A 144,179-nucleotide genomic window follows, 5' to 3' on the forward strand; every position below is an offset into this window, starting at 1 on the left:
CAAACGCATGACCTTGAGCTCGAACAGTCCGTCTGGTGTTATAAAGGCAGTCTTCTCCCGGTCCTTCTCGTCGACTTCGATTTGCCACTAGCCGGTTTTGAGTTCCATCGACGAAAAATACTTTGCGTTGTAGAGTCGATCCAAGGCATCGTCAATCCGTGGGAGGGGGTATACGTCCTTCTTCGTGATCTTGTTGAGGCGACGATAATCGACGCAGAAACGTAGGGTTCCATCCTTGTTCTTCACTAACACCACGGGGGACGCCCACGGACTCTTGGACGGCTGGATGATGTCGTCGCTTAGCATTTCGTCGACTTGTTGCCTTATGGCCTCGCGTTCGCGCGCCGGAACGCGGTACGGGCTCTGACGGAGTGGGCGGACATTTTCGTCGGTTATGATGCGGTGCTTGGCGACAGGGGTTTGTCGAACTTTTGACGACGACGAGAAGCAGTCCTTGTATTGCAGGAGCAGAGCTTTTAGCTGTTCTTTCTTATGCCTGGGAAGGTTCTGGTTGACGTCGAAAGTTGGTTCAGATACTATAGTCATCGTTGCAGGTGCACTGGAATCCGTGAAGGCGAAAGCACTGCTGGCTTGTACTATTTCGTCGATGTAGGCGACCGTGGTGGCTTTCTTAATGTGCTTGTATTCGGGGCTGAAGTTCGTGAGCATCACCCTTGCTTTCCCTGCACGTAGCTCAGCTATGCCTCTAGCGACGCAAATTTCACGGTCGAGCAGTAAGTGATGATCGCCCTCGATGACGCCCTCCATGTCTGCAGGCACTTCGGTACCGACGGAAATCATTACGCTGGAGCGAGGCGGAACGGTGACTTGTTCTTCAAGCACATTCAAGGCATGGTAACTTATGCTTGTATCCGGTGGTATCGCGTTGTGCGTTGAAAGCGTTATCGACTTGGACCTTAAGTCGATGACTGCACCGTGTTGATTTAGAAAGTCCATGCCTAGGATGACATCCCTGGAGCAGTGCTGCAGGATTACGAAGCTCGCCGGGTAAGTGCGGTTGTTTACCGTGACTCGCGCTGTGCAGATTCCAGTCGGTGTTATTAGGTGGCCTCCCGCTGTCCTGATATCGGGTCCTTGCCAGGCTGTTTTCACCTTCTTCAACTTGGCGGCAAACGGGCCACTGAAGACGGAATAGTCGGCTCCAGTGTCGACGAGAGCGGTGACGTTATGACCATCGATTAGCACGTCTAAGTCCGTAGACCGTCGTCTGGCGTTGCGGTTAAGTCGTGGCGTCGGATCACGGCAGCGTCGACTTTCTCCGCTGCTGCTACGTCGCGTCGGCAGGTCTTCTTTCGACGGCGAAGTGTTGTCGTCAAGGCTCTTGCCAGGCGGCGTGCTGATAATTCGTCGTGATGATTCGCGAATCTTCTTCGTCGCCGGCGGAGGATCTTCGGAATTGCGTCGTACAGCAACCACACCTCCATCGTTTGCTGCCTTTAGTTTCCCGGATAGAGGCTCATGGACCGGCCGCGGTCTGGGCCAGTGTATGATCGGCGCTGCGGCGGCAGGTAACGTCCTGGTGACGGAGAGAGTGAGGGTCGTCGTGGTTGCCGCAGGGCTCCGGCGAGGTAGTCAGCGATGTCGCGTGGTCGCTCGCCAAGCTGTGGACGCGGCGCGTTGACGGCGAACCCTCGTAGGCCCATCTCGCGGTATGGGCATCGGCGGTAGACATGGCCGGCTTCCCCGCAGTGATAGCAGAGAGGGCGGTGGTCGTTGGCGCGGCAAATGTCTGTCTTCCTTTGGTAGCTGCGCTGGGCGACGGGCGGGCGTGCTGGCGGCGGCGGCGGTGGACGACGGAACTGCGGCGTTACGGGGCCCTGGCGCGAGCGTGGAGGGGGCCTTGACGACGGGCGACGGCGGCGTAGGTCATCGCTTCCGGCTGGGGTTGCGGTGATTCGGGAAGTCCTAGCGATTGCTGGATTTCCTCCCGCACGATATCGGCGATGGAAGCAACTTGAGGCTGCGACGACGGTAGCAACTTCTGCAGCTCTTCGCGTACTATCGCCCTGATGGTGTCTCGTAGGTCGTGGGAAAGACCTTGGACTTCGGCGTACTGTGGCGTCGAACGGCGATTGTATTGCTGGTTGCGCATGTCCAGTGCTTTCTCGATCGTCGTAGCCTCCGAGAGAAAGTCTTGGACTGTCGTTGGTGGATTCCGCACAAGTCCGGCGAATAGCTCCTGCTTAACTCCCCGCATGAGCATGCGAACTTTCTTGTCTTCTGGCATAGTGGGGTCAGCGTGCCAGAATAATCGAGTCATTTCTTCAATGTACATACCGATGCTCTCATTCGGGAGCTGTACACGGTTTTCCAGCAAGGCTGCAGCTCTTTGTTTACGGACGACGCTAGTGAAGGTGTCCAGGAATGCGGCTCGGAAGAGGCCCCAAGTTGTTAGTGCACGCTCCCTATTCTCGAACCAGGTTCTGGCGCCGTCTTCGAGCGAGAAGTAAACATGGCGCAGCTTGTCGTCGCAGTCCCACACGTTGAACGTAGCGACCCGGTCGTATGCCTCCAGCCAGCTTTCGGTGTCTTCACATGGCGAACCGCGGAAAGTCGGCGGCTCCCTGGGTTGTTGCATCACGATTGCAGATGGTGGCGCAGGGGCTGTCATGGTAGCTGTTGCCGAGGTCGTGAATTTTGTCCTCTTGGTCTTCTCGGGAAGAAGTCCGTACTCTGGGGGTTGGTTTTGTAGCCTGAGGCTAGCTCGGTGCTCCGGGGCAACGTTGGTACTCTCTTCGGGGTTCGGGCTTGGATCACGGCTTTTCGGGGGCGTCCGCTGCATGGACTGAAAAGCACCTCCACCAGATGTAACGTAGTAGTGACGCTGAAGTAAGCAGTCGTAAAACTGTGTATAACGAAACTGATTCTTTATTGGGCGAACCTGTGCCCACAAAAGCAAGCTACACTTAAAGCACAAAGAAAGCGGCGAACACATTAGGCGGTCGTCGAGAATCTGTTCAGCGGCGAAACGCGTCGGCTTATATACGTGAGTCGTCGCAGGTTCCCGCGGGTCTTCCAGAAGGTTCTAGACAATTCGCGTTGGTCATACAATCAGATAACATAAGCGTCGGTGAAAACAGGCAACGGAAAGAAGCACCGATAACGTTCTAGAAACTTCCGATACAGGCGCGTCCTGCGCCGAGCAATAACGTTTAACAATTGTTAGCCGGTGGAAGGCGGCCGCCGGTGAAAGATAAACATGTATACGTGTCAATAGCATATTTTAAGCTTGGCATGGAGGCCGAAGTTAGGTTTCGGGAATCATTGCACGCTATTGAAGCGCCCGGCCACGGCGGCCGCATTTGGATGGAGGCGAAATGCGAAAACACCCGTGTACTTAGATTTAGGTGCACGTTAAAAAACCCCAGGTGGTCCAAATTTCCAGAGTCCCCCATTACGGCCTGCTTCATAATCAAATCATGGTTTTGCAACGTAAAACCCCACAATTTAATTTTTTTAAAGTGAGCTTCACATAATCCGGGAAAAACTCAACATAGACAGCTTTGTTGATCTTGACTGCTATCTACGCCATAAAAAAGTAGAATATGCTTAAATATCTGTGGTGAGTACCCGGCAGGAGACATAAGTAAAGTGCCCTTACGAAAATGAATTTAGAGTTCCTTTAGAACTCCTAATGAGTTCCTATGAAGTCAAAAGGAACTCTATAGGAACTCGCGCTCTATAGAGTCGTCTGCATAGAATCTCTATACGAAGTCTAAAGCAACCTGTCTATAGAAACATGTCATTTCACACACAATAAAAGTGCAATAGAGGGTGTATTGACGTTATATGTACTGAATTCTATAAAGTATTCTTTAAAGAACGTCTTTAGAACTTCTAACGTGACCTCTCTATAGAATGGCTCTCCATTGGCTTTCTATAAATGCTCTATAGAGGTTGTATTGATATCTTATGTACTAAATTCTATAGAGGAACGTTTATAGAGCGTTTTTAGCACTTCTAATGCGGCCTGTCTATAGACTGGCTCTCAATTAGCCCTCTACAAATGTTCTATAGAGGGTGTATTGATATCTTACGTACTCAATTCTATAGAAGAACGTTTACAGAAAGTTTTTTGCACTTCTAATGTGACCTGTCTATAGACAAGCTCTCCATTCGCTCTCTATAATCGTTCTATAGAGGGTGTGTCGATATCATATGTACTAAATTCTATAGAAGAATGCTTATAGAACGTTTTTAACACTTCTAATGCTAACTGTCTATAGACTGGCTCTCCATTCGCCCTCTGTAAAAGTTCTATAGAGGTTGCATTTACATCGTATGTACTAAATTCTATAGAAGAATGTTTATAGAAAATTTCTAGCAGTTCTATAGTGGTCTGTCTATAGAGCGGCTCTCTATTCGCGCTCTTTAAGCATTCTACAGGGTGTTTCACTAACCTTGTGCCAAACAAAAAAATATGCAAATGCAACGTAGCTGGAGAGAACCAAGGTAATGTTTGCCGTCGCCCTCAGATGCTCAAATTATTTTTACATACCGCCTAATTCGATAATTAGTCTTCATTAATTATTGAACTTCTCAAGTATTATAATTAGATAAAAATTATCAATGAGAAAATTGCAGCGCAACATGAAATACTCGCGACACATATTTCTGTTGCTCAATACACGCTGCATAAAAGTGTTGTTACGAGTGTGAAAGAATCCCGCGAATACACGCAAAGTGCCTCGAACGGCCAGTCGCGCGGCAATATTTCAGAAGTTGATTAATTATTTAAGACTAATTATCTAATTAGGGGGAATGCAAAAAATTATGTGAGTATCTCCAAGCGACGGCTAACAACATTACCTTGGTTTGGATAGTTCGGTCCAGCAACATGGCATTTGCATATTTTTAAAGTTTGGCTCAAGTTACGTGAAACACCGTGTATGGAGGGTGTATTGACATCATATGTATTAAATTCTATAGAGGGATGTTATGGAATGTTTGTAGCATTTCTATTGTGACTGCCTATAGACTGGCCCTCCATTCCCACTCTATAAGCGTTCTATAGTGTGTGTATTCACATATGCACTGAATTCTATAGAGGAACGTTTATAGGACGCTTAAAGAAGCTACCGTGCGGCCTTTCTATAGAATGGCTCTATATTTGCACTCTATAAAGGTTTGAATAGAAGGTGTCGAATACTGCTGAATAATATCTCAAAGTGTCTTTTTAACTCTAAAAGACAACAGTGCAACCATGCAAATTTTTGTACTTGCAACAAATGATATGAAAAAAAATATATATACGCTAGTTCAGAGCGAATTGGACAATCGTTCTGAGCAGAGAACGTACTGAGATATTGACACATAATAGTAAGATTCACGTACTGTAACACGCTTAGATATTTTGCTTTTTAGCTCGATGTACAGAGCTGTTGCTAAGCTCTTGTAAAATTATCACTCGCGCCAATTTCCAAGGAATAAAAAGCCTGATTATTTCAAACCCGTTTCATGGGTTTTTACTATCAAGCAAGAGCATCTTTATAATCACTGAAGAAGGCGAACAAAACAAAAAGCGAAATTACACATAGTAACGCGTCAAGGAAGCGCATTGCGGTTTCTATCGCCGATGCAGGTAAATCACAAAGATGACCAAAGAACACTAAACAAAACTGCGCGTAAGCAGCCACGTCCATCTGCTGGAACGCAGTGACTGCAGCACTTGGCAGCAAACACACAGAACGCCGCCGCACATTTTGGCCTACGTCACTAAAATGCGACGGATGCACGCTGCAGAGACATGCGGTTTTTTCGAGGAATCTTCGTAGGTCGCACGATACACAGAGAATGCACGAACGACATGAGTGCAATCCGCGCACGATAAACACACCGACACGAAAGCAAGATACGGACGACATGGGTATAACCTGCGCCACACGAGCAAAATTAAGAACCATCGCATATTTGTTGCTTTGCGACGGACAATTACAAAGTACACGGAAACATCGCACACTGCCATGTGTACCTCCGAGATTGTGTCAAAAATTTCTGGGCTACATTCAATGTTGAAGACAGCAGGAAGCTACTTAAAACGAAGTTACGGCCCAAGTAGCGCAGCTAACGGCTGCGGGAAATGTCATTTAGGCGCTTTAAGGCAGGTGATCGGAGTTCAAATCGTTCAAATCACGCCCCAGCCACGGATTTCTCAGGAATACATAACCAGATTTCGAAGGCCATGCTTTGTTGGTTACTTGTGGCATAAGTGATTCAAAAGCAAGAATTGGTCATCGAATTTCTTCCTGCGCTAAATTGTAGTGTACAATATAGACTGATCGATGGTTCCTTTTGTCTCGCAACATATATATACGTAATTGGGCACAAAATGGCACAAAAACGTGCTGTAGTGGTTATTATTGCTGGCATCACGGAGGCCATAACAGCCTCACAATTATACAGACGGCGCTGGCGGCGCCGGTCCTGTGCACTGAGTCCTGTGTCCTGTGCACTGAAACACAGAGCACTGTGGGGCCACAATAAGTATGAGGTGGGGCGTGGAATCTGGAAAGGAGTAATGGTGCCAGCGCTAACATTCGCAAATGCCATTATATGCTTAAAATCGAATATGTTGGCGGGTTTGGAAGTTAACCAAAGATCAGTAGGCCGGTTGGCTTTGGGAGCACACGGTAATACGACAAATGAGGCAGTGCATGGAGACATGGGTTGGGCCTCTTTTGAAGTCAGAGAAGCACAAAGCAAAATTAGTTTTGAAGAACGGCTCAGGAACATGGATGAAAATAAATGGGCGGCTAAAGTGCACAAGTATCTCTACATGAAAAGCGTGGACACAGAATGGAGGAAGAGGTCAAGGAAGTTGGCAACCAAGTACAGGATAATCGAAACTGTGAATAGACAACCAGAGGTCATCAGAAAGAAAGTGAGAGAAATAGAGACCGTGAATTGGATGCAAAGAATGGAAACGAAAAGGACAATGGAGATTTACAAGAATGAGAAGAAAGAAATTAGAAGGGAAAATATGTACGATAACACAAAGGGCAGTGCCTTGCTATTTGAGGCTCGAGCCGGTTGCCTAAGGACGAAAACATATCGGAACAAATATTCGGAACTAGATGAGACATGTGTATGCTGCAGTAAAGATCCAGAGACCACTCAGCACATCCTAATGGAATGCGACGGGATCCACCCAGCGAGAACCGTAGGTAACGTGCAACTCCCAGAAGCGCTTGGGTTTAAAGTGGAAGGAAACATAAACAGATCAGCCGTAGAGATCAGCAAGAGACGATTAGAGTACTGGTGGAAAAAAAGCAGGGAAAAGATGGATACGACCTGATCTCTTAAAATCATAGGCAGCGGTACAAGCTAAATTTTTGAAAAAGAAAGATAATGAGAGGTATACAAAAATGCTAGATAAAGAACATGTGTAGTATACCTGATTAAATCAAGCAGGCTAGGTGACTATTTGTCGCCACCCCGTTTCAAAGGGGATGCCAATAAATCATCATCATCATCATCACCACGCGGCCGGTAAAATAAGTCGTGTTGTTATTCTTCCGTCTTGAATGTGCCGGTCGGTAGTGCACGCTGCTTCGATGTGTTTGTTTGATCGTGTGTTTTTAGGTTTGCCGTAATGATATGTGGTGTAGTTCGTGTGCATGAAAGTGCCGGAAGGTAGCCTGCGTCTCGCTGCAAACTCGCCGTATGCGTGGCGCGCCAGGCAAATGTGGACCAACGATTTTCATGCCGTGGAGTGTGTACCCTTTGTCTTGGGTGGTCGTGAAAAGTTTTGTGGACGTCGCGATGAAATAATGCGTATTATTAGCGTGCCTCAGCTCGTCCATTACGCAACGGCATGTATGCTAGATCAACATCGTCGACGCAGCACTGGCAACTCGGAGAGCTCTTTTCGATCTCATCGTACTGTTCAAAAGGTAAGCAATCGTAGTTGCTAACTACACGTGTGTTGTGCGTGCTTATCGTGTGCATAGAGTGCCTTGCGGACGTAGGAAATAGAACACCCACGGCAACAGTGAAATCTGTGCTGATGCTTGCGGCGCACTGGTTGTCAGAATTTAGTTACGCAAATTTGTTGCCACAATGCGGAATTGATAATTCTGATAAGCGTTTTCTTCCGCTGAGATAGATTACGTTCGGAAATCATCTTGTGCACCTGTGCGTGAGCTCCCGTTTTTCTGCTGCAGTTGCATAGTAACGATCCACCTGCCTCTTCACCGATTCTTTCAATGACGTTTCCTTGCTTATAAATGCTTCGACGTTGTGGGTAATCTCTGCTTACGAGGTTTTAGGCTTACGAGCAGCAGGAAAAAATGTAAGCCAATCACAGCTTGCTACTTACTAGTATAGCTTTCTTTTCATGACAAGCTGTGCTGACATAACTTTCACATAAATAAACATGGTAGGGGAAAGTTACTTAATCTATGTAATAAAAAAATGACTCTCTAAAGAAATTTTAAAATACATTGTAATGTGCAGTTGCGACGTGCCCAAAAATTTACTTTGATGAAGAGGTCCATATTATCAAGCCATTCAATAATTTCAACCTTTTGCTCTCTTGCCATCATGTACTAGTGCAGACATTGTTTTCGTGACTATTTTAGGAGCTCCTTGCATGTGTTTACAATATGACAGCTTTATTGCTCCACTGCTATAAGCTAACACAACTCATTTTGTAGTGGCGAGGCCTTGGCCCGCAACAGTGTCCAGTAAAAGGTGGAGCCCCCAGAAATGCAGACCCCATACGAGTGCCTGCAGCAGCATGGCTGGATGCTCATGTCAGGTATGTATGAAATGTACATGTTCCAAAAAAGCTGGATCTTGGTATCATTCATGGTTCAGTTTAGTGACAAATTAGTTTATGCAGTTTACTAAAGAGGATAAATATTTATGCAACTGTATTCAACTTACATGTGTGCGTAAAGATTATGCACACATTATCATGTTCTGTATAAAACTAGACCTAACATGTCCTGATGTTTAGTATTTTTTCCTGCATAAATTGTTTGGCTGCAACATAAATTTTATTTTTGTTTAGTACACAGTATGTTTATCGCTTTTTAGTTTGGTTTTATTGTCTTAAAACTGTTTCCTATGCTGTTGCATTTATTTCCATATTTTTCCTGTTTGTGCTGCACGCTCATGCAGTTACCTGTGCATGTAAGAATTTGTAGTGTAGTTTGCCACATATGTCACAAGTCTAAGCACGTAGTGTGCACACCATTGTTTATCATTAATATCTTCCCAGTTATTTCTGTCCTGTTCCCAGAAAAACTGTGTCTGGCAAATGCACATTTGATTAGCTTGAATTTGCTGAAAATAAATATGAAGGTCAGTATTCGCTCTGCTCAGTTACTTCAGTAATAAATAGGCAGACTGATTTCGATCCCTTGTCATCTAGAAAGGATATCTTTTTTCGTGCATTATTAATGAAAGCTCGCTCACACATGTCTTCTTATTTATGTGGTATGCCTCACTGATTTCTCTAGTTAATTTTTCAGTGTGGGTGAACACAGATGAACAATCTTAATCCTACATTATGCCCTTTTGTGACAATGCATGGCCAAGTAGGACAAGCATACTGGTCTTTTGAGTGAAATATGGTAATCTCTTAGGCACATGTTTAGGCACCGGCCAGTTTGCCGTAGGTAAGTTTGACCACATGTAAAAGGAGTACAGTACACTACGTGTGACACGTAATGGACAAATTTGGTGGTATTTCTCACCGACGCAAGCCTCCCTTGCCTACTTGCCTTTCTCAATTCGCTTGCGGGCTGCCATGCATATCCTGCCTGCTTTTATTTTCGCTAGAAATACATGTGCATAGCAGTGTACAAGTGAACTAAGAAAGGCACCCTGGCCAGGGAGACTTGCTTTATTAAAGATACCATTAAATTTGTCTTGTGTCTGTCAGGGGTAGTGTTGTCTATTTCTGTGATCATATGCATATTTGGTCAAATGTACATGGCGCAGACTGGCCGGTGGCTCAACATGCGCCTAGGAGAGAAAATTATACGGACCAGGGGTTGAGCGATAAAGCCAATTTTTTTCCTCTGCCTGTGAAAGCAATGCGAAATTGAGGACGGCAGTCCAAACTTGGCATTGCAAACTTTTCATTGCAAACAACCCTAAAAAAGTCTGATTGGTCCCCATGCAACAGATAGTTAAATGCATTGTTATCATGATTGCTCAAAATATCAAGCTCCACGTGAGAAATTGAATACTGCCATATTACGCATAGCACATACGAACTATGGCGACCGGCAGATGTAATATTGTTTCACCCGCTGAACAATAGAAGCCAGTAGATCATTCTCTTTTTCTTCCAAAAATTTGTTTGCTATGCGTAGTGCGATGTGTATATAGGAGCCTTAGTTCATGGGTGTTCCTGCTTGCTTACATATGTTAAACTTAAAATGTGTTGTCATTACAAGATGACGTTAATGTGCGACTGGGCTGCTGTCTTTTGGAAACACTTTATTTTTGTCACTAGCAATGGCATTCTAGTGTCGGTGCATTGGCCTAGTTCTAGTGTCACAAAATCTTGGGAAAGTGAAAATATTCTCAAAAGTGATTGCCTGAGAACTGTCCCTCTTCACGGAGATACTTCTGCTACTTTCTTGTTATAATTTTTTTCTGAAATACTTAAATGAAACAGTGTAGTGGTACAACTATATACATATAAATATTTATACCACATTTGTAGATATATATATTTGTGACATGTTTGTGCCTGCCTATACATTATGGCTAAATGTTCATTACACCTTTTAAAAATGATTTTCAATTGTATTTTGCAGGCTTCACCATGGCAGAGTACCAGGCGGAACCAACGAGGTTAAAAGCTAGCCTTTCCTCGCTGCTTTGCAGGAAGTGAAGTAGTGGGCGATCATGTAAGAATGAACTTGCAACATGTGAGCAGTAGCCAAAGCTTCATACAGGTCATGCTGGTGGTAAAAACTGGAATGCTGAGACAAACCACATTATTTATTTATTTAAGTATTAAATAATTTACATTTATTTGTTTATACCTCACTAAAGCCTTACATGCCTCCAGGAAGGAATTAGGTAAAATGGGAAAGCATTATTAAATCAAAGTAAACACGTCATTCAAAAAAGCATCATTCGCATAGCACAAGCATGATGTAACATTTTTTATTCAAGTGACGTTTCATACAAATCCACGAAAATTCCAAGAAACGAAGCTATTAAGTTAACAACTCTTACTCAAGAAACAGTGATATCACCGTTCTGTTAGTTGCACCTAATCCATAACTAAAGTTGGGGAAATTGACGTATCATATACTGCTCTAAAATACAATCGTTAATTTGTGAGTAGGACGTGCAAAATGCTTATAAACATTGGAACATTTCACGCAAGCTGTAAATTCATATATCAAATTCCTTGACTTAAGACATAGCTGATCCAGTCTGCAGAACTGTGATATGTGTTTTTATTGCAGAGTTGGGGATTATTAAACTTCATGCTTTTACTTTTCTTTAAACCTGCCTATTTTTAATAGGTTTTACTTTAGGCTCTGAATTGAAATTCTTCCAACAACCGGTAGACCTTAACTTTCTCAAATGCTACAAATTTAATTCAAAATAGCCTTGTGGTTGTCTCAAAACCATTTAGGAATTTCACACGTATTTAAGGAGGGACATCGGAGTTGGTCCTTAGCTAAAGCTCGAGGCCAATTCCGATTTGCAGAACAGAATTGTGCTTGCTAGTTTTTTTTGTGAGTTATAGTTCTAAACATAAGTTTTTTTTAATTGTGCAATTTTCAACCATTGTTAATAAAAATTGGTCTAAATGTAAATAACACCAATTAAAAATGTTTTAATAACAAACATCAAGTTCAGTCCTGTGGTTGCCAAGAAAAACGATTTCACTATTCACATGCATAGGAGCTCCTGAGCTAAATCGTTTTCTTAGGTATTGGTGTGCGTCAGTCATGTTTGTATTTCCCAGCATAATTTTGGAATATTGAGCCTGATCTCAAAATTTGTCTTATAACAACATTCAAGCTTATTAAGCTTTGTACAATATATGATGCACTTCTCCAGGAGTACCACTGTTTGCTGCGTTTTTACAAGGACTGCCAGTGTTCTTTTTACACTTCAAAATAGGCCAGAATGCTGTGTTTTATAAGTTTAGTGTGGTTTTGTGGAGCTGACGCAAAACATTGCAGTGCACATATATCTGTGCACATTGATGTGAATCTACATTCAGGCTTTAGTATCCAACCGTTTAATGTGCATTGCTGGAACAGCAGGTCGTTCTGCAGTTTTAATGCGAAGCTTTCTTGTCTTAGACAAGCCTGCTTTTCTCAGATGTCAACTCCAGTCGAGTGTGCCACAAATGTTTTCCTGTTTCGTATGTTAGCACCACCAGCTTGATCCGTGAAGCGCATTGGCAGCTACAGTTTATGTGTTGCAAGTTCTAGGCTGAAGCAAGTATGCTGACTGTTCTAAAGTGTGTATGTAGTATGTATGATGCATGTATCTAGCCTGAAGGGCAATAAACGTTTAAAACAGATCACTTTGAGGTTGTAGTGCCAATTATTTTTGCCACTGCATTTACTGTAATCGTTAATGCCTACAGTACAGTTCTCTAGAACCTCGGCAAAGTACAAGCACATTACAAACATCGACATAGGTTTTATAGAGATTTGTCTTTTAAGTCTGTAAAGGAACTGCAGAGAAATGTTCTAAAGAAATTTGTCTTTACAATCTTGAAAGGAACTCAATAGAAATGTTCTATAGAAATTTGTCTTTAGGATCTTTATAAGAACTCCGTAGAAACGTTCTGTAGAAATTTGTCTTTACAATCTTGAAAGGAACTCAATAGAAATGTTCTATAGAAATTTGTCTTTAGGATCTTAAAAGGAACTCCGTAGAGATGTTTTATAGAAATTCGTCTTTACAATCTTAAAAGGAACTCCATAGAAATGTTCTATAGAAATTTGTCTTTAGGATCTTAAAAGGAACTCCGTAGAGATGTTCTATAGAAATTTGTCTTTAGGATCTTAAAAAGAACTCCGTAGGAATGTTCTATAGAATTGTGTCTTCAGAGTTCCTATAAGAATGCGGTGGCCAAATAACTGTTGGAACTCTATAGGAAAACTCTATAAGCAGTCAAAATAAACACAATAGAATTCTATCGAACAAGTTCAAAAGACTCTCTAAAAACACATTAAAAATTTTTGTAAGGGACAATCCTTTCCTGAAACAACGTTTTTAACAGAGATATAATACTAGTGAGTACACTCTAAAAAGGACTTTGGTAGCGATAAGTTTCGCATTGAGAATAGTTTAAACATATTTAAAAACACCTTAAGATAAAAAGCCCTTAGCAGCACATTAAGTGTTCTGGGATGTGGGGCCAGCGAGAAATGTTTTAAAATTGTCTGAAATAATTATTAAATAACCATGCAACCCCCGTATTCCGCACTTGTTCGCACATCGTACAGCGAAGCTTTCAAGCACTAGTTCCGCTAGGACCGTGTCCGCCTGTACAAAAAAATATCATCATTATTTCGGCTTCATGTGCCTGGCGGTTTCCCGCCAGTTGTGCCTTAGCACAGGTGTCAAAACGGATGACTAACATGACTGATATGTCATGACATCAATACCATCACATGCTCGTCAGTTACGTCACGATTAACGATAATAAAATCACGTGTCGCGCATACCCGCATTGCATATGCGGGTATGAGCCAATGACAAGAAAGGAAGAAAGAAAGAAAGAAAGAAAGAAAGGAACGAAACAAATAAAGAGAAAGATAGACAGAAGGAAGGTAACAAAGAAATCCCGTGTGGCTCATACCCACGTTGGATATGTGGGTATGAATAGTATATGACGATGCGGCGGATTGGGCCCAGCAAACGCGCTACTTGGTCATAGCGCCCGGTGAACACAGGGCATCGGTGTCCTTGCTCTCTGACGAACTTGCTGAAAACGCTCAATATAAGCAATACTGTAAACATATAAATTCGCTACAGCAATATTCAAAACAGCAGGCCCACCATAGTCACAGCTTCGTGTGGATTGTCACTTGCCACCGAGTATATTTTATTCTTTAAAGATGCCAATATATGACCTGAAACGTTTAGAAAGGGCTCAATACAGTGTGCTTATTTATATTAAGGTGTGAATGCTATAAAACTGCTGTATGATAAGGATGTACATTCATGTGCACTAAATAAACTTTTCTTTAGGACCCACGCGACCAGCAAGCTTCTTCCAGGACCATGCGTTATCATGGAACCTGGAGCCGGAAGAATTGTATGCAAGAAACAGAAAGTTCACCTTGTGCCTGGACGCACCACTGAGCATGCGCTTGGCAATCTATTTCATACTAGATGTCTCGTATCCGCATGCGTATGGACACCCCTTAGGGTTGGTGCACGCCATACGATTTATGTCACATGGGCTGAAAGCTTTGTTGAAGATGAATACCTTCCTAAATCTCAAGGACAAGCCAGAAGGCTAGCCAGGCTGGAAATTGAATATACAGCTAGCTGGCTGCTCTATTGTGATGAAGCCTCAGGCAAGGTCCTTGTTTTCTATTTTTGCTTGGGTGATAAGAATACTTAGCCAGTGCACACTGCTCACGTGCATTGAGAATTGACAACTTTGCAAATGTGCATAACTATTAAATGATCAAACTGAACACTACATGCCAATAATTGTTTTACTTTTTATTTGCAATGTTTTTCCTGTTTATTGCAAGTGTATTCTTGCCGCACAGACTTCTACATAGTTGTGTACTATGGCTTATTCTTTGAGTGTGGAGGCTGGCCTTGTATTATGTGTATATACTCTATTTGTTTGCACCTAACCATGCTGCGGAAAGTTTTCTGTGGAATAAAGCTCTCAAAATAATTTTCCATCCTTCTTTTCTTACTTAGTACTGCCAGCCAAAACAGCAGGCTTTGTTAGCAGTACTGTCCCTCGGTGAGTAGGGTCGAGTGCCTTCAGGGTTGAGTGCCTTCATAAATCATATCTTCATATCATGCCCACGTAAAGCATTGGCATCAGCTATTGTGATTGTAACCTCACATAGATTGTGTAGCATTGCGATGTGTTTTAATATTGGATAATGTCGGCATGCATTTACACCAAATCCTATGCATGACACCGCATAGCAAATGTCTTTACTGCGGCCCTTCTCAAGGCTTTACAGACGATTTCATTGATGCTATTGAGCACTCACTGATACCGTGGCTGTATCCAGATGCACATAAAGATTTATTTTGCCATTTTTAGGCACAATGAATATATGGGTGACTTAATTATGGGTCATCTTGTGGCATCAGCTTATGCAGTCCACGGTTGGCGTCACCCTTATGCCTGGTATAACTAAACCGATATGACATTTATATCGGACAAGTCAGCATTGACTTTTCTTATACACTCGCTGTGTACCTGAACCGAGAATTTCAAAATTATTTTTCAGTATAATACGATAAGAACATTGATTATAAAACCGTTTCCGCTTTGCCGCAATGCTGCCCAGATGTGTTTTTGTGGCACACAATTACAGGTAAAATTGCAGAAAATGTATACGAAACGTTGTTCCAAATAGTATATGGAACAGTGCTACGTATATAACTAGATAGAATCACTGGAACTATGATCCAGCTAGGAAATAAATGGAACGCTGCTACGTATACAACAAAGTAAAAATAACCGAAACATTGTTGCGCATATTTTAGATTTTATCTGAGGCGCAAGTTACGCTAGGGTAAGCGGAACTTTTTTGCAAAAAAGTTCCGCTTAGTAGTTGGAACTTATGTGGAACCAGATTAAGAGTGATATAATCATTTATAGAATGCAATGATGTCACAGCTGTCACCGATTCGTCGTCGGCGCGAAGTCGATCGACGGGGTAGACAAGCTGGTTGGTCCTTCCGTACGGGAGCGATAACAGTGAGAGAGTGAGAGTCGGCAGTAAACAAAAAAAAACAAGATATTTATCGGCTGATAAATATACACAAGTTAATAAAATACAATAATAAAAAACACAAGACAAACACACCTGAACTTAATATAGCACAATGATGAAGACAAATAAACACGAGCAATTAACACTTGATATAAAATTAAGCAGTGTGAGGATCAAATACACAAGAATACACTTAACAGTATTTCACTAAAACAAAGTACAAAAGAAATCAAAGTTCAAAAGAAAACAAATGGTGTCATACGCGTGGCCGGGCAGCTGCAGCAAGTCCATAAATCGTGAAGTCGGCGCGCAGAGCTTTCCCGAAGAATGCTGGCGGGCTGATCTTGTTGAGGTGGATGCGATTGCTGGGCTGGGTTTCCCGGGAGTCTAGATTTGACGTCCTCTCTCAAGCAGGTTGAGCTAACTTGAGGCGAACTACCGTGAGCTTCGTTGCAGACGTTGGTTGGTTGTCTCGTACGTCAACTAGTTCCTCGGAGTTCTGACGTGGCCAGGCGGACCAGGCGATACTGAACGGCACTAGCCCCCCGACGGCTTCTCAGCTGCGCATAGGTTCAGATTCTAGACTAATCAGCAGGGCCCAAGACCTGCGCTTACATAGCCTCTCCTTTCCCTAGTTCCCTATGTAGGGGAACTGCCCTTATGGAGAGTTCACCTAATTAATTCACGGCTCCTCCCAAAAGTCTTGGCCGCACCCCTTTCACCATGGACGAAGGACGGTAGATTCCCCTCTCTCCAAGGTCAAGGGCCAAGGTCGAGCCCCGGCACTGTACCACGCGGACGCCCAAGTACACCTCGGTATCCGTAATCGGCGTGTCGCGTCTCGAAACGCGATGCCATCCCGTGAGGCCACGACGTTTTTGACGCCAGTAATTCGGCGTGTCGCCTTCTCGAAATTTTACGCCGCACAGTGAGGGCACCACGTGTTTGACGGCCGTTAATTGGCGTCAAAACCGCTCGAAAACTCGAGAAAATATGCTGCTCTGTGACACAGGCCCCCACTTTAAGAATATTATCACATGATATGCACTTACACGAGTGGCATTTTGAAGAGAAAAAAAAAACAAGAAAAGAGCACCGTTCCATGTATACTTAATATTATACATTCAATAACAACGTGTACTATACGAAAAAAAAATTAATAGAGCACCACACGTCCAGGCACACACCAAAAATCTCCAATTCAACTGCAAAATGACCCCAAATAAATGGCACTTGAACTATCATATGTAGCAGAAATGCATGAACAGTCTGCCCATTTTAAATCCGTGATCAATACATGTACTAGTGAAAATGCAAAAAAAAATCTTGCGCCAAATACGCGCTCAAGACTACCAGAACCTTCGCGCATCCTGCAAAGTACTTCCATACACCAAATGAAACGCAGAATGTCGTCGTCCTCCAAATAGACGCGCGAGACACGCACCAGCGCTGTGCTCCTTTGTGTACGCGCAAGACACGCTTTAGCGGAGCGGTACGATTTCTAACAGGTAAGGCCACACAAGGGCTCCATCAAATAAAGCACCCTACTCTCAAAGAAAAAAGAAATCTCGCTAGCACTTCCGTAAAGTGAACTGATACAACGTATCTCACCCAAAAATAAGCCTACCTGCTACAGAAACAACGACATATCGAGACAACAATGTTTCAAAAATTTATGCGCGCGCAAACCAGTACTTTTAGAATATCGTAGAGCTGCTAAAACAATTTACACAAAGCTCTAAACCTGCCTATTCAAACGATCTCTAGTATAGGAGATTTCCAGAAGAATAACTGAACACGAAAAATAAAGAAAAATTCTTTCTACGAAACCTGTATTGCCGCTTTTCATTCCGAATAGTCAATGGACGCCATATCCTTAAGCCGTACTCGAGGCGGGCGCGGTTTGACAGCTTGTCTGGTAAACGAGGGAATACAAGAGGTACAGCGGCCATTCTCATCGCTGCCCACTGTTGTATTCCGCACCAATGCAAGATGGCGCGAAGAAAAAGACACCGGGCGAAGGCGAGCCCGAAACTGCTGTCGTAACGGCGAAACAACAAAGAGCTTTTATTTCCGGTCAGGGCCTTATATACCCTACGTCCGTCACGCACAAGGTTGACTACCTAGTACTATCGTAGAGAGGTTGCCAACCCGCAAACTGAACACAGCTGAACACAGGCAAACACAACATCATCCCCTTCGCAAAAAAATGAAGTCACAAATAGAAGTCCCGGAACCGTGACGGAAGCCGTCGGTCCCTAGTCGAGGGTCCTCTTGACGTCACCACTGAAGGACTGTTAGGAGGTTGACATGAACTTGATAAAGGCGGTGATCTCGTAGGCGTGGTTGCCTGCAGAGGCAGTTGCGAGTCGTCCGCACCACACGGGTCGGGGTATTCCTCAGTGGGCAGGGCGCTCGGCGACTGCTGGTTCCTCCCGATCTGACACTGCTCTGGAACAGACGCCAACTTCGACGCATTCCATGTACGCCCATCCTCCAAGCGGAAAGAGTTTGCACCTAGCTACTTGACTATTCGTCATGGCTTGGAGTAGGATAGCCCCGCTTTTCCCGTCGCTGCTTGGGTACGAACTCTCACATAATCTCCTTCCCGGAACTTCGGAGCCTTCGCCGCTCGCCTCTCGTCTGTGTAAGTCTTCATTGACATCTGCTTTGCCTGAACACGGGCACGCAGCCGGCGCATGGCCAATGCAGGCTCTTGGAAGAACTCCTTGGACGGCAAGCCCACAATGTCGAGGCGAGTCCTGGGCTGGCGGCGGTGAAGTAACACAGATGGGGAAACTCCTGTAGTAGAATGCGGCGTTGCTCTGTACACGGCCAGATATTCCACTACAGTCGACTGGACACATCTGCCTTCCAAAACAGAGAGTTGAATGAAGTCCTTTAGGCTTCTGTTGAATCTTTACACCAAGCCGTTGGCTTGGGGGTAATATACGGACGAGACACCATGCTTGATTCCCCTCTCCTTCAGGAAATTTTCAAATACCTGGGATTTAAACTGGGGTCCATTGTCAGAAATTATTTCCTCTGGGTAGCCTTCGCGGCTGAAAACATCAGTTAAAAAGTCGATGACAACTTCAGACGTCACTGTATTTGCGAAGTAAACTTCTGGCCACTTAGAATGGTAGTCTATGAGAGTTATTACAAACCTCGGACTTGCCTGCTGCAAGTTGAGGGGGCCTACAATATCAATGGCGAGCTTCTGCCATGGCAGCTCTGGGAACGCAACAGGCTGCAGGGTTGCATTAGTCGGTTTTGCCGACTTGTCAGCTGCTTGGCAAATGTGGCAACTTCTGACTGCGTGTTCCACCTCCGTATCCATTCGTGGCCACCAGAATTTCTCTCGAAGTCTTTGCTTTGTTCGTGTGATGCCTGGATGCGTGTCATGCGCGAACACCACCAACTCGGATGTCAAAGTTTCAGGCACAACAATTCTGTCCCCTCTGAACACTATGTTGTCTATCACTGAGAGTTCCTCCTTCACCTCATGGTAGGGCTTTACTTCTGGGCCTAAAATCTTTTTGGCAGGCCATCCAGAAGCAATGTATTTAATCACAGTCTGTAAGGTTTCACTCTCAGCTGTAGCTGCTTGAAGCTGCCCTTTGGTGATACAAGACAGTACCATGGACACCACCTCTTCGTCCAACTCTGGCTCAGCTGCAGAGGTCACAGCTAGCCTGGACAAGGCATCAGCCACTACGTTATCACTTCCTTTTTGGTACACAATGTCAAAGTTATAATACAAAAGTCTGGCAGACCATCTTGCAATTCGTAGTGGCCTTCTACCAGCACCTCCCGACGACAGCAATGTCACCAGCGCTTGATGATCAGTTCGGAGAAGGAATCGCCGGCCCCACAAGTAGACGTGCCAGTGTTCACACGCGAAGAGACACGCGAGGGCCTCTTTTTCCCCCGCAGAATACTTGCGTTCGGCAGACGTCAATGACCGGGATGCAAAAGCTACCGTTCGCAGCTCTTTCCCTGCTTGCTGCTGCAGTACAGCGCCCAGTCCTGTGTCGGAGGCATCCGTAGTCACAACCACCGGCAGTTCTGGATCGAACATGTGGATCACGCTGCATGACGATAACGCTGCTTTCACTGCATCAAAGCTGTGCTGTGCGGCTTCGTCCCATACGAACGCTTGCTGTTTGCGCAATAGTTTCCTGAGCGGTCCTACAACGTCCGCATAGTGTGGCACGAAACGGGCGTAATATCGTGCGAGTCCCCAAAATGATCGTAACGCTGGTGCATCTTTTGGCACTGCTGCCTGGGTGACTGCTTCAACCTTTGAGTGCATGGGTGCGATGCCCTCACTACTCACTACATGACCCAAAAAGGATATTTGGTCCACATCAAAAACACATTTTTCATTCAGTGTGAGACCTGCATTGGAGATCCGTTTCAGAACTTCTCGCAAGTTCTCATCGTGTTCACTGGCAGTTTTTCCCCATACTACCACATCATCTATGTAACACAGTACCCCTTGGCACCCTTTCAGTATGGATGACATCAACTTCTGGAAAGCTGCAGGTGCAGATGCAAGGCCAAAGCATACTCTTCTAAATCTGAAAAGGCCTTCGTGAGTCACAAATGTTGTTAGTTCACGACTTTCACGTGTCAGTTCCAGCTGATGATACGCAGCTTTCAAATCCAGTTTTGAAAATCTAGTTGCACCTACCAGGTGGTGCAGCAGTTCTTCCGTGTGGGGGAGAGGGAACCCATCCACTATGATGGCCTTGTTCACTTCTCGAAGGTCAACGCAGAGGCGTATCGTCCCATTGGGTTTCTGCACAACAACGATCGCCGATACCCATTCGGCCGCATCAACTCGTTCTATGATGCCCGACAGTTCCAGTTGGCGCAATTCGGCAGACACACGTTTACGGAGAGCAAGCGGTAACCGTCGTAGCTTGGCAGCTACAGGCTTGACCGAGGGACGAACTTTGACTTCGTGCACAAAACCCTTGACCTGGCCAAGTTTACCAGAGAACAGGTGCGAAAATTCACCACGCAGGTGGGCTGGCAGCAGCGATGAAGGCTGTGAATCTGTTTGTAGACACGACAGCGTATCCCCTTCAATGCTAAGTTGGAGATTCTGTATGGCATCCAGTCCCAAAAGCGATGTACCACGTTCCACGACGTGAAAAAGAACAGAGGTTTGAACCTGCTTGTAGGCTACGTTCGCCAGAAAGCATCCCTTGACTGCAATCCGTTGCTTTGAGTAGTCGACCAGCCTCACTTTAGCATCCGTAAGTGAACAGCCAGAGAAATGTTCTTGAAAGCTTGCTTCGTTAAGCAGAGAGACAGACGATCCCGTGTCGATGAGGAGGCTCAGAGTAGTATTGTTAGCATTGACATCGATGTAAATTCCTTTCCCTCGCATACCTTCAGTGCTGAGGTTGAGAACAGAGATAGCATTCGTCGCTTCAGGCGTGTTCTTGCTTTCGGTGTTGCCCTGAGACTCACCTGGGCGTCTTGAACGGCACACAGACGCAAAATGTCCCACTTTGTTCCAGTTTCGGCATTTCACCTTCTTAGCATGGCATTCTCTTGCATTCGCTCGATGTTCGGTTGACCCGCAATGGTAGCACGCCGAAAATCCACTTGCACTCCTACGTTCAGGCTTGTCAACTATTCTTTGCACCATTGAATCAGCTGACAGTTCCTTAAGTTCATGTCGAGTCTGTTCGATGTGCTTGCCAAGCTCCACAGCGCGGCTCAGCGTAAGCCTTGTTCCCTCAAAAACCAGACGCTCACGTATTTGTTGCGATGTCGACCCCTCCAGCAGCTGGTCTCGTACGGCTTTCTCCATTTGATCACCGAAATCACAGCTTGCGGCTAGCTCGCGCAGTGCAGCGGCATAAGCTTCGAAGGGCTCACCCGGCAGCTGACGACGCTGTCGAAAGCGGTGTCGCTCCATCAACTCGTTTACGCTTGTTGCGAAATGCTTGTCAAGCAGTGAAATTGCCTCGTCGAAAACATCCGAGTCGGGCTCAGTCTTCATATGTACGTTGATGAGCTCCGACGTAGTAAGTGGCGCCAAACTGTAATATATTCGCTGCCCCTCCAAGCCTAGTGCATTCAGTAGGATAGCTTTTCTGCGTCGCTGCGTGAGGTCCTCGCCGCCGATAGCCTCCAAGTAGTTGAGAAACGCAAGCTTCCATTGTCTCCACGGTACTGATGCAGGACCCGGCGTAGCAAGAAACGGAGGAGGCGGCGGGTTGCAGCTGAATAAGGCAGCCATGGCTTACCGGCGTAGAGTGAGGCGCAGGCGTGAAAAGAGTAGCGGGCGACACGGCAGCGCTGCGATGCCTAACTTGCCGGAGCGGCGTCGCGAACGACGGAGACTGCTGGATTGGGCGACGACGCAACTCTAACTCGCATCCTTGAGCTTGATGAAGCTTCTGGGCGATGAGTGCAGGCGTGCATCTTGAAGAACTCGCTGTTTTACCTCGTCGCCATTTTATGTTGTATTCCGCACCAATGCAAGATGGCGCGAAGAAAAAGACACCGGGCGAAGGCGAGCCCGAAACTGCTGTCGTAACGGCGAAACAACAAAGAGCTTTTATTTCCGGTCAGGGCCTTATATACCCTACGTCCGTCACGCACAAGGTTGACTACCTAGTACTATCGTAGAGAGGTTGCCAACCCGCAAACTGAACACAGCTGAACACAGGCAAACACAACACCCACCCTCGACACTTGACAGACAGGCAACATGCCTTTTAGGCATCGCGCTGCGACTTCACTGACACGTATGACTAATTCGCGGTGCCGTACCATCTCGCTCTCCTGTGCCATGTCCAGCACACCTCTCAACGAACTGAATGAGGGGGAACAAGATTGCCCCCTTGCTTTTTTCGGCCCCCGCGCTGAACGGCCCTTTCCTTTCTTCCTCACCCGGCGGCTCGGATGCGCTCGTACTGGAAACACTGTCATCGGTAAACGCGCCTTTCGAAATCCGTTTCGAAACGCGCATTTCGAAATCGAAGCTGGCACCACACAGCGGGTCGTGGCTGCTCGCGCACACTTGGCGATGTGTCGGAAGAGGCCGCCCTCCGAGACTGGCACTGCAGCACACAGTTCCCGAAAACGCGGCCAATTCACCACACTGTAGCTTCTCGTCGGGAGGTGGGCGGCGGTGTGAGGCACGAGGAGGATCGGGTAGTGGTCAGACCCCCACATGTCGGGGATGCGGCGCCAGATGTAGTGGCAGCGCTCCGACACCAGCGGGAGGTCGATCGCACTCCCCGCACAGCCGCGGCGAGCGAACGTGGCACTATATACCGGTGTTGGCGACGAGCTGGCCAGCCCGCAGCAGCACGTCCAGCAGTCTGCGGCCGTTGTCGTTATCGCGGCTGGAGCCCCACGCAGTGTGATGCGAGTTGAAGTCCCCGCACACCACCAGGTCACCACCAACACGATCGGACAGGCGGCCAACGAGCTCAGTGTCCCAGCGCCTACCGTGCCGAACGTAAACACTGGCGACACATGTGTCAGCCGCGCCCACGCGCACGGTTACCGCCACGCACTAGAAATTACCGCACGACAAGTCGTCCACGCCCACAACGGCCTGGGCGAGGTCAGCGCGCACGTAAAGCGATGCGCGCGACCGGCCGGCCAGGTGTGCGGGATCGGGGCATGGACTGGCCGTGCATGGCGCCTGCTGGCAGCTGGTGGCGCTATGGTACGCCACGAAGCCCGGCAGGTTGAGCTCTCCCGCGCGCACGTACGTTTCCTGCAAAGCAGCTGATGCTGCTGTCTGCTTGTGTGCCGCCGGTGAGGGCCGCAGAGTAGGAGAGCCCTGGCTGCCGGTGCAATGAAAGTGGCTGCGACTTGGTGGCCCGCTGGCTGGCGGGTCGTTGCTCGGAGGAATCGGTCGCTGCAGAGCGGCTGCTCCGCGCGAGCTCCAGCGCTTGTTTACGCGTGATGCGCGGCTTGGAGCTCGCGAGAGTGGCAGCGACCCTCCTCTCAAGCTGCCACTGGGGACAGCGAGGATCCGTGGCGGCGTGCAGGCCCCCGCAGTGGAGACAGCGACGTTTGTCCACCGTACAGGAGTTCGTTGGGTGTCTGCCGGCGAACTGCAGGCAGCGAGGGTCGCGCGAACACGTCACGGTCGCGTGGCCGAGGAGGCCGCACTGAAGCGGGCGTGGCAGCCGTGGTCGCACGGCGCGCCGCCGTCGAAACAGCAGGACCTCCTCGGGGACGACGTCGCCGGCGAACCGCAGCGTCACGGTGTCGCCGCTCCTCGCGACGGCGACCACCGGCACCGAAGACTCGAGGCCCTCGAAGATGGTAGCCCCATCGAAGGTGGGGTCCACGTCAAAAAGTGTGCCTGTGCACGTGTTCGATATGAGGGCTTTTGCCCTCACGCGCACATCACATATGACGCGGACCGCTAGTAGAGCCGCGAGGTCCTCACGTCGCACAGTATAGAGGCGCCTTGCGTTTCGCCTCCATCGAAACACGGACGCCGCTGCTGGGCCTGGCTTTAGGGTGGGAAGTGAGGAACTCCAAAGACGTCGAAAATACTCTTGCTTCATACTTGACATGAAGTGCAAGAAAACGGATTGATTGATTCATGTGTAGTTTTTATTGGCGCAAGGGCCAGATATGGCCAAAGAGCGCCATGCACGTAGTGATAAGTAATGAGTGGTCTGTTAATAAATGATGAAATCAGTTAAGAATGGTGGATAAATGCGGCTGTAAAGGGGCCTAAAATGAATCGCTGTAAAATACTGAGGATATAAATATACTAAAATGATCGCAATGATTTGTGACGTGCGGTATGATAATAAAATATGTGCCAGGAAGAATCTTTGCATGTCGTGGAGGTCGCAGCAGCACTAGTACCTCACAGAGCCCTTGGGGGGCAAGGGCTGGTAGGCACGTGCTTACAAATACGCCTGTATTGCAGCTGCAACCTCCAAGAGGAGGTCATGCTACAAGTATCCCAGCCAAATGACCTTTAAGGTGTTGGTTTCGGCTAAAAATTTTAATACTGCTTTAAAATCAAAAAGCGGTTCGTTGCTTAGAACAAATGCTGGGTGTAAAGGTAAGTGGTGCCGATATGCGAAACCGAAGTACTTTTTCCTCTCTGCTTCTACCTCGGGGCACTCGAGAAGAACATGGAGGACTGTAAGACTATCGCCAGACTTTGTACATGTCGGAGGATCGCTTCCATTCAGTAGGAAAGAGTGAGTGCCGTAAGTATGCCCTATTCTTAATCTACAAAGAAGCACTTCTTTGTGTCTTGCTGTTCTCTCAGATATCCAGTTCCCTAATTTTGGTTTTATGATGTGCAGCTTATTTAATACTTCGGTATCCCACTGGCTTTGTCAATACTTCCTCAACTGATGTCGTATGAAGGGTTTGAGGTCTGTGACTCCTATGGGCATATTTATATCAGTATCACTATAGGCTACTGAGGTAGCATTTTCGTCGGCAGCTACATTGCCTACTATGCCTCTGTGGCCTGGTACCCAGCAAAGAACAATGACTTGGTTGCACATGTACGCTGTACATAGCAATGAGTACAGTTCATTAAAAACAGGGTTCTTATGTTTTTGTAAGCTCATTAAGCCTCTAACGACGCTCAATGAATCCGTGAACACTATAGCTTTAGTGGTATGTGTTTCCTTTATATGTTTTACGGCCGTGAGTATAGCGAATGCTTCTGCGGTGAATATACTGGTGTGTGGATTTAATGCACCCGATTTTAAAAACGATGCTCCCAGAGCTGCATAAGCCACACCAGACGGAGAGTTTGAAGCATCTGTGTAAAATTCTTCGCAGCAGTATTTCGCTTGAAGTTCGAGGAAGTGAGAACGTATATGCGCTTCAGGTGCATGTTTTGATACTTGTAGAAAAGAGATGTCACACTGGATGATCTGCCATTCCCAGGGGTGGTGGAAAGCGAGTGGGGGCCATTAGTAAGCTTTCTATAAGTGGGACACCCGTTTCCTCTGCCATTGCTTCCAAACGCAGGAACAGAGGGGTCCTCAAAGCTGGGCGGTTACGAGAAAGCCTGGCAGTGGATTCGTCGTTAGTAATTGAGTGACATGGGTGTTCAACATTTGATTCCACCTTCAGGAAGTACGCGAAAGCTAAATAGGTCCTTTGGAGATGTAGGGACCATTCATTAGACTCAAGATGCAGGCTTTTTACAGGACTAGTCCTGAAGGCACCTGTAGCCAGGCGGATACCCAGATGGTGAACAGGATCGAGAATCTTTAAAGCACTAGGCGCAGCAGAGTGATAAAATACTGCGCCGTAGTCAAGGCGCGATCGTATCAGACTCTTATACAAGTTCAAGAGGCATCGCCTGTCACTTCCCCAGGATGTGCGTGACAGAAGCTTCAGTGGATTCATGTTTTGAGACATTTCTCTTTAAGATGTTTCAGGTGAGGGATAAAAGTAAGTTTAGAATCTAAGATTATACCTAAAAATTTATGCTGAGCGCTTACAGATAGACGTTCTCCATTCAGAGAAATATCGGGATCCGGTAATATTCCTCTCTTGTTTGAGAAAAGCATGCAGGTACTTTTCTGTGGGTTTATACTAAACCCATTCTCATCCGCCCACTTGCATAGTTTGTTTAGGCAAATCTGTACTTGTCGCTCGCAGATTGCCAGATTACATGATTTGAATCCGATATGCACATCCTCCACATATACCGAATAAAACATTGTGCGCGGTATAACGGTGTGCAAAGAATTCATTTTGACGATGAAGAGAGTACAGCTGAGTACCCCACCTTGAGGTACACCTGTCTCCTGAGTGAATGACCGTGATAGGACGTTGCCAACTCTCACTCGAAATGTTCTATTGCAAAGATAATTTTCGATAAAGCTCAGCAAGTTACCGCGGAAACCCATTCCAGACAAATCTCGGAGAATTCCAAAGCGCCACGTAGTATCATAGGCCTTCTCCATGTCAAGAAATACTAATAGGAAAAATTGCTTGTGTATGAAGCCATCCCGGATGTTCGCCTCCATACGGACAAGATGGTCTATCGTAGATCTACCTTCCCTGAATCCACATTGCAGAGGATCTAGTATTTTGTTATTTTCAAGATAATGAATCAAGCGTCGGTTTACCCTTTTTTCAAAGAGTTTGCACAAACAGCTTGTCAACGCTATGGGTCTGTAGCTGACGGCTAAAAAAGGGTCCTTGTTCTCTTTGAGAATTGGGATTACGATGGCTTGTTTCCAAGTGGACGGGATGTGACCTGTAGGCCACATGGCATTAAAAAAAATCACAGCATATCCACGGGGTGAATGATGATGAGTGGGCGAAGCTCCGGAGGGAATCATCGGATCTCCCGCTTAAGGGGACGCTAGCACAAACGCGTTAGAAACGTGCAGTACTCTCTAGTAAGGGGGAGCGGCCACAGCATCTTACGCAGCCATTTACACATGCCGGAACGTGCACCGCGTTTGCCGACGCCATCACATGACTGCTGAGAGAGTATACCCCCCGTATTCATAAACGCTCCTCGACTTGAACTTGACTTGCCACCGCTTTGGGCAGCGCGTTCGAAACGCGTTGAAGGTAAGGCGGAGAGGCCACAGCGTCTTACACCAGCTTCTTACACGGGCCGTAACGCGCTAGCACAAACGCGTTAGAAACGCGCTAGAAACGCGGCCTTTCGTTAATGTTGGGTATTTATTGCCATCGTGGTGCGTGTGTCCATGTCCGCTTCGTGATGTAGTGGGATAACGCCGCGCGCTCGGAAGCGAGGGGTCCCTGGTTCGATTCCGCGCTACGGACACAACTTCGGGATTTTTTTTATCATTTTTCTCAGACTGGTTACACACTACTACTACGACGACGGGGACGGAACGGGTGCCGCTATAAGGAGCTTCGCCCCTAAAAGCGACATGAGTGTTTTGTGAGTTTCATGGTTTAAGTGATTAATCAGGTTATATACTATTCCATCGGCTCCTGGCGCAGACTTGTTACAACATTTCAGTGCAGCCTGAAATTCAGCCATGCTAAATGGGCGATTGTAAGGTTCCCTTTTCGTGCTTTTAGGAGCGAAGCTCCTTATAGCGGCACCCGTTCCGTCCCGTCGTCGTAGTAGTAGTGTGTAACCAGTCTGAGAAAAATGAGAAAAAAATTCCGAAGTTGTGTCCGTAGCGCGGAATCGAACCAGGGACCCCTCGCTTCCCAGCGCGCGGCGTTAGCCCACTACGCCACGAAGCGCACATAGACACACGCACCACGATGGCAATAAATACCCAACATTAACGAAAGGCCGCGTTTCTAGCGCGTTTCTAACGCGTTTGTGCTAGCGCGTTACGGCCCGTGTAAGAAGCTGGTGTAAGACGCTGTGGCCTCTCCGCCTTACCTTCAACGCGTTTCGAACGCGCTGCCCAAGGCGGTGGCAAGTCAAGTTCAAGTCGAGGAGCGTTTATGAATACGGGGGGGGGGGTATACTCTCTCAGCAGTCATGTGATGGCGTCGGCAAACGCGGTGCACGTTCCCGTACGTGTAAATGGCTGCGTAAGACGCTGTGGCCGTTCCCCCTTACTAGAGAGTACTGCACGTTCCTAACGCGTTTGTGCTAGCGTACCCTTAAGCGGGAGATCCGATGATTCCCTCCGGAGCTTCGCCCACTCATCATCATTCACCCCGTGGTTATGCTGTGATTTTATTTCGATCTAAGGGCAGTCGCTCTGCTTGTCGTTGATATCTTAAGAATGTGTCGGAATAGTGGGATGAACTGGAAACATGTTCGAAGTGTGCACCTAGATAATCAGCTTGATCTGTGAGGGTACCTCCCTGGATATTTACTAGCGGCAGAGGATGAGTTTGTCGGCCTTTTAATTTGTTTACTCTGTTCCATGCTTTTCTTTCGTCTGTATAAGAATTGATGCTACCGATGTATTTTTGCCAACTTTCCCGTTTTGCACGGCTGCGTGTTCTTCGTCCTTGTGACTTAATCCGTTTGAAATTAATGAGGTTTTCTGTGGTGGGGGAGTTACGTAGGAGATTCCAAGCCTTGTTCTGCTTCTTCCGCGCTTCCTTACGCTCCTCATTCCACCATGGTATACGTCGTTTCGAAGGTGTCCCGTTTGTTTGGGGAATGCATATTGATGCAGCATCAATTACAAACGCTGTAAAATATGCTACTGCATCGTCAATGCCAAGTGCACGGATATTGTCCCAGGGCAAATGTGTTATTTGACGAAACTGCGTCCAGTCAGCTGAATCGACTTTCCATCGAGGGACGTATGTACGGCATTCAGCCTCCTTTGTAAGGTTTAAAGCGACAGGAAAGTGGTCACTACCATACGGGTTATTAATGACTTCCCACTCCAGATACGGCACAAGTGTGCCGGACACTATACTAAGATCTATGGAGGAAAATGTTTTGTGTGTAGTGCTGTAGTATTTTAGTTCCTTGTTCAGCAAGCAGGCACTTGAGGAGAATAGGAAGTTTTCTATTAACCGTCCTCTCACATCACAACGAGAGTCGCCCCACAGTGTACTATGCTCGTTTAGGTCTCCCACGACAACATAAGGATGGGGAAGCTCATCTATAAAGCTCTGAAATGTTTCCCTAGAGAGCTGGTAATTCGGGGGGATGTATACAGAGGTAATGGTCACCACTTTGTCAAACAGCACTGTTTGGATAGCAACAGCCTCAAGCGGCGTTCGGAGGAGCAGTTGCCGACGGGCCACTCCTCTGTCGACTATTATAGCTACACCACCGGACGACGCCACCGCGTCATCTCGGTCTCTCCGGAAAATGGCTTATTGACGGAGAAAGTTTGTGTGTGTAGATTTAAGGTGTGTCTCTTGCACACACAGCACCTTTGGATTAAACTTATGTAAAAGTTCTTTAACGTCATCAAGGTTCCGGAAAAGACCTCTGACGTTCCAGTGTATAATTGCAGGATCCATGTTAAAAGGAATATGTGCTGTGTGGCTAAGACAAGAACAGCAATGTAGATTAGCTTACAGGGCCTTTCCGGGCCCCGTAATGCGGGGTTTGTCTTTCTTGGCGCGGTCCTGGGACTCGCGGCAGTCCTTCGGCGCTGGCTGCGCCGGCTGGCTAGGGGTAACGTCCATTGCCTCTTGTGAGGCGCTGGACGTCCGTTCTTGTGAGCGGTGTGTACGTGGTGTGTACGCGTGGGAGGGTCCAACCCCCGTGTGCTCAGGTACGTGGTGGCGCAACTCACCAAACGCCTGCTTGCGCAGACGCCCCTGCGGGGTGCAAGAAAACGGGGACAAATATAGTTCGATGAAACTATTTATTGGCCAGTTTCATGAGTAAAACGGACACGAATGTGAAATGAACTCTACCGTGGACCTTTTAAGAGTGAAATGCTCATGGTCCATACACTTTGTAGATGCCTGTTGCGCACCTCATCGCTTCCGCCGATGAAAACACTCTTCAAGAACAGCAAACGATCCGGAGGTTTCAAGTAGGACGCCATTTTTAAAAGGTCGCATGACGACGATTTTGTTGGCTTCTGTGATTGGCTGGTGGAGTAACACAACCCCGCGCGGTCCATGTGCCTTTGTTGCCAACAACTGTTTTTTAAAAGTTGTATCCGACTATAGGAAATGTTCCTTGGGCAGGCGCAGATTGACAGAATATAGTAAGATATTTAGCAACCCACTGAGGATATCTATATAGGCACTGATTCGGCACGCTGTCGGGGCCAGGGGATTTCTTAGTGTTAATGCGCAGAAGAATGTTCAGGACTCCTTCCTCGTTGACCAGAAGGGCATACACTGAAGGGTGATCGGAAGTGTCATAAAAGGATAGAATCTCAGCATCATATTTGGTAAAATCCAAGAAATTTTTACATAATTTATTTCACACCACCTTCCTAAAGCTTTCTTTGGCATATATTCCAACGTGTGCGCATAGAGCAAACACTAAAGTACGATAAGAACTGTAAAAATGCAATGCTATCGAAACCAAGTGCCATGGAGCAAATAAGAAGCATACGGCAAAAAGCTGCATTTGCACGAAAGTTCATCAAACATATGCATTTCTGAAAATCTGTTCAGCGGAATTCCGCAAGGTGTAGGAAGGAATTATAGGGCTCTTACTATCTCGCTACGCCTAACTTTTTCACAAGTGACTATTTGCGTGTATAAAATTCTTTTAGTTGGCCCGCCAAGCTTCTTAGTAGCGTATAAAAGCTACACTTTGCAAGAACTGCACTTGAGGCCGACAAGACAATGGCGCGTGAACTGTTCCACCGATTGTCACATTCCTGTAACGCTGCATCAGTCACCCATGAATCCGCACAAACTTGCCAACCTATCGGTTTCATTAGCAAACCGGCCGTGTGCCTGGCTGCCTTTCCTTGCTTCTGTCTCTCTGCGTGCAATACCCATCACCAGCTACAATCGCTGTCAGTAACCTTGGCGCTTATATGCAGGGTTCCTTTTTTTCGGTAATAGATTTTTGATGGTCATACTCTGAAAGTGGTGCATATGATGTTTTCAAATAGATATTCTAATACAAGGGCTGCATTAAACACCAGAAAGAAAACTACACAAAATGTGTAATTACCCAAAAGCTCACTAATTAACTTTTAAACTCCAATATTTATGATAATTGTTGATATGACAGAAATGGGCGCAGTCGCTTTTAAACACCTGCCCAATTCTTTAAATCTAGAATTCACGCACAGATTGAAATATTAATTGTCAAAGTTTGCACTCAGCGTATCTGAAACAAAGCGTGCAAGGAGCGCCGAAGGACTAGCGCTGCCTTCTCGCCGGAAGGATATGCCCAGTCACGAAATTTTCCTCATAAATTTGAATGACAGTAACTCCCAAAATTTTCATGTCTGTACTCCTCTGCTGGCCAGACAAACTACCTCGTCATCGTCAAGTAACATGCACGTTCGAGCCAGCTCACCAATAACACCGATAAATATTTCATCACCCTTATCCCTTCCTTCGTGATAACGAATTCTGCCGTATCAAAAATTACCAATTATGTCGTAGTTCCGAATTCGTGAATTTTTGTTTATTAGACATTTTGTGTAGGTTTCTTTGACGTTTAATGCAGCCCTTGTAACAGAATCTCTGCGTGGAAACACCACCTGCGCTGCTGTCACGATATAAATTTTAAACATCTGATAACAAAAAACAACACTTTGGACAGGCAACAGAAAAACTGAACGTGGTGACACATAAAAAGCGTCGCAGTAAAAGAACTAAAATTTTGTTTTAATATAATATATCCTTTCTGCTATTCGGACATCCAGCTCTTAACACTCCTTGATGCTGGTTCCAGCAACTAAATTTTGGATTCTAGCTTACTGCAACTGTGCCGTCAGTTATGAAGGACACTATGCATGCGTCAGCAATGGTAGTGAATGATTCAATTTGCATGTTTTAACAAGCAGCGTCCATTTTGGTATAAATAAGTGGACACGTGTATGTGACGTAATGGTAGGGGGATAAAAGTGTCTTTTCTGGGAAATATCGCTGCTGGAAGGTAGCTTTCTGTTTGTTCCTCCTCTGCGTCCTTCTACTGGATGCAGTACAGAGACAAGCGAGGCTGAAAAGGCGCCTGACGACGACGGCAACGCCGTAGCGGACGCAAACAGCAAACCTATCGAGAGGAAGAAAAGTAAACGAAGTGTCGTATCTCTGTCAAGTTAAAATGAACTAAAACATTTAAGAGGACGCATCACACACAATCCAGAGCAAGTAGTACGCAGCACTGCACATTCTGCACCCATTGTACAGCTCACCGCGCCTCCCTCTGCCCCGTTTTAACACTGTTTCTAGGTTACCAAGGCGTCGTGAAAAACGTCCGGAGCTACAGTCGGCTGGACAAACTGAGCCGTAACTCCTCGTCATACTAAGGCCTCGGAATCAGGTATCGGTTCTCCAAAGCTTGCTCGACGAGCGTTCGCTGGATCCTGGCTGCCGCCTCGTCCTCTCGGATGGACGCCATTTCCATGACGTTGAGGAGCACCTGTGGATTGTCCCACACGAGTCTCATGGCGCGGCTGCAGTAGTCGCTGCGGTCGGTGCCCACTGCATAGTGCGCCGCGCGCATCGCGTATTCGCGGTTGCGGTTCAGCACTGCCTGCAATAACTGTAAGTTTGTCGAGTACGGCACCGCCTCGTGTTCCAGTTCGCAGAGAGTGAAGTTCGCGCTAAGATCTGGAAACAGCCAAATCAGCAGCACCTGGATTGGCAGGAGGTCGTCATCTTCCTCTTGGTCCTCGAACAGGGCCAACTGGCAGAGCGTGTCGTTGGCGCCGAGCTCGCGAGCGACGACTTGCGCCTCAGTTGCGCGAACGAGCATTCCTCCTTGGATGCGCAGACTTCGCAAGCTCCTGTTGCCCAGAAGGGTCGTCAAGAGAGATCGCCGAATAATCGCTTCAGCGACAGCTCCTTCGATTTCCAATTGGAGCTCTCGCAGAGTGGTGGTTGTCCGCACGTAATGGAGCAAAGGATCAAGCACTGACGCCAGCTGATTGGGTGAGAACACAAGAGCGACGCATTTCACGTGGTCCCACCGAGGGAGCTGCCTCATGGCACTGTAGAGAAGTTCCTCGTCGATGACCTGCAATTCGTCGATTAAGATAGACGACATCTGGCTACACAAAACGACCGCCGCTACGGAATCCGAGATGACGAACGGGCACTGTATGCTAACTATCCTGCCAACGCTGTGGCGCCGAATGGCCTCGCATATTTCAACGGCGTCTTCGTGACGCATATTCGAGATGACGACCCTGCGCAGGGCTCTGTTGAGCTGGATATTCTGGAAGAAACTGTCGCACTCCGACAAGGATGATTCTGTAAGGTCGACAGTCAGTTCTTCCAGCCACTCGTTACGTGAAATCCCTGCCGTAAGCGGAGCGACGCTCGCGCGGTAATCGGCGACGCTGTCATTGGCGCAGCATGCGCCTTTCTGCACCAAGCTCTTGCAGGGGCATTCCGCCATGTTGTATCCAGAGGAATACTGGACGTGCAACTTGCGGAGCGCGCTGTTACGAGTCAACAGTAGTGGCATCAGTTCGCGGAAAGCCTCGCAACAGGCGAACCCGCGCAGCGACAGCGTCAACAGGCGACGGTTGTCGACGAGCGCCTGCATGATGGCGTTCAGTCCCATCCGACACTGGAAGCAGCAGCGGCTCAAGTTCAGCGTCCTCAGCGCGTTCATCTGGGTCAAGACCGCGACCAGAGGGGAGCCGTGTGGCGTACCTTGGAAGCAGGTGCACGTACTTAACGTGAGCGTCTGGACTGTAGTGTTTCTTTCAAGTCCCTTCAGCAGCAGTGAGGCGTGCTCATGCTCGACGTGGCCTATTGAAACAGTGGTCAACGTATCTGTTCTACTAAAGAAGGTGTGCAATAGGAGCGCGCAGAGGCCGTTCAAGGGAATGACACTTTGCAAACGTAAGTCTTTGAGGCTAAACGCCGTGACTAAAGCGGATGCTAGGGAACTCAGATCTTCTGCAGTTGTGAACCCATCAGCTATCCGTAGGCTGACCAAGGAAGGTACCTTGCGGATTAAGATCTGCAGCAGTGCGTTCGTGGGTTCTCGTAGGTTCATGCTCTCAATATCGATAGACACGATGCAGTGGTGGCGCCGGAGAACAAATTTCAGAAGGTACCGCGCTAAACGGGCCAATCTTTCGTCCATGCTCTCAAGCTGACGTCCTGGGAAGATAGTCGTCAAACATATCCGTCCCGGGGTCGTTTGTTGAAGCTGGAGTTGCGTATTCCAGAGCACAAAGTTGAGAGCAGGCAATTTACTAATGATGACGCATCTCTTGCTCCCGACGCCATGCTTGCAGTGCTTGATTTTTTCCATTACTTGCACAACCCGCTGATGCATGACGGAATACGCTGCATCCATCGTGCCAGCCATCGAGCACCTGCGAAAAAAAAAACACTTAAAGGATGGTTCCCGACGAAGTTTATGCTGACAGATTTTATTTATTTTGCTTCGGCGAAAGCGGTAAAGTTGTGATTGAGCAAAAAGAAAACGTTTTTAATGAACTTTAACTGGGCTATGCGCGTTTCCATCACTTAAGGATAGTAACGGAACGGAACCACAACATCGGTTCATTTTGTACAAAACGTCCGCCATACTCCTGCGCCGCAGGGGAGCTAAAAGATGATGTAGTGCATAGTAACATAGTATAAGGACACCTCAGAAGACGCCTAGTGACACACCCCTGAACTCAACTCGAAGGAGGTTCAGGCGGATCAATTGTCGGCTATGTACGAGGCTAACCCCGCCTGCTTCAACACCACCACCACCACCAAGCAACGTATTTTTTCTATCGCACCTGCTTCAGTTTGAATACCAGTGCTGTGAAAAGGGAGCAACAAATTAGGCTGTGCTTCAATTCAGTTGGATACACGCGTGTATTTCCTTTTTCGCAGAACTGTTTGCCAGCCACGAACCTCAAACGCTGACAAGTGCATTATCCTACGATGCTGTTTTATTGGCACCCGCTTCAACACGGGGGCGGTGAAAAAAGGCATTGTCGCATGCCCCCGCGCGAGGGACAAGTGTAAATGCAGAGCATAGTGGGGTTCCGTGGTGTTGGTGTTGTTGGTGTGGTGGTGGTGGTCTGGGTTGAGAGAGAAGAGAGAATCGTAAGTAGGTAACGTAAAGTTGTTATTATTTTATTGGCATCACTGCGACGCTTGCTCGCCACCGCCTCTCGTTCCCGTACGCCGGGGTCCGCGGCCCGACGCTGACGTGTCGCAGCCGCGTGTCGTTCTCGACTCGAAGTGTCCGCGGCCCGACGCTGACGCCTGCCCGCGGCTTCTCGTGCACGCTGCTCGGGATCCGCTTGTCGACGTTGACGCCTGGCCGCGGTTTCTCGTTCACGAAGTTCGGCGTCGGCAGCACACTTACGACGCTTGCGTTCAGCCTCGGCAGCGCGCCGCCTCGCCGCCTTGTCTTCTGCCGCCGTCGACGAAGACGATGGTACGATGTCTTGAACTGGTGCTTCGGCGCTGATGTTGGATTGCGTCGAGGTACTAGTTGAAGGTCTTGCTTCTATTGCTTATCAACTGCGACCGCCGACGAACGCAAGAGAGCGCAGGAGTTGACGAGTGGAGGCCGCGCCAACCCGCTTTATATTCCTAGTGCGCGCGTTAGAGGGAGAGGGGGTGGAGAGAGGGCGCGCTATCACGCCAGCACCTGCTGTTGCTACGGGTTTTGGCGCTGAGCCGTGCTCCCTCAAGGGCTGCAGAAGATAGCGCCAACCTTTCCCTTTCCCTCAAGAACCACTTATCATCATCATCATGTTGCTACGGTGCTTGCAGCGCCGAAGCGCGACTCAACTACGACGCTTCGCGCGCTGCACATGAGCTGCAAGCACGTGGCTGCAAGCGTGATGCGGGAGAGGAGGAGTGGGGGAGAGGGCGCACCTGTGCTCGAGCTGTTGCGGACGGACGGCGCACGCTACATGTGAGTTAAAGAAATGCTCTGCATTTAAAATGTTCACCTAGCCTGCTTGGCCTAGTCAAGTAATCTATAGATAATTATTAGTCTAGCATTTTGTCTCTCTATCCTTGATCTTGCCTCTCTTCCTTGAAACCTCCAAACTTACCTTGTATAGTTACCCATGCCTGTAACTGATCCGGTCTAATAAATTTCTTCCCTGCTTTTTTTCCAGCTATACTGTAAACGTCTCTTGCTTATCTCGACAGCTGACCGGTTAATGCTTCCACCCGTTTCGAATCTCAATGAAAGATGGACCCTTTCTACGGGTTTCACTGGGTCTTACTTCGCATTCCGTTAGGATGTGCTAAGTTAGGATAATTCCTGCAGCACACATGCTTCATCCTGCTGCGAATACTTGCTCCGACATGTTTTAGATGCGAAGCAGCTTATGGTCGGGGCTATGCCACTCCCTCCATACATCCGCCGTGCTGCGTCCACACCCGCACTGCGCATGCGCATCCTCCTCCGCTCCTTGTCTCATCTCCTCTCGGGATTCCTCCTATCCTCTCCGACGCTCCACTCCTCTCCGGATTGCGCAACAAATGGCAACACCTGCGGCTCCGCGCGCGATAAGGCCGTTTCACATGGTGCGATTTTGCACTGCGATTATCGCACCGGAAGTGCGATTTCCGTGGCATGCGATGAAAATCGCAGTCGCAGGGCCGATTCTGCGATTTTCGGCTGCGACCAACCGGTTGGTCGCCATCTATAGCTAAAGCAACTTCAGTCCCCACTCCCGTCACAACCGGTAACGACAGTGCGGCGCCTCCCGCAAAGAAACGCGCTGCAGCCAGCTCTGAGTCTTAACAGCCCGACAAGCTCGAACCCACAGTAATTGATTGGCGCAAAGAACAAGAAGAAATGAGGAAGCTGCTCGCTGAAATTAAAACCGCGATCCACAACATTGGCGTTGCGGTCAATAACCTCACTGCCCGCACAGACAGGGTTGAAACCCATATAGGCCTTCGCGAAAGCACGCCAATGCCCACCATGGGACCTACAGTCATTCACACTAGCCCTATCTCCGTTAATGCACACGTACAGCACCACGATGGCCAGCCCAGCTAACGAGCTCGTGGTGTGGCAGTGGAACTGTCGGGGCTTCATGAAAAAACAACCACTGCTGCAACAATACGTCCGACACGCGCAACCCAAGCCCGACGTCATAATGTTACAGGAAACAGTAGGCACCATACGAAAGCTTCCAGGTTACAATGTACACGCCTCGCCGATTCCCGTTGATCGAGGACTCGCAATTTTAATACGGAAAGGGATCGTAATACAGGAACACACCATACGCGGTACACATGCGGAACACATGCTCGTAGAGCTCCTTCCTAATAGGACACGTAAACACAGTGTATTTCTCCTCAACGTATACAGTAATCCGGCTCACTCGCGGCGTCGTTTCCTCTCTCTGTTCCGGGGGGCGCTTGCCTTGGCGGGCGCACACCCGTTTCTGATGGGGGGTGACTTTAACGCCCCGAACGAGGCCTGGGGATATGGCTACACTACAGCCAAAGGCCGACGCCTGTGGCAGGACCTGCATGATGCAGAACTAACTCTTATTACCGATCCCACGGTGCCGACTCACACGGGCACGTCAACGGCACAGGACACGACGCCGGACCTGATGGCGGTCCGAAACATGCTTCAAGCAACGTGGCGCAATACCTTTGAAAATCTCGGTAGTGACCACATGGTCATAGAAACACGGATTCCTCAGGCGGGTTATTCAAATGGACGGACTGGGACAAGTTCCGAAAGCAGCGAGTCGAACAGAGAGGTGAGGAGACCATCGATAACATCGAGGCATGGATGGAGACACTCAATGACCACATGAACAGGGCGGCACAGACGGTCACACCCGAAGTCCAGGTTGATAAAATCGACAGTCGACTAGTCCACCTTTGGGAAGCCAAGACATCAACCTAACCTACTATACACAAGATGGAAGAAGCAACGGCACAACCGAAAGCTTCGTAAGAAGATCGCACTGATCAATCGCCAGCTAGAAGAACATTGGCGCACCTTAGGCCGCCAGCAGTGGTACGACATCTGCAACGCAATCGACGGGCAGCTGCACAATGGCAGCACGTGGCGTCTTCTGCGTCACCTGTTGGGGGAAACGCAGGGCAAGTCTGCTCAACGTGCCAACCTGCAGCGCCTTTTACACAAGGAACGGGCTACCACGAGTGATCAACAGATCGTGACATGCCTGCTAGACAAGTACTTCCCTCAACGACCCGATGTCCAACATGGAGATTTCACCGGCAAGCCAAACGCGACGCTCGATGAAGAATTTCACGAGTCAGAGATCCGCGCAGTTCTACACGACCTTAATGGCAAATCAGCACCTGGTCCTGACAAGTTTACAAACAAGACTCTACGAAACCTTGATGATGTCTCGATCACCGCTCTTACGACATACGTCAAGAAATGCTGGCGAGTGGGTCGCATCCCAGATGCGTGGAAACGCTCTAAGGCAGTCCTGATACCGAAGCCAGGCAAGCCGTCCAGCCTGGATCACTTGCGGCCCATTTCCCTCACATCCTGCGTTGGCAAGGTTATGGAGCATGCGTTCCTCACCCTTATCAACCGCCACCTCGAGGACACTGGAGCCTACCCATCCACTATGGTGGGCTTCCGGTCACACCTCTCCACTCAAGACGTTATGTTCCAGCTCTACCACCAGATCATCAACGACCCAACTAGCGGCACCCGCGCCATCCTTGGCCTCGATCTGGAAAAGGCATTCGACAATGTATCACATGCAGCAATCCTGAACCGAATTAACAAGCTCAACATGGGCGAGCGCAGCTATAACTACATCAGAGACTTCCTGTCGTGCCGCACAGTCACCCTCGCAGTCGACAGCATGACATCCCACGAACATGCACTAGGAAGCGCCGGCACTCCTCAAGGGTCGGTCATATCCCCGCTCCTTTTCAACCTCGTGATGCTGGGTCTCCCGGCCTGCCTTGACGAGATTGACGGCCTCCATCACTCCTTGTATGCAGACGACATCACCCTGTGGGTCGACAAGGGCACTGACGGTCAGATAGAAGGCACCTTACAAGCAGCGGTGTCTGCAATAGAAACCTACCTCCAAGACACGGGTCTCCGACTATCTCCACTCAAAGCGGAACTGCTCCTCTACCGCCCGCGCCGCCGGCCCAAGCGAAGAATGACGCCAATGTGAGGAATTACTCCTGTATACGCAAGACGGCTCCTGTATTCCCCGAGTCCCGAAGATACGCATCCTTGGCATGCATATAGCAGCCAACGGGTCAAACGCAGGAGCTATCCGCAAGATTGAAGGCAAGGTTACAGCGGCTACCCGCCTGATCAAACGCATTACAAACAAGCACACGGGCGTGAAGGAGGACAGCGTAATGCGCCTCATACACCCCTTCGCAATCAGTCACATTACTTATGTGGCTGCCTTCCACAACTGGAATGTCACCGAAAAGGAGAAACTGAACACCCTTATACGCAAGACTTACAAGATCGCCCTTGGCTTACCGGAGTCCACGAGCACTTCTCGTCTGCTACAGCTGGGGGTATACAACACGCTTGAGGAAATCGTGGATGCGCAAAGAGCCTCCCAACTCGAACGCATATCCCTGAGAGCCACGGATCGGTACATCCTGCAGAAACTCGGCTTCAATTACCATGTCCAACACGGTCAGAAACAGGCCATTCCACCCGACATCAGTGACACGCTGATCGTCGCCCCTATCCCTCGAAACATGCACCCCGAACATAACGGGGGCCGACGCCAGGCCCGTGCCAAGGCACTGCTGGGCTCCTTTAGTGGGAAGACGACTACGCGCTTCGTAGACGCGGCAGAGTACACACAAGAACACCGGTTCACGGCGGTGGTCATAGACGTTAACTCCCGGCTTACTCACGCGTGTAGTGTGAGCACGGAATACGCAGATACAGCGGAAGAGGTTGCGATTGCGCTTGCGCTTACCGACCCCTTCTGCGAGGTAGTTCTTAGCGACTCACAATTCGCAGTTCGTAACTACGCGCGGGGGCGCATTGCCTCCGAAGCTCTTCAGATCCTAAGGAAAGCTGGTCGACACCACTTCGATAGCACCGAGATCATGTGGTTCCCAGCGCACGTCGCCACCCCCACCGACGAGGGCCCCCCCTAACTTGAATGAGGTGGCACACCGCTCTGCGCGAGAACTGACTCGCCGCGCAGAGTCTGAGACACCTTCTTCGAGTTCGGACCTCCTGGTGCGAAACACGCGAGAACGCTTAGTAAGCTATAATGATATCACCAAGCACTACCAGTTAGGCAGGAGGATTTGCCCCCACCTCACCCCAAACTGAAACGTTGCCAGGCAGTCGTCTGGCGACAACTGCAGACACACACCTTCCCCAGTCCGGTGCGATTGCAACACATTTTCCCCACGCAATACCCGAGTGCTATTGCAAGTTATGTCAGGCAACTAGAGCGACACTCTCACACATGTTGTGGGAGTGTCCTGTTATAGCAGCGAGAATGGCAGTAGCTCCGGAGGCTCTTGCGTCGAAGTGGGCCGCCGCACTGCGCAGCTCCAACCTCAAGACATAAGAGTGGGCAGTCCAGCGGGCCCGGGAGGCGGCGACGAGGCAAGGCCTCGAAGTCCCCTCATGGGAGACCTGAGCCCGGGTCGTTAAACTTCGCCGGATTGGAATACAGTTGTTTCCATCCATCCAACCGGTTGGTCGCAGCGTCGCAACGTCGCAGCAATCGCTGCGATTTTTCCGTCGAAATTGCGCCGAGAGGTATTTCGCGGTCTGTTTTGTAAAATGGCGGCGGTCGCTCAATGCAACGTTTATAGATACTTTTTTGTCTACAAATATTGGATCAACAAGCCTCGAACAGTGCAACTAATTGAGTGGAGCCTTGGATTGCGCAATCGGTATGTAACATCAGCACCGACACGCGAACAGTGCAGATAAAAACTCGTAGGTCAGATTCGGTTCTGTGATTATGAGTATGTTGACACGCTACGTTGCTAATCTGGCTACGCTGTTTTTAGGTTGGATTTGGGTGCTGATAGTACGTACTTTTGCGTGATTTTCCGTTATTCACACGCGCTGCGAGCTGGTAAATACTACAGGTGTCCCTCACGGGAAGGCATGACCTTCGGATGTCGCCCCAATTTTCTGGTTCTGGAGACAACTCGCGATATACGAAAACGCCACAGTTTTATGGCGGTATGCTTTTACGGACGAACAATTTAAAGAATATGCTACTACGGACAAATGCTGTGGTCAATAAGTCACGTTATACGCGCGACCATTTAGTTGCAGTCGGTTGGTTAGGGCTTTCATGCGCATTTTCTCCAATGAATTATCTCATTTCTAGGTTCTGTTACTTCCGCTGCGAGACGCGAAGCGAACGTGCAAACTGGATATGGTAATGAATGTTCTACAATAGCATATTTCACGCTTTGACTGGGAATAAGCAGTATTGCCAATTTGTTTTCGAACCAATATTTAAACAGTTTTTTTCACATTTTTCTGATGCATCGTTTTTCTCCTGAATAAAAAAACCAATAAACCTTCAGTGTGTTGCAGACTTTGTATCCTTAATGCATCTGTATTAACCCTCACATTAAAAGGTAATTGCACATTTCGCTTACTTCAGTGCATCGAATTACTTTTGTTTATGCTGGTTGTAACATATCGCAGTACTCTAAGAAACTACTTAGCAATAAACATCCTTGCCTTTTCTTGCTTCTCTGTCTCTACTTTCTGTAAAACACATGCAATAATGCGAAAAGCAGGCAGACATCTGGTTTTTATAAGTAGTAGATAACACATTAAACAAAAGCAGATCAAAATTGTGCAGTGAAGTCCGCCGGTTGCATTCATTTGTGTGAATGATAGTATCTTTTCAAGTGTGTGTGGGTCTTGCATGTCCACAGCTCATAAAGTGTGCAGACTAATCACGAGGCGTAGGTATTGCCCATCAAGATGGAGGCAATGTTGCTAATGAGTCTGCACTTACATGTATTACCGCATAAACACGTATAACCATATCCCATCATTACTCAATCGAGCTTGCTCAGAGTCATATTCACCAAAATTCTACTTAACCGAGCTTGCTCTGACTCATATTCACCAAAATTATACTCGGTCGAGCTTGATCTGACTAATATTCACAAAGATTCTACTCAGGCAAGCTTGCACCGAGTCATATTCACCTAATATCTACTTAGCCAAGCTTTCTCTAACTTATATTCATCAAAATTCTACTCAGGTGAGCTTGCCCTGAGTCATATTCACCAAAAATCTACTTGCCAAGCTTGCTTTGACTCATATTCACTAAAATTATACTTGAATAAGCTTTCCCTGACTACCACATGACAATATTCACTAAAGGTTTACTCAACTGAGCTTGCTCTTACTCGTATTCACCAAACTTCTACTCAGTCAGGCTCGAATGAACTCAGACTCACGGTTAGTTCGAAGTCTTAGTGAGCCGACGTTTGAGTGAGTTCACCGTGCTATGTATACATTACATTATGTTACCTGTGCGGTAAATAAGCAAACATTGTCTATGAGTACGTGTTGCATCGGGTGAAATAAGGACAACTGCAAACACTGCAGTTAGTTTTCTAGAGTTTAACTGACCGTTGCGTGAAAGCTTCGCCTCATGTCGATTCAAGCAAGTGCATTGGATCTGCATCATATTTTTTGCCAATCCTTCTGGCTGTCCTAGCCATTACTGGGTGGCCACATTTTGTACATTTCAACACAGTTGAATAAATGACTGTAGTGCAATATATTAAAAAAAGATGCTTGCATCACTGCACGTATAACAATCAGAACATGACACAAACACATGCACATTAGATGACACAAATGATAAATACATAAACAGATGGAATCAGCTAACCACCACCTATTGAAAAAAAAGAAAAAGCACAGGACTACGTATAACCATTCCCCTTGCCAGGTACATGGGCTATTGGAGAAACACACGTGCAACCTAGCAGTTACCTCGAGGTAGCAGCTATGGACGCTTTTGCATTCGCAGCTGGCCACTCAACCACTCAAGTGTGTTCAGTGTGCACTTGTACTTAGGCACACTTTATTGTCTATATCTCAAAAATTTAATGTGGCTCCTCAAAATTTTTAGAATATTTGGATTCTGAGGCTTGCAAAGGTAAATATTTTTATTCCATTTTCGTTCAAGGTGAAGGCCCATACAAAAGATCAGAGATATTGTCAGTGCCCCTCACTTTCTCTCAGAACATAAGTAGTCTGTTATTGAGATTCTAGCAGCTTTTCAACAACAAGAAAGGGAATCAGCTTCCCCTGTTTTCAGCATTGGGTTAATGCAGGCAATTCAGGGAGGCATAAAGTTTTGCTAATACAATCGGTTCGGGAATACCAGATTAGATTGTACCTTGACGCTTTCCTTGCACTTTCTTATTTTGGTGAAATAACCTAGTTTGAAATGGCTCCAGTTAGCATGCTCTAACATTGGTCTAATACAGGTTAAGTACATGACTAGCTTAACAGACTGGGATGCTGGCTTTCATTTCCAGGAAAGGAATCATAGCACCTGCTCCAGTTGCATAGGTTTTTGGTTATCAGGGGTATTCAGCCTCACTTTAAGGATAACGTGCTGAAGCATGTAAAAAAATTAAAATTAAATTATAGGGTTTTACGTGCCAAAACCAGTTCTGATTATGAGGCACGCCGTAGTGGGGGACTACGGAAATTCGGACCACCTGGGGTTCTTTAACGTGCACCTAAATCTAAGTACACGGGTGTTTTTCGCATTTCGCCCCCATCGAAATGCGGCCGCCGTGGCCGGGATTTGATCCCGCTACCTCGTGCTCAGCAGCCCAACACAATAGCCACTGAGCAACCACGGCGGGTTGCTGAAGCATGTAGAAGCACATGCATGCCATTAGCGGATAGTTTCTATAGCTTCTTACCTTACACTTGCCACCATGAATACAAAATTTTAGGGTTCGATTTTGTTATTAAACAAACAAACGTACTCCTAACAAGGTATTTTAATGTTAGCCGTGTGGCTACGCGTCTGCGCTACGTACTGCAGCACATTAACTTAAGCTTCTTGATACAGATTCACAGCACACTAACAGCGCAAGAAACAGGAAGAGAAAATAGACGACGCCCATGTCTGCCAGAATGATACGATACTACGTACACAAGTGACTACAGCTCCTAAGAAAAATGTGGTGTCGGCTTTTACGCCTTTCGAAATATTCAGAGAGCACTTGTATGAATAATTACAGCACAGGCGCCGAGACGGACGAGCCAGGCTGGCGCTAAGATAAACGTTCACAACACAAATTCTATTGCACGTTCAGTAATTACACATAGATCATTTGCGGCTTTGTTCAGGGGCAGACGTGAGCTTTTGGGTTGGTGCTTGCTGCTAAGTTTGGTGCAACAATATTGCTAGGAGCACGAACCGCTAATGCGCAATCACGACCAATACACACACATCCGTTTTTCAGAAGCTGACATTAATCACGGGTAGCGCGAGGGTCTCTGCGTTGACATGACTTCGCTGCAGCCGAATTCCGACTACTGCATATGCGATGACAACAGCTATAGGGGCTTGTTGATAGGTCCTCTTGTAATTTCTTTAACCGCAGGAAGAACGACACGGGCATAAAACACACACGAGACAGCACACAGCGCTGAGCGAACCCCTGCGAACTGCTGTTTGCGTCCGCCATTTCTCCTGGTATTGAACTGCACAAACCGCTGTTGCGCACTCCAAAACAAATTAAACTTTGAAGCGTTTCTAAATTACAAAACGCACGTATTATTTGGTCCTAATAAAGAGAGGTCAATTATATTAACCTCTCTTTATTAGGACCTTTATCATTACATTAAACGAATTTATGCGGCGTGTGCGACAAAATCTGGCAGCAAGCAACCCTGGGCGTCGCATCAGTCGCATTGTTGACATCGCACCATGTGAAACGGCCGTTGCGAATTTCGCATCTGCGAAAATCGCAGTGCAAAAGTGCACCATGTGAAACAGCCTATAATGCGAAGCAGCTTAGGTTAGAGGCGCGACGGTAGGCGCTGCATACTCCGCAGGGATGCGCCACTGTAGCTCGCGGTATAATGACGCGCACGCGCGCTCCGCTCCTCTCCTCTCATTCTCCTCCCGCAACGCCGTGATGAGTTCCACGGACAGCGCCAGCGTCAACGCCAGTGTCAGCGCCGTGGACAGTGCCGCGGACAGTGCCGCGGAGAAGAGGGCTCGAGCCGCTGCCACGAAACGGCAGCGGCGACAGGCCGATCCCGAACTTCGGGCTCGCGAAGCCGGTAGCTACGTACCTCAATCTAACGGAAACGACGACCTGAAAACTGAAAACTAATGGGAACTTGAGTCGACCCCATGGCTGCTTCGCATACTACTCAGGGTTCCCTTACGGGAAGATGGTGTAATTTTTTTTATACTTAGGGAACCAGCTCGGGCCCCAGGAAGCAAGGCACTGCCCTTTGTGTTATCGTACAGATTTTTCTTTCCAATTTTTGTCTTGTCATTCTTGTAAATCTCCGCGGTCTTTTTATTTCCATGATTTGCATCCAACTTCGTGTTTCTGTTTCTCTCACTTTCTTTTTGATGACTCCTGGTTGTCTATTTATACCTTCAATTAGCGTTTACCTGTTTTCTAACTTCCTTGTCCTCTTCCTTCATTCTGTGTCCACGCTTTTGAGGCACACATATTTGTAATAAGAATAGTGCCAGCGGTAACGTTCGTTAATGCCATTCTATCGGGGCTGAAAGTTAATAGACCGGTTGGCCTTAGAGGTTTGGTCGTCGCACTATCGTTGTCTACGTGTGGTCACCGTACAGTTGTCGTCAGCACGCATGCTGTCATACCGTCGTCGTGAACCGTCATGGTCGTTCCACTGTGATCATTCTGACTTCGTCATCGCACTCTCGTTATGCCATCATTGTCACCCTGTCGTTTGAATGCTTTCATCACAACCCATTGTCGCCCTGTCATCATCATCAATATACTGCCTTGGTCGTTCCACCAACGACATTCTATTTTCGTCATTCTATCGTAATCATGCATTGTCGTCTTTTATGCTTGAGTATACCACGGTTTTCAAAAAATCGTCATTGCGTCGTCGTCATACAGTCGTCGTCACATCTTTAAGATCGTTGGCGACTTTACCACGCGAGTGCCGCATAAATCTGGGACAGTCTCAGAAGCAAGGACAGTCTCAGTACGACCATCACCAGAACATAAATTAACGTTTTTCAGCAATACGATGTGTCACTACACTGCTTGAATGCTAACCGCACTAGCGCCGACAGTCATTGTGAGATAGGTGCCGCCGTAAAGTATTGGTATTCTGTCACAACTTTCTGAAACCACTCTACCCTGTAATGTATTTCGACCTTGAGGGTATTCTAAATAAATGAATCAATGTGGCGTGTTCGATTCCGCTTAGCAGCGAAGAAAGTTCAGACGAATTATTTTCGTCATTCAAGGGCGGCACGTACCCAGAACCACAGAACCAGTGACCCAAGTTCGCGCCAAAGAGGTCCACTGAATAGCAGCACATACCCATTGCAGTGGGTATGTGTCGCTCCCTGCGACCCAAGTTGGGGTCAAACATAGAGTTGGATGGATGGATGGAAAACTTTAATGAACGTCCTGAGGTACGCGACTCAGCGCGCAGCGGGCCGCTCCCATGTTGGGACAGTCAGGCCATGCCCGACCGCCGCATCGTGGGCCCTCTGGACAGCCCATAGTTTCATATTTTTTATTTAGAAACTCTATGGGGTCAAAGGGGTTTTTAAAGAGCGGCACATATCCATGGATTGTTAGCTAACTGAGTGGCCACACCGTGTTTAACCCTTTCGACAAGTGATGGCGAGACCGGCCAGTACAATATCCACCGAGGGGTTCTACAAGGGAGAGTTCTCAATACAATTCCTTTCAATGTTAGATTGATTGGCCTCGCATCTGAACTTTCTAACACGGTGAAGAAGAAGAACGTAAACTTTATTATCAAATCGATAAGATTTGAGTCCGGCGCATTTTAGCGGGTCTGGGCACCCGCCGCGGACGCGGTTCCGAGACCTTGTCTCGAAGCGGCTTCCTCAGCTCGCTGGACGGCCCAGAGCTGTACTGTCAGGTTCGAGCTGAGCAGTGCGGTCTTCCAACGCGAGCGGAGGCTGGTGGTGGAAGAGACGGAGGTGTCGGCACTGCCCGAATTGTTTGTTATGTCTGACATTCCCATAACATGTGATTAAGCGTGGCAACCTCGCCACAGGATGTGCACCTGTTTGTAGTGTACATGTCTGGATACATGGCGTGCATGAGTCTTGGGTTTATGTAAGAATCAGTTTGTAATTGCCTGTAGTGTACTGCTTGCGCCCTGTATAACCTAGCGTGAGGGAATGGGTATACGCGTCTCTGTAACTGGTAGTGTGTCGTGATGTCGTGGACCCTGGTCAAACGATCCTCCCCACGCCCAGACGTTTGCAGTATCCCGCGGGGGCTCTTCCTCCGATGATGCTCGGTGAGTGAGGCCTCGAGCAACGCGGTGACCCGCTTCGTTGGGGGTGCTCAGTCCAGTGTGTGCCGGGATCCAAAGCAAGTGCCTTCGGTTATCGATGTCGGCCTCTCCCTGGTGTATGGGATGTCGCTTGAGTATGTGATACGCCTCTTGATGTGCGCCCATTTGAAAAATTGCGAATTGCCGTTTGCGAATCGCAGATCACGTATGTAGCCTTGGTTTGTGTAAGGGCCAGTGCATGGCCGCTTCCTCTGCCGCTTCGGCATATGTCGTGTTCACGGTGACGCTCGTGAGATGGTTACCTCGGTGGCTAGTAACTGCCGCCACGAAACTCTTCCTGTCTCGATAACGGGCTGCGTCGGTGAAGACTGCCTCCTTGTCGTTGGAGTAACTTTTGTTCATGTGTTGCGCCCTGGCTTTACGTCTCCCCGTGTGGTGTTGGGGGTGCATGTTGCGAGGCAATGGGGGCACGTATAGTTGCTCGCGCATGGTTCTTGGCATTTCCACTTTGATGCCGTGCTGCGTGTGGTATGTAATGCCGAGCTTTTCGAGCACGTGCCTGCCTGAGCGGGTCTTGGATAGGCGCTCGAGTTGGGACACTTGTTGCGCCTCCACGAGTTACTCGAGCGTGTTGTGCAAGCCTAGTTCTAGGAGCTCGGTGGTGCTCACTCCGGGCGCAAGTCCCAACGCACATTTGTACGCCTTGCGTATGAGGGCGTTGAGCTTGTTTCTTTCTGCAACCGTCCAGTTGTGAAACGCTGGCGTGTACGTTATTTGAGAAATAACGAAGGCTTGTATAAGTCGTATGACGTTGCCTTCGCGCATGCCCGCGTGTTTGTTGGTGATGCGTCGGATGAGCTGCATCGTGCTGGTGGCCTTTGCTGTTATCTTGCGAAGTCGCCATTGCCGCCCTTGTGTTCAATCATCATTCCAAGTACCCGAATCTTGTCTACCATCGGGATGGGTAGGCTGTTTGATGCCGTTAATTGGATCTCTTCCTTTTCCGGGGGGGTGTAGCCTTTAGGTAGGCGCCCCTTTCTGACTGGTCTATGTAGCAGCAATTCGGATTTTTCGGCTGAGCAGGTGAGTCCCGTGCCCACCAGGTAGTTTTCCACGCACTGGATGGCCTGCTGTAAACGTTGCTCGATCGCTCCGTCGCTGCCCGTTGTCGTCCAGATCGTAATATCATCCGCGTATAGCGTGTGGTGCAGTCCTTCGATTTGCAACAATCGGTCGGGTAACCCCAGAAGGACGAGGTTGAAGAGCATCGGCGAGATGACCGAGCCCTGCGGGGTGCCCGAGCTCCCGATGTTGATTTGATCTGAGTCGAGTTGTCCCACTCGCATGCGAGCTGTTCTTCCCGTGAGGAAGTCTCGAATGTAGTTGTACGTTCGCAGTCCTAGATTTAGCTTGTCTACTTGTCGTAATATGGCATCGTGGCGAACGCTATCGAAGGCCTTCTTCAGGTCCAGCCCAAGAATGGCTCTCGTCGAGTGCCCCGGACTGTCTATGAGTTGGTGTTTTAGTTGCAGAAGGGCGTCTTGCGTGGAGAGATGTCTTCTGAACCCAATCATGGTGTGTGGAAATAATTCGTTGTCCTCGAGGTAATCCGTGAGTCTATTGAGAAACGCGTGCTCCATCAACTTGCCCACGCAGGACGTGAGGGAGATGGGACGCAGGTTCTCCAGCTGTAATTTGTTGCCGGGTTTTGGTATCAGTATGATCTTTGCTTCTTTCCATTGCTGTGGTAGCTTGCCGTGCGCCCAACACTCGTTAATGTATTTTGTGAGTTTCTCAATTGATCTGTAATCGAGATTGCGTAGTGCCCTATTGGATATTCGATCGGGGCCAGGGGCCGACTTGGTGTTGAGTTTGACGAGGGCCGCCTGGATTTCGGCAACCGAGAATTCCGCGTCCAGGGTGGCGTTGCTCTCTCCCGTGTAGTCCGGATGTATTAGCGGTGGCGTTTTAGATATGTAAAGGCGTTCCGCATCCCGTAAGAATTGTTGTTCTGTTCCCCCGTAAGCGTGTATGATTTTGTATATGCCTTGCATGTGTGTGGTCTTAGTGTTGGCGGGATCTATCAGGTACCGCAGCATCTGCCACGTGCCACGCGTGGTGAGTTGACGGTCCATCTCCGCGCATTTCTCTTCCCATTGTGGTCGTTGCAGGGTAAGCGCGTGCTTTTCTATTTCTTTGTTGAGCTGCGCTATCCGTTTACGCAGTCTCCTATTGTGTCTCTGTTGTTTCCATCGGCGCTGCAGGTGGGTCTTGGCTTCCAACATGTGCAGTAACCGGGAGTCTATTGTATCGAGCCCAGCTTTTGACGGGATCGTTTGCGTCACGCGCTCGATGTCCCGCCGCAGTTGGTCGGTCCATTGGTATATGTCTTTGATGTCTGCCACCTGTTGCTTGTCACGATGTTTGCGTAGTTGATTCCAGTTGGTGATCTTCATTTGGCGACCGGCATTGTGTTCCTGTGGGCCGTCTTCTGCCGTTATGCAAATGATGTAGTGATCGCTTCCCAAGTCTTGCATAGTGTTTGTCCAAGTGACTTGGCGAGTGTTGCACGTAAAAGTAAGGTCCGGCGTCGTGTCGGTGCTGACGCTGTTGCCCTGCCTTGTTGGTGCCGCGGGGTCGGTGACGAGTTCGAGTCCGGCGTATTGCACCGTTGCCCACAGATGCGTGCCTTTGGGCAGATCATGCTTGTAACCCCACGCCGTGTGCACCGCGTTAAAGTCCCCCCCCCCCCCCCAATGAAAAGCTGTTGCCCTTGGGCGATGTCGATTGCCCGTTTGAAAAGAACATGGAAGCGGTGCTGGCGGCATCTGGGACTGCTGTAGATGTTGAGTACGAAGATGCTGTTGCGCGTCTTGCGTGGTGGAATTAGTTCTATTAGTACGTTTTCAATGTCTCTGACTTTAGAGTCGTGTTCGATAGCTGTGTGCGCTCGCTTGACTGGCGTGGTGACGTTTGGTTTCTCCGCCTTGCTTGGTATAGACGGGTACCCCGTGAGTTAGGCGGGGCCGTTCGTTTCTTGCAATATGATGACATGTGGGCGTTCGGGGATCGTTTTCAGGTGATGTTGTAAGTGCGCTCGTTTGTTTTGGTAACTTCTGCAGTTCCACTGCCATATTGTGTTTTTTTGTTTAGGTGGGTGTCGGGCCATGTTTATATGTTGTTACATGTGTTGCGCCGCTTCCCTATGCGACGGTACGATCGTGCTGTTCGTGGCTTCTAATCTGGACAGTCTGAGGTGAACGCTCTCCAAGCTCTGCTGGATGGTACGCGTGATGGACGCGATGATGGTTTCTTCGAGATTGCTTAAGCGAGCCTCGAGTGCATCTATTCGCGCGTCGCGTTTCGCTGCGCGCGTGCGCATGCGTCGTGTTGCTTCTGTAAGGGCGGGAGTGGGTCTGCGTTTAGTATCGGGGAATTCGAGCTCGTCGTCCTCTATGGCTTCTTCTTGTGTTTCCTGCGTGGTCTCTCTGTGGGAGTGGGTCTGCGTTTAGTGTCGGGGCATACGACCTCGTCGTCCTCTATGATTTCTTCTTGTGTTTCCTGCATGGCGTCTGTATCAGTACCGCTTTTCACGGCATGCTGGAGTTGTTCTATGAGTTCGTCTTTTGCACGAATCTGTGTCTGCATGTGTTCTATTTGCTTCTGCAGCGCTTGTATCGCCTGTGTTAATTTAGCTATCTTCGTCTCTGTCTTAGCGGGTGTTTTGTCGCCAGTCTTCGCGGTTGGTGCTCGTTTTCCGGTGACCGCATCTGCCCAGCTCACCTTCTCGGTGGTCTCGGTGTCTCTCGTTGCGGTCCTTCTGGGGGTGCGACTGCACAACCGGCGTTGCTTCCGGGAGTCCGGGGTGCGGCTCCGGGACCGGGAGCGGCCTCGGCTGCGGGTCCTGGATCTCGAGCGGGACTTGCCGGCGGAGCTGGTGGCTTTGGCGGCCTCTTCCGCCTCTTCGGCAGCCCTGTGTCGTTCCCATTGCCCCTTTGTCACGACGTAGGGGGTCTTGTATCGTGCGCGGCAGTTGCGATCTGCCGTCATGTGTGTTCCCCCGCACAGCTTGCAACGGGGGGAGCACTGGTGGTCGGGGCCTGGGTTAATGGCGTCGCAAACGCGGCACACTTTGTCCTGAGGATTGGGGCACACGTCCATGCAGTGACCGAGTCTTCCGCAGCAGTGACACATGTCGATATGCTTACGATACAGGGCGCAGGGAAGGAGGGCGCCGCCGTACCTGACATAGGAAGGCAGTCGCGGTCCTTCAAAGGCCACTATGACCGTCTTGGTATTACTTGGTATTACTTGGTATTAGGAAAAATCGAATAGGTGGTGGCGTTTTGGTAGCAGTGCAAAAAAATCTTTTTGCCGCACGTATTCACCTTGACACCTCTTTAGAGTGTGTGTGGGTTTCAATAAAACATAAAGCAGGCCTTATAATAATTGGTGCTTTTTATCGACCTCCTGACATGGACAATACGTTTTCTCGTGAATTCCAACGGCTTCTTGAAATCATTACTGTTCGTTTTCCTAAATCTGTAGTACTAATCTTCGGTGATTTTAACTTCCCCGGTATTGATTGGGCTAACCTTTCGACAGCAACCTACCTATCTGAGGCACACAGTTTCCTGCAGTCATGTCTCGACTTTTCTTTAACACAGCTTATCACCCGTCCTACGCGATCTTCGGCTACATCCACTAATATTTTAGATCTAGTATTAACCAGTGATCCTGACGTGTGCTTCGACTTAACTCATCAAGATGGGCTATCTGATCATGATATCATAACAGGTAGTCTTGCAGTTTCCCTTCCAAGACGTCCGAGCTCTGATAAATACATCCAATGTTACAATAGAGCGGATTTTGACAGCATAAACTCCGCACTATCTGACTTTTCGTTACATTTTCTCAATAGATGCCAATTTCAAACCATTGAACGTAACTGGGCTGAACTTAAAACCACTCTTACTGAACTAATTAATCGATTCGTCCCTCTAACAAAAATAGCCTGCACTCCGACAGCCCCGTGGTTTACTGTAAAGCTTCGGCGCCTTAATAATAAGAAAAAGCGTTTATATCGTAAAACCAACAAAGACAGCGTCTCAGATTCCTGGCATCGTTATAAGACCTGCGATAAGCAATATCAGTCACTGCTAAAATCATCTAAACGACATTTCTTTACCCATGACCTATATTCTATGCTCACTAACAATCCTCAACGTTTTTGGCGCGTAATAAACCCGAAGAGCTATCCCGATATAACACTCGTTAATGAGCACGGTGATATGGTTCACCACTCGGAGTGTGCCGATTTATTGAATAGCGCATTTTCATCTGTATTCACACAGGAAGACACCACATTATCACCATCCCTTGACAATCTCACTAACATATCAATGCCAGAAATAATTGTTAGCGAAGCAGGTATTTCTTCTTTACTAAAAAAACTTAAAGTTTCTTCGGCATCTGATCACACTGGCATTAATAATAAAGTGTTAAAACATTTGTCACCTAGTTTATCACCTGTATTGTGTGCACTCTTCTCGCAGTCTTTATCAACCAACACTATTCCGTACGACTGGAAGGTGGCAAAAGTCATACCCATTTTTAAAACTGGAGACCGAACTCATCCATTGAATTACCGCCCCATCTCCTTAACTAGTACTATTTGCAAATTACTCGAACACATCTTGTATACTGAAATTATTAACTACTTAGAAGACCACAAAATTATCGTTGATTACCAACATGGCTTTCGTCGGGGTTATTCATGCGACACACAGTTAGCCGGCTTTTTACATGACTTACATTCATACCTAGACCTCGGGTTTCAAGTTGATGCTATCTTCCTGGATTTCTCAAAAGCTTTCGATCGCGTTCCTCACCATAGACTAGTACTGAAGCTAATGAACCTTAACATACACCCAACCGTTATTGGATGGATTAAGGATTTCCTCTCATCCAGAGTACAATACACATCTGTTAACAACAGCAATTCCCCTTCTACCAAAGTAACCTCCGGTGTTCCGCAGGGCAGCGTTCTTGGCCCTTTACTCTTCTTAATATATATTAATGACTTGCCTAACTGTGTGTCTTCCCACATCAGACTTTTCGCCGATGACTGCGTAATATATCGATTAATTTCATGTGACAATGACAAACATATTCTTCAAACCGATCTTAACGCTATTAACACATGGTGTTCAACATGGTTGATGACTCTTAATACAGCTAAAACGAAGTTATTATCATTTACTAGGCGCAGTCACCGTATTCAAACATCGTACGTAATAAATAACAACATAATTGAACTTACAACTTCATATAAGTATCTTGGCGTTCACTTACAGTCTGATCTAACGTGGCATCATCACATCCGCCTGACGTTGGCATCAGCTAACCGCTCATTAGGCCTCCTAAAACGCAACCTTAAGCATGCTCCAGCTAAACTACGCAGACTGGCATACATCACATTAATACGCCCAAAAATCGAGTATGCATCAGCCATCTGGGATCCTTGTCAAACCTATATCACCCATGAAATCGAGTCACTGCAAAACCGCGCGGTCCGTTTCATTTTTTCTGATTATTCACCCTATACTAGCATTTCAGCACTAAAAGCTCGCGCTCAGCTTGACGACTTATCCTGTCGCCGCAGAATTGCCCGCCTTTCACTGCTGCACAAACTTTATCATCATCCGCACCTTCACCATATCTTCGAACCAGCGACAGCCTTCTTTCCACGCACAGACCATATCTTCAAGATAAAACGCATAAGTTGTCGCTCAGCTCACTATGCTAACTCCTTCGTTCCCCGAACAATAGTTGCATGGAATAACCTGCCATCACACATTGCTACTCAAACCGATTTCGCAACCTTTCAGGAACTTTTACGCAGCGGTTACGCGTAAATATCCATCATGTACTATTTTAGCGTTTCTTCATACGTTGTTCAGTGTATATATTGTTTTGATCATTTGTTTTACCGTTCTGCGTGTACATTGTATAAGTGTATCATGTCTTATTAATTTGTTAAGATGACAACTGACGCAGTTTCCAGCAAGACCTCGTATTGCTTCTTGTACACTGTATCTATTTATGCCCTTAATTTGTTTTAAGTTGTTACTCGACTAATCTATTTCGTATACTGTTTTATTTGTGTATGTTGCTAGTCGTCGTACTTATGTATAATTCTTTTTTTTTCTTTTTTTTCGGTAACGCGCAAAGCTCGAATTTTTTCCATGTATCCGTACCCCCTATGTAATACCCCTTCGGGGGCCTTTAGGGGTATTATGAAATAAATAAAATAAACTGAGCCGTTTGGCTGCCACGGCGTGGGGGTTGCGTCCACGGTAACACGGTAACACGTCTAACAAGGTGAAGATTAGCGCATATGCGGACGACATGTGAATATGGACATCAGGAGCCACCCGTCCCCATATGCGTGCGAGGCTTCAACGTGCCGTGACAATCGCAGCTAAGTATCTGCGGCGTCAGGGCCTCCAGTTCTCACCATAAAGATGTTGCGTGATCGTATTCACGCGAAAACGAATGACCGGTCATACCAGAATCGTTAACGCAACATCTGCAGTAACACACCACCGATTCTTCGGCGTAGTCATAGACCGGGGACTTTCTTGGTCAAGACACGTTGCCGTATTGAAGTAAAAGGTGAGGAGTTTCGTTCACGTCGTCCGCGTCGTTGCAGAAACAAGATGGGGGCCCCCACGAATCATCATTACTCCAACTTGTCCAAGCACGATTCGTAGGGTATACGGGTACATCGAGCCGGCGCTCTCAAGTATGGAACTTAGTTGTGTGCGCACGCTGTATAGCATTCAAGCTGAAGCACTGCGCACTTGTTTGGGACTACCACGATGCACTGGAACCAATGGAACAATAGCGGAAGCTCGTAGTTGTCCTATTGGTGTATACTTGCTCTGCGAGCCTCTTCGCGCGTTGACCCGACACAGATACCATCTTTTGTCATCGCTCCCGGCCACCCAACCAGGTTGCAGCTTTTCAAGGACTATATCGCACCATCAGAATATTCTACCGTGAAGATTTTCTCCCGCCTGTATTCCGAGAATACCTCCGTGGATCCTGCTGAAACCTTTCGTTACTCTGCCGATCCCTGGACTTGAGAAAAAAGTCATATATTGGCAACTTACCCTCAAGCAACTTACCCTGTTTGAGACTTATGCAGAGTACGGAGATACTGTGCACGCGTATGCATATATGGTTCTGTCACATCGTATGCCTCTACTGCAGCCATCGTCATCCCACATATAATCACCGCTAGGCGGTTTAAATTAGACCATATGTCAACATCAACTGCCGCAGAACTGTTGTTATCCGGGAGGCACTTCGATTTCCCTTCGAGGAATCACCTTGCGCATGGACGATATTCTGTGATTCCAAACCAGCTCATCAAACCTTTTACTGTGCCCTCAGACAGGTCCCGTATTATTCAATAGCTCTGGAAATTGCAGAACATCTCGACCACGCAAATAGAAATAACCAAAATAAGGCCTTTCAGTGGATACCTGCACACTGTGGCGTGATAGGGAATGAACACGCAGACACTGAAGCGACAACTGCTTTAAATCATGTTCCTGGTGTCCACATTGTGTTCTCACGAACAGACACAAACACAGTGCTTCGTTGTGTAATACTCATTGATTGATTAGTGGGGTCTGGCACAAGGGCCATGGAAGGCCAAAGAGCGCCATTTGCGTAATACTAAACTCTACGTTGGAGCACTGGACCCAACCAGATCGACGACACAAGTGCACGCATAAATGGGACCCAGAAATAAAATTTGCGTTTGCATCACAAGCTCAAAAGAAGCCAAACAAGCACGGTGCACCGGGTTCGCCTTGGTATCGCATTCCCCAAGCGTTATAGACATCTCAAAGGTTGAAGTGGTACTAGCCCAAATTGTGAATACAGTCAGGTGCCAGAAACACAAGATCACATATTGACACGTATACATGTTTATCTTTCACCGGTGGCCGCTTTCCACCGGCTAACAAGTGTTAAACGTTATCGCTCGGCGCAGGACGTGCCTGCATCGGAAGCTTCTCGAATGTTATCGATGCTTCTATCCTTCGTCTGTTGTCACCGACACTCATGTAATCCGATCGTATGAGCGACGCGAATTGTCTAGAACTTTCTGGAAGACACGCGGGCATCAGGGATTAATCTGGAACCTTCGGTGACTCAGGTATAAAAGCCGACGCGTCTCGCCGCTGATCAGATTTTCGACGACCGCCGACTGTGATCGCCGCTTTCGTTGTGCTTTGAGTGTAGCTTGCTTTTGTGGGCAGAGGTTCGCCCAATAAAGAATCAGTTTCGTCATACACAGTTTTACGACTGTTTCCTTCAGCGTCACTACTACGTGACATCTGGTGGAGGTGCGTTTGTGTCCATGCAGCGGACGCCCCCGAAAAGCCGTGATCCAAGCCCGAACCCCGAAGAGAGTACCAACGTTGTCCCGGAGCATCGAGCTAGCCTCAGGCTACAAAACCAACCCCCGGAGTAGGGACTTCTTCCCGAGAAGACGAAGAGGACAAAAGTCACGACCTCGGCAGCAGCTACCATGACAGCCCCTGCGCCAACATCTGCAATCGTGATGCAACAACCCAGGGAGCCGCCGACTTTCCGCGGTTCACCATGTGAAGACCCCGAAAGCTGGCTGGAGGCCACGGAGCAAGAAACCTTTAGGAGTGGAAACTCCGCCAGTTGCGGCGACCAGATAATGTCACAAGCCCGCGGAGTCACTATCATGCTGGCGGCACCTGGCGGCTGAGAAAGAAATTACCGCCGTCTTGGTTGCCAAGGCAACCGGTCACGTGTTTCTCTCGTTCGCGGCCGCGCGCGTTGCTCCCGTTCGGCCGCGCGCCTCACAACTTCTACTGAGGGCACTCACGCATCCCACCTGCATCCCATCTTAGGCTAGCAATTTCCGAACAAGGGTACACTGCACGTATCAGCGCTGTTAGTATTACGGCCCTCGAACAGACACCGACAAGAACAGTTACTGTTTGACTTAAAGGCCCACAAAAACAACGCTACGGCGTGCACGCTGAAGCGAACGCCGAATGCCTGTGTCGTCTACTTTGAGCGCGGGAGACACGGGCGCCGCCGAAGAGAACGCGCCCGAGCGGCACCACCGATCCGCCGGGCTGCTGCTCTTTTTTTTTTTCGCTGCTGCTTGCATGACGTGCCGCAAGGCGCCGCCACTGCAAGCGCCCCCGTCGGCGCATAATAATGTGACGTTATCTGGTCGCACGCGAGCGCCCGCGCTGACGGGAGTTTCTACTCCTAAATAATCTTCCTCCGTGCTGGAGGCATACGACCGGGTCGCTACGTTCAACAAGTGGGACTGCGACGAGAAGCTGCGCCATGTTTACTTCTCGCTCGAAGACGGCGCCAGAACCTGGTTCGAGAATAGGGAGCGTGCACTAACAACCTGGGACCTCTTCCGAGCCGCATTCCTGGACACCTTCACTAGCGTCGTCCGAAAAGAAAGAGCTGCAGCCTTGCTGGAAAACCGTGTACAGCTTCCGAATGAGAGCATCGGTATGTACATTGAAGAAATGACTCGATTATTCCGGCACGCCGACCCCGCTATGCCAGAAGACATGCGGGGAGTTAAGCAGGAGCTATTCGCCGGACTTGTGCGGAATCCACCAACGACAGTCCAAGACTTTCTCTCGGAGGCTACGACGATCGAGAAAGCACTGGACATGCGCAACCGGCAATACCATCGCCGTTCGACGCCACAGTACGCCGAAGTCCAAAGGCTCTCCCACGACCTACGAGACACCATCCGGGCGATAGTACGCGAAGAGCTGCAGAAGTTGCTACCATCGTCGCAGCCTCAAGTTGCTTCCATCGCCGATATCGTGCGGGAGGAAATCCAGCAATCGCTAGGACTTCCCGAATCACCGCAACCCCAGCCGGAAGCGATGACCTACGCCGCCGTCACCCGTCGTCAAGGCCCCCCTCCGCGCTCGCGCCAGGGCCCCGTAACGCCGCAGTTCCGTCGTCCACCGCCGCCGCCGCCGCCGCCAGCACGCCCACCTGTCGCCCAGCGCAGCTACCAGAGGAAGACGGACATTTGGCGCACCCCCGACCACCGCCCGCTCTGCTATCACTGCGGGGAAGCCGGCCATGTCTACCGCCGATGCCCATACCGCGAGATGGGCCTACGAGGGTTCGCCGTCAACGCGCCACGTCCACAGGTTGGCGAGCGACCACGCGACATCGCTGACTACCTCGTCGGAGCCCAGCGGCAACCACGACGACCCTCACGCTCGCCGTCACCAGGACGTTACCTGTCGCCGCAGCGTCGACCATACACTGGCCCAGCCCGGGGCCGGTCCGTGAGCCCCTATCCGGGAAACTAAAGGCAGCAACCGATGGAGGTGCGGTTGCTGTACGACGCAATGCCGAAGATCCTCCGCCGACGACGAAAAAGATTCGCGAATCATCACGACGAGGTATCAGCACGCCCCCTGGAAAGCGCCTTGAAAACAACACTTCGCCGCCGCAAGACCAGCCGACGCGACGTAGCAGCAGCGGAGCAAGCCGACGCAGCCGTGATCCGACGCCACGACTTAACCGCAACGCCAGACGACGGTCTACCGACTTAGACGTGCTAATCGATGGTCATAACATCACCGCTCTCGTCGACACTGGAGCCAACTATTCCGTCGTCAGTGGCCCGTTTGCCGCCAAGTTGAAGAAGGTGAAAACAGCCTGGCAAGGACCCGATATCTGGACAGCGGGAGGCCACCTAATAACGCCGACCGGAATCTGCACAGCGCGAATCACGGTAAACAACCGCACTTACCCGGCGAGCTTCGTAATCCTGCAGCACTGCTCCAGGGATGTCATCCTAGGCATGGACTTTCTAAATCAACACGGTGCAGTCATCGACTTAAGGTCCAAGTCGATAACGCTTTCAACGCAAAACGCGATACCACCGGATACAAGCATAAGTTACCATGCCTTGAATGTGCTTGAAGAACAAGTCACCGTTCCGCCTCGCTCCAGCGTAATGATTTCCGTCGGTACCGAAGTGCCTGCAGACATGGAGGGCGTCATCGAGGGCGATCATCACTTACTGCTCGACCGTGAAATTTGCGTCGCTAGAGGCATAGCTGAGCTACGTGCAGGGAAAGCAAGGGTGATGCTCACGAACTTCAGCCCCGAATACAAGCACATTAAGAAAGCCACCACGGTCGCCTACATCGACGAAATAGTACAAGCCAGCAGTGCTTTCGCCTTCACGGATTCCAGTGCACCTGCAACGATGACTATAGTATCTGAACCAACTTTCGACGTCAACCAGAACCTTCCCAGGCATAAGAAAGAACAGCTAAAAGCTCTGCTCCTGCAATACAAGGACTGCTTCTCGTCGTCGTCAAAAGTTCGACAAACCCCTGTCGCCAAGCACCGCATCATAACCGACTAAAATGTCCGCCCACTCCGTCAGAGCCCGTACCGAGTTCCGGCGCGCGAACGCGAGGCCATAAGGCAACAAGTCGACGAAATGCTACGCGACGACATCATCCAGCTGTCCAAGAGTCCGTGGGCGTCCCCCGTGGTGTTAGTGAAGAAGAAGGGTGGAACCCTACGTTTCTGCGTCGATTATCGTCGCCTCAACAAGATCACGAAGAAGGACGTATAACCCCTCCCACGGATTGACGACGCCTTGGATCGACTCTACAGCGCAAAGTATTTTTCGTCGATGGACCTCAAAACCGGCTACTGGCAAATCGAAGTCGACGAGAAGGACCGGGAGAAAACTGCCTTTATAACACCAGACGGACTGTTCGAGTTCAAGGTCATGCCGCTTGGTCTTTGCTCGGCACCTGCGACTTTCCAACGCGTCATGGATACAGTACTGCAGGCTTGAAGTGGCAGACTTGCCTCGTCTATTTGGACGACGTCGTTGTGTTTGCCTCAAGCTTCGAAGAACACCTGCGGCGCCTTGAAACAGTTCTTCAAGCAATCAAAACCTCCGGACTCACGTTGAAGCCCGAAAAGTGCCGCTTCGCATATGAGGAGCTCTTGTTTTTGGGCCACGTCATCAACAAGTCTGGAGTGCGCCCCGACCCTCAGAAAACTGCGGCCATCTCCAACTTTCCTCCGCCCGCTGACAAGAAGGCAGTGCGTAGATTTCTTGGACTCTGCGCCTATTACAGGCGCTTCGTCAAGAATTTTTCACGGATCGCTGAGCCACTGACGTATCTCACGAAGGCCGACGTCGAGTTCAAGTGGGAGACTCCGCAAGTCGAAGCATTCGAAGAACTGAAGCGACGCCTGCAATCGCCGCCAATACTTGCGCATTTCGACGAAAACGCCGATACCGAAGTCCACACCGACGCAAGCAGCGTAGGACTCGGCGCCGTGCTTGTGCAGAGGACTGACGGACTAGAAAGGGTTGTAAGTTACGCTAGCCGGTCGCTATCAAAGGCGGAAGCAAATTATTCCACAACAGAAAAGGAGTGCCTCGCCATCATCTGGGCTACATCAAAGTTTGGCCCCTACCTCTATGGCAGGCCCTTTAAAGTTGTGAGCGACCACCACGCCTTGTGTTGGCTAGCTAACTTGAAGGATCCTTCAGGTCGCCTCGCACGATGGAGCCTGAGACTTCAAGCATTCGATATCACCGTCGTTTACAAGTCCGGGCGAAAGCACTCTGACGCCGATTGTTTGTCTCGCGCCCCCGTCGAACCGCCGCCACAAGACGACCAGGATGAGGACACTTTCTTGGGACCCATCAGTGCCGACGAATTCGCCGAACAACAGCGAGCCGACCCGGAACTAAGGAGCCTTGTAGACTACCTGGAAGGCAAGACCGTCATTGTGCCGAAGGTGTTCAGGCGAGGATTGGCGTCGTTTTTCTTGCAAAACGACATTCTCCTAAAGAAGAACTTCTCGCCTCTCCGAGCCAACTACCTCCTCGTGGTACCCTCAGCATTGCGTCCAGAGGTTCTGCAAGCTCTCCATGACGACCCAACGGCTGGACATCTCGGTTTTTCCCGCACTCATGCGAGGATACAAGAAAAATACTACTGGCCTCGCCTCTCTGCCGACGTCGCCCATTACGTAAGGACATGCCGAGACTGTCAGCGACGCAAAACGCCGCCGACAAGGCCAGCCGGACTTCTACAGCCAATAGAGCCACCTCGCCGACCGTTCCAGCAGATCGGGATGGACTTACTGGGGCCTTTTCCGACGTCGACGTCCGGGAATAAATGGATCGTCGTCGCTACGGACTACCTCACCCGCTACGCCGAAACAAAAGCCTTGCCCAAAGGCAGTGCCGCCGAAGTAGCCCGTTTCTTCGTTGAGAACATCCTCCTGCGTCACGGTGCCCCAGAAGTCCTCATCACCGACAGAGGCACGGCCTTTACGGCAGAACTAACTCAAGCCATCCTGCGGTACAGCCAGACAAGCCATCGCCGCACCACCGCCTACCACCCGCAGACGAATGGCCTCACCGAGCGCCTAAATAAGACCATCGCCGACATGCTGGCAATGTACGTCGACATCGAACACAAGACGTGGGATGCCATCCTTCCGTACGTGACCTTCGCATACAACACGGCCGTGCAAGAAACGACGCACATGGCGTCGTTCAACCTGGTCTACGGAAGGAACCCGGCAACGACGCTTGACGCCATGCTACCGGACGTCGCTGACGAAGAAAATCTCGACGTTGCCACTTATTTGCAGCGTGCCGAAGAAGGTCGACAGCTCGCCCGCCTGCGCATCAAGAACCAGCAGAGGACCGACAGCCGACAGTACAATCTTCGACGACGCTACGCCGAGTACCAGCCCGGCGACCGTGTTTGGGTCTGGACTCCGATACGCCGACGAGGACTTAGCGAGAAACTGTTACGTCGCTATTTCGGACCATATAAGATCATCCGACGTATTGGCGCACTAGACTATGAGGTCGTGCCGGATGGTATTTCGCAATCACAGCAACGCCGCGCACGACCTGAAGTCATTCACGTGGTGCGTCTTAAACCTTTCTACGCCCGCTGAAGAACTTAGGCCCTTTGTTGCTTTGTTATTTTTGTCCCCTTCTGTACGCGTGGTTTTGTTTTCGCTTTCGTATTTGTAGCATCGGGACGATGCTTTTTAAGGGGAGGGTATTGACACGTATACATGTTTATCTTTCACCGGTGGCCGCTTTCCACCGGCTAACAAGTGTTAAACGTTATCGCTCGGCGCAGGACGTGCCTGCATCGGAAGCTTCTCGAATGTTATCGATGCTTCTATCCTTCGTCTGTTGTCACCGACACTCATGTAATCTGATCGTATGAGCGACGCGAATTGTCTAGAACTTTCTGGAAGACACGCGGGCATCAGGGATTAATCTGGAACCTTCGGTGACTCAGGTATAAAAGCCGACCCGTCTCGCCGCTGATCAGATTTTCGACGACCGCCGACTGTGGTCGCCGCTTTCGTTGTGCTTTGAGTGTAGCTTGCTTTTGTGGGCAGAGGTTCGCCCAATAAAGAATCAGTTTCGTCATACACAGTTTTACGACTGTTTCCTTCAGCGTCACTACTACGTGACAATATTTTGCATTGGTCCCACGCAAGTGCAATAACGACAGCAACTGGTCTCTTCCATCGCAGGCGTCGTTAAGAGGCCGCTATCAGACGAGTTCCTTTTGGGTCATTGGCCTAGTGCAAAAAGCGCAGCCTTGATTTCAAGTGCCGCCATAGCCTTTCAATAAGCCACTGGACTAGACCCACGGCTTTAGAGATGCCACAGCGCTGTGAACTTGTATATACGCACCTCCTCATATCATCATCATCATCATCCATCAGCCCTTTTTCTCCCCGTTCCTTTACACGAGTGTAGAGTAGCAGGCCAGAGCAAACTATAGCTCAGGCCGACCTCTCTGCATTTCTGTAAATCACTTTCCCCCTCTCTCTCTTTCGGCACATACACAGTGACACACACCAAGTCACCTAAATAGGATGAACAGTTGGTTTGAAACGGTGCTCCCTCAAAAGAGCAGCCCGATACTTTACTGATTAGACCATATACTACCTAGTGACTCAAATTGGCAAGGAAACGGTTAGAGACCCAAGCAGACTGGTAGGCAGAGAGACAGTTCTCTAAACGTGCATGAAGTTCCGAAAGAACGCTCATCGCGTTAACATTGCGTTAACATTCTCAAGATACTTCACGCACTTTCCGGAGGCAATGTACCTGTGTTTATATGTTTATACTTGGAAAATGCCAGCAAACTTGAAAATAGAAAAAATCGAGAGCAGCCATCGACAAAGTGACAGGAAGGTGATTGGACTAACAACTGAACTTCATACATGAAAATGACTTCCACCAAGTCCGTACTGACCATGAGCAAGGCGCAAGAAAACAAAAACGCGGTCATCATCTGATCTGTACACGTCTACACTGATCAATAAATAAAATATCTTTCTTGGTAAGGAACACAGATGGCGTGCTTACACACTTCTCGGGGCCAAGTTTATAGATTCGATAGCCTTCAATCAACTCTCTTTCCTGCTGAGTCTTAGCCTTCCCCAAGATTGAAACGTTACTGAAGATGGGATTGCAACCGCACTCCTTACAATGTAGCGGAAGATTACCTCCTGTGCCTGTGGGTATTAGATTCGCATGCTCACGCATCCGATCATTAACACAGCGACCGGTTTGTCCTATGTAATCTCTACCACATTTCAAAGGAATACTGTACAGCACACATGTGTCGCACGTGCGGTGCTTCGCGACATGCTTCGTATTGCACGTACTCTTTCACGAACTGTGCTGCGAGACCTTCATGCAAAGCTTTGCAAGCTTAGAAGGCGCTGAACAAACCATTCTGACGTTGTTTCTTGCCAAAACCTTTTTCAATATCTGTGAAATGCCATGTACAGAGGGGTCCACTGTTAAAAGGAACACCGGAGCGCTTGGCGTCTATATACTTGACGCCACCGCCGGCCAGCGGCTGCAACAAGCGTCGCGCAGGCGCCGTGAACGGTGTGGGCGGTGCTCTTTCGTCTTCTGCTGCCGCCTGCTGCCGCGCATCATTGCGCGCAAACAACATGGACAAAAAAGGAACACGTATAACCCACACGAAGCGCAAACTATCAACAGTTTATTGCGAGAAGAACGTGACCTTATTTATACCTTGCCACAGGCCCTACAGCGCATGATACCAAGGGGGAACCACACCGACGCAAAAAAGTCAACATGCGCGCGACGTGCTATTCAAATACGCTATTTCCTTAGCTGATAGGGTGATAGAGTCTAGAGCAATGCACGGGCCCATTTTTTCAGCCCGGGCCCGGCCCGGGCCCGTTTTTGCGTTCGGCTGCCCGCCCGAGCCCGATCAAAACTTTTATGGCGAGACTCGGGCCCGGCCCGGGCCCGGAAATAATCTACGTTACCTGCCCGGCCCGGCCCGGCCCGGCCCGCCACCCCTTTACCTTAGGCCCGAGCCCGGCTCGAAACCGGCTCGCAACCGGCCCGAGACCGAAAAATACATGTTTTTCAGAGTTGTGACGCCCGAGAATAACTCGCTGTACGGTACATGCGCACCACCAGAAAGCCCGAGCCCGGCCCGGGCCCGCGTCAAAAAACCCGAGCCCGGCCCGGGCCCGGGTCAAAATGCACACACCGAGCCCGAGCCCGGCCCGAGTCCGTGAAAAAACTGGTCTACCCGGCCCGGCCCGGTCCACGGGCCGGGCCGGCCCCGTGCTTTCGGGTAAGCCCGAGTCCGTGCAGTGCTCTAATAGAGGCGATGCTAATACACTTATCTTTTAAAGTTGTGATGCAGTGGGCCTCAATAATGAGGCGTGTCGACTCAATGTTCGACTTTTGAATGATCATGCACTCTTTGAACCTTGGTCTACAGCCGCATTCATCACAGTGAAGTGCCAGCCACCCTCCCGTCTTGTTATTTACGTTGTTTGCATGCTCGCGGAGCCGGTCGTTGACGCAATGGCCCGTTTGTCCGAAATAAAAACGCTTACATGGTAAAGGTATCTTATATACTACGCCGACACTGCATTTCAAAAATTCGTCTTGGTGTTTCTTGCCACATGCTTTCTTTTCTTGTTCGGGTTAGTAATTTTGCAAATATTTCCAAGCTTATTCGGCGCAGGAAACACGACTCGAACGTTAGCTTTTTGGCCGATCTTCTTAATGTTGAGTGACACTTTATGAATGTATGGGATTACAGTGAACTTTCTTTTTTCTTTCTTCATCTCTTGGGAGGTGGGGAGCCCGGTGGAGCCAGATACCCTGATATTCTTAAGTTGCTTCTCCGCTATGGACACTAACAGGTGCCTTGGGTAACCTGCTTCTAAAAGACGTGAATTTTGATGGCCCAAACTTCAGCTCGTCATGTGTGGGCAAGATTTTTCCAGGGCGTTCTTAAGGCAGAGATCGGCGATTGTCCTTTTTATTAGTTTTGAATGTGCTGATTTGAACGGGAGGAGGGGTTTGTTTGCTCGTGGTTCATAGCTCCAGCACTCGTGGTTGTCTTTAAAAGCGAACCTGACATCAAGAAAACGTATGTTGTCTTCACTTGGAAGTTCCTGGGTGATTTGCAATGGATACAGGCATTTCTCTGCGAGAGCAAGAACTTTTGCGGATTCTCGACTAAAATCTGTCGGGTCACACTCTAAAAGAAATATAAAATCGTCTACGAATCGGAACCCTTTAACCACCTTAGTGGGTCGAAGTTCAGTGTCTAGCGAATTGTGAAGCTGCGATAAAAATAAATTGCTTAGGACTGTTGCTATCAAAGTGTAGGGTAGCCAACCGGGCTCAGTCCTGGTTAACCTCCCTGCCTTTCATTAAATCATTTTCTCTCTTCTCTTCTATGCCAATGAATTTTTTTCTGCAGGAAGTATCGGGCCTCCCATTTGATTAAGGTGGTTTTGAGATAAAACTGGAGAAGTTCCAGAAATTGTTCATTTGAAATACCGGACTCATTCTGAAAAGCAACCCCTCCAAATTCGTCAATAGCGGGGTCCACGCACCTTAGCAAACCTTTATGTGGTAAACTGTAGTATAGGTTGGTAATATCAATAGAAAAAAAACCTTTAAGATTTTTCGCTGGGTGTGAGTTAATGAACCGTAACACCTCGTTAGAGTTCTTAATGAGCATTTTCTGCAACATGGTCATTGCCTTCTGCCATGTGTCGTGCTCAGACACAATGACCCTTAGATGGGAGTCTACCTTTGTCGGTTTTGCCTGTGAAAAAAAGTTCAAGATGGATCTTGCAACTCTTATCTATGCTTTTCTTTAGCTGTTCAAGGTTGAGCCGTGAACATATTTTCTTAGCTTCGCTTTTTTGTGTCTGCATGGAGATTCCTTCATGACTATTAAAAGACTTTTCGATAGCTTGTGTGGCCTTTTCACTGAAAGTGCCGGAGGTTAAAACTGCGAATCCCCCGTCTTTATCGGCCTGCAGCACACATATTTCACTATCCACTAAGTACCGCACCACGCGTATTACAGGAAGCGAAGGGGTTGTCTGCTTACGTCGGTTTAGAATGTCCACACCTTGGGAAATTCAGTTCCGGGCTTCGTCTTCGGGAAAAATGGGAAACCTGCCGGACGTAGGAAAGCAGATGCGGTGGTGTTGTTTTGTCTTGTACGGCGAACTTTGGTCCGAGGCCTAGCACTCGACGCACGTCATTCGGCAGATGCACTTTTTCAGGAAGATGGACAGGGCAGCTGGGTGTAGGTCGTTCCTTTCGAACATGGTTCCGGAGCTGTCTCAGTTGCAGCTGCCACAGAAATTCCGTGGTACGGTCTGCGATGAGCTGAAATTCTCTCAGGATCCTGTTTGCCCTGGGCGAAGGCACTTTCTGGTGTAAGGCACTGTCTGGTGTAAGGCACTGTCTGGTGTAAGGCACTGTCTGGTGTAAGGCACTGTCTGGTGTAAATCTTGCCCACACATGATGAGCCGAAGTTTGGGCCAGCAAACTTCACGTCTTTTAGAAGCAAGTTACCCGAGGCCCCTGTTAATGTCCGTAGCGGAGAAGCAACTTAAGAATATCAGGGCATCTGGCTCCACCGTGCTCCCCACCTCCCAAGAGATGGAGAAAGAAAGAAGAAAGTTCGCTGTAATCCCATACACTCATAAAGTGTCGCACAACATTGAGAAGATCGGCCAAAAAGCTAACGTTCGAGTCGTGTTTTCCGTGCCGAATAAGCTTGGAAAAATTTGCAAAATTACTAACCTGAACAAGAAAGAAAAGAAAGCATGTGGCAAGAAACACCAATACGAATTGGAGAAATGCAGTGTCGGCGTAGTATATAAGATACCTTTATTATGTAAGCGTTTTTATGTCAGACAAACGGGCCGTTGCATCAACGACTGGCTCTGCGAGCATGCAAACAACGTAAATAAAAAGACGGGAGGGTGGCTGGCACTTCATTGTGATGAATGCGGCTGCAGACGAAGGTTCAAAGAGTTCATGATCACTGAAAATTCGAACAATGAGATGACACGCCTCATTATTGAGGCCCACTGCATCACAACTTGAAAAGATAAGTGTATTAGCATGGCCTCCATCACCTTATCAGCTAAGGAAATAGCGTATTTGAATAGCACGTCACACGCGTGTTGACTTTCTTGTGTTAGTGTGGTTCCGCCCTTGGTGTCATGAGCTCTACAGCCTGTGGCAAGGTATAAATAAGGTCACGTTCTTCTCGCAATAAACTGTTGATAGTTTGCGCTTCGTGTGTGTTATACGTGTTCCCTCTTTTGTCCATGTTGTTTGCGTGCAATGATGCACGGTCTTAATGGAGAAACAACGAGCACAAGTGGAAACCCTACTGCATTAGTACAATTGAGATGCGCACTACACACGAAGTATTGTCTAATATAACTGCGCCACAAAGACACGTCCGTAAAAAATTGTTTTCTTGCAAGTTTAAACCGCAAAAATACCTGCGTTTTAGTATTTTGCCTCGTCTAATTTTGTTTCAGCTTTGCAATGGCTGGCTATCAGAGTGCGACCATGCAGTTACCGGCCAACGTTAAAAAGGCGTGATCGACCTGCTTCGCTACTATCCGAAGCGCGGCAGCAGGCGGTAGCACACAACGAAGTAGCACCGCCCACTGTTCCTGCGAGAAAATCGCTGCGCGTGCGCGAAACTTGTTGCAGCCGCCAGCTGGTGGTGGCGCGGAGCAGACGCCGCGCGCTCCGGTGTTCCCTTTAACAGTGCACCGCTCTGTGCATACGGCATAACGACCAAATCCTTTTTTATTTTGTCGCGCATTTCGCGATACCCTCTGTATTTCACTTTCAAACGCTTGTGTGCATATTCAGCCACTGCAGTGATCAAAGTCCTTGGATAGCCTGCCGCTAACAGTCTTCTCTCCTGCTGGCCCGAAACCGAACTGTGGTTTTATGAAGTGAAGCTTATTCTTTATTTCCGCATCCCACAAGACTCAGCAGAAAAGGGTTGATTGAAGCCTATCGAAACTATAAACTTGGCCCAGAGAAGAGTGTAAGCGCGCCATCTGTGTTCCTTACAAAGAAAGAGCTTTTATTTCTTGATCAGTGTGGACGTGTATAGATAAGATGATGACCGTGTTTTTGTTATGTTGCGCCTTGTGCACGGTCAGTACGGACTTGGGGGACGTCGTTTTCATGTATGAAGTTCAGTTGTTAGTCCAGCCACCTTCCTGTCCCTTTGTCTATGTCTGCTCTCCAATTTTTCTACTTTCAAGTTTGCTGGCATTCTCCAAGTATAACCATGTACCAACTAGCCCAATAAGCCACTCATGAACTCATGTTTGTATGTAATCGTTTTTCCGCCTGCCGAGATCACTGGGTAGTTCGTGGTGGAATGGGTAGCGCATCGGGCTACTGTGCTGCTGCTGCTGCTGCTGCTGCTGCTGCTGCTGATGATGATGATGTGTGGTGTTTTATGGCGCAAGGGCCAGTTATGGCCAAAGAGCGCCATGCCAGTGTTTGTGAGTGTGCAGTGGAGCGATGAATTCTGAGAAGTAGATGAAGTGTGGCTGTAAAGGGGCCTAAAAATAATCGCTGTAAAATGCGTAAAATATACATGCACTAAAATCATGGCAATGACTAATGAGGTGTACTATGAAATGAAGAATGCATTGAGAAAGAATGACACGATATTTAAAATATTTAAGATGTAATTGGACAGAAGCACTACTGCCTAAACAGAGCCCTTGAACCACAAGGGCCTGGAGGCATGTGCTTATACAAAACTACTATCACAGCAGCATCCTCTGCAGGGAGGATGCGCTATGAATTTATTGGGCTTATAACATGCAGTGCCAAGTCGTTTAAGAAAGCGAGGACTGCTTTGGTGCTAAACAGCGGTTCCTCACCAAGAAACATTCTGGGATGCAGAGGGACATGATAGCGGTAAGCTAAAGGGAAATGTTTTTTTCTATCTGCTTCGGCATCCCGACACTCCAGGAGAACGTGGAGGACGGTTAGCCTCTCACCACATCTACCACAGGTTGGTGGTTCATCCCCGGTAAACAAAAAACTATGGGTGCCAAATGTATGACCTATTCTGAGACGACAGAATAGGACATCAGTTCGCCGTGTTCTCGTTGCGGAGGGCCAGAAACCTAACTGTGGCTTAATCAAGTGAAGCTTATTATTTGTTTCTTCATCCCACAGACGTTGCCAATGGCTTCGCAATTTCTTACGCAAGAAATGTTTCTAATCTGTTGCAGAAACAGTAGCTGTAGGATTAGTAGCGTGCGATGTTATTGATGTAGCCATTTGGTCAGCTAGCACATTACCCTCAATGCTTCTATGGCCAGGCACCCAGCATATAATGATATGCTGGTTAGATACATACGCTCTACACAGTACGGAATAGAGCTCAATGAGAATAGGATTTTTCTGTTTACAGGGTGACTTTAAAGCGTTTACAACACTTAGAGAGTCTGTAAATATGATTGATTTTTGAAGTTTAGATTTCCTTATATGCCTCACAGCTGACAATAGTGCGTAAGCCTCAGCCGTAAAGATACTTGCTTCCGGGTGGAGTACACCGGATTCCGAGAAGGATGGGCCGACGGCTGCATACGACACCCCGTCACGTGACTTAGAAGCGTCTGTATAAAACTCTGTGCATGTGTACTTGGACTGGAGTTCAAGGAAATGCATTTTGATATGTGCCTCTGGTGCGTGCTTAGTGACCTCCACGAATGATGTGTCACACTCTATGAGCTGCCACTGCCACGGCGGTAACAGTTTCGCTGGAGCCATAAGACAGTGTTCAAGCAACGGAACACCCATTTCCTCACTAAGATTCCGCACACGCAAAGAGAAAGGTTTTCTCGATGCCGGTCGATTTTGGAAGAGTGTGGCAGTGGTCATGTCGTTTATGGTTGAATAAGAGGGATGTTCAATGTTCGCGTGTACTCTAAGAAAATATGTAAAACTATTATATGAACGCTGCAGATGAAGTGACCACTGATTCGACTCTACGTAGAGGCTGTGGATCAGACTTGTTCGGAAAGCACCGGTCGCGAGGCGGATGCCCAGATGGTGAACGGGGTCTAGAATTTTTAATGCACTTGGCGTTGCGGAACTATAAATTATAGCTCCGTAATCAAGGCGTGAGCGGACAAGACTGTTGTACAAGTTCAGTAGGCATTTTCGGTCACTACCCCATGCTGCGCGCGACAAAATTTTTAAAAGGTTCATCGTCTTCAGACACCTTGCCTTCAAATATTTAAGATGGGGGATAAAGGTAAGCTTCGAGTCTAGAATTATTCCCAGGAATTTATGCTCACTGCTCACGGATAGTTCCTCTTGATTAATCGTGAGATTTGGCACTGGTGTCATACCTCTGTTGTTTGAGAAAAGTATGCACGTACTTTTCTTTGCATTTATTTTAAATCCATTTACATCAGCCCATTTAGACAGTTTGTTTAATCCAAGCTGTACCTGTCGTTCGCAGATAGCAATGTTGCATGATTTGAAACCTATCTGTACGTCATCGACATACACAGAATAAAACATGCTGTGTGGAATGACTGTATGCAGGGAGTTCATTTTTACAATGAAAAGTGTGCAACTAAGTACACCCCCTTGCGGCACGCCAGCCTCCTGGGTGAATGTTCTAGACAAAGCATTGCCCACTCTTACGCGAAACGTGTGGTTAGACAAGTAGCTTTCGACTGTGTTAAACATATTACCGCGGACCCCCATCGCAGAGAGATCTCGCAGAATCCCGAAGCGCCATGTCGTGTCGTACGCTTTCTCTAAATCTATAAATACAGAAAGTAAAAACTGTTTCTGAATAAACGCATCTCTGATGTTTGCCTCGATGCGAACAAGGTGGTCTATTGTCGACCTACCTTCTCGGAATCCACACTGGAAGGGGTCTAGTATTTTGTTATTTTCTAGGAAACTAATTAAACGCCGGTTTATCATTTTTTCATACAGCTTGCACAGGCAGCTTGTTAGAGCTATTGGCCTGTAGCTGCTGGCTAAGGACGGGTCTTTGCCTTGTTTAAGTACCGGGATGACTATGGCTTCTTTCCATGAGGACGGAATACAGCCAGCCGTCCACATGACATTAAAAATAAACAGGAGTGTTGTCAGTGTTTTGGGGTGTAAGTACCTAATCATTTCGTACATGATACGATCGCCACCTGGCGCCGAGTTGTTACAACAAGCGAGAGATGCTTTAAGTTCGGCTAAGCTAAATGGTTGATTGTAAGCCTCACTCGAAGAACCTTTGCGGTTAAGAGGCTGCCGCTCTTCGCGTTCTTTGAACTTCAGGAAAGTGTCTGTATAATGCGATTCACTTGATACATATTGAAAGTGTTCACCTAGACAATCCGCCTGGTCTTCCAGGCTATCACCTTGGCTACTTACTAAGGGTAGAGGATGTGACTCCCGGCCTATTAGTTTATTTACCCTGTTCCAGACTTTTGTTTCGTCGGTGTATGAATTTATACTGGAAATGTACCTTTCCCAACTCTCTCTCTTTGCACGTCGACGCGTTCTTCGGCCCTGTGACTTTGCTTGTTTAAAATTTATCAGGTTTTCAGCTGTTGGGGAGTTGCGAAACAATCCCCAGGCTTTGTTTTGCTTTTTACGCGCTTCTGGCATTCATCATTCCACCAAGGCAGGTGACGTTTATTAGCTAGTCCATTAGTTTGTTGTATGCACCTTTCAGCAGCGTCAATGATAAAACCTGTTATATACGCCACAGCATCGTCTATGTTAAAAGAGGCAATGTCATCACGGCTTAAATATGTTATTTGTCGGAAAAGTTCCCAGTTAGCCGAGTCAACCTTCCATCGGGGAACGTGTGGCGAGCATCTATCACGTTCTGTTAAGCCTAGCATAATTGGGAAGTGGTCGCTCCCAAAGGGGTTCTTGAGAACAGGCCACTCCAGGTATGGCATTAGTGTACTCGATGCTATACTTAAGTCAATGGATGAATATGTGTTATGTGTAATGCTGTAATACGTAGGCTCTTTCTTGTTAAGTAATGATGCGCCTGAAGAAAACAGAAAATTTTCAATCAGGCGACCTCTCGCATCGCAACGTGAGTCTCCCCACAAAGTCTCCCCACAAATCTCCGACAACTATGTATGGCTCCGGAAGTTCATTTATGTAGTTTTGGAATTCGGTTTTATGTAGTTGATAATTGGGAGGGATGTATATAGAGCTGACAGTGACCAGCTTGTCAAACAACACCCCTCGGACAGCAACTGCCTCTAGGGGCGTATGAAGTTTTAGTTCCCGGCAGGCAACACCTCTGTCGACTACAATAGCCACACCACCGGAAGACACGACTGTGTCATCGCGGTCCTTACGAAAAATGGCGTATTGTCGGAGAAAATCTGTTTGCGTGTGTTTGAGGTGTGTTTCTTGGACACACAGCACCTTTGGATTATACTTATGTAGGAGTTCTTTGATGTCATCGAGATTGTGGAGGAGTCCTCGGACATTCCACTGTAATATTTGTGTATCCATGTTGAATGTGGGTTTTGTGCTGTGTGTTAAGAAAGAGGAATTACTTCACAGAGCCCTTTCCGGGCGCCGTGATGCGGTGTTTTTCTTGTTTGGAGCGATCGCGAGACTCTCGCGGCTCCTTAGGCGCAAGTGGCGCCGTCTGGCTGGTTGTTGTGTCCATAGCCTCTTGTGAGGCGCTGGACACGCGCTCTTGCGAGCGGTTGGTTTGACGAGAAGGCCTCGCCTCGAGAGACGAGGCCCTCGAGGCCACCAGCCCGGAGGTCGATGGCCCCTTCTTGTGAGTTGGCGGAGCAGCGCTAGCTGCACCCGCCGGGGGGGGGGGGGGGGGCGGATGGCGTCACTGCCGGCTCACTGTGTGCGGGCCGGACAGCCGCCGGAAGCCGTTGCGACGCTGCCCCCGACGCGCCACTTCGGCAAATGTGTTCTTTGGCAGGTAGGATACCCGCCTGCGTGCCTCCTTGAACGTTAGATTTTCGTTTACTTTAATCGTTACAATTTCTTTTTCTTTTTTCCAGGATGGGCACGACCGCGAGTATGCGACGTGCTCCCCATCACAGTTCACACAATGTAGCGAGTTTTCACAAGACTCAGATGAGTGTTCATGAGCACTGCATTTCGCGCATGTTTGCCGGCCTCGGCAGTTCTGAGAACTGTGGCCGAATCGCTGGCATTTAAAGCATCTGAGAGGATTTGGAACGTATGGCCTGACACGAAGTTTGATGTATCCGGCCTCGATGAACTCGGGCAGGACACTTGAGCCGAAAGTGAGCACCAGGTGCTTAGTCTTGATTTCTTTCCCGTCGCGCCTCATCTTAATTCTTTTAACGTTGATTACATTCTGCTCACTGAAGCCCTCCAAGAGTTCAGCCTCGGTTAGCTCCATTAAATCATCATCTGAAACAACGCCGCGCGTGGTGTTCATAGTACGGTGTGGTGTCAGTGTTATTGGGATGTCCCAAAATGACACTAACTTCGGCAGTTTTTCGTATTGTATCTGATCGCGGAGCTCTAGAAGCAGATCACCGCTTGCCATTTTTGATGCTTTGTAACCTCGGCCAAGAACTTCAGTCAGAGACTTCGAGACAAGGAAGGGTGAGATCATTTTCACTGTCTTTTCAGGCTTATCAGAATGGATGACGCGAAATCGTGGAAAGTTTTGTGCTCTGTTGCCAAAAAATTGAAATACATCTTCGGTGCGCCCTCGTTTTTGAGGGCGATCAGGGAGTTTAGGGAAGGCACTGTCCATGAGTATAGCTGGGATTTTCGGCAGCGATGCCAACCACCCACCAAGGAGCCCAACGCGGGGACGTGACAGGAGTTCCTGTAATCGGAATCCTGCCAACGCCAGTTGTACATCACTGCTACAACCAAATACAGCATAACCAAGACTGGCTAGCCACACAAGGTTAACCCTTGCCGCCCAGAAATTTGGAAGTGAAGAGAAGATAATAGGAGACAGGAAAGAAGAGACAGTGAAAGAGAAAGAAAAAGTGTTGAGAGGGGGACAGGAAAAGGCGACTGCCGATTTCCTCCAGGTGGGTCAGTCTGGAGGTGCCGTCTATGTGAAGCAGAGGCCGAAGAGGTGTGTTGCCTCCACCGGGGGGCCTTAGAGGTCCGAACACCCGGCATCGGCTCAACCCCCAGGATCCCCCTTTTCCCAGACACGGCTAAGCCGCGCAAGGCTACACGCGGGAGGGTCCAACCCTCATGTGCTCTGGTACGTGGTGTCGCAACACACTAAACGCCTGCTGACGCAGACGCCCCTGCGGGGGCTGATGATGAAGATGATGATGTGTGGTGTTTTATGGCGCAAGGGCAGCGTCATGCCAGTGTTAGTGAGTTTGCAATGGAGCGATGAATTCTGAGAAGTAGATGAAGCCTGGCTATAAAGGGGCCTAAAATAATCGCTGTAAAGTGCGTAAAATATACATGTACTAAAATCATGGAAATGACTAATGAGGTGTACTATGAAATGAAGAATGCATTGAGAAAGAATCACAAGATATTTAAAATATTTAAGATGCAGTAATCGGCAAGAAGCACTACTGCCTAAACAGAGCCCTTGAACCACAAGGGCCTGGAGGCATGTGCTATAAAAAACTACTATCACAGCGGCATCCTCTAAGAAGAGGATGGGATACGACCTTATTTGGCTAATTAGATGCAGGACCACATCGTTCAAGAAATCGACGACTGCTTTTGCATTAAAAAAAACGGTTCTTCACCAAGAAAACATGATGGGATGCAGAGGGACATGATACCGGTACGCTTGAGGAAAATATTTCTTTCTCTCTGTTTCCGCTTCCCGACACTCCACGAAGACATGGAGGATGGTCAGCCTCTGACCACATCTGCCATAGTTTGGCGGTTCATCACCAGTAAGCAGAAAATTGTGAGTACCATATGTGTGTCCTAATCTGAGACGACAGAACAGGACATCAGTTCGTCAAGTTTTTGTTACGGGGGCCAGAAACCTAACTGTGGTTTTATCAAGTGAATTATTATATCATTATTTCCGCATCCCACAAGCGTTGCCAGTGGCTTCGCAGTTTCTTTCCCCTGAAAGGCTTCAAATCTGTTGCAGGAACAGCAGCTGTAGGGAGATGTAACGCCGGAGATGTAACTGATGTGGCCATCTGGTCTGCTCGAACGTTACCTTCAATGCCTTCATGGCCCGGCACCCAGCATATAATCACATGCTGGTTAGATATATACACTTTACACAGAATGGAATAGCGGTAATTCAGTACAGGGTTTTTGCGTTTACTGCGCGACTTCAATGCTTTCACGACACTTTGGGAGTCTGTAAATATGATAGTCTTTTGAAGTTTTGATTTCATTATGTACTTCACAGCCGATAATAGTGCATAGGCCTCAGCCGTAAAGATACTTGTCTCCGGGTGCAGTACACCGTATTCCGAAAAGGATGGACCGATAGCTGAATAAGATACCCCGGCATGTGACTTGGAAGCGTCTGTGTACACGAGTATTTAGATTGGAGTTCTAGGAAATGCATTTTAATGTGTGCCTCTGGCGCGTGTTTCGCGACTTCTATATCTGATGTGTCACAATCCATGAGCTGCCACTGCCACGGAGGTGACAGTTCCGCTGGAGCCATAGGGGACTGTTCAAAAATTGCAACACCCATTTTCTCACAAACGTTTCTTACACGCAATGAGAACGGTTTTCTCGCTGCAGGTTGGTTGTGGCAGAGTATGGCAGCGGTCACATCGTTTATTGTTGATCAAGAAGGATGTTCAATATTTGCTTGTACTTTCAGAAAATATGCAAAACTGCTGTATGACAGCTGCAGATGAAGTGGCCACTGATTCGACTATGTAGAAGCTCTAGATTGGACTTGCCCTGAACGCACCAGTCGGGAGACGGATATCGAAGTGGTGAATGGGGTCTAGCATTTTTATTGCACTTGGCGTTACAGAATTATAAATTATAGACCCGTAATCAAGGCGTGAGAGGACAAGACTTTTATACAAGTTAAGCAAACACTTTCGATCACTACCCCAAGTCGTACGCGACAAAAGCTTTAAAAGGTTTGTTGTCTTCAGGCATTTTGCCCTCAGATGCTTAAGATGAGGAATAAATGTGAGTTTAGAATCTAAAAAGATTCCTAAAAACTTGTGCTCGCTGCTCACAGAGAGCGCATCCCATTTGATTCCAATACTTGGGACTGGCATTACGCCTCGCTTGTTAGTAAAGAGTACGCAAGTGCTCTTCTGGGCATTTACTTTAAAACCATTTTCATCTGCCCATTTGGACAATTTGTTTATTATAAGCTGCACTTGTCGTTCGCAGATGGCAATATTGCATGACTTGAAGGCTATTTGCACATTGTCGACATAAACAGAATAAAACATTGCGCGAGGAATGACTGTATGAAGGCAGTTCATTTTTACAATAAATAACATGCAACTAAGCACGCCGCCTTGCGGTACACCGGTCTCTTGAGTGAAGGGCCTAGACAGAGCGTTACCCATTCTTACGCGGAATGTGCGGTTAGATAGATAACTTTCGATAGTGTTTAGCATGTTGCCACGGACACCCAACGCCGAAAGATCTCGGAGAATTCCGCAACGTCATGTGGTATCGTAAGCCTTTTCTAGGTCCAGAAATACTGAGAGACAGTACTGCTTATGTATAAAAGCATCTGTAATATAAGATTCCATGCGAACAAGATGGTCTGTTGTGGACATACCTTCCCTGAAACCACACTGGAAGGGGTCGAGGATAGTGCCGCTTTCAAGCACACAGATCAAGCGCCGGTTTATCATTTATAATTTACAAATACAGCTTGTTAATGCTATTGGCCTATAACTACTGGATAAAGATGGGTCCTTGCCTTGTTTAAGTACAGGAAGGATCACACTTTGTTTCCACGAAGATGGTATGTAACCAGCAGCCCACATGGAATTGAAAAGACCTAATAGTGTTTTTAGGGTTTCACGGTGCAGGTGCTTAATCATTTAGTTCATGATACGATCGCCACCTGGTGCGGAGTTGTTGCAACAGTTTGGAGATGCCTTAAGTTCAGCAAGAGAAAATGGAAATTGTATGTCTCATTTGGCGCACATTTGCGCTCGAGGGGCTGTCGCTCTGCGTGTTGTTTGAACTTCAAGAAGTGCTCTCTGTAATGTGACGCACTGGAGATGTGTTCAAAATGTTCAACCAGGAAGTCAGCCTGATCGTCCAGGCTATCACCTTCTGTGTTTACCAAGGGGAGTGATTTTGTGTGACGTCCTTTTAATGTGTTTACTCTGTTCCACATTTTTCTCTCGTCCCTATAGGAATTTATACTGCAAAGATACTGCTGCCAACTATCTCTCTTAGCACGTCGACGTGTTCTTCTGCCTTGGGATTTTGCCTGTTTGAAGTTGATGAGGTTTTCGGCAGTTGGAGAGTGGCGAAGCAATCCCCAAGCCTTGTTTTGTTGTTTCCGCGCCTTTCTACAATCGTCGTTCCACCATGGGATGCGACGCTTTTTGGCTAGCCCGTTAGTTTGTTGGATGGATTTTGTGGCAGCCTCTATTATGAAACCTGTCAGGTAAGCCACAGCATCGTCTATGTTAAAACCAGCAATGTCATCATGAGCTAAGTATGTTATTTTTTTTAAGAGAACCCAGTTTGCTGATTCAACCTTCCATCGGGTAACGTGTGGAGAGCATGCAGCCTGTTACATTTATGACTATTGGGAAGTGGTCACTTCCGTAGGGGTTCTTAATAACGTTCCAATCAATGTAAGGCATTAGTGTACTGGATACTATATTCAAGTCTATTGAGGAGTAGGTTTTGTGCGTAACGCTATAATACGTCGGCTCCTTCTTACTGAGTAGACTTGCATCCGAGGAAAAAACACAATTTTCTTTTAAACGCCCTCTTCCGTCACAACGGCTGTCTGCCCACAAAGTGTTATGCGCGTTTAAGTCCCCGACAACTACGTATGGCTCAGGAAGTTCATCAATGTAGTTTTGAAATTCGGTTTTCTGGAGTTGATAATTCGGAGGGATGTATATACAGCTAATTGTTACTAGTGTATTGAACAACACCACGCGGACAGCAACTACCTCTAGGGACGTACGGAGTTTTAGTTCTCGGCAGGCAACAACTCTGTCGACTACAATAGCTACACCACCGGATGACGCGGCAGTGTCATCGCGGTCTTTACGAAATCGCGGTCTTTACGCCATCCGCCGAGGGGGCAGATGGCTTCGCTGGCGGCTTACTGCGTCTGGGCCGGACAGCCGCCGGAAACCGTTGTGCCGATGCCCCCTGACGCGCCACTTCGGCAAAGGTGTTTTTGGGCATGTATGAAACCCGCCTACGTGCCTCTTTAAATGATATATTCTCTTTTACCTTGATTGTAACAATTTCTTTTTCCCTTTTCAATGATGGGCAGGACCGCGAGTATGCGGCGTGCTCCCCATCACACTTCACACAGTGGAGACAGTTTTCGCATGATTCAGAGAGAGGCTCAGTTGCACTACATTTCGCAGAAGTCTGACAGCCTCGGCAGTTCTGCGAACTGTGGCCGAATCTTTTGCACTTTAAGCATCGAAGATGGTTTGGCACGTATGGCCTGACACGTAATATAGTGTATCCGGCTTCAATTGTCTCGGGTAGAACACTAGAACCGAATGTAAGAATTATATGTTTTGTCTTTAGATCCTTGCCATCCCGCCTCATCTTGATTCGTTTTATAGTCAAAACATTTTGTTCTTTGAATCCTTCCAAAAGTTCATCTTCGGTGAGCTCCAACAGGTCGTCATCAGAACTAACACCGCGGGTGGTGTTCATGGTGCGGTGCGGGGTCACAGTCACAGGAAAGTCTCCAAACAACACTAGATTCTGTAGTTTATCATGCTGTTTCTTATCGCGCAGTTCCAGAAGGAGGTCACCGCTGGCCATCCTCGTCGCCTTGTAACCTGGTCCTATAGTCTCTGCCAGAGTCTTTGGAACAATAAAGGGTGAGATCACTCTCACGGTCTTTCCAGTTTTCTCACTATGTACCACGTGGTAGCGTGGAAAGTTCTCAACTTGTCTGGCAAAAAATTAAAAAACTTCTTCGGTGCGCCGCCTCTTTTGGGGGCCATCAGAAAGCGCGGGAAAAGAACTAGCCATACAAATATTCATGTGTCAGCAGAAACGCCAGCCACCCACCATTGAGTCCTACTAGGGGACGCTGCAGTGCCTGTAAACATAGGCCCTGCAGACGCCAGCTGTACGCCACCACTATAACCGAATATGAAATAACCTAGGCAGGCTACTCACACAGGGTTAACCCTCGCTGCTAAGAAGATCGGAATATAGAAGAGAGGAGAAGACAGGAAAGATTAAAAGTAAGAAAGACGAAGGTTGGAGAGGGGGATAGGAAAAGGCAACTACCGATTTCTCCCGGATGGGTCAGTCCGGGAGTGCCGTCACCGTGAAGCCGAGGCCAAAAGGGCGTGTTGCCTCCGCCGAGGGGCCATATAGGCCCAAGCACTCAGCATCGGCTCAACCCCCAGGATCCCCTTTTCCCCGGACACGGCTAAGCCACGCACGGTTAAACGTGGGAGGGTCCAACCCTCGTGTGGATGGTGTCCGTGGTGTCGCAACACACTAAACCGCTCCTTAAGCAGGCGCCCCTGCGGGGCAGGGGGGGGGGATTAATTGTGCCGCTCGATTTGACTGGTTTTATCCGCTTTAGCGAGCTCCTCCCAAGTATTTTGGAGGCCCATTAAGTTTGAGGAGTCGTATTGTGGATGTTGCGACGGGATTCCCTAGAGTGGTTTTAATGGCTTTCAGTATAAATATTCAGTTTTCACGGCTCACTGTTCTTTAGGGCCAGAAAGGGAGCTCCGTCGACTATTCGACTGGTGTTGAGCGCTTGTACAATTCGTAGCGTGTCTTTGTCCTTGAGACAATGTCGCTGATTGGCAATACGCTTGAGGAGATGTGTCACTTGGTTGAGCGATGTTGGCACCTTGAGGAGTATCGCAGCCCTTGATCCGGCCTTGTGTATGACAGGACCGAATTTCAGTATGGTGGCCACTTTCAGGATTTCAGCTCCGTTGAGTATTGTGTTTGGGTCAGGTTCATCGAACGGGAGTGCCTTGTTGAGTATAAGGAGTTCGATTTCGCCGGGGCACATTGTAGACCACGTGTCCAGAGATAGTGTTCGATGCGGTCAACAGCTGTTAGCAAAACGGGCTCCTGCTTGCCCGTGTTTGAGGATCTGGTTCATAATGTGATGTTGGCGTAGAGAGCACGATTTAAGCCCTTACTTTCATTGAGTTCTTTAGGCAGCTGCATCATTGTTGTTAAAAAGGAGAGGAGAAATTACTGAGCCTTGAGGCGTGCCTTTGTTGCGTAATTCGAATGCCGCAGTTTTAAGAGCGGAGCTGTTTAAGCTCTTGGTTGGGTCGCGTAGTGCGAACAAAAACTGCGCCTGGCGATGACGTCACCGCCCGTTGCCTAGCAACGCCTCACACAGCTGATGCGAGGCGTTGCTAGGCGACGAACGTGACGTCATCACTCGGCGAGGTTATCACCCCCTCCCAGGTTACCCTCGCCACAGCGCAAGGCGCCGCCGACGTATCCAGCGTTCGTCGGCGTGCCCCAGCTGCAGCCAGCGTCGAGATACGACATGCCGTATTTCGCGCCGGCCTCGTCACCCAGAACTGACCGCATCCCTGTCTCGTCGAGCAAAATTGACTGGTGGATACTGGTGGCGGCACGTGCAGCGAGTTAACAGTTTCGTATCATGCTGAAACTTCTAGTTTCGTATAAAATGCGCAAGCGTCTAGGCGGCGCGGCGCACACGTCGGACACTAGAAGGGTCGGTTTACAGGGATACGTTCGCCACGCCTCGCGCCGGACTACAGAGTGCTGCGCTTTTGCTGCAGTGGCGTCCCCGTGCCGAGCGCGCTCGTGCGTCAACCCTACGTCGGACTATGAAGTGGCCTTTAGAACACTGCGTGCAGACCCCGAGTATTATCGCGATACTCGAGATCGGCTAAGTTTGGCTAACAACCAGCCAAGCCAAACCAAGTGAAGCAAAGGAAAGCAAAACTGAAGCTAGGGAAGGGCCACCAGCTTCGCTGTTTGCTGTGTCTTCGCACCACTTAGTGTGAAGCTGCCCCTAATTTTTTTAATGTTGCTGACGCCAAGTATGGCGGTTCTGTCGGCGAATTTTTGCCAATAACGGAATCTTATTTCACCGCAATATGATTTCGTGGAGGCGTTGGAGTACTGCTTCGTGGCCCACGTTGTCGAATGCTCTTTTGACGTCTATGGCTAGGATGGAGTATTTGCAGTGTTGGTCAAGATGGTCGAAGAAGTACACTTTGAGATTTAAGAGCACGTCTTGCGTTGGCAGATGTTTTCGGAAGCCAAACAGTGTCGGGTATCGGGCCATTGTCCCCAAGGTAAGGGATTATTAGACATTCGGGCACCATGTGTTGAATTTTTCGGTGCTCGAGGTAAAGAGAGGGGGCGGAAATTTGGTACTTGGAGCGGTTTCTTGGGTTTCAGTATCATGTTATTTTCTACATTTTCAATACTGCGGGCAACTCTCCTTTTACCCAGCATTCGTTCATAATATATAATAAGTTGTTGAAATCTGATCCATTCAGACTACGTGACACTAGGTGTGACACTAGAATGAATGAATGTATGTTGTTGAGTGGCGCAAGAGCCAGGTATGCCCAAAAATCGCCATGCAAGTGTTAGTAAGTTTGCAGTGGAGCAATGAGTTTGATGACGTAGACATGGCTGCAAAGGGGCCTAAAATAATCGCCTTAAAGTGCGTAAAATCTATAGTTAATAAGATAGTGGCAATGGCTAATGAGTTGTACTGTGAACATGAAGAATGCATTGCGAAGGAATGATACGATTTACAAAATGACAGGTGCAAGAATTGACCAGAAGCACAAATGCCTAAACAGAGCCCTTGAAACACAAGGGCCTAGACGCATGTGCTATAAAACGGTATCACAGCGGCATCCTCTGGAGAGAGGATGCGCTACGAACTTATTGGGCTAATAACATGTAGCACAACATCGTTCAAAAAATCGAGAAGTGCTTTGACCAATAAACATCATGGAATGAAGAGGGATATTGTAGTGGTATGCTACAGGAAAATGTTTCCTTCTCTCCGTTTCGGCCTCCCGACACTCCAGGAGGACGTGGAGGATGGTCAGCTTCTCACCACATCTACCACAGGTTGGTCGTTCATCAACAGTCAGCAAAAAACTGTGGGTGCCGTACGTGTGTCTTATTCTGAGACGACAAAATAGGACATCAGGTCAACCGGTTTTCGTTGCGGAGGGCCAGTAACCTAACTGTGGCTTAATCAAGTGGAGCTTATTTGGTTCAGCGTCCCACAAGCGTTGCCAGTGGCTTCGCAGTTTCTTTCACAAGAAACGTTTGAAATATGTTGCAGGAACAGCAGCTGTAGGGTTAATAGCATGTGATGTAACTGATGTGGCCATTTTGTCTGCTAGCACATTTCCCTCGATACCTCAGTCTATGGCCAGGCACCCAGCATATAATTACATGCTGGTTAGATACATACGCTCTACACATAACGGAATAAAACTCAATTAGTACAGGGTTTTCCTGTTTACCGGGTAGCTTCAAAGCTTTTACGACACTTTGGGAGTCAGTAAATATGAATTATTTTTGAAGTTTTGATTTCCCTATATGCTTCACAGCCGACAATAGTGCATAGGTCTCAGCCGTGAAGATACTTGTTTCCGGGTGCAGGGCCGTGATTTTGTAGCGATGCCTTATGACTTATTCTATACTAGTCTTATCAGCCACCACTCACGGCCGGCTGATCCCGTTGATAATGCGAGCGGACCGTCGCTCTGACCACTGACAAAGCGCGATAAGCGCGAAAAGGCATTATTACCGGAAATGCATCGCTATAAAAAACCGGCCCAGTACACCGGATTCCGAGAAGGATGGGCCGTCGGCTGCATAAGATACCTCCCCCGGCATGCGACTTAGAAGCGTCTGTGTAAAATTCTGTGCACGAGTATTTGGACTGCAGTCATATGAAATGCATTCGTATTTCTAGCTCAGAAGCGTGCTTCGTAACTTCTACAAAGCATATATAACATTCTACTACCTGCAATTCCCAAGGTGGTGACAGCTTGGCGGAAGGCATTAAGCGATGTTCGAGGAGTGGGATATCGATTTCTTCGCTAAGCTCCCTGGCACGCAGTGAGAAAGGTTGTCTTACAGAGGGACGATTACGAAAAAGTGTAGCACACGTCATATCGCTCATGCTATTAAAACACGGATGCTGAAGATTAGAGAGGACATTGAGAAAATATTTGAGGCTGGTGTATGTTCTCTGCAGATGGAGTGACCATTAATTTTATTCGACGTATAAATTTTCAATAGGGCTTGTTCTGAAAGCGCCAGTGAAAGCGCCAGCGGATACCCAGATGGTGGAAGGGATCTAGCATCTTTAGCGCACTAGGGGCGGTAGAGTGATATACCACGGTACCATAGTCCAATCGTGATCGAATGAGACTCTTGTAAAGATTTATTAAACACTTCCTGTCGCTGCCCCATGTTGTGTGAGATTAAATTTTTAGTAGGTTCATTGTTTTTAGGCATTTCACCTTAGATATTTTATGTGTGGAATGAAAGTAAGTTGAGAGTCAAGTACAATGTCTAAAAATTTGTGCTCTTTGTTCACAGGTATTTGCTCTCCACACAGTTCTACACAATGATCTGGTACCACGCCTCTCTTTCTGGTAAAAAGAACACAAGAACTTTTGTAGGAGTTCATTTTGAATCCGTTTTCGTCTGCCCACTTGGACACTTTGTTTAAGCCCTGTTGTACTTGTCTCTCACACACTGTAAGGTTGCAGGAATTCAAATCTATTTGTATGTGGTCTACGTAGACGGAATAAAAAATTGCTGGCGGTAAGGAAGCACGAAGCGTGTTCATCTTTCCGATAAACAGTGTGCAGCTGAGCACACCTCCTTGGGATACACTAGTTTCCTGTATCAATTGACGCGACAATACATTGCCGATTTTCACACAGAAGGTGCGATTAGACAAATAGCTTTCTATTATGTTTAGCATAATGCCACGGATGCCTATCACCGACAAGTCTCAATAGATTCCATAACGCGAAGTTGTATCGTACGCCTTTTTTTTATATCGAGAGGTGTGACACTAGAGGGTGTTAGATACGGACGATTAAATAGCACCAGTCAAGTTCTTCGACTGCAACCACTCGCCGCCACATTCTGATCTTGGTGCGCGTGGGCGCGTACACCATGCTCAAAAGGGGGTTGGCGATCGTACGCGCGTGTGCCGCGCATGATGTCCCCCCCCCCCCCCCCTGCGTGACGCTTCCCGAAATACCTCTGGAAGCTGGCACGGTTCGAGGTCGTTGACCCGCGTTCCAGGAAAACCTGCCTTGCGAATCTGGAATGTCGTTCGAGGACCACCCGTCCCCTCCAGCTGAGCGCTTACAAAGCGAGAAGGAAAGGCCGGATGTAGGCATCCAACGGAGAATATAGCCCTTGGAGCGTCCCCATTGGCCGAACATGACGCCACTTGCACGGGCCAGACGATTGGATGAAACTAACGGCACCTGCACGGGCCCAACGAATGGAGGAAAATGACGACGCCTGTACGGACTCGACCATAGGCTAAAAATGCCATGACCTCGACGGACTGAAGGGCTTATGCCAGAGAAAGATCGAGAAGAGGGAGACGCTCTTCTTGCCGCGAGTCGCAGCGTCCGATTTGTTGCCGGCCGTAACAATGACTGTTTTACTGTTATTTAGCTTTTTCTACTCCTGTACATAATGCAAATAAACCTTCATGTCTCTAAGTCCTCCTCAACATCCACCAACTCCCGCACTAAATGACGAGATTAAATAAGGGCCAGCTCGAGAGTGCGGTATCGTTTTCGTTTCTATTTGCTCCTTTTCTTTGAACGCCGAAGAGCCAGGAAACATTCAGGGTAGTTATCGTCACGGGCGATACCATGGTATTGTCACGGGCGTCAGTAGCAGTCCATAACGAACTGAATATTATTACATTAAAAAAAAGAAAGGAACGCAGTCTTTCACTAGCATAGTTATTGCGGAAGTAACTTAACAACAACCATCAGTGTCACAAGTTAAACTCCCGATCCGAGCTACAGTAAATTTTAATATAAGGGCACGGCCGGGCGCAAACGCGCGGACCGTGGTCGAAAATGAACAAAGAGGCACACGAGGCGCGCGTTATCTGCTTTAACTTATCATGGCCCAAACCAGGCGGTGTGCTGAAGTTATCGTCCAATTGCGCTGCTCAGCGGCGAGATTAAAGCCTTTCCCTACTCTTCGACGATCCAGGGGTCACACTTATGTCACAAGTGCACGTGGAAGCAGGCATGATAAGGGCTCCTGACTAGCAAACGCACGTTACGAACGGGACAGAATTAAGAACAGGTACAGCAAACACTTTGCCCCTGTCCCATTCATAAGGTGCTCTTGCGAGTTTTCTATGAATTACCAACTAGCCGAAGTACTCAACAGGCTAGACAAATGTAGCACCAGAGATGACAAGCTTTTACACTTCCAAATTAGATAAGAGCGCTTGAGCTGCGCCACTAATCAAGCAAGAAAAAACAACAAAAAGAATACCATACCCTAAGTGAAGTATCCTCGATACTTATTCGTATCAGTTAGACACATGAAGCTAATTGATTATGGAACAAGTCCATCTGGTTCCTCCAACTTTACGCGCCATTGCAATCGACTGTATCAACAACAAACATTACATTATCGAAGCAACCACCGATAGCTTCCGCAAATTGCAGCCCCGTGCACTAAGCACTACTCAAGACCGGAATGCTTCATCAAACGTGGCAGCATATAGGGAAGCGGAGGGGGCAGCTTCATAAGTATATAGCTTCACCTTACGCATTCATATACAGCGAAGCTTTCGACTGCATGGTGTAACTTGCGGTAACTGAATTAGGAATCTGTAAAAAGCTTGCGCTTCTACAGGGTGTTTCAGTTACCTTGGGCCAAACATTAAAAATATGCAAATGCTACGTAGCTGGACTGAAGAAAGGTTGCCGTTGCTCGTAGATACTAACATTATTTTTTGCATTCCGCCTAATTAGATAATCATCCCTAATTGATCATTCAACTTCTTAATTATTATAAGTGTCGATGAGAAGATTGTACAACAACATGAGAAACTCCCGACAGAGCTCTCTTCTGCTCATTACGTGCATCGTAAATGTGTTTTTATAGTCAAGGGTAAAACGGACACCGAACATTGACAAAAAAAAGAAAGACAAAAAATGTCGCAGTTTTGCTCGAAAGGCGAAGCATCAATTGCGATAGCAAATTAGTAGAGAGCTGTAAGGTGTAGGGATAGTATTATCAGCTTCACAAACTTGACATATTCGCTTAATAACTGAATTAACAAGCGTGGTGTCAACGCGCACATGCAAACATGAATAGATAACACTCGATGACCGCAGACAACCACTGTCAAAACGCCGGCGTGGGGAAGCGTCGCCGTCGCAGCGAGCGAAGGTTCGTGCGGTCTATCGCTTCAACGGAAACTGAGCGGCGCAAGCACAGCGCATACAAAGGTCAGAGCCTTGTGGAGATCGCTTGAAGATACGGTGCGCGCGACAACTCCGACAGCCGACACCGGCGCTAACTACAAGAATGCATTTGTTGTCAGAGTAGAAGCCGCCCCCCCTTCCCTCCCGCCTTGTCTTCCCGCTTTGCTCCTTTCGCGTGGGATATTGCGTCGCCAGTTACCCTTGCGCCCGGTTGCAAGCCAGACGGTTGCCTGCCTGCCTGCCCATACTCCCACGGCCTTTCGCGCGACGGAAGGCACGTTTGGTCTCCGCCGTGCGTTCGCTCTCCGTGAAGGCGCGCGGCGACGATTTTACCGCCATTGGACTTCATACGGAACCTCACGGCGACGGCAGAAATTCGCTTGAAGTGTCCATATAATTGCTATCGCAATAAAACAACGTTTCGGCTTCCAAGGCTTTGTACACAATCTCAAATATATTGTGAACAAGGCCCCGTGAGCCGAAACATTGTTTTTCTTTTTTTTTATGTTCTTGGTCGGCGTCCGTTTTACCCTTGACTATGAGCAATACCGACCAGACGAGTTTTCGTTGAACTCTTCATTTTTTAAAAGTATTTTTCAAGCGTGAAAAAAGGACAACCAATACAAAGTGCCTCGAGAGGCCAGTCGCGCGGCTAGCTTGCGTGTATTCGCGGGCCTCTTTCACGCTCGGAAAAACACTTATGGAGCACGTATTGAGCAACAGAAAGCTGTATCTGGAGTTTTTCATGTTGCTCTACAATTTTCTCATTGACACTTTCCATCTACTTATCATAATTGAGAAGCTGACTAGTCAATTAAGACTATCTAATTAGGCGGAATGCAAATAACATTCTGAGTATCTCCAAGCGACGGCAAACATTGGTTCTGCCCAGGTACGTAGCATTCGCATATTAAATTTGGCCCAAGTTAACGGAAACACGTACCCTGTATGTCTATAGGTGAGCACTGCAGCACATGACATCTTTTGCCATTTTTACGCTGCCAAGGACTGAACGTCTGGGTTTGCACTGTAGTGCAAGAACATGGTCGAGTAGACCGAGCAGTGGCCTAGGCGCATGCATTCGGGTAATGCGCCAGAAAATAAGAAAAAAAAACGTGGTGCCAACGGGACCAAAGTTGATTTAGACAGTTTTCCATGCGTACGCAAGGCAATGTCTTAGGGTTTTGTCAGCCTATGAAATCGTACAAGTAATCGCCCGCTAAATGCTGGTACCATTGTCATATTGGAAGGCCAAGTAACATACTATGTTGCCGTATAACTCAACGATCCATCATCTAGTACTCTGACCCCGGTGCGGAATGCGGTTCCATACGGTCTCAGCACGGAGAAAGGAATTCAACAAGAGCGGACACTCCCATAGAGACCAGCGGCCGAATTGACTGCAGCGCGCCAAGCGGTCGGCATCAATCACTTCCGTCTTCGGGTGCGGGCACGCGCATTTATAACGCTAGCTAACACGCCGGCTAAGCCATTTTTTTTTGCTCGACCGCGCACGGGTTTCGTGTGGAATCGGTTTATTATTTGGTAAAAATGGTTGCGACCGATCGTGTTAAGTCCCATCGAATCTGTGCCACGTGCAATTTCACAAAGTAGACGCACGACTGTGTGCAATGAGGAAATATTTATTTTGCTTCATATAAAAGCTCGTTCCCCGCCTTTTGTGCGTGCATCCAACGTTGTGACCCCAGGTAAGCAGTAGTTCCCGCATAAAGCTTCACCTGATGGCATCAGCTGAAAAAAAGTTATTTACAAGCATGTAACATTTACAAGCATGTAACAGCATGTTACAAGCATGTGTCACTTTGGTATTTAGACATAGGAATACTGCGTGTAGAGGCTAAACGTGCGAAAGCAGTGAATGGGCGGCATTACAAACAAAAGCAATTCGCTTTTACATAGATGGCGTAGAAAATACCCGACTCATCCCAAACAATACCATAAAATATGAAATCATCTGATTTCCAAGCATTCCCCCATTTCCGGGCATTATTTTCTGCATGCACTTTAGCAGCACAAATACACGGGCGACTTCGGGTTTCCAAAACTTGGCCTTGGGCGGCGCGACGGTACGCTACATACACAGAGACGGACGCAACAGAGGCTCTCAGCCGGACCATGCTTGACGTTCGCAGAATGCCTTCTACTCGCACTCAAGACAAATGCGTGGGTGGAAAGTCTGTTTTTAGTCCTTTAGAAGACGGAATTTTTGAATTGCAAGTTTCTGATATGTTCCTCGGCGTTAACTATCGCGCGTTCTGCCGGCGCCAGCAACACACTCCCATGTTATCACTCTTGGCAATCGCCCATCGCGTTTTCTACAGGCTGAGTACCGAAAGCATAGAGTAATACCCGTGCCACACGGGCACAGTAAAGTGCACTTTGAGCGAGTGCACTTCGCGGCTAGTGTCATTCGCAGGCTGCTACACGGGAACGCTTAGTGACACTCACTGCAGAGTGCACTCGCCGGCGAGTGTGTTCGGCGAAGACACTTTGCGGCGGCGAAGTGTGTAGCCTCATTCCCAATGAGGAAAAATTAAGTAAAGTATTATTGAAAGAAGAGTCAGGAGTAATTTTTAATAACCTTGTTTTAAATTGCTAACGTTACAAGATAATAAAATGTTCCACACCGCAAAAGAAAAACAAGAACAGCAAAAAACTACTCTCGCTATCGGGATGTTCACGACCACGCCGGGTAATGACTGCGCAGTTTGTCGGATCGAGCCGTTTTGACTGTGGCTAGTCAAGTTGCCGTCGTTGCCGGCGCTTGTAAAGGTGGATTGTAAATGTTGTTTCTAACAATAATAAACTGTTTTCGTGCACACATTTTTTATATTAACAAATATATGCTTTCCCGTCTGACTCCCAATGGTCATGGCGATCAATTTGAAAGAACATTTTTTTTTCTCGTGTAGCAGCGCGCCGCCAAAGTGACACTCAGCGCGCTGAAGTGCACTCGCTCAAAGTGCACTTTACTTGCCCGTGTGGCACTGGTATAACATACGGATTACAAGAGTGGCCACTCCAGCCTAAAAGCGGCCGAGCTACGCAGCTTCATGCCGCCCGCTAGAGGGCCATACAACGCTCCCTGTCTCCAAGGGAACGCGCGTACTAGCTATCTACTGTAGTAACTTTCCTATAGTGCACTATACGTCTCCTTGTTTATGTGGCTGTAGACGTAGACGTTATCAACGGGATCAGCCGGCCGTGAGCGGTGGATGATAAGACTAGTATATAGAATGAAGCATAACGCATCGCTACAAGATATCGGCCATGGTGTGATCAGGCAAGGTGACGCTACAAAAGATGTGCGATAACGTATGCGTGGTCTTAGCTGGGTTCGTCTGCCAGACGTCCGTCTGCTTGGCTGCTGCTTTGTAAGAATGCCTTCATTACGATCTTTTATCCCTTGATTACTTTGCAAATTGCTTATGTATTTGTCGCTTCAGCCGTAAGTTGACATTTGTCACATTGTGCTGTTCGGCGCAGAGAGCTTTTTGTTTTCTTCACTTCGCGCATGATGTTCGTGGATTGCTTCACCTTATGTAAGAAACGGCAATTTGGAATGCTGCGCAACACGTTTGCGAGAAAACCGTTTGTTGGCGCGACAAAGTGAGTCGGCACACGCCGGTATACGTAGTCTGAATTCAATGCACGTGTGTGCAATTGTGTGAAAGAATACAGTTATGCTTAGGATCGTTATTCGTGGCGTGCGCAGAGTGCTTGAAGCCTTTGTTACGAGCGCAATTAGAGAGAACTTGCGAATTGAGAAGAATGTTTGTAAGCTGTGGCTACGACGTATTCTGAATAAACACTCCTGCCTCAGTAGCGCATGCATGGCACTGAAGGTTGCTTTTTTTTTAGCTGCGACAATTGCACGTGACGCTTTTCGCGAAAGGGCGATCTGAAGTGCGTAGATGAAAATTTGTGCGAAGGCGGGAGAGAACATAACCAATACTTTATTTTTTCAGGTCATGCCGACCATAGTCAAGTACTACGGGAATTACTGCTGTGTTGCCAGGTGCAGTAACAACGGCAGGACAGGGAGAGAGCGTGGTTGGCTGACAACTGCAGTGAGCAGCTTTCATTCCTTGTTTGCTATGCAGCCCGAAACTACCACTTAATAAGAAAGATTAGGCTTCAAAGGACGAGCGTTGTTTTCCTCTTTAATGACAATGCTGTCTTCTGCAGTTTTACTGTTCTGTGGCGTTTTTCATAATATCGCCTGTTTATTCCTTTTGTGAAATTTATTCTGAACATATGGCACCTGTATTGGCATGTATTGCACTTTGCAGTGCAACCACCTTTTTGTGCTTGCGTTCATCGAACGTTGCGAAAAAAAAGTGTGCATGTGCTTACTGAGAATATGACTTGAAAATATAATGTTCAGCCTCTTCCAACAATTGTCATGTTTATTTAAAATGTCTGCATAAACACACAGCGGCATCGTGTGCTTGCTGCTCTGGCGGTTCAGCTTACACGAAGCTACTCGATGCATGCAAGCAACGCATTAAAAAAAATGTAAATATAGCCTCCGGGACGAGCACTCGCACGGAAGCAATCTTGGAGGCCGTGTAATTTTTTTAATCATCAGAATATAGCCTTCGAGATTAGTTTCTCTGCGGTCGCAATCTCCGAGTCTGTGTAGATTCCACACACCCGCTAGGTGCGCTGCGAACCAAAATCGGCCGCAGGGGCCAATGGAAGCGTCCTCTCTTATCCTTGTATGTTACTCTATGCCGAAAGAAGGTAAATGTTTTTGCGGGGCCACAAAAAACGCCACAAACTTGTCCCTCTAAGATTCATTAAACGCCAAAGTAACTTTGTCACCACGGCCGAGCTGCTTATCGCTAACTGCGTCGCAGCGCCAGCTGTGCGGCCACCGAACCTCAAAAGCACCCCAAAAAGTAACGAAATTACTTTTCAGTAATGTCTGGCGTCAGAGAATGAGGCCACAAACTTCTATAGTAAGATGCACTACGCTATGCACCACGGCCGATTTGGTTCTCGCTAACTACGTCACAGCGCCCTGTGTGGCCAGTGTGCCTCAACAGAACCAAAATGAGTTACAGTAATCCCCTAGGAAGCGTTGGAAGCATGTCCCAGCAAGATTCATTAACTTAAATTAACTGCGCCAGGGCAGCCCAGCTGTTCTTGGCTAACTGCGTCGCAAGTCTCGGTCCCGTGCCTTAAGCCTAATTGCGTCGTTGACTGTGAAACAACATTTCTCACCTTGCCGTAGTCCAATAGTGCAGTGCAGCGGTGTCTTGTCCCAGTGCAGAAGGAACGCAAGAATACGCCGGGCCAAAGAAACCAGGCTACATTTAAAAAAAGAACAGGGTCGCCGCGGGCGAGCGCTCAAACGCGCAGCCGTCCTCGCTCGCTTTGGTGGAGTGTCTGGCGGATGACGCATGCATCTGGCGCGTCATTGGCCTGTCGCTCGGTAACGCACGAAAAATGAGTCGAAAGTTTAACTTCATTTATACGCAAACCGTTTTAATTTCCGCAGCAAACAATTTAAAAAATAAAACAATGTCTGTTAACCTAATTTCACTTAGTTTTTCGATGCTCGCAGTAGCTAACGTTCGGCATGAATACTATAGCGTGACGTCTTTCCTCTTACCAGTTTTTGCCGAGTGTCCCCTCTTGTTGAATTTCTTTCTCTATGGTCCCAGTCCCGGCGGCAGCCGCTGCTGGCATGTGTGACCACGCCGTTTTGAAGGTACGCTTTTTGTTCGCGTGCGTTTCATGAGCTTGCAATTTGGTATTGCCACCAGGTGTGCCACCTTTGGTATTGCACGCGTGAAAGTATTGTCGCCACGGGCTCACGACAAAGGTGGCAACGGCCTTCTAAGGGGTGTTTGCAATGGGTAGAAAGTGATTCGTTCCGAACTGCAATTCTGGGTGCCGGACTTGTGCGGAGCGTGTGCCTCTATCCAAAGCGCCGTCCGACAGCGGTCGTTTAGAGCAGTGACGCGGTGCAATTCCGAGGGCAAACCGAACTACAGTGCCTACCGACCATTTCTGCGCGAAGCATTTTAAGCGAAGCTTTATAGGCTGACAAGTGTCGGCGGTAGTGGTGGTGGCGGCGGCGCTGTCCTGCTGAAAAGTGGGCGATTCTGGCGATAGTGCAGAAAATGTCCAAGCTCAATGGCACATACCAGGGACTAAAAAGAAAGAGAGAAAGAAAGAGAAAGAAATGAGAGAGAGAATGAAAGATAAGAAAGACAGAAAGAGAGAGAGAGAGAATTAAAGAGAGATGAGAGAAAAAGTCACCACGAAGGTGGGAGAAAGAAAGAGAGATAGAGACAGGAGAGAAAGAAAGAAATAGAGAGATAAATAACGAAACAGAGAGAGAGAAGGAAAGATAGAGAGAAAGAAAGTCACCACGAAGGTCAGAGAAAGACAGAAGGAGAGAATGGAAGAAAGACAAATAAATAGAGAGGGAGAGAAATAAAAAGAAAGAGAGAGGGAGAGGGAGGAAAGAAAAAGAAAGAGAGGGAGAGAAAGAAAAAGAGAGAGAAAGGAAGAAAATCACCGCAAAGGTCAGATACACACACAAGCTTCGCTTACCCTCCTTTTCTCGACAGGGGAAGGGCTGGTGATTTTTTCGCAGGATATGATATCGACGGCATATTACACGGAGCTCGATGAAAGGGTGCTACTTGACGCGCCAAAGACCCCTGTTCTGTCTGCAAATGCAGTTCCCACCTTATTTCCGAACTGTCCAAAGTACCTCACACGGTCAGATAAACTTCGAAAGCCGCCACGGAAGAGAGAACCTCCTCTGTGCCAGCAAAACCGCTGTGTGAGAAACTGCTGTGTGCCTCAGCAGTTTGTGCAAATTTTGCTGCATGGTGTCTCAACTATCATGAACCACTATTTAAAAATACGCTAATGTCACGTAGCTGGAGAGAACCAAGGTAATGTTTGCCGTCGCTTGGAGATACTTAATTTTTCTGCATTCCACCTAATTTCATTATATTCTTAATTGGTTAATCAAGTCTTAAAATACTATAATTATGTAAAAAGTGTCAATGAGAAAATAGTAGAGGAACATGAAAAACTCCGATACAGCTTTCTGTTGCTGGATACGTGATACATATAAGCGTTGTCCGAGCGTGAAAACAATTATCGTGCTAAAATTATCGAGCTGCTTCATGGACAATTTTTTTCTTGTGTGTCAGCAATATAAAGCAATGTCTATGAGATTATTGTGTGGTGGGTGTAAGTGTATTTGTGTACAGGCCGTGGCATGCATTGTGAAATACGCTTACATTGGCATATTCTCATATACAATTTAAGAAAAAAGAAAGTCTCTCCTTTTTAGAACCTGCAAGAGTCACTCAGTCCTCAATGGACGAAAACCAAATGAATAATATACGCGGTCTATGTTAAGTGGAATTTGCTCAAAAGTATTTGCTCAGGTTTTCAGCAGTAAACTGCATTACTGATGCCGTATTCCAAGTTAAGACGCCTGCCTTCGTCCCGTCTATTAAATTCTAATTTGAAAGGCTTTTTACATAGCTATGTGCATTCTCACCATAAGTTCCAGCCATGAACAGCCACTTTGCTCAACTGCGTTGCATATCGCAAGGTTGCGCAGTTTCATTTCTTAATTTATATCGCGGCCACAGTGAAATCGCGCAACGATGCTTGAATGGTTTCCCGAGTGTGAATGGAAGCAGCGATAAGCATTAAAAACAACATTTTCCGGTGCGTCACTATTTTCTTTTGATCGAGGGGTAGCACGCAGGCAAACGCGTTTATTTTATATGCTTGGATGAATGGCTAGACTGGACGCAACAAACTGTGCGCGCGAGTGGAACTTGAGTGGACTTGGAGTGCTGCCCTATCGATCCGTGTTCACGTAATTCACGCCCTGCGTAAGATACTTTCATGTTAGCGAAGCATTAGGCATGGTACACTTATAACGTTGATCTGAAATAATGAATTTACTGCGCTTTGAGTTTTCTCTCTTCACTATGAACGAAAATTTAGGGGAGGCAGAGGAACGTCAAACCGCCGGCGCCGCTAAGATGGGACCGCTGACCGCGGCGCCATCTAACTGCTCGCCGAAGAGCTACTGGGTTCGCCCGGGCGCTGCCGAACATATTCTGGACGCTCGCGCGCGCGCAGTGTCAACGCCTAAATTTTTTTACACCGTCTCTAGAACACAAAACGGGAATGCAACCGCTATGCCTAATAAGTAATTACAAAGAACCGACAGGTTCCACATAAGGTGGCAATGCAACATGTTAGCAAACGAAATCAACTGTAATAAAAAAAGGGGCTGAGTCATTGCTGCTACACAGGCAGGAAAAACAGTTGAAAAATAAAAGGACTTATCACAAGAGCATGAGACGTAATTCTTGTCGACCACGCTTCTTTGATGAAAATTACGTACCAACGAGGGTAGTCGATATAAACTGCACTCAATGTACGCTGCACGAGCGTTTACGATTCCCACCAGCGATGGGGAGAATCGAACAGGCGACCTCGAGTACGGCAAAGTGACACCATAGCCACTGAACTATCACGGCGGATGGTTTTATAAAAACAGGCATTAGGTTTATTATGTTCAAGTATTCGTCAGATTCGTATTTTTTGTTCCCCCGCTTCGGGCTAGGAAACTAGCGCGACCCAATGGACTCAAATTAAAGTTTTCCCATCCATCCATCCATACATCCAACGGGGTCAGTTATAGAGGATAAAACGAGTGGCAGGGTACTGCCTTTTGAATTCCGCACCTGAATCACCACGCCAGGTTAATTTACAGGTTACGCCTTTTCTACGCACCATAAGCTGACTATGTGCTTTGGCACTGGCTTATTTCAATATGTTAAGTAATAATTTTACCAATAACCTAGCCGAACTGGCGCTTCAATGTTTCCTTAGGTAAAGAAGAGCTTGCGCGAGAACTTGTGCAGCCACATTGAAGCACGAAGAATCAGTAATTCATTAGCGTATACTGGCCATCCATTACTCACAGAATACGTTGCACGCTTCAGCTTCACGCTTCAGAACAAAGAGGAAGCATACTTTGGACAGCACGCAAACGGCCGCTCACCTGCTGAAGCCTCGTAGTACAATGCAATCGCCGTTCAGCGCATCAAGTGGCGTGGACGACTGCTTTCCTTGCAGCGCGGCACTCTCTCTCTCTCTCTCTCTGCGCACAGAAAATTGAAGCAAATCCCAGTGTGCGGCATGCGGCAGTATTTTTCTGCAAGCGTCGGTGGTGGTTTGCCAGAACAGCAACTCGGTGCTCGCGACATCTAGCTTGTGTTTTGGCCTGTTTCGATTGCGCATGCTCGGTGCACGGTTTCGTTCCATCCGCCAGCTCATATTCGTTCTTCGCGGCCAGCGATGAATTAGTTCGAGGGTTCTGAAAATCGACACGTCGTCAATTGAATTAGGCAAAGCACAGTTTTGATAGCGCTACGATGCAGCGTTGCCCCTTCACCTATCGCCAGCGAGATCGACTTAGAGGCGTTGGCTGCACTGTCGCTGCTTGAGTGAGCATGCATACTCGGTGGCTCTTCGCTGAGAGCAATTTGGCCTTGTTCTATGGTAATGAAAGAAGCTCTTGCCGATAATTCGTCATGTTCTCTCCCCCAGAGCCACATTATTTTGTACAAACAGCACTGAACTTTTTATTGCGATAGCAATTATATGGACACTCAAAAGCAGATTTCTGCCATCGCCGTCGCCGTGAGGTTCCGTATGACGTCAATGGAGATGAAATCGTCGCCGCGCGCCGCCGAACGCTGTATGTGCGAGTGAAAGGGCGCGAGGGACGCGCGCTTTCACGGGGAGTGAACGCACGGCGGAGAACAATCGCGCGTTCTGCGCTGTGCTCCCTTAAGGGCTGCAGAAGTAGGCGTCTCTGTTCTCCTTCACAATCACCATGTATGTAGAGCAAACGCGCCTTCTTCCGACGAGCGAGAGGCCGTGGGGGAGGGGGAGGGAAGGGAGGCGACGTTTAGCTGCGGCACGCTGTGCCTATTTATATCAGAGGCTCCGGCAACAGTCACCAACGCCGCACGCATTTTGAGCGAACGCGGGCAAAACGCCGGCGGCGTCGACAACAGTTCTGCGTGTTGCCAGTGCTGCTGCATGTCCAAGTTTATACAGCTGATAAAGCTGCTATCATTACTCCGTATATCTCTCTTCAAATTTGCTATCGCAATCGATGCTTCGCCTTTCAGGTGAAACTGCGACAACTTTTTTATTAACGATTTACCAGACAGCGTCTCATCCAGAATCAGACTTTTCGCAGATGACTGCGTAATTTATCGTAATATTTCTTCTGTAATTGATCAAGAGGCTCTTCAAACTGACCTTAACTCTGTAAGCGCTTGGTGCGATACTTGGTTAATGTCACTAAATCTCTCAAAGACTAAATTCACGTCTTTTACTAATCGAACCACTAGACTTCAGACTTCCTACGTATTAAACGACACTAACGTTGAGTTTGCTTCTAGTTATAAGTACCTAGGACTCCGATTCTGCAGTGATCTTTCGTGGAAGAGCCACATTGAAACCATTCTAACATCTGCTAACCGCTGTCTGGGCCTCATCAAACTTCGTCTAACACACGCCTCACCCCACATTAGGAAACTAGCATACACTACATTAATTCGACCAAAGGTTGAGTACGCATCGGCCTTATGGGACCCAGAACAAGAGTACCTTGTTAATGATATTGAAGCACTGCAAAATCGTGCTGCGAGATTTATTTTTTCTGACTATTCACGAACAACTAGCGTCACACAGTTAAAACAGCGTGCTGAACTCGAGAATTTGTCAGTTCGTCGCAAACTAGCACGCTTAACACTCTTTCATAAGCTTTATCACCACCCGTTCTTTCATGAAGATTTTTTTCATACCCCATCCGCTATACTCCCTCGTCATGATCATCCTTTCAAACTAAAACGCGTTTTTTGCCGCACATCACGATACGCTCATTCATTCATACCACGCACTACAACCAAGTGGAATAACCTGCCGTCTGACATTGCAACAGAACTCGACTTTAATCAATTTCAGAAACTTGTTCGGTCGTATATTATGCCCTAAATGTTCTTCAACTGCGCTCTCCCTGTTATCGCTCTCCTTTTCTTTTTTTTTTCGTAGTGCTAAACTTCAGTGTTTTGCATTGTATAACCACGGCATTGTTCTGCATTACACAAAACAAAAATTTGACACAAGAACACAACTCGATGTTTTATTTTCTATGTTTTATTTTCCTCTATTTTCTATGTTTTATTTTCCGATGTTTTATTTCCTCGACTTTTTTTCCTCGATGTTTTATTTCTATTTGCTGAGTGTGATTGCCATTAATGTTTTTCGCCTCCCCCTTTTTTTACCTTGTATATTGTTTTAAAGTTAGCTTTCATGATGTTGCATTCCCCCCTATGTAATACCCTCCAACTGAGGGCCTTTAGGGTATACTGAAATAAAAATAAATATCAGAGGCTCCGGCAACAGTCACCAACGCCGCGCGCATTTTGAGCGAACGCGGGCAAAACGCCGATGGCGTCGACAACAGTTGTGCGCCTTGCTGGTGCTGCTGTATGTCCAAGTTTATATACAGCTGATAAAACTACTATCCTTACTCCGTATAGTTCTCTACTAATTTGCTATCGCAATTGATGCTTCGCCTTTCGGGTGAAACTGCGACATTTTTATGGCAATTAGTTAAATGGACGCTCCAGGCGTATTTCGGCCGTCATCGTCGCCGTGAGGTTCCGTATAAAGTCCAAAGGCGATAACAACGTCGCCGCGCGCCGTAGGCTGTATGTGCGAGTGAAAGCGCGCGAGGATCAGCCGGCGATCGCTGCTCAATCTCGCGCACGCAAGGGAGGGAAGCGGGAAGGAAGCGCGCAGTCTTCCAGTCGCGCGCAACGCTCCGGAGGGGGGGGGGGGGGCTTTCTACTTGGCAGTCAGCGGCAAACACTTTCAAGATACTGAAACTGTATTTTGCTGTTGGCAGGCTCTGTCGGCGCTCGTATGATCGTGGTTTTTGGAAGGACCGGCTGTACCCGTCAGCAAGGTTACGGACATGTGCACTTGAAAAACTGCTCAGCGCACGCGCTTTCCCGACCTCCCGCACTCTTCAAGCTACTTTCATCACGTCACGAGCGTCAGGCCTTGCATCAGCCGCTTGGTGTCCCCTCTGACGCTTAATAAGCCTGCTCCCTCTACGGACGCTTTGAACACTTTGGACACTCACTCTACGGATAATTTGAAGGGGGGGGGGGGGACGGAAGCCCGGTCACCCACCCCACCTGATGCGCCACTGCCTGAGCGTCCTGATTTAGAGCAAATTTTCCGGGATCGGTGTAAAATTTGTGCTTTAATCCTGGCGACCAGATTTCTGACAATGACTTGCACAGATTACGTCCGAGTGACCATAACCGGAAATGTTTATTCGTTCCATAAAATATCGTTGAAGCCTGCCACATTGCCGGCCACACGCGCCCTCGAGCTCGCACGACCCTCGCCTATGCCACTTGAGTGAGCAAGGCCATCGCAATTGTTCTGGAACCCTTTGAAGTCAATGTCCCACGTTTAGGCCCACTAGTTGCAGCATGAACAGGCAGATGTGAAGATTCAGAAGATATTTTCCAAGCATTGTATACAGAACAGCCTGCGCGAATCGCGACTACCTTTACATCAGCGAAAGCAGTCATTCTGAAAGCGCTCTAAGCATGAAATCTATGTCAAAGATATCAATTAGAAATTAATCAGAAGTGAAGAAACAATGTCGTTTCCATTGCCCTTGCCGAGTACGTGGCAGGCTGAATATTCCACCGCCGAAACAAGGCTTCTATCATTGCTAAGGAAACTGGATTTGAAGGGAGTTTCTGGAATCCCTTGTTATACAGACTACAAAAAACTACAGAAAAAAAATTGCCGCGTATCTGCGTGCTTCGCTGCAAATGTCGTCGAAAGACGAGTCTTCTGCCGGCCGTACTACATTAGTGCTGGTCTGATCCGCGGCCACCCGTGATGCTGTTCTCGTACCATTTCCGTCCTGGCATGATAAATGCAATGGAGGTTTGTTTGAACAGATTTCATTTTACCGCATTATTTCATCAAGCGGCCATTTATGTTTTGCCCTGCCTCAGACAGCGCTTCTTTTATGTTGAATCGGCCGCATCTGGCTGGCATTGATAAAATTGAGGAGGCGCGGCGTGAGACATGGACGCCATCTGGCAATACATCGGGAAACATGAGCTTGTGCAGAGGGTTTCCTTCCTCCATGGCAGAGGGCGCTCGTCGACGCGCAGTCGGGGAACGTCGTTCGTCGGCGCGCATAGCATGACATTTTCAGCGCAGCTTAAGAAACTAGGGTCTTTAGAGTTACGTATCTATGTATTTTCTATTAAAGGAACACACCTCCTAATACTTACCTAGTGATGTTGCGCCTCAGATATGCGTAATATTTACTTTGTGATCAATAACGTTCACAAGTATGAACAGCCGTACCAGTTTAAGTAGTGTGGGCGGTAAGCAAGTGGTCCAACTTTGGCCGGGTGGCTGAATCGGGTGACAGACAGACAGACAGACAGACAGACCAAATTTTCAGCGTTTAAGTTCCCCAAGAAAGACTGTCGTCTTTAAAAGAAAACAAATGGTGTCATACGCATGGCCGGGCAGCAGCAGCAAGTCCATAACCGTGAAGTCGGTGCACAAAGCTTTCCCGAAGAATGCTGGCGGTTCCGATCTTGTCGAGGTAGATGCGAATTGCTGGGCTCGGTTTCCCGGGAGTCTAGATCTGACGAGTTCCCTCAAGCAGGTTGAGCTAACTTGAGGTGAACCAGGGGCCGGACACTTCGACTAGTTTCGGTATCTGAAATAAAGCGTCCGCCATTGTTTTGGTAGGAAGCGAAAATTCAGCAACTTTTGCATGTGTGGCCCTACCTTTCCAACCTACGCATGAATAAAGTTAAGTTATGCAATTATGTGTTGAAAAAAATATGTCCTTGGCCATTTTCGTTTTTTTAACACCCTATATATTTATCCAGACTCGGCCTTCGTTGCGCCGAAGGGCGGCGCTCTCGCTCTTATCTCGTCTGCTGCCATTCCGTTCGTCTGCTCCAGCCCTTTTCGCTGTCCACGTGTGAAACTTTTTAGAATTGCAGGATAGCGACAATTTTGGTGTTTGTGAGTGCGAACATCTGAAAATGTCGGCGAAACTAGGCACAGGACACAAGGCGTGTTGTGCTGCTCTTTGGTGCCGCAACTCGGGAAGGAACAGCGCAGCCAAATTTTTCCGCTTCCCAGCGGACGAAAGGTAAGCACACTTTTTTTCGGTACGAAGAATCATGTGCTGTGCTTATCAAAACGGCCACAGAGCGAACCGAAACATTTCTGCCCTTGCTTTACAGTCATTCTTTTTCCTGGCACTGCGCATTTTTCAGTAACGTTGTAAGCATGTAAAGCTACTTGTGGACAGTTTCTGGTGAGCCGGTTGATGCCAGCTGACGCTCAAACGGAAATGTCGCTTCGGTATTGGTTTTTTTAGCGGTGGACCTTCATTTTTTTTCTTCGCGAAGAAATCTTGCAAAGTATATATATGTTCGCCGAACGCGCTTATTCGACGAACTGGCTCGGCTTCAGAGCATTCCGACGAGCAATTCCTTGGGGTGACATTACCACATTTGAATGTTTAAGAAAGAAGCCCGCAAAATAATTACGTACGAGCGACTGCTTACATTCCGTGTCACGAGAAGTTCATGTTACCTGCGCTAAGGGCGAGCTTCGCTTCACTTTTGAACTCGTGACATATTTTCTCGCTTTTTAGCACTCTATATATTAGTGTCGCTTTTATGTGTTGTTTATTGATATTCATGGTGGTACCTGTTTCATTTTCTAGGTGTGACGTATGGCGGAATTACGCCCAAAGAGCAGATCTTGAGGGACTCGCACGGGAGCAAATGTACAACGGCTACCGCCTCTGCTCGGACCACTTCGCTGAAAATGCCTACGCCGACCCTGCCAAAACACGACTCCTGTGGACGGCTGTTCCCACTGCTGCAGTGGAAGTGGGGTCCCCGATCGACGAGGGTAAGAAAAACAAGTTATTAGCGGTTGCGATGTGTGCGCATTTGTAGTTCGTTTTCACGCGCCTTATCGCTTGATACATAATTCACGTTCCATATTTAAGCATGAGTTCAAGGTGTGTCCTTTACATTGGATTTCATGCAACCAGCTTAATGTACAACTGCCTTCCTTCGCTACCTCCTTAACCGAGACCGATTTCTACCCTATCTTCCAGGACCCTCCCGGGCAGAAGCCACAGAAGCCACGGCTGGTTCGGCTCAAGACCACCCTGCCGGCCAAAAGAGCGTCGTCCAGGTTGTAGGTATGCAAAGGCCGACTTGTTGATTTTGGGCATTAAGGCAGGCGGCGTGCATTCTTGCTTTGTGTAGAACTAGTATGCAAGATACTCGCAAAAGTGAACAGCACGGAGCGCTTCTTTCTTTCTTTTTTCATGTCGTCTGCTACGGCTTCGTGTGACGTTACGCCGCGAAATTTGTTGCGCGTGCTCCAGGGAATTGCGTTCTTTTCGTTTTTACTTAATATTCGATGATCATGCGTGGTAAAGGGTGTTCCAAACTGCTGGTGTAGCTAACGCTGCGAATATTTTCCAGCTTCCTGACGCAGCGAAAGATGCGAATATCTTCTTTTCACAACGACAGAATTCACGCTCGTAAGAAGACGCAGCCCACTTGGCCTTGCTGTAAGCGGCATATCTGTCGCCCGCCGTTGTCGCTTATCGGACATGGCGTTACACTTTGAAACACGAGGTCGCAGAAATAAATTGAGTTTCGATAGGGCCGAAGTTAACGCACGCCGCCGATGGTCGAAATATTTCGCAGTCGGTTATTACGCGGCGTGTCTCACGCACGCATCGTGGTACGTAAAATCGCACAATTCAATACGACGAAGCTAAGTCTTGGGTACACGCTGCAACGATCTCCATAATTTTCGTTGTATAGTAGAAATTTTACAGGAGCAGATGTGCGCGTGCCGGCGCAGAGCAGCTTTTAAATTATTTTGACTTAATTACCTCTTGTGGGCTGTGTAGGCAATGGTAAAGCGAAAGTAAATTAAAAAAAAGAAACTGCAATACTACAATGTTCCTAGCCAGCTAATGAGACAACACCAATGCTAAACATGTTACGTAATTGTACAATAGCAATGCAACTTTGAGCAAAGCTTAATGTCTCTTAGAGGAATATTTTTAGTTGAAGTCATGCAAAGATACACAATCGAAGCTGACCCGCATAAGTTGGAAGCGCCATTTTGCGAAAAAAGTGCTGAGACTTGTTTAAAACATGTGACCTAAAATGCTGCTCATTTCCCCCTTATTTCCAGAAGATGGAAAAAGAAAAAGGAGCTGGCAATGTTGGGCTCAACGTCCTCGTCACCTGCTCTGCATGATCAGTTCATTATTCACGAACGTGTTACTATGAACCTTCGTTTGTGGTGAATTGTACTGTGTACAGCCAATGAACGTGGTGACCCCTGCAGCGATAATCTATATACGATGAATTGTGTGAAGACTTCTCTTATGTTTGTGTAACCAATACAGATACCAACATTTGTATTTACTGTACGAATTACACAGCTCTGTGCTATTGTGGTATGTATTGAGTTGTATCGTTTGCAATACGTTGCTAATAAACTCAGTGAATACACCACATTTTCCGACTACTCAATTTTCTTGCTCAAACAAAATTGTCACGCTTCGAGCTTGCTAGCTCGCGTGCATTTTAACTGAGAAATATTTCCTAACAAATGTTTCGTAGACGTGCTCAACGTCCGAGAAAATTAGCGACCGAAAGCTGTAGAAAACAGTATATGCAGCAGCAACACAATCTAAAAAAGATGCAAGCGGTGCTCTTTTCCGCTTGCGGCACACAAAGCGGTCGCGCGCTCGTCGAGCGCATAGCAGACGACAAGCAGCTCGGCGTTTCCTCCTCTCTCATCAACAAAAGCGTTGCCATAGCAGCATCAGCAATTTTTTTATTGTTTATTGGTTTCACAGTTTGGCCTACCAAACACCAGGGGACAAATTGGCGCTGGTGACGCAAACATCGTTTACCCGGGGGGTATACCAGCTGACCTAGCCCTGGGTGAACTACCGTGAGCTTCGTTGCAGACGCTGGTTTGACGTCTCGTACGTCAACAAGTTCCTCGGAGTTCCGACGTGGCCAGGCGGCCCAGGCGATACTGCACGGCACTAGCCCCCCAACGGCTTCTCAGCAGCGCATAGGTTCAGCTTCTAGACTAATCAGCAGGGCACAAAACCTGCGCTTAAATAGCCTCTCCTTTCCCTAGTTCCCTATGTAGGGAAACTGCCGCTATGTAGAGTTCTCCGAATTCAGGGCTCTTTGCTCCCAACAATCTTGGCCGCGTCCCTTTCACCATGGACGAAGAACCGCAGATTCTCCTCTCTCCCAATGTCAAGGGCCAAGGTGGAACCCGGCATACCACGGAGACGTGCACGCACACTTCTGGGTCCGTAATCTGCGTGTCGCGTCTGTAATCGAGATGGCAGCCCGAGCGGCCACGACGCTTTTGACGCCCGTAATTCGGCGTGTCGATGTCGAATAAATTATACGCTGCACAGTCAGGAGCCCACGTTTTTGACGCTCGTAATTCGGCGTGTCGTTAATCAGCGTCCGAACCATTCGAAAATATGCCGCTCCGTGACAATGATGACATTGTCCTTTTCAGCAACAATGGGCAACAATTACAACAAATGATTGAGGACCTTAACTAAGAAAGTGTAAGAGTGGGGTTGAAGATTAATATGCACAGGATAATGTTCAGTAACCTGGCAAGGGAACAAGAATTCAGGATCGCCAGTGAGCCTCTGAAGTCTGTAAAGGAGTACGTTTATCTAGGTCACTTACTTACAGGGGACCCTGATCATGAGAAAATTTGCAGAAGAATAAAATTGTGTTGGAGTGCATACGGCAGGCATTACCAAATCCTTTGAACCGCAGCTTACCACTGCGGTTGAAAAGAAAGGTGTACAATCATTGCATTCTACTGGTGCTAACATATGGGGCAGAAACTTGGAGGTTAACAAAAAGCTCGAGAACAAGTTAAGGACCGCACAAAGAGCGATGGAACGAAAAATGTTAGGCCTAACGTTAAGAGACTCGAAGAGAGCGGTGTGAATCAGAGAACAAACGGGGATAGCCGATATTCTAGTTGACATTAAGCGGAAGAAAAGGAGCTGGGCAGGTCATGTAATGCGTAGGATGGATAACCAGTGAAGGCATTAGACTTACGGATTGAATACCAAGGGAAGAATACCAAGAGAAGTCGAGGACGCCAGAAAACTAAGTGGGGTGATGAAATTCGGAAATTTGCAGGCGCAAGTTGTAATCGGCTAGCGCAAGATAGGCGTAATTGGAGATCGCAGGGAGAGGCCTTCGCCCTGCAGTGGAGAAATATAGGCTGATGATGAATTCTTGATTAGGTCAGCCAGCTTTGCTGCTATAGTTAGTTAAGGATGTTATTTCACTAGGTTAGGTAATTTCGATGATGTGCTTACTTAGTTATTTAGCTTGTTTTTTAGTTGTTATTAGTTATGGATTTAGTTTACTTATTTAGTTAGTTTAGCCTTTTCATTTATAGTTAGTTTAGTTAGACACCCTTGCAAATGGACAGACATGCAGGTGCACAACAAATGCGAGGTATTGTCGATATCGAGAAGTATGCTGTCGGCACACGGAGAGACAGGTAACATGCAGAAACTTAAACGTAACAGTTAAAAGCAGCAACTCTGGCCTTTAACGCATAATCACCTAAACGTGCTCCATTCAATCACTCTGCCGCCGGTTTCTAACGATGCAGTGATCCCAACTGTAGATTTGCATTGTGCAGTTGGGACCACACCACCGCCTTTTGCATTGCGCTGTGGCGCCACCTAGCGGGCTCCGCGAGAAACAAAATGTACGGCGTAGGGGCGCCGCGGAATCCAGAGGCACGCTTCAAGAAGCGCGCTGCAATGGTTTTGCGCATTTATCAGCCGTTGTAATGCTCATTTTGTGTGATTGGCTGCTTCCTGGACAGGAGCGCCTACGCTTGCATTCCTATTATTTGTAACGACACCCAGCGTAGGTATTCATACGGTCGCCATCACTGTTTATTCTCGCTTCTTCCTCCTCGACTTCTCAAAACCATCATCTTGCGTGGTCTTCTTTCTTGTCCCCCTTACACTCCCCCCGATTTTCTTCTTCACCCCTCCTGGGGTGATAGCGGAGAACATTGCTTACAGCAGCGAATTCTAGCTGTCCGTTAAGTCTTAGGCACACCCTGTTGTACCGATGTTTGCACGACTTTGAAGGAGCCAAGTGTTCTTGTATCACTGCTGCGTAGCCCCTTCCGTAAAAGCGGAAGATCGTTCAATGCAAATGCAATATCAACCTGGTGTCCTCGGTGCCGCTTGTCAAATTGCAACTTCATCGCTTTTCGATATCTGATTTGCTCCTCGGTGCTCTTACGGCACTCAAACAGGCGCATTCTATCTTCAATTCCAAGTTCTTTGTCAACTGACAGTGTCGGTACTTTGCCATAAGCAGCAAATTGAGGGCTACAACCAAGTCTAGTAGTATGCGTCCTGTTGTGGTAAGCCACAGCCGCTTCTAGACAGCATTTCCACCCTCCTTTAAACGTTGGTTACATAGAGATGAACTGCTTAAGGTGTCGAATCACTCTCTCGGCCATTCCATTTTCCTGCGGATGATATGGAGCGCAACCTCGTAGCGTAACACCATGGCTCTCTGCCCCCTGCAGCAGCTTCTTGCTTAGGAATGCGGGTCCATTTCGGAAATCACAACTTTCAGCTGTGAAAACATTGCTCGATCAAGAAGGGCCATACCACTGTTAGCCTCTTCTCCTCCAGGTTGCGCTGCTACCATTCTGGTGCACTGATCTATTGCAACCAGAAAAGATTGCGTCTTGCGAACTCCAGGACTCTTCTTCTTCAGTTCAGCAAAGTCTACATGCACAACTTCAAAGGGTTTCTCGGAATGATATGGCAAGACTAGTTCGTCGGGCCGCGGCCGGTACTTGGCCTTGTTAACTTGACACAAGTGGCACGACTTGACGTAGTCTTCGATGTTCTTTTTTCATTTTTTTCCATGTGAACCTCTGAAGTTTATTATACGCCCGCCAGAAGCCGTCATGGCCACCAGATTCAGGGCTGTCATGATATAAGTGAAGTACTTTTGGTATCAGCGTCTCTGGTGCAATGAAGTTTCCATCCTCGAAGTGCAGGTGTTCGTACCCTTCCCATAATTTTGTGAAGTTAACCATTCCAGATGGGACCTCAACTACCAATCGAGACATGGCATCTGCGTCTGTAAGATGACGGCCTGCGCAGTGAAACACCTCAAAGTCGTATTGCTGGAGTTCATTGACCCAACGAGCCAGCTTCTCTCTGGGCTCTGACATAGTTAAAAGTAGGGTTAGTGTTTGTTGATCAGTGTACAACTTTAACTTCCTTCCATCGACGTAAGAACGGAAGTAACGCACTTGACCATAGTGGTCCTAGCTTTTTGAAAGGAGGATACTGCGCGCAGAGTATTTATGCAACACAAGAACGGCGCATTTCTTTACATCGGCGCGCGTACGGCCACTGATCGCTGTTCGCTTAAAGTACAATAGAAACCGTGCAGCGCTCGCACGAAATAATGAGGAAATGCTCAAAGCATATAGGAACACTTCTCATGCTCATATCAGAAGCGTTTTATCACACTGAGACGAGAAGGCATGAGCCTCCTGGGCACATCGAAAACGGCGACTACGACCACCTAGTCGCACTGGCTTGGGAAAATGCCGATGCCTGCCGTACTTGGGTGGCAACGAGCGATGTTGCTGCTGACGCTGCAGTATCGAAAGGGTCTTCACGTGTTGCCTGTTTATCATAAGAGACAAACTGTTTTCGGTAACTAATAAATTTGGCTGCATAACAGTACGCACAGGTCTACAACTCTACGTAGTTGAACTTCATTCATGGAAGCGCCGGCGAGTGCCACCGACAGCCTTCGACCAAGAACGGTGATTTACCGCGGTGTGTGCACTGCGCCGTGTCGCCACTCCCCACTGTTTGTGTGTGCATCGTACTATGCTAATAGTGCTTCACTTCAAGTCGGTATGGTCAGGACGGAACTATAAAAGCAGTTTCCTTCATCGTACTTGCTTATCTTATATTTCAGGTCCACCGGTAGCTGACGAACTCGTAGGCTGTGTTAGGCCTAATGAACCTGCGCTCAACGAGATCGACATCACCTCAAACTCGATACGGACGGCTGGAAAGGTCTAGAAATCGTGAATTTCAGCTTAAGAAGCACGTTTTGGCGGAATCTGAGTGTCAATAAAGATATTCAAAAGCGCAGTTGCTGTGACATTCGCGTTGTCGATACGATGTTCTCACTCGGCGGCCGCTCGTGTAGCGGTCAGCACAATGGTTTAGTCGGCGTCGTCGGCACGAAAGCCATCCCATTATGATGAGTCGCTGTCGTCGCTCGCGTCGTCGGTCACATCTTCGTCATACTGATAAGACATTATAGGCATCCCACTGGCACAGTCTGCGAACTACAGCCAGTCGAAAGTTGGCGCCGGCGGGAGGTCGATGTGACGTCCTCGTCTTATTGACATTGTTGTCGGGTCGGCATATATTGTGACGTGCCGGAGGTGAACCGAATATCGTTGTGAACCGCTGCAGTTTCTACGGAAATACAGTGCAAATACCGCGTGGTCGGCACTGCGCCGACAAGATACGAGTTCGCGTCCTCGTCGTTTATGGTGCAGGCCGCCAGCGCTATTGCATACGCGTGCGTCGTCTGCTGCATGAACCACCGACGCCGTACAAAACGATTTAGGCGCTCGCCGCTAGGGTACAGCGCATGCGCTCTCGGAACATGCGAAAGGCGGATTATGAATTATACCGCTGCTACAAATGCATGTGAACGTGGAAATGAACAAGCGTACGCTAGATGCTTTGAAATTGCTGCTATTTAGGTTTTATAGCACTGTACACAAGCGGAGCGTTGATTGGCATGCTGTGCCGACAATATTCAGTGATTTGCACGCTTTGCCGATAATATTCGCAAGTCGGTAATGGCAGTCGACCCTTGCGCGAAAGCGGGTGCACGCACAGAACATCTGTGGCGTCCTTCGAGCGTCCGCTGCGGTGCCCTTCTAAGTTCTAATTTAGTAAATTCAACTTTATTAATTTAAGGAATGGGGAAAGTGGTCAAAAAGCGATGGGTCAGTGGAGACCCTTAGACCAGGTCTCCACTAGCCTTGGCCATCCGCTGGACTTGCTGGAGAAGTGCCTCTGCACCCCTATACTTCGTTTCAGGCATCAGTTACAACACTGTGGAGGCTAAAGATACTTTTTTGCAGTGGCTGCGCTCGCATTTGGAAATAGTTCGCTATTTTTTAACACAATCGTGCGACACTCCTTGTCTCTTGGTATAGGGCTGGTACTGCTTCGTTTTAGATAAATTTGCTTTTCCTCGTTTTAACAGCGAAGCTGTTTAAGCCAGAGGTTAGTCCGTAGATCGTGCGACGGAAAACTTCGCCGAGTGATTGCATCACATGCGTCGCCTAGCAACGCCTTGCACTAGCTCCGCCGAGCTTCGCGACAGCTGCGGAGCCGAGCCATGACGTCATCGCGCGCCGCATCCCTTCACCTGCCTAGCCATGACGTCACCACGCCGTGCGTGCACCCCGCATCGCTTCGCCTGCCTAGCCATGACGTAACCACGGCGTGCGGATTGGTCGTCACAGTTGTGCAGCGGCGGAGCTAAACCCTGACGGCAGTGACCGCGGGGTATATATAAATGGCTCCCGCGTCGCCGCCGCTTTGACATCACTGCGGAGGGGAATGGGGCGACCGAAGAAGATCATCACTCCCGAGGAAAGAGGTAGCGCGGCGCGAATGAATGACAGCGCACTGCTACTCGAGAGCGGTTGAGACGACTTCGGGCCGATGCGGAGTATCGCGTCGGCGAAGCGGCGTGTAAACGACAGCGAATGGCAGAAGATCCAGAGTTTCGAGCCCGCGATAAGGAGCAAACCCGGTTGAGCAACCAGAAGCGTCACCGAAACCATCCGGGTCTGCGAGTCCTGGATAATTTCCAGCGGCAAGTGCGGAGAGCCACGGGAGGCGCCGACGAACCGTTTGCCCGCGAGTTTCCGAACAGTGAGTTTGGACACAGTTGCCGAGTGTGCGATAGACTGTGGTTCAACGCGACCTTATCTACGCTTAGCTCCGCGTGCGACTGCGAAAAGCTGGAGAGTGCGGTGCGGATCGTACGGGAAGCGTTTCCTTACAAAGCTAGGTGAGGCCGCCAGCTTCGCTGTTTGCTTAGTTTCCGCGCCACTAGTGCGAAACTGCCCCAATTTTTTATTTCGTCTGGGGCGTTATTTGCAGCCCGTCGCAATAACCTCACGCGCATGCTCGCGCAAGCAAATGCCGTTGGTGCGCTACGAATTAAGCATGGACGGAACGCGCGGAGTGATAATCGTGACCGAACTTCTTGCGTAGCGCTCTTGTGAGCGCTCGCGTAACTGTCTGGATCGGCGGCCGCTTCGCTCCAGCTTCTTTCCGACGAAAGGTAAGATTTTTAAGGCGAAAACCTTAGGTGTCTATGTTGGTTGTGTCCTTGCCGAAACTGCGCCGTGATGATAAATGGCCGACGCCGCAAAGAGTAAAAACACGTCTAAAAATGCTCGGATTGACGTCAGATTTCTCAGGGAGGTTCCTGTAAACTACATATTTAGTGGCCTTGGTGAAAAGAAAAATTGGCGCATTTCGGTCTGGGTGGGAATCGAACCCAGGCCTCCACGGTGCCAGAAAAGCACGCTTCCCTGAAGCCACGGCTGCTCCATGATTCTGGCTCACCAAAGGTGTGCCTAGTGCTTGCCTGATTGCACAGGTCACGTGGTCACAGAGACGCGCTCGTGCCACTGCTCGCTTCTTCCACAGCTGGCTCCGATGTCGCTCATCGTGCCTGCTTTCCCATACTGCCCTTCGCGCTAGTGCCACTGCTCATGCGTTCGTCGTCTTCTTTCACAGCTGGCAGGCTTTCGCCTTCACGTTTGATAAACGTAACTCCAATCCCAGCCCACTAATGCTGTTCAGGCGTTTTTCATAAACGCCTACTGTCTCATTCGACCGGGAATTGAACTCATTGGGGCGCTATTTGTGTCAATATTGTTACGATGAGATTTACAGAAAAGGGGTTTTATTTACACTATGTACAAGGAGACTAAGTGTTGGCCAGCAACAACAAAGATGGCGAACCAGAGTTTCACCTCTTCCTCGTCTCGTCGGCTCTATGCTTCAGCATCTTCTTTGTCCGCCGGACAACTGGCTCATAACACTACCCTCCGGCGGCGAAAGCACCGACTCGGTGCAGGTGAACAAAGGCTACATGAAAAAAAAACTAGCACACAAAGTATTAAGGGATGTCCGGAGCACGATAGAGCTTGAGACGGACAACGTGTACAATGTCCTTGCGGAGAGGAGCAGATGATCATGAAGGCAGCAGTTGAGCGATTTCATAGGGACATCAGTCACTTGGTGGCACACGCGATATGGACTGGTGTACTGGAAGAGCATTTTTTCGGATAAGCCAACGCGTCGTGCTGGGGAGCAGAGGAGAACAAGCGATCCAGGGACAAAGTGGGTGGTCCTGTGGTGGCTGTTGTAGCGAGACTGCTGGTGGATTTGGGACTCAGAAAATAGAGTGCGAGCAACTTGACGTGCATGGTCGGCACGTGCAATAGTCTCTTGAGCATATTCTGTAGGTGGGCACCCAGAAGAAGGCACCAGGGTGTCCATGGACAATGTAGGGTTTCGACCATATAAGAGGAAAAACGGCGAATAACCAGCGGTCTCATGCCTGGAAGTGTTGTACGCGAATGTCACAAAGGTAGTGCGACGTCCCAGTCGTGGTGGTCGGCAGACACATACATGGCCAACATGTCGGTAAGGGTGCGGTTCAGGCGGTCTGTCAAGCCATTCGTCTGTGGATGGTAGGCTGTAGTCAGTTTATCTTGCGTCGCGCAGGATCTTAGAACGTCATGGATCACCCTGGACAGGAACTGTCTGCCGTGGGCAGTGAGCAGTTGCCGAGGAGCTCCGTGCTGGAGTATGACGTTATGCAGCAAGAAGTCTGCAACGTCGGTGGCAAGCTAGTGGGAAGTGCACGCGTAATGAAAAACCGCGTCGCATAATCTGTGGCAGCGGCGACCCACTTGTTCCCAGAGGCGAATAGGGGAAACGGATTAAGTAAATCGAGGCCGACGCGGTGAAAAGGCTCGTAAGGAATGTCCAGAGGCTGAAGATGGCCTGCAGGCGGCAGAGTCAACTTTTTTCGGCGCTGACAGAGGTCGCATGAGCCCACGTAACGGCGCACTGAGCGGGACATCCCAGGCCAATAGAAACGGCGGCGTGCGCGGTCGTATGTGCGTGACACGCCAAGATGTCCCACCGTTGATGCGTCGTGAAGCTGCGCCAGGACAGTGGAACGGAGGTGAGCCGGGACGACTAACAACAGGTCAGGACTGCCAGGGAGTAAACTGCGACGATATAACGTGTCGTTTTGGAGTACAAAGAGGCGGAGGGAAAGATCAGGAGAGTGGAAGTGCAATTTTTCGATGATCTTGCGTAGAGACGCGTCAAGGCATTGTTCGGCAGCGATGTTGAATAGTTGAGAGATGGAAAGAACACACGGGCTGGAGTCGCTCAGGGCAGCGTCCGGTGGATCTACTGAGTATCTGGAGAGGCAGTCGGCATCCTGGTGCAAGCGGGCAGACTTGTACACGACAGTATACGAGTATTCTTGAAGTCGCAGTGCCCAACGACCAAGGCGACCAGTGGGATCTTTGAGAGAAGACAGCCAGCATAGAGCATGGTGGTCAGTAATGACGGTGAAGGGTCGGCCGTAGAGGTAAGGGCGAAAGTTGGCGATGGCCCAAACTAGAGCGAGACACTCTCACTCTGTGATCGAATAGTTTTGCTGAGCCGAGGAAAGAAGGCGACTGGCATAAGCAATAACGCAGTCCTGACCATGCTGACGTTGGGCTAGAACTGCACCGATTCCACGGCCACTGGCGTCGGTACGGACTTCTGTGGCCGCAGATTTGTTGAAGTGATCCAACACTGTGGTGATGTCAGTATTCCAATCAGCTCTGAGAAGGCGGACGCTTGTGCAGGACCCCAAGAAAAAGTCGCGTCTTTCTTAATCAGGCAGGTGAGGGGCCGTGCTAGTGTTGCAAAATCTTTCACAAACCGCCGAAAATAACAACACAGGCCGAAAAAGGAACGGACGTCCTGAGTAGAGCGAGATGTCGGAAAGTTGGCAATGGTGCTAACTTTGGCATGGTCAGGCCGTATACCTGTAGCATCGACAAGATGGCCAAGTACAGTGATCTCGCGGCGACCGAAGCGGCATTTGGCAGAGTTAAATTGAAGACCTGCATTGCGAAGGATGCACAGAATATCCGAGAGTCTACTTAGATGACTGGAGAACGTAGGCGAGAAAATGACTACGTCATCGAGATAGCACAGGCAAGTAGACCGCTTGAAACCACGAAGAAGGGAGTCCATCATTCTTTCGAATGTTGCGGGGGCATTGCACAAGCCAAATGGCATAACTTTGAACTGGTAGAGCCCATCGGGTGTTATAAAGGGGGTCTTGTCCCTGTCTTTTTCTTCAACGGCAATTTGCCAGTAGCCGGACCGAAGGTCTATGGAACAAAAGTACTATGCGCCATGAAAAGAGTCGAGGGCGTCGTCAATTCGCGGCAGAGGGTGCACGTCCTTTTTAGTAATCTTGTTTAGGTGGCGATAGTTGACGTAGAACCGCCAGGTGTTGTCTTTTTTTCTGACAAGCACCACAGGAGATGCCCAAGGACTCGTAGATGGTTCGATGATGTCCTTTGTAAGCATTTTCTCGACTTCCGTTTGAATTACGCTCCGTTCAGTCGCAGACACTCTGTAAGAACGCCCATGAATGGGACTGGCGTTGCCGGTGTCAATGCGATGAGTCACAACTTTTGTCTGGCTGAGATGGGGTGAAGCAAAATCGAGAACGTCGCTGTAAGCGGCTAGCAGGCTGTGAAGGTCGTCAGGCTGAGCCGCCGAACGGTCGGGGGCGATCATGGCGACAAAATGTGCATGAAAAGAAGTACTAGGGTCAGGGCTTCCAGAAGACAGGGGCACATCGATAATAAGGGCCACAGGGTCGTGTGCGTCTAAGGTGGTATGCGTCCCAACGTGATACCTTCGGGAAGAAACTGTGAAGTCTGTCCAAAGTTCAGAATAGGGATACATGCCCGGTTCGCAGAAACAGTCACAACGGAGTGAGGGAGGGCTACCTGCCTTGTTAAAAGAGCGCCTAGGGAAGGAGAGATGACGTAGTCGCCGTCACAAATGGCGGAATCTGAGGCCAGTGTGACATACGTCGCGGCGGCTGGTCGACGGCGAACAAACTCGGTGACACATAAGGGCGGCTGTGACTCGGTGGGAAGATAGGGTACAGAAGGAAGTTTCAACTGGAGAAGGCCAGAAGAGCAGTCGATGAGGGCAGAGCGGGAACTCAGGAAGTCGTGGCCGAGGATGACTTCATGTGGACACTGCTGCTGAACGGCGAATAGAACTGAGGTCTGGTGGCTGGCGAAGCTCACACGCGCAGTGCACATCCCAACGACGCAAGATGTACCGCCGTCGGATACACGAACGACAGGCGACGCCGCGGGCGTCAGAACCTTGCGGAGACGACGAGAAAGGCAAGCGCTCATAACCTATAATTGCGCCCTAGTGTCTATGAGTGCCGAAACAGGCACGCCGTCCACTTCTATGTCCGAAAGGTTTTGTCGGGTGGTCAGGGTCAACAGGATTTCCGGGTCGGTTCGTCAATGCAGCATCACCTCCGGGAGCTGCACCGGTCAGTGTTCCGGCGAGGGACGGCGAGGGTATGGCGACAGTGAGTGACGGGCAATCGGTGAGCGAGAACGCCGGTTCTGTGGGGACGGCGAGCGGCGGTCGTAGTGTGCAGTCGGAGCAGCAACATCATAGTGCGGCAGGTCATTGCGGGCATGAAAAGGCGAGGACCGGCTGTCTTCCTGGCGGTAAGCGTACGCGGGACGAGGAGACGAAATCTGACGATAGCGACAATGGCGGAAAATATGACCTACTCCATTGCAATTAAAGCATATTGGCTTGTCGTCATGTGTGCGCCACTGGTTTGGGTCGCGGTATCGGAGGTAGGTCGATTGTGGGCGTGGAGGTCGAAAGAAATTGCCGACCGTAGGGCTACTTACAGAACAGATCGGACGGATGCCTGCGTTCGCCAGTTCTTCGCGTACGACAGCTTGAATCAGAGATACTGCCGGGCGGGACTCGTCGTAAGAACGTATCGGGGGAACCGAGGGAGACGCCGCCTCAAGACGCAGCAAGTTTTCGGCACCAGGCGGCTGGACGTCTTCACACGATGAGCTAGCGGCGGTATTAGGGAGCCGAACGAATTGTTGTGACACGACGGCTTTTTGCTTCTTCAAAGCGTTGGCACTCTCTCATAATGTCGTCGACCGTCGAACAGTCCTTGTATACGAGTAAATTAAAGGCGTCGTCTGCGATGCCTTTAAGAATGTGGCTGACCTTGTCAGCTTCGAGCATCTTGTCATCGACCCGCCGACAGAGTGCTAATACATCTTGAATGTACACAACATACGGTTCAGTTGTAAGGGGGTTTATTTACAAGCAGGGGCTACGTAACAACAGCCTTGGCCCAAGAGCGTCGGTCGCTGTCTCGCGCTCTCCGGGCTGCCGGACCTCGTCGTCCTCTCTAGATAGTTCTTGACCCTCTTCCCCACTACATTGGCCCCGGTGGCGAAGAGGAGCCATCCTGGCGACTCAAGGCGCTGCAAGCACAAGAGGGTCGTAGTAGGGCTTTAAGCGGCTCACGTGGACTGTTTCACGACCGCGGCAGCATCTGTCGGTGGGAGGTGTCACAGGCTCGACGACGTAGTTCACCGGCGACTGGCATTGTACGATCCGGTAGAGACCATGATATTTCGCTGCAAATTTGCGGTAGAGACCGGGGGTCTGGCATGGAATTGACAGCCACACGAACGAGCCAACAGAGAAGGTAGGGGCAGGTTTAGCCGGGTCACAGCGTTCTTTTTGAAGACCTTGTGCTACGGATGTAAATGAGCGTGCTAGTTGGCGGCACTCTTCGGCGCATTGAGCGAGTTCTGAGGCTGGGCGGTATTCGGACGCATCCAGTGTGGCATCCAGTATCCAGTGTGGAAGAGGGCTCACGTCCGTATAGGAGGAAGAAAGGGGAAAATCCAGTGGTGGCTTGTGTGGCTGTATTGTAGGCATATGTCACAAAAAGAAGCACCAAGTCCCAATTAGAATGGTCGGAGGCAATGTACATGGAGAGCATATCCCCAAGTGTTCGGTTAAAGCGCTCCGTCAAACCATTAGTCTGTGGATGATAGCTGGTAGTGGTGCGATGAATAGTATTGCACGCACTCAGAAGCTCTTGGACGACTTGCGAAAGAAACACACGCCCTCGGTCGCTCAGCAGCTCGCGTGGCGCGCCGTGGCGAAGAACAAAGCTGCGCAAGATGAACAAGGCAACATCACGAGCTGAAGCTGTTGGAAGAGCAGCGGTTTCTGCATAACGAGTGAGATGGTCGACGGCCACAATAATCCACCGATTGCCCGCAGGGGTGGAAGGAAGGGGCCCGTACAGGTCTATGCCGATTCTGTCAAACGGGCGAGCGGGGCAGGGCAAAGGTTGTAATGGGCCAGGTGTGTGACAAGTTGTCTTCCGGCGTTGACACTCAATGCAGGAGCGAATGTGCTTGCGGATGTATGTGTACATTCCCCGCCAGTAGAAGCGCTGGCGAAGTCTATCATAGGTTTTCAAAACGCCAGCGTGCGCGTTTTGTGGGTCGGCGTGGAAATGCGCGCAGAGCTCGGAGCGTAAATGGCGAGGTATGACAAGAAGCCATTTTCGACCATCTGGCTGATAGTTGCGGCGGTACAACATTGCGTCCCGGAGCGTATAATGAGCGACCTGGCGACGAAGGGCACGAGAGAGCCGTGGGGCAGGTGTCGTCGAAGGCGCAGCTAGAACGTTGATCGGCGAGGCGATCCAGGGATCCTTGCGCTGTTCGGAAGGCATGTCAGTGATACTGATGCTGGCGAAGGAAGTTGCGGAAAGGGAAACAGGCGCAACGTCCGAAGACACCGGTGAGCGGGAAAGTGCGTCGGCGTCGGCATGCTTGCGTCCGGAGCGGTAAAGAACGCGTATATCAAATTCTTGTAAACGTAGCGCCCAGCGTCCAAGTCGACCCGACGGATCCTTCAATGAAGCCAACCAGCAGAGCGAATGGTGATCGGTGACGACATCAAACGAATGGCCGTACAAGTAAGGGCGAAATTTCTGCAACGCCCAAACAATGGCCAAACATTCCTTTTCGGTAACCGAGTACTTGCACTCTGCCTTCGTGAGGGCACGACTAGCATATGCAACTACGTACTCAGAGAAGCCCGGCTTTCGTTAGGCAAGTACAGCGCCAAGTCCGATCCCACTAGCGTCCGTGTGTACCTCGGTTGGAGCGGTAGGGTGGAAGTGACGTAAAATGGGCGGTGACGTCAAGTGATTACGTAATTTTGCGAAAGCCTCATCACATGCCTTCGACCAACCAGACATAGAGCTATCGCCGGGGAGCAGCTTCGTTAGTGGTGCTATAATAGAAGCGAAGTTCTTCACAAAGCGGCGAAAGTATGAACAGAGACCAAGGAAGCTGCGAAGCGCTTTCACGGTGGTAGGCTTCGGGAATTCAGCAACAGCACGAAGTTTCTGCGGATCGGGAAGGAAGCCGTCCTTCGAGACTACGTGGCCCAGGATGGTGAGTTTGCGAGCTCCGAATCGGCACTTCTTGATGTTAAGCTGAAGTCCTGCGCGCGTCAAGCAGCTCAATACTTCGCAAAGACGATGCAGGTGGCTATCGAAATCAGGGGAGAAAACAACGACGTCATCCAGATAGCACAGGCATGTCTTCCATTTTAGCCCACGCAAGACACTGTCCATCATCCGTTCGAATGTGGCTGGGGCATTACAGAGACCGAAGGGCATGACATTGAATTCGTACAGCCCATCGGGAGTTATGAAGGCAGTTTTCGGGCGATCGGATGGTGCCATAGGGATCCTGCCAATAGCCGGATCTTAAGTCTAGTGATGAGAATAATTCGGCTCCTTGCAAGCAGTCCAGTGCATCATCGATTCGTGGCAGAGGAAACACATCTTTGCGCGTAACTTTGTTTAATCGGCGGTAATCGACGCAGAAGCGTATCGAGCCGTCCTTTTTCTTGACGAGAACAACAGGCGACGACCAGGGACTGCAGGAAGGCTGAATGATGCCGCGCTGAAGCATGTCGTCCACTTGTTCGGAGATCACACGACGCTCAGCAGGGGATACGCGGTAAGGACGCTGTCGGAGAGGCGCTTGTGAGCCGGTGTCGATCGAATGGAGAACAGTGTGCGTGCGGCCTAATGACTTCTGCTGGAAATCAAACGAGTCACGAAACTGGTGTAAAAGTGCAAGAAGTTTCTCGCGGTGCGCCTCGGGAAGTTCGTCGTCGATGGCGGAGTCAAACATGCTTAACGGTCGGCGATCAGGCGTACCAGCAGAAGGTGTCAGGGCACTAAGTTGAAAGTTGTCCGCGTCGTCAAGGCAAAAGATGGAGGATACGTCGAATGCCTGAATTGTGCCTAAACACTCTCCACGGAGTAAGGTTGAGGGAACTGGCAACAGATTCATCACAAACAACGATGTAGCGCCGTTGGGCATGTCGAGAACGGCAAATGGCAATGCGAGATTCCTGCGCCGTTGAACGGTCTCAGAGGGGGTAAATAGAACTGTGGATTCACCAATGGCGGCACAGGTCACGGGTACAAGGGCTGAACTATTGGGTGGGATGTTCGTGTCATCGGCGACAAACAACTTCTCCAACGTAGGGGCAGACGACGCGGAACACAACGCAGAGAACGCCACCTCGGCACGAGCACAGTCAATAACGGCATGATGGTGAGACAGAAAATCCCATCCGAGGATGACATCATGCGAACAGGCCGGTAACACAAGAAACTCAATGGGATACACAACATCTTGAATGACGACGCGGGCTGTGCAGGCGGCTGATGGCTGAATATGGTCTGCGCTGGCGGTACGGAGGGACAATCCCTTTGATGTCGTCGTAACCTTCCTAAGCAAGCGGCAAAGTTTCATGTCTATCACTGAAACTGTAGCACCCGTGTCCACAAGCGCAAGGGTATGAAAGCCATCCACAAAAACGTCGATGAGGTTGGCCGGAGAAATGCGAGGACTTGAATTTATCGACGACGACGCAGTTCGTGCCTCGGGAACTGCAGCATCTAGTTTTCCGCGTCAGAAGGGCAGGGACGACGGCGCATAGGTGACAGAGAGCGGCGTCGAGGGGATGGAGATCGGTGGGTAGGGGACGGCAGGCGCTCGGGCAGGCGCTCGGGCAGGCGCTCGGGCGAAGAAGATTGTTGTAGCCGCGCTATGCCATCAAAGCGTCGAGGATCGTACGCAGACGGTCGCATGGCGTCCATTTGAACGGGAGGGCGACGGCGGCAGAAGCGTGCCACATGTCCTGCATAGCCGCAAGAATAGCATATAGGGCGATTGTCCGCACTGCGCCATGGATTTGAAAACGTGGGGACTGCTCGGCTGAACGGAACAGGTGGTGGTCGAACGGCTGCCGGCGCGGAAGAATAGGTTGGTTGACGATGCGACCCGGCAGCGGCGACTTGCGCGTACGTCAAGGGCGCAGACTCCGGGAGTGGCGGACGAGCGAAAGGCAAAGCGTCAGTGACCTCTTCCTGGATAACTTGACGTATGACTGGGGCCAGATGTTGTGCCTGTGCTGGCTCGGGCGCGCTTGATAAAATAGAGAGTTGTCTGGCGACCTCCTCACGCACGAACTGCTTTATCTGAATCAGCAGTGCATTCTGGTCACCCAGAGTCAAGGACGCGATCGAGTCGTTCTGTTCCAGAGGGCGTCGAGTTTGGGCGCGTTGCTTGCGCAATTCGTCGAAACTCTGGCACAAGCTGACAACATCGGCGACGGTTTGTGGGTCTTTGGCTAATAACATTTGGAATGCATCATCGGCTATTCCTTTCAGGATTTGTTTGATCTTATCCGACTCGTGCATCAACGGGTTGATACGCTTACACAAGTCGACGACGTCTTCAATATAACTGGTGAAGTTCTCACCGGGTTGTTGAGCGCGTTCACGAAGTCGCTGTTCTGCGCGGAGCTTGCGTACCGCGGGGCGGCCGAAGATTTCCGAAAAGGTGGTCTTGAACGAGGCCCAGTTCTGAATCTCCGCTTCGTGATTGCGGAACCAGAGACTGGCGACGCCGGTCAAGTAAAATATGACATTGGTCAGCCTAGTCGCATCGTCCCATTTGTTGACTGCGCTCACCCTCTGATAAGTTGCCAACCAGTCCTCGACGTCTTAGTCGTCAGTCCCGTTGAATATCGGCGGGTGACGCTGAGGCAGCACGCCGGGACAGACGGTGGGTTGAGTCTGAGAGGGCCCTTGGGTGGTGGTTTCTTCAGCCATCGCTGGCGCTGGAGGCAGGGTACGGCTTCGTAGTTCCAGGTTGGGAGACAAGGAAACTACCCAGCACCTCCACCAAACTGTAAGGGGCTTTATTTACAAGCAGGGGCTACGTAACAACAGCCTTGGCCCAAGAGCTTCGGTCGCTGTCTCGCGCTCTCCGGGCTGCCGGACCTCGTCGTCCTCTCTAGATAGTTCTCGACCCTCTTCCCCACTACACAGTAGATGTTTGGGCCCGGCACGACAGTTTCTTCTTGGCGGCTCGCTGGCGGCCAACTAGCTTCTCAAAGAGTTCCTGCAGCTTTTGCTTGCAAGTGTCCCAACTGGTCAATTCCTCCTCGTGTGTTTGGAACCATACACGGGCCGTTCCCTTGAGGTAATAAATGATGTTAGCCAGCATTATAGTCGGGTCCTAATGGTTGCTCTTGCTGGCGCGTTCGTATTCAATTAGCCAGTGTTCAACGTCCTTGTTGTCAGTGCCCGAGAAGGTGCCAGGGTCCCGGAGTAGGGTCAAGTCAATCGGTGCTGTGGTAGCCGAAGCCGAAGCAGCGGGCCTCTCAGTCGACATGGTCGAAGGGCCCACAAGATTTCTTCTTCGAAGTTCCGTGATGTGCTGGTGATGTACCCCGCACTCCCACCAAGATGTTAAGGGGAGATTTACAGAAAAGGGGGTTTATTTACACTATGTACAAGGAGACTAAATGTTGGCCAGCAACAACAAAGATGGCGAACCACAGTTTCACCTCTTCCTCGTCTCGTCGGCTCTATGCTTCAGCATCTTCTTTGTCCGCCCGAAAACTGGCTCTTAACAATATCCCTTGCTTTTGCGGTGTGCCGCCGATCAGCTGGGCATAATTGCTCGTATACCCGCTGGTAGGTCCATTGCTGATGCAAAGCTGCCTTGCGTTAAGTCGCCGCACGGGAGCGGTTCCCTTTCATCGCGAGGTGCACCACGCTCGGGCGGATCAGTACTTTCATCGGACGGGGACCATATACTGGCAGATGTCGAACTTCACCCTTGTGGAAGGGAAACGCCGAGTGCGGTGGGCACGCGCCGTGCTCGGAAGCGGGATGCAGATGTTGGCGATGCAACTCCCTCCGAGTGCAGTGGCGCTGACGACTAGCTGACCGCGTCCTTCCTCTGGGCGGTGGATTTTCAAAAGCAGGTCACCAATATTTCTTTCGACTCCAATTGCAAGGTGACAAACAGTCACCGTTCTCAGATTTTGGGCCTTTTGAAGCAGCCGTTGCCCGAATATTCAGGCGGTGGCGGCGAGACAGTGCGGCAGCGCTGACGAGTTCCCTGACAAGTTGGCGCGGGCAGTCGGCACTGTGCTGCACCCGCCCGCTGCAACTTCGGCGGCGCCTGTGGTGTCCTACGCTGCTGTGGCCCGTGGGGGCGTGCCTCAGGGCGCTATCGTGATGCCTGGTGTTGGAACCCTCGACGCTGCATCGGCCCTGGTGTCCACCTTCAATCACGACGCCAACACCATCGCGGCCAGGCGAGAGCATGCCCATATGTTCCTCACGCCAGTAGTACCAACCACTACTGCGGCTCAGGACCTGCCTATCTTAATGAAAACGAATGCCGACCCTGTAAAGGAACACATCGGCGACATCAGGATTTGAAAGACGCCCCACGGATTGACTGTGCTCTCAGACGACAAAACATCCGTGGACCGGTTAAAGGCCGCACTATAACACAACGCATTAACGAACGCGTCCATGTCAATACGTGTGGCTCAGAAAGGAACGCCCCATGTAAACCTTCCGGACGTTGACCCCGACGTACCCGCTACTAATTAAATTGCGCCGATAAACGCACGCAAGCCGACCTTGACACTGGACCCATCATAGTGCGCTGTTTGCGTATCTTTTAAAGAACGTTCCGCCAACTTCTCGCACATACTAGAAGTAGACCCCGCGGGATATCGCGAGCTCACGAGTTGCGGACGTATTACAGTGGATTGGACGTCTGCCGCCGTAATTGAGGACCTGCACGTGCCCACGTGCTGTGCCTCCCATGGTCATCCACACCGAATCGGCCCGGTGCGACAACAGGCAGAGAAGGCCGTCTGCAAGTGTTGCGCGGCCAAGAACTTGTGAGCGCAGTGCACCGTACGCATTGGCGATGTGGCGGTCTCCAGCAACGAGTGCCGCAAACCGGGCAGTCCAAGTTCACATCCAACGAGAGATAAACTATGTCCTATCCTGGGGGGTTATTCTGTAAGAGTCCACCTAGTGGATTGTCCATTTCGGCCGGTGTTGATTGGCTGGAGCTGCACCACTGAGCAGGAGACAGGTGCCCCAGCCAGTTTGCTTCTCGCTCGAACAGCGGCAGCCAATCAGCGACAGCCGAAATGGACATTTCAATAGGTGGCCTCTTAGAGTATAACCCCACTGGTAAGGAGAGTTGCCCGCTTGAGGGCAAGGGCGGATAATACCAATAACATCGCTTCTGGGATATCGCGCGGCGGTCCCGTTGCGTGTTCGACTGTCGGCGGCGTACACGCGCGGCCAAGGGCCAGCCCACCGGCGTAGCGCTCGGGATCGCCGCGCGCTTTTCTTCATCCCACGCCAGCCTTCATGCTCATCGTCTTTGCGGTACCCGTACGACACGTTCACCCTTGCTTGTAAATACGAAGCATTTCTTGGCGAACATTTGCTACTTTGACAGTATCTATCTATCTATCTATCTAGCCGCCTACGACTTTGTGCTCTCATGGTCGTTTCGTTAACTTGGCATGTACCAAAAATTGCATACTCACAAGAGTATATGACGAACATAAATGATATGCCATAACATGAATTTTATGACATGCGTGTCATTAGGTCATGAAACAGCCGCCTAAGTCTTGGTGCTCTCATGGTCGTTTAGTTAACTTGGTAGGTACCAAAATTGGCATAATATGACAGGAGTATATGACGAACATAAGTGATAAGTCATGACATAAATGCCACGACTTGCGTGTCGTGTAGGTCATGACAATGACTCAGTGAAAAAAAAGATTAAAACTCAAAAACCACTGCAATGGGTTCGGACGTGGGCACTAAGTAAAGGAAACACTGAAGAATGCTGGTAGAAGTCATAGTCATGAGCATGACTCAGCAAAAATGACAATGACTCAGCAAAAAAAGATTAATACTTAACAGCCACTGAAATGGGTTCTGACGTGGATACAAAATGATGTAAAAACTAAAGAATGATATTAGAAGTCATAGTCATCACTCATCATCATGTCTGAGCAAAAATGACAATGATTTAGCGAAAAAAGATTAATACTCAAAAACCACTGCATCGGGTTCGCACGTGGGCACTAAGTGAAGGAAACACTAAAGGATTCTGGTAGAAGTCATACTCATGAGCATGACTCAGCATAAATGACAATGACTCAGCGAAAAAAGATTAACAACCTAAGGACACTGAAATGGATTCTGGCGTTGGTGCAAAATGATGGAAACACTAAAGAATAATATTAGAAGTCATAGTCATGACCATGACTGAGCAAAAATGACAATGTCTCTGTGAAAAAAAAAGATTAACTCTTAAAAACCACTGAAATGCGTTCGGACGTGGATACTAAGTGAAGGAAACACTACAGGATGCTGGTAGAAGTCATAGTCATGACCCTGAGTGTGCAAAAATGACAATGACTCAGCAAAAAAAGATTTACACTCAAAAACCACTAAAACGGGTTCACACGTGGGTACTAAGTGAAGGAATCACTTAACGATGATGGTAGAAGTCATAGGCATGAGCATGACTCAGTGAAAAAAGTATAGCACTCAAAAACCACTGAAATGGGTTCTGACGTTGGTACTAAGGGAAGGAAACACTAAGGGATGATGGTAGAAGTCAGTCATGAGCATGACTCAATAAAAATGGCAATGAATCTGCGAAAGAAGTATAGCACTCAAAAACCGATGGAATTGGTTCGGATTGGATACTAGGTAAAGGAAAAGGCTAAGTTTGTTAGTCGAAGTCATAGTCTTGACCGTGACTGAGCAAAAATGACAATGACTATGCAAAAAAATATTAACGCTCAAAAACTGCTGAAATGGTATCGGACGTTGGTAATAAGTGAAGGAAACACTAAAGGATGATGGTAGAAGTCATAGTCATGAGCATGACTAAGGATTTCACCTTAACTGAGGTCTCTTAGGTGTAGCTAAAGGGACTCCTGAGGAGTCAGGACATGAATGGCATGACATGCGTGTCATGTAGCTCATAAAAGAGCCGCCTACGTCTTGGTGTTCTCATGGTAGGCTCCCCGCACACATCTTCGCATAACTTCGATTCCCACAGGGGATCTGCCGGCTTTTCTTTTTGCTGCTCACTACTCATCATTTTATTGATTCATCTTTTACAGCGAATTAGGGTGCTAGCCTCTAATTGAACGTTTTTTTTTTCGTGTCCGCGTGCGCGACTCTCGCTCACGTAAAAATGTGGGTCGATCCTGGAGACTGTGCAAAGAAGCGGGAAGCGCACAGTGTGCTGCTTCTCCAAAGGGCATCACGTGGCGTCATCAAGCGACGTCATCACTTGACGAAGACGTCATCGGGTAATGCCACGTTTGATGTGATGACGCCAGCAGGCACTATCGTATGCCAACGTTTTCATGGAACAACTTGGAGTAAACCTGATAAATTTATACCCTTTAAAACCCCACACCTATCTGCAGTACATTGACGACATATTTACAATATGGGAACACGGCACAAGCACGCTAACCGACCTAATTAGTCATTCCAACCGCTTTCGCCCGAGTATTAAACTCATTGGTCACCACTCTCCTAGTTAAATCAACTTCCTCGACATGACGGCCTACCTCGAAAATGGAAAAAGGAGAACGCCAATTTACCGGAAGTCTACGATTAGCCAGCAGTATTTAGAAACTGCAGCAGTCATCACCCGCGACAGTGTAAAGTGAGGAATTTTTGTTGGACAAGCGAAACAAATAGGAAGAACTTGTAGCCAAGACAATGATCATATCCACCACCTAAATGACCTTAAAGCAGCGCTAGCGGTAAGAAACTATCCACAAATTCCTCTCGACAGGGCTTACGACCTCGCGTCAAGCTTGAAGAGGCAGTCGGAAGTAGCTAATAAACAGCGTACACCAGAATCTGAGGGACCACCAGCCTTTACAACAAAATATTCTAATGCCCTCCCGAACAAGCAATATCCTACGAAAATACTACCCAATACTATCATGTAACGAGTGTCTGAGAAAAGCGTTCCCGGTGGTACCAAGGGTGACCTATCGCCGCAACAGAAACTTCAAGACAGGCTAGTGCCCGCAAAAGTTACCTAACTTTAGTCCCCACTTATAAGAGCATGTTCTCGCCCCAGGTGCAAATTCTGCTGGCACCTTCAAAGTGACCTTAAAATTAAAAGCACAAATAGCTATACACACGAAGTGAGAACTAGCTTTACTTGCACTAGTTCCGATGTAATTTATTTATATGCTTCAATGTTCCTTCTGTACGAAACAATATATCGGTCAACGAACATAACAGTCAACGAACTTCAGGTTAAGCAAACATCGCGCGGACACAAATAAAAAATCTTCCCAAAGCCGTCATCGAGCATTTCAGCTAACCAGGTCACCACTTTGATGAACTTAAGCTTAAAACGTAAAATTTCCGTTCTGCACTAGACAAAAAAATAGACAGAATCCTACCTCATCTATAAATTCAAGACATTGCAAGCAATAAGCATAAGCGTTTCAAAGGGAACTTAGAACCTATTCGCTGTGCTAAATTTCCATCTATTTACTCTTTTCGCGGCGCTCCCGTGGGCGCTGTTATGTTTGATCACGTGGTGACGCGTCCATTGCTTGCCTCAGCTGCCTGCGTTGTCTCCGCATATACAATGCGAGCGCGTGACGGCGGTGCGGCGCAGCAAACCTCCGTTTCGACGCATATCGTAGACGGTGACTGTGTGCACGACACGAAGCTTCGGCCACAGCTTTAGAGGAGATGTAAGTGCTTTCAGTGTTCATTACGCCTTGTCCGAATGGCGCGAGCAGCGTATACGGTGCTTGTACTAAATGTGGGGCTAGTAATGTATTCCAAGCTGTCCAAACCCTCCGGTTATGGATTAAATTGGGATCACTGTGCTCTTCGTTCTTTATTTGGCAAAAATTTTAAAGCAGCGGCTGGTCATGTTTCTGACTTTGAAATGTTCCTGGGTTTCTCGGTGCGGCCACTATCTCATGGTTTATTTTCAGCCTAGTCGCTCGCGGGTGTGTTCTGCTGCGATATATTTGTTCTTGCTGCGCACAAAGCTTGCAATGTAAATGTTCTGTACCTTGCTTAGCTTCTAGAAAACACGTACTATCGCTAGTTCCTCGCTTACTCTGTGGACCGTCACGAAACGTTCAGCTTCCAACATTCGTGTCTTGTTGGTGTAGTCGCCGTCACTCATGCTTCGGCACATTGATTCAAGTGTGCGCACATTCACTTATTATTGATACATTGGGGATAGGGTGGGCGTAACTTCGCGTGCGAGTAGGGGTGGATGTGTTTAGATAACGTGCGAGACACTTACTATGCCAGTAAGTGGTGCTACTTCCTTTTGTAACGAGCGGTACTCGCTCTTAAGTGCCGACGTTGCGGAGTTCAAGTCCTTTCTTTGGAGGTTAGCTATGTAACGCTGGCAGATGAGTTATCTTTTTTTTTATCCTCGAGGAAAGCCGTGCATCGCGAAGGGTGGCAGCACAGGCAGTCCTTATGTAGCAGCGGCGACACAGGTTGATTCCGTTCCTTAATATGTAAATCACAATTTTTGCAGCGAATTACCGCCCACGTCTTCCCTTTATAGTTACACATTTTGCAGCACGAATTGGGCGCAGTGCATTTGCGAACACCCAGTTGCATTTCCGACTGCTGATCGCACAGTAGCAGGGCAGTAGTAGTAATCGTTTCTTATTCGTGCGCATTCGCTGAGGCAACGTATGGCGAGCCGCCGAAAGCGCCATCTCGTTCCTCTAGAGCAAACTCCTCCCCGAAAAGGGTCAATAGGCAACATTACTTAGCTCTTTTTCATTGGACTGTTTAGTTTTTTGTTATTAGGTTGTCAATAATATTCCAACCTGCCCATTATCCCTTTTCTTTTATTCATTCCTTTTCTTTTTAATTTATATATTTATTCATTTTATTCATGCGCACCATTTTATGCGACTACTTATCCTTTCTTTCACAGAGACGATAGTTCACTGACCTCCAGCCGAGCAGATAATGCCCCTCCCCCTGCCGTTGTTCAGACCCCTTCCATGAAAAGAGGAACCTACAGTGACACGTCAACCGGCTAAAACACGGCTTTACTTCATATTCCTCCAACGACGCTGCGTAGCACACCTTTCTTTTGAATTCTACATCCTCTCTGCCAGCACATCCTCGCGCGTTCCCTCGCCCACCCACCTTACCATCTCTCCCCTTTAGAAGAACCGTGCCTATATATAATGCACCGAGGATAACATATGTCGCCTTGAAAAACAAAAACAAAAACAAAAAAAAACAAGCCCACTTGTCGAAACGGTGGCTCCTGCTTTCACCTTGTTATCGTGTTGCGCATAAACTTGAATTTCCATCTCCCGCCTTCCCGTGTTTACCAAGAAGCGAGCATTACCAATTATCCAGATCAAACGCACCACGTTCTATTCGAGCTAGATCTTCTGAGAAGGAAAATAATTTAGCGAAAGCGTCAGAGCAGAGATGATCTAATCAAGCTATTTTGGAAGGAGCCTTTCATGTCTTTGCTATTTCCCTTAAAAAAATGGTCGGAAAAGTGACGCATATGGTCTATACAACGTTGTTCTGGAAAAGGTTCCGTGATAACTTTCGGTTAACTACTTTTAACATTTAACGCGTCTTTAGGGTAGAATTCAAACGTGATAGTTTGTTCTTCACTTCCAAGCTTCACATTTTTTTTTAGTTTAAAGATAGTCATTTTAGAACAATGTATAGTATATATTATTCTGATGAAGGCAAAAGGCGTGGCGCGCTCGAAACATGCTGGACAACACGTCGCAGAGCATCCTAATAACGCCGCTCGCGACATGTATGGGACGTATTGTGATAGAAAATCATGCCATGGGCATAAATTCCAACTCTTTTCCCGATAACGAGATGAATGGTTTGCCGATGCAAGCGTCACCGAAGATGGCGATGTGACGTGCTTCAGGGATGAGCCTGGTCATCCGGTTAACGCTTTTTCAGAGGATCACCATATTTTCAGAGGGGTCGGCAGTGCAAGAAAATCATTGGGCCTTTCTAGCATACCGCCAAATGCGTGTGCAGTGTGTGTCCTTTTTGTCATGTTTCGGGGCGCTAGGCCATTTTCCTCCATCGTGCTTTACCAACAAGGAATGTGCAGCATTGGTCAAATATTTGTTTCATTTGAGCGTCCCTATTGATGCAATTAGAAGTGCTGTGACGTCTGTGCTAAATTCATTTAGAGACGAATGAAAAGCGTCTGACATTTCTGAAATTTTAAGATAGGAAGAATTCTCGGGAAGAAAAAACGATCAATCCGAAAATAAAACACCTGGAAATATTCAATTCAGGTGGCATATTCGATGCCACTGGAGGCAAAGATGAAGACTGCGATGTCTTTAGGATGACGACTATCAACAGTCAGTGCGCCATCTATCGCAGGTATCCGGGCACGGCGCTTCAAATCTTTGTCAATCGTGACTAGCTGGCAAAAGCCAGCTAGTCACGATTGATAGTTTGACGCGTGACGCCTTTAAAGAGACACCGAAGAAGCGCGTTTTCTTTTAATAATAGTAATAAGCTTCATTGCTTGTGTTCGAGCCAAATACAATCTCGGGCAGGCCAAAGCCACGATGGGGTTGAGGGGCAGTGCCTGCAGGTGCGGACCATGATGGGTTAAACAGAGAAAAAAGAAAACAGCAACAACAGGCAATAAAATTTCGAGAACAGGCGCTTCAAAGTAAGCATCGGCACTGTACACTCAACCACAAATGTTTACGGACCACGGGATCTCAGAAAACGTTCAATTTCCTAGCATCCTTTAACAGTAGTCAGTAAAACCGAACATCACCACATTGTTCACTTATATCGGTAGAGGCTGTAAATGTGTATACTAGGTTACGTTGTGAGGCTGCGCATATATTGTGGTTGACTGTACACATGTACAAACTAGTGCCTGAAAATACCGTCTATGAGTGAAGTAAACATACACATATATACATGTAAATACACATGCAGATGTATAAAATACAGGGGAACCTAATTTTCCCAAAAGGTTGCTGGCATTATGCAACATGCTTTCTTGTACTAAACATTTCACTGTGCCGTTGTTCGGCAGATAGCGCGAAATTAGGCAAATTATCCAATTAGGCGAAAGAATCAGCTGCCCGCGAGCCATGTTCTGAAATGCCATGCTCGACGCTTTAGTTCATTGGTCTCAGTCGTCAAACTCTTGCGTGTGTCTTTTTTTCTTTTTCTTTTTGCTAGAAAACTTGTGCGCTACAGTAATTATTGCCTGCAAACACTGTTGTTGCACAAATGATGTCTTTGTTTTAACACTTTTAGACAAGGTTCACGAAGTGCAAACACAATATCCAGTATATTGTTGTTTTTGTTAACTAAACGTACGCTATGAAAAAAGCTGAAGCGACAAAAGATAAAAAATAGTAACCATGCGTGTTCCAGCGTGAAATTCCCATGACCAAGTGGTACTTATTGCAGCCCCTTGCCACCACTGCAAATACTCACATATATTACCGTACGAAACTAAAGCACTCGTTTACGTCCAGGGCAAATTAATAATTTTTGTATGCTCTGCAAATATCTCTACATTGTACACACGAAATGCGCTAAAACAGTTGTATTTACCTACAGACCTTTTATCGCAACGCCTGTCAGTAGTCGGCACTGTAAGCTCCTTTTCTCTTCGGACAAAGTAAGATTATAAGTTTGCTCTAATTGTTCAACGCTAATTCTGGCTTATCATCTCCGCCTAGTACCATCGTATAGCTGCGGTATCATAGTAATGATTTGTATCATTGCCGTACCTGAGGAATTCTTGTGAGCCGTGCAGGATTGAGTGTCGTATGATGTTTGTTCTCCGTCGCCACCTTCACGACCGGCACTGCCTTCATCTACGACGCCCTCTGCTGCAGAAAAGGAAAGAGCATTGATAGAAACACTCGCGTGTCCAAATACGCAGTTTAGACGAGGTGTCGTTGTCTATATTCCAGGAGGTTAGCAAAATTACGGGCCCAATGCCAACCCGGATGTACCATCCCGTTTAGTAAACAGGAGCACCGCGTTCCACACAAATCAGTCCCTTAAATCTCTGCTGGTGTCATCAATGCGTAATAGATAATACACAAGGAAACACCGCCTCCTGCGGGATCAGCCTATTTAGATTCATAGCAAGATTAACGTTTGGCAATTTTCTGTTATCTGTGTTGGTCAGTACCCTCCAAATTTCTTCTTATGATACCATCAAGTGTTCTGGCGTCCACGATTATGTTTACATTCTCTTGAATGCTGTTCTGTTCCGTAAAAGCACAGTCATTCAGTTCTATTCAACCCCTGACTTGCGAGTTCTCATTATAATATAAGCTACTCTGACTTTCTCTCTCATCCTATGTGCCACCTTATTGTATGTATTGTTATGCCAATCATTTCTCCTGCTATCGTTTTTTGTGTCACCCGTAGAAACACACTGAGGACAAGAAAGGTGTAGCAGCTATCACTCAGATTCTAGTGTCGCTCGACACAAGACTGCGGACTTTTTTTAAATCACTACCAAGAAGCGATGGTTGCCAAGTATGCAGATCAGACGCACGGCGTCTTGTTCGAGCTAGACCTTCTGAGAAGCAAAATAATTTACCGATAATTGATGAACTAATTAAGATAAACTGTTATAAAAGAGCGCCTAATGTTAGCGCACGCCGTGTGTAACGCAAGCCAGGGAAAGAAGCACGCCGGCGCCGCGGCAGCTTCGACAGAGGGGGACAGCGCATACGCCACAAACAGCAGACGCGACCGACGGAATCTAGGAGCAACGGTAACGAAAAATAGAGAGAGAAAGTGCGCGCGCCGAGACACCTTCTCACCCGGCGAGCCGAAAGAGAGAGAGAGAGAGTTTACTACAGCGTGAGCGCGCGCCTACAGATGAGTCACCACCCCCATTCGACGACGCTCTGACGGCAGCGGTCGAAGATGCGAGAATTGACTAGAAGATTCCCAGGCTTTCGCCATGCTACTCGATCCCAACTTTGACCGAAGGTTCCAGAACACCCGGCGAAGGCTATAAAAACGCCGTGCGGGAATCAGAAGGGGGGTCAGAGCGTGCCGGGGAAGAGATGTAACGTGAAGACCGAGCGTCTGCGGAAGAAGCGGATTCCCCGCAAGCTAGTCGACGAGTTCATCGAGCATCTGCATTTCCGGAAGTTCTTTCTTCGAGATTTTCCTCGAGATACGCCGAGATCGTCCGGCTCAAAACCAGCACCGGTGAATACGATTGGACACTTAGTGTTCCTATCCATTTTGTACTTTGACCATTCACTTCGGGCATTGGACAGCAAGCGGCGTTCACTGGCACAACATAGGGCCTTTTAAAAATGTCAAAATATCAAGCCTTAAGCTTCAGGTCTCTCTGGGTGGTTTGAATACCCTCCGATAATTGTCCCCTAAAGCCTCATTAAAATTCGTAAAAATGGAATTTACAAGGCATGCCCGGGCTCTGGAGCATGTGTTTGAGTGAGCTGGAGGTTTAGATTAAGAGGTTGCAGTCAGTCACAGATGTTCTTTATGCTTTAATATATAGTAGGAGTGTCAATGTTTAACAAAAGAAAGAAAGCGTATGTGTGTGAAGTGTTGGAAGGGAGCCATGCGGTATTGGTGTGCGTAAGTGTGTGTGTGTGTGTGTGTGTGTGTGTGTGTGTGTGTGTGTGTGTGTGTGTGTGTGTGTGTGTGTGTGTGTGTGTGTGTGTGTGTGTGTGCGCGCGTGATGGAGAGGGAGAGATCGAGAAACTTTGCTCCTAGAAAAGGCAGAACTTGTGCCAAGTGATCTGCGGAGCAACACTTCGCAATGTGTTGAACGTGGTTTACATAATGAATTTGAGACCCCAAAGAGTTGTGACGCTATGCTAACGCATTTCTTTCGCACTTACCGCTAAATCACCATAGAATTTTTGAACTCACTGGTGCTGTTTGGCCAGAATTGGCAAGGAAACACAATAATCAATAGAACTAGTTTCATTCACACCAGTTGTAGCCAGCATAGTCGTGCAAGTCGCTATAGTGTTTGTGATAATATATGGTACACGGGAGTGTACAACATAAGCATATGAAGACAGTGCGCCGTGCGGTGGCGAAGAGGACACCTACTCTGGCCAATACCCGTGAGTGGGTATGTACCTGAAGGTGATCACCATCATCGACACCGACCTGTGAGCTTGGACAGTGACGCCTGGAAAAGCGTGGCCCGAGAGAGCGTGGCCCGTGGCGTGAGCAGTGCGCGAGGTTCGGCGTTCGATGGCGGAGCTTCCTCGCTGGGCGTCCGGCCCATAGGAGCTATCGCCACCCGCGCCGCTATGTCTGCACCACAATAAAAGCTGTCACCAGCTGAGGGGCCACCTCGTCCAGTTCTTCCGCTGGGCAACTGGTCCAGGAGGGCTGGCGGTCCTGAACCTGGCTGATCGAGCGTTCGGGTAAGCGGCCACAGGGCTACCTCGCCAGCTGTGGACGTGATCTGGTGGGCTGCTGCAGTGTGCTCCGGGGCGCAAACCCCGCCATCGGGTAACCGGACACGCGAAGGCTCCGGTACATCGACTGTGGTGCAGGGCCACCTGAGTTCCACGAGGCGATCCAACCCTGTTGTCCGACACTGCTGTCCGACGCCGGCTCCTCGACGTCTCCGACATGGCGATACCTGTTTCTACATGAACTGTAGGCAGACTGCATTTAACTAGCCTATATATATCTGCATGTCTTCTAGAGCGTATTTTGGGGAACTGTTACGTGCGTGCCGTTCAATGTCTTACGTGTCCAATACAAGTCTGATGTGTGTTTGTGCTTCTGCGTGCTGGTTCTATCTCTTTCTGGAGTGATCCTGCAACCAATAACATCACAGTGTTAACGAACACAGATTTGCAATGTGGCACTAATATTAGTCATGGCATTTAATTTAGGAAATCTTGCAGCCACATTCATAGCTGGTAATAAACTTAGAGAGCACTAAAAGAAATAATAAACTATGGAAATCACGCTGGCACAGCACTGACAACAGTGTATGAACAGGCAAGCATACAGGTGTGTCTAAATTTTAATGCAATGAACTTTGACTGCAACATCTGTGGTATGAGGCTTTTTATTTTTCCCAGTAAGCGGCACCGAGTCCATACTTCGGTTTTTCTCCTCAGGACCTAAATAAAGTTCGTACTCACTCACTCTCTTGCAAAGCAAAATGATCCTTATTGCCAGTGATCTTGTCTCTCGTTCCGATAGCATTTGTTTATGTGGAACATAAAACGTCATTTCTCGCAGGTCATCGAGATGACAGCAGCAGTCTCACAATTCCTAGCCTTTGTGCTCTCCATCAGAAAGCCATGCGGGGAAAGCCACTTAAGTTTGCCTTCAGACAAGTGGTTAACGTCACGTTCAACGCAGTTGTGAAGACAACATTGTAAGTAGATATAGGCGTGTCATCTAATATATGGAGCCAAGTTTCAATTTAATACTGTCACACCCTTTTGGCGGTCTTAAATTGATATTATGTGTAGTTGTGTGCAGTTTTTAAATATTGCCGATGGTATAGCGCACGTAGCGGGTATGACTGCTGCTCCAAAGTATATACTTGAAATTTCACGTTGGCCTTTCACAATGAGAATTTTGTTTTGTGCAAGGATACTCACAGATTGATGCATTGCAGCATCATATTCTGTATTGTGCATTCAGTGCTAATTTCAAATAACCCTCCTCCTACCAATTTATTTGCGTGAAAGCATATTTGTTTACCCTCTGCAATGAGGGTAAACAAATACATGCTCATTGCATCAAACTGCTCTGCCTTTAATTCTCAAATAATTCTCACAACCTTAATATTTGTCCTGTTCTTATTGTTTTCAATACAGTATCAAAATCAAGATGCGCCTGATTGCAATCTAGGCCGGAATTTTGTAGCGATGCCTTTCCGATGCTAATGCCTTTTCGCGCATTTCGCGTTTGGTCAGTGGTCAGCACGGCGGTCCGCTCACGTTATCAACGGGATCAGCCGGCCGTGAGCAGTGGATGATAAGACTAGTATAGAATAAGGCATAAGGCATTGCTACAAAATACCGGCCCTAGACTGCAAGACAATTTACGAAACTGCAATCAACCACGGCCTCTTATGGTAGTTAAAAACTCTTCAGCAGACCATGCGCTTATTTGTTTTTACTGAAGTGCTCATGAAAATCGCAAACATGTTTGATTTAACACAGTTTTGCCACAAATAGCAGGCATATCATTGTCTCTAAGCACAACCTTTCGTCTTTTGCATCGTGAAAGTCTGTCTCGTGCTTGTTGTGGGACAAGTCTTGAAGAATGAGTGTTTCATAATTTTGAACGTACGCAAAGTATTGGTTCGGGCTAGCCAATTTTCAGACAACTAGAACCTATTGAATCGAGCCATTTCAGGACAAGAGAAAAAAAAAGATGAACAGAAGCCCTTTTCACCTGGATGCAATGCTTTTGGACATTCTCCAGGTGGCAAAATGTACATTTAAGAGAAAAAGATGGAAAAGAGAGAGGGGGGTGACCTTGAATGAGAGTGGGTGGGCGGGCAGCCTATTTGCATCCATTGTAACTCATGCATGTAGTGACAACACAGCATGAGAAATGGTTGTGGCCCTGCGGTCCAGTAAATAGATAAGCACTTGAATTCCCCCACCGTGAGGGGGAAACGTAAGATATGTTATCTGGTAAGTATGATGGTTTTGGAAACAGTAGGACATTTTGCTCTGGTTGAGGCTCTAGTTGAGCAGCTACAATATGAAGGACCATGTAAATAGTCGGAGGCCAACATAGGCTCGGTAGGAAGGACGTTACTTTTAGAGCATGAAGTAGAAATTGGGAGCACGAGGAAGGATTGTAAGTTTAACTAAGGGAATACTACTTGTCAGCGTATTTCCAAGCTAACACATTGGAACAAGGAAGGTCTGCTCTGAAGAAAATAGTTGACACAACGGGCTAAACGTTCCAGGGAAATGTGCCAAAACGCTGATTCTTACTGAATCAGTAAAGAAATACACAATAATTAAACAACTTAAGTATACAGAAAGGGCCTTATAGACTGCAGTGGGGACTTGGAGATTGTTGGGCTGGATGCAAGAATGCAGGTGGGGGTTTCTTCATTTTCATTTGTTGTGCACTCGCTCTGTACAATAGTGCTTTTCGTCTCCTAGTGTACAAACGTTGCGTTAAAAATATCCATTTTCTCATGCCTTGAGCATAGCTGTCTTGTTGTGTCTTCTCCCGTGAAGTCTACTGCGGCAGCGCCTCTCAAGTGTGATTCACAGCTATATCACACATATTATAATGTCAGTTTATAGTGAGGTCACATCCATGCTCCTGGGGAAATACCCATTGTTGAGAGATGTCGTTGGTAGTGTCTTTCCATTTTGTGCTGTTATTTTTCCATGGCGACAAGGCTACTGCTAATTTATTTTTGCTGCTGTGTATGCAATTTTGTACTCACAATGACTTAGTGGTTTAGTGATCGTGGTAAGTCAATTTATAAATTTGAAAACTAGAAATTCCCCCTACCTTTCATTCGTCATGCCCAGTTACCTAAGCTGGGCTTTGTGTTCGGTCACAATACTTGGGATTGTTGTTTTCAGAAGCTTGTTGCCTTATCAAATATCCCTCAGTGTACAGGATCATAACGAATTGTACAGAATGAACTATCACGATTCTATTGTTATTTTGCTAATACAGGAAGATTCCAGCATAGCCATGCACTGCACCTATTGGTCAAGATGCTCAGACAATGGAGTCCCTGTTCCTTGTGTTTAAGCGTGAATAGTATTCTCGCTTCAATGAACGCTAAAGGTGATTTGTTTGCTGCATAAATTACATTTTTACAGCTCAAACGCATACACTTTTTTTCTAATTTCGAATCAAGTAATATACGCTGTTTCATAATATGTATACTGTTTCATAGAATCATTTCTTGCTATTGCTGGAGAATATTAAGCATGATGTTTAACTCGTACTTATGAATGACTGGCTGTTGCATGATGTCCTGTGATTTAAAAAATGTGAACGCCCACATTTGAAGCTTCTTTCAGTAACGAGAGTGTGGCTGATTTAATAAACATTATTTACTCATTTATGTACTTGCATGCTACAAGCCCTACAATCTTGCATTACCGCACCGAGTACAAATAATTTAGAAATCGGAAATGTACTTATCTTACTGCATCCACCTCTTGTGGCCAGCAGAGTGCGTTAATGAACACTGGTTTGTTTTTATAAGGCCCGCATGGGGGGGGGGGGGGATACTACTCTTTGCACCTAAGCAGCAGCAAATGTGGAATAGTTAAGCTTTTGTTTTGCAGTAGAAAAAGAACCCATTTTCAAGTGACGAATTTTATAACAGACCATGCACTGCCTTCGCATTACGAAAATTCAAGGAAACCAGAGGTCCAATTGGAAAATCCGCTACACGGTACTGTACAGCTGAGGTCTCTTCTGTTCACATTTGAAAAAAAAAATGATTTAGGTGCAAAAAAAATTCTACATCATTTTCGTGCTCAAGTAATCTTGTTGAAGGGCAAAAACTGATAATGAAGCTCCCGGCTCGAACCTTAGTGAAAGCAAGTTCATGTGTGCAAAATATTGTTTAAGTCTATCAAAAATGTTGGCCAGTCAAGCCTTACATCGACTTTCCAAGTGAACTTTTCACACTGCTATGCCATGACACTGATGTACAAAATTACAGGTGTTTCTTGTCGTGTGCTTGCTCTGCATTTCGTGTACTTCCGTCATTGACCTTTGCAATAAACATTTTTCAAGGCCAGCGATACTTGAATTTTTTGTACTTGAAATTTAATACTGAAAATTTATTCCTTTAAGTGGCACAAATGGCACAAAACACTTCAAGGCAAACTCATGCCCCCCTTTCAGTGTTACCATACAGTACCTCCTTATATAAGGGCATATTTGATCAATTCTTATATTTAAAAAATACTTTTGTATGAAATGTGAATTTCCTTGTACTTACAAATGTGTTTAGGTTATTATTACTTATGTATATCGCGTATTCTGTATTCTAGCACGGAATAAATATATTTATACTTTCCTTGAAAATGCAGTATCATATTTCTGGCCGGTTTGTATTATCTGTTATACGGATCTGGAAATCGTAATAACAATTGCTGTACGTAATAACCATTGCTGCACGCTCAGAAGTATAGAATATGCTAGGTTTGTAATGAAGCAGAGGCCGCCCCTGTGTATGTGCCGACTGAAGAGGAAGACGAAGCATCGTGCCGTGATCGCGAGTGACCCCCGTGCTACGACAAGCCCTTGCAGTGCCTACCTTTACGTAGCGTTCTTGCAACGTTATTGACGACAATAAACCTCGTGGCATTTGGTGGAGGTTGCTGAGATCCTTCGCCTCGTCCTGGAGCTCCGCACTCGAACCCTGCCAATACCAAACACTGTCGCCCGGCGCTATACCTGATCCAGCCACTTCGTTGCCTGCACCACCGGCTGCCACTGTCGTCTGCGCCGGCGTCCCTCTTCATCGCGACCCACCCATTTTCAGTGCGACCGCCGAACACGACGTGGAAGACTGGCTCTCATCGTACGAACGTGTAAGTGCCCATAACAAATGGAACCACCAGTCTAAGCTCTTCTGCGTGTCTTTCTATCTTGCCGACGTAGCCAAACTGTGGTTCTTCAACCACGAATCAGACTTCAAGCTGGTCAGCATTTAAGACACTTTTTGCCGAGGTCTTTGATCGCCCCGCTGTGCGTAAGCTACGCGCTGAACAGCGTCTGCGCCAGCGCGCTCACCAGCCTGGAAAGACATTCACCAGCTACATCGAGGATGTTCTCGATTTGTGCAAGCGGGTAAATCCCACCATGTCAGAGGATGACAAGATCAAGCATATCCTCAAGGGCATAGAGGACGGCGCATTCCAGATGCTGCTGGCAAAAAGCCCAACGAGCGTATCCGTCCTTACTAACCTATGTCCGAGCTTTGAAGAGCTGCACCGCCAACGTTCCATCGCCCGCCATAACATTCAGCAGGCCGATTCGGTCTCGAGCATTGCGATTACTGCGGACCTTCTGCCCAACTCAACCCTGTCGCAACATATAAAAGCTTTTATTCGTGTAGAGGTGGCCAGGCAGCCATCGCTGCTGCCTCATAGCGACGCACCTTCGGCGGCTTTGAGTCCAACGCTACAGGAAGCAATCCGGAATCAGATATCGGAAGCGCTTCCTGCAGCTCCTACAATTCCCCACCCAATCCTATGAGTGTGCCGCTGCCCTATACCGACTTGCCCAATCACCCTACGTCGCTACCACTCAGTTACGCAGCCGTGGTTGCACGGCCTCCTCCGCCGCCAGCTTCCTTTTCATCGCCCATGCATCCGGCTTCATTTCCTGTTGCCCGACAGTCACCGCAGTTTTTTCGTCCAACCGCGACGTGGCGCACTCGAGACAACCGGCCTATCTGCTTCGCCTGCGGCATTGCTGGCCATGTGGCGCGCTTCTGTCGCCGCCGCGCCCCAACAACGCCTACCACCTTTGAAACGCCCACCTACGCACCGCAATAAGCCGCCGCGTCTCCATTTTCACCGAGACGTCTTGAAACCGATCGCCGATCAGAAACTCGTCTTTCCCCTTCCCCTCGTCGGCGTTCGATTTCACCCCTGCGTCGTCGAGCTCCCACTGAAGCGGGAAACTGACTGGTGCAGTTCCTGAGGCAAGAACTGCCAATACATAGACGTTCTCAAGACCTCCATCTTCGCCGCAAAATGTTATTACCGTTTTTGGAGAGGGAGTACCCGCAGTTGCGCTAATCGATACCGGAGCCGCCGTTTCCGTCATTCACGAGAACCTTCGTCGCAAACTCCGAAAAGTGACTACACTTCCCTCTGGCCTGGTGCTCGCCACTGCCAGCGCGCAGCGAATTCACCCCTTCAGCTGTGTGCACGGCCCGTGTCGTCATCAACGAAGTTCTATACATAATTGAGTGTTTCGTGCTACCATCGTGCTCTCACGACCTCATCCTTGGTTGGGATTTTCTGTTACGTCATCATGCTGTCATTGACTGTTCGCCTGCCGACGTGTCGCTTTTACCACTATGTGAATCACTGCTGAGCGGCTCTCCTCACGTTGCCGATAACATCATTGTTCATGCCGACACAACCATACCCACTGAGTCGTCAATGGCTGTTGTCCTGTCATCTGCTGCCGACTCTGACGCCACTGTAGTGTTCACGCCGTCCGATGTGTTTGCTCAGCGCAAGGGCATAGTTCTTCCGTGTGCCGTGCTCACTATAACATCTGGGTCAACTGTTATGCTGGTCACGAACTACTACCAGTACCCGATCAACCTACTGCGTGGAGGGACCCTAGGATACTTGCAGGCGTTTGACTACGTTGGCGATATCGATGTTCCTACCGACTCCCACCGTTGTTACGTTGACGTCATCGCTTCTTTCCCAAACGCATCGTCTTCAGTGTGTTTTGACAACGCCATCGACCCTGCTCTTTCCCCATCTCATCGCCACCAACTTCTCGCTCTTCTTCACAAGTTTCTTTCTTCTTTCGACTGCCATTAGACGTCATTTGGCCGTGCCACCGGTGTTTCTCACACCATCGACACCGGTTCCCACTCCCCCTTGCGACAGCGCCCGTATCGTGTATCGGCCAAAGAGCGACGAGTCATCACGGAGAAAGTGGACGACATGCTCAAACGTGAAGTCATCCGTCCTTCTCAAAGTCCTTGGTCTTCACCTGTCGTATTGGTAAGGAAAAAAGATGGCTTCATTCGTTTTTGTGTCGACTACAGACGCCTAAACAAGATAACAAGAAAAGAGGTTTATCCACTGCCTCGAATCGATGACGCTCTCGACTGCTTGCAAGGCGCGGAATACTTCACTTCCTTGGATCTACGCTCCGGGTCCTGGCAAGTTCCAATGGCCGAACCTGACCGTCCGAAAACCGCATTCTTTACACCCGATGGCCTCTACGAGTTTAACGTCATGCCCTTCAGGCTGTGCAACGCGCCTGCTACTTTTGAGCGTATGATCGATACCATCCTACGCGGCCACAAGTGGAAGACATGTCTATGTTACCTCGACGACATCGTCGTCTTTTCAACCGATTTCCCGACACACCTCGCTCGCCTGCATGACATTCTGACCTGTCTCGCCTCTGCCAGGCTACAGCTCAACCTCAAATAGTGCCGTTTTGCTGCAAGCAAGTTAACCATCTTGGGTCACGTAGTCTCCAAGGACGACGTCCTCCCGGACCCAGACAAGCTCCGCGCCGTTGCAGACTTACCGACGCCCACGTCTATCAAAACCCTCAGAAGTCTTATTGGTTTATGTTCCTATTTTCGTCGCTTCGTACGCAACTTCGCATTCATCATGGCGCCCTTGACAAGTTTACTTTCCGCCAGTAACGGCACAGCAGCGTGGTCACCTAAATGTGATGCGGCATTTCAGCATATGCGCCACTTGTTGACCTCACCACCGATTCTTCGCCACTACGACCCTGCTGCTCCTACGGAAGTTTACACTGACGCCCGCGGCGTTGGCCTTGGTGCGGTCTTAGCGCAACGGAAAGCTGGATACCATGAATACGTCGTCGCTTATGCGAGCCGTACTCTAAAGAAAGCAGAATTAAATTACTCAGTGACAGAGGAGTGCCTAGCGATCATCTGGGCCATAGGCAAGTTTCGCCCATACCTTTAGGCCGTTCTTTCGCCGTAGTTACTGACCACCATGCCCTTTGTTGGCATTCTTCCTTGAAATACCCGTCGGGACGCTTATGACGTTGGGCGCTTCGCTTGCAAGTGTACGACATCCGCGTCATGTACCGCTCCGGTCGCAAGCACTCAGACGCTGATGCGCTCTCCCGCTCCCCACTGACGCCTGACTTGGCGCCTTTGTCAGATTCCGCGTCCACCCTGTCACCGTTGACCATCACCGACATGCTCACAGAGCAGTGCAAGGACCCAACGCTTGCAATGTTACTTGACTACCTTGCCGCTCCGTCCGATGACCCTTCGATACGAGCACTGCGTCGCCAAGCAACCCACTTTTCCGTGCGAGGCAACTATATATATCGCCGCAACTATATGCCCGACGGTCGGAAATGGCCCCTTGCTATACCTCGTCATATGCGCTCTGACATCTGCGCGTCTTTTCACGCTGATCCCCTAAGCGCTCATGCCGGCGTCCTCAAAACTTACACAAGGTTGCGTCAGCGCTATTATTGGCGAGGCATGTACACGTTTGTGCAAAAGTACATTCAGGCTTGTACTACTTGCCAACAGGGCAAGACACCTACACACCGTTTCACAGGACCGTTGCAGCCGCTAGCATGCCCGGCTCGTCCGTTCGACCGCGTCGGCATCGACCTCTACGGCCCGCTTCCAAGCAGCGGGAGTGGAAATCGGTGGATTATTGTAGGCGTAGATCATCTTACTCGCTACGCTGAGACTGCAGCTCTGCCGGCAGCGACCGCCCGTGAAGTTGGGTTTTTCATCCTTCGCAGTTTTGTTCTTCGCCACGGTGCTCCCCGAGAACTACTGAGTGATAGGGGCCGTGTCTTCTTGTCGGAGGGTGTCGAAGCCCTCCTCGCTGAGTGCAGGATCATCCACCGAAAATCGACTGCATACCATCCCCAAACCAACGGCCTGACCGAGCGGTTCAATCGCACACTTGACCACATGTTGCGGATGTATATTTCATCCGACCACTCCAACTGGGACGCCGTACTCCCCTTTGTCACGTTCGCATACAACACCACGACACAAGCGACTACCGGCTTTTCCCCCTTTTTCCTTGTGTATGGCCGTGAGCCTTCATGCCCTGGAGACCATACTGCCGTACCAACCTGACGCCGCAGAGTACACTCCGCTTTCCGAAGTCACCAAGTATGCTGAAGATTGCCGTCAGCTGGCACGTTCCCTCACTAGCGAGACTCAAGAACGTCAAAAGACACGACATGACCATACTCATCAACCACCACCCAGCTTTGCTCCCGGTTCGCTTGTTTGGCTTTGGATACCAGCCCACATTCCTGGCCTCTCTTCCAAACTCCTGGCGCGTTATCACGGTCCGT

At 48.4% G+C, this 144,179-nt stretch overlaps 1 protein-coding gene across 1 annotated transcript; it reads right to left on the reverse strand.

Moving 5' to 3' along the window:
* Positions 1 to 30,800: 30,800 nt before the first annotated feature.
* Positions 30,801 to 97,383, reverse strand: LOC125947047 (uncharacterized). The gene is made up of 2 exons (XM_049671361.1): positions 97,193 to 97,383; positions 30,801 to 34,843 (listed from the first exon to the last, which is right to left on the reverse strand). Exon 2 carries the CDS (start codon positions 34,834 to 34,836, stop codon positions 32,812 to 32,814), a length of 2,025 nt encoding a protein of 674 aa, XP_049527318.1. The 5' UTR covers positions 34,837 to 34,843; positions 97,193 to 97,383; the 3' UTR covers positions 30,801 to 32,811.
* Between the last annotated feature and the right edge of the window lie 46,796 nt (positions 97,384 to 144,179).

The sequence above is a fragment of the Dermacentor silvarum genome, chromosome 7 (genome assembly GCF_013339745.2).
Source record: "Dermacentor silvarum isolate Dsil-2018 chromosome 7, BIME_Dsil_1.4, whole genome shotgun sequence".
In the NCBI taxonomy this organism is placed as follows: Eukaryota; Metazoa; Arthropoda; class Arachnida; order Ixodida; family Ixodidae; genus Dermacentor; species Dermacentor silvarum.

Excerpts from the sequence above, each read along its gene's own strand:
- LOC125947047 (XM_049671361.1), bottom strand. The coding sequence starts at position 34,836 with ATGGCTGGCACGATGGATGCAGCGTATTCCGTCATGCATCAGCGGGTT.